This window comes from Eleutherodactylus coqui, chromosome 5 (assembly GCF_035609145.1).
Source record: "Eleutherodactylus coqui strain aEleCoq1 chromosome 5, aEleCoq1.hap1, whole genome shotgun sequence".
Classification (NCBI taxonomy): Eukaryota; Metazoa; Chordata; class Amphibia; order Anura; family Eleutherodactylidae; genus Eleutherodactylus; species Eleutherodactylus coqui.
In genome coordinates, this window is record NC_089841.1 from 100463586 (window position 1) to 100607764 (window position 144179).

General features: G+C 42.6%; 1 protein-coding gene across 1 annotated transcript; it reads right to left on the minus strand.

Moving 5' to 3' along the window:
- Positions 1-5824: 5824 nt before the first annotated feature.
- On the minus strand, positions 5825-100777 carry HAPLN1 (hyaluronan and proteoglycan link protein 1). Its single transcript, XM_066602962.1, has 5 exons — positions 100370-100777; positions 46523-46646; positions 26746-27114; positions 13861-14163; positions 5825-7824 (listed from the first exon to the last, which is right to left on the minus strand). Exons 2-5 carry the CDS (start codon positions 46623-46625, stop codon positions 7541-7543), a joined length of 1059 nt encoding a protein of 352 aa, XP_066459059.1. The 5' UTR covers positions 46626-46646; positions 100370-100777; the 3' UTR covers positions 5825-7540.
- Between the last annotated feature and the right edge of the window lie 43402 nt (positions 100778-144179).

The following is a 144179-nucleotide window of genomic DNA, read 5'->3' on the forward strand; positions in this document are numbered from 1 at the left end:
GGCGGTGGATGGGGATGCATATTCACGCTATACTTCCGCTGTGCTACAGCCGGCTTCCAATGACTACAATGGTAGGGAGCTGCTCGTATTCCCGCGGCAAATAGAGCATGCTGTAGTTTGTTTTACACTGCAGAATTTCACGGTGGAATTCTGCAGCGTGAATATTGAGCTATCAGGCTCAATAGAACCTAATAGCTGTGGCATAAATCCAGCTGTGGGCATTAGCCCTTACTTCGCACAATTGCTGTACAGAGTGACCAGACAAGATTACTTAAAAGATTACCTTAAAGAGTTACCTTAGGGGAGTGAGTTAGTCCAAAGAGCGGTTCTTGGTGATGTAATAAGACAAGGATGTCATGAGCAAAAGATGAGTGTTCAGCTCATCTTTCATCGTTTAGGCTGCATACAATCCTGAACAATAATCATTCAGTGTAAATAGCAGCCGTTCAGTCCTGAACGGCCGCTATGTTAAGTCAATAGAGAGTGTCGAGGAGTGGAGCATGAGGAGTAAAATCTCCTGCAACCGCCCTGCTGCGAGCCAACGATACTAGCTTCCGTGCAGCAGCACAAGAGCGAGTATGGATGGGGACGATTGTCAGGCATCGTTTGCCCAACATTTGTCCCATGAAAATGAGACTTAAGAGGAGCAAAGGATGGCAATGGAGATGCACTCTCCCAAGGATATCAGGTGGAATTGCCAGGTGATAATATATCCAATTTATTGTAATCCACAAAATTAAAAAAAAAAATCCATAGAGATGCTTAACACACTCTGGATTATTCGGAGGCCCTTATTTTTGGTGATAGCAGCATACAGCAAGATATTATTCCAGCCTCTATAGATGTTGTGTTCTGAGCAACATCACAAGGTAAGCAGATTTAGTATTCATTCAATTTACCCCTTTTTGTCTTTTAAGAAATAAGAGGAGAGCAGGAACACAGCCTCTCCTCTGATACTGAAATAAGGGGAATACATATTTCCACCATGTGATAAGACTGTTCCAACTGCTGCTGTTAAAAGAACTCTGAGGGCAGATTTATGAAACTGTCTAAGACCAATCACAGTGCAGCTTTCTTTTTGTATTCTGAGAAAATGAAAGCTGAGCTCTGATTGGTTGCTAGGGACAACTAAGACAGTTTTTCTTTTAGACAGTTTCATAAATCTGCATCTATACCTCCATTTTGGATGTTCTGTAACCACCAAGCATATTGAAGATGTAAACTGTTTTACTGACTCTCTGGACTATTATTGGGGTTTGCACTGCAGCATTGTTACTCCTACTGTACTCTAGACAGAAGAACAGCCCAGTGTGCTTCAACATCACCCCACTTGTATATAAATATTAAGCCTCATTCAGACGAGCATGTTTTTTTACACACAAATAGCAGTGCAAAAAGATTGCTGTTCGCATGTGGAAAAATCGCGTGAACGAGCAATGTCTCATGCGCAGAAGACCTGAGCTTCATGCACATGAAAATCGCCCATTCACTGGAGCAGCTGCGCTTTAAGAGCTTTGGTATTTCCTCGTAGCAGGGAGAGACAGAGCAGGGCTATGGGTTAATCCCCCATGCCCCCACTCTGTCTCCCTGCTATTGTGGATTAACCCATAGCTCCGCTCTCCCTCCCTGCTATGGGTTAATTCCCCATAGCTCCACTCTCTCTCCCTGCTATGGGTTAATCCCCCATAGCTGTGCTCTTCCTCCTGCTCTGGAGACCCCCGAGGGATATCCACATAGTGCAGAGAGAGTGGGTGGGGCTATAGAGAGGCAGCTGTGCTTTTCACAGAGATTCCCCATAGCAAAAACAGAGGGTTTGGAGCTAGACAGGTGTTGCTAGAGGTTCGCTTCCTCTAGCCCCGCTCCTTCTCACACTCTCTGGGAAGCCCTGTAACTCCGCCACCTCTCCCTCCCCGCTATAGGGAAATCCCTTGGGGAGAGTGTGGTGGGAGTCCTCTACTGCCCTCTGCTGCTGGGGAATTGACCAGCAACGGGTCTGGAGGAATACCCCACTGCTTACAGCAGCACATTTAAAACATGCTTTCCAGAAGCACATTTTAAATGTCCTGTTGTAAATTCCTGGTAATCCTCAGGGGGGTGAGGGGAACCCTCAGGTGTCCCTACATTCCAGTAGTGCTGTGAGTGATGCCAGCAATACTTGCTCCTGTGTAACAGCATGGGACCGAGCATCACTGGCAGAAGCATCGAGTATGGTTTTTCCGACAGCTCGTCCCATCTAAAAGGACCAGTAGACTAGACAGTCTTAAAATGCTGCAGCTTATCAAGGTAGCAATGCTGAATGATAATTCTTTTGAATTTTAAGACTGTCTATATTAAGTTTAGTCTGTATGTTTAAATATGGATACCGCGCTCCTTAGGACATATGCACCCCAGTCAGTGATAGTTATCTTCCACTCCGTTTATTTCTGTACAACGTGTTTCGTCTTTAAAAGACTTCCTCAAGTACATAGTAGTCACACATATTACACATCTATATATATATACATTTTAAAAAGTTATCGGTATTACCTTTGCAGCAAAGGTAATACCAATAACTTTTTAAAATGTATATATATATATAGATGTGTAATATGTGTGACTACTATGTACTTGAGGAAGTCTTTTAAAGACGAAACTCGTTGTACAGAAATAAACGGAGTGGAAGATAACTATCACTGACCAGGGTGCATATGTCCTAAGGAGCGCGGTATCCATATTTAAACATACAGATTTTTCTTCAGCGGCTGTCTGGCCAGAGAGACGGAGGATTCGCACAGTTCTCCCACTGTCTAGCCCAGCGGGATTCCAGAGGACCTCCGGCAGGATCTTTGTACAGGCTTATCTGGATTTGGGGTGTTGGTAGGGATCTTAGCAAAGGTCTCTACTATACACCGGGTAAGTGTGTTATTCCTATATAGAGCACGCTTATGCATTATTATATCAAGCCGTAATTTCAGGAGCGCCATCCTAATTTTTTGTACTGTGGTATATTAAGTTTAGACCACCCTTTAGTTGGCTTAGTTTGTCAAAAATTGCATCAAAATTTTGGCACAATTCATCACAATTTGGCACAATTTTTGCTGTAATTTAGGCCATGGCCCCTTTTTTCACATAAGAGTACCTCTTTGTCTGACAGAGCAGAAAAAATGTCCCAAACTGACTTGATCTCTTTAGGTAGTTGCAATATATGATCATGACCAAAGAGCATAAGCTCTGAAATAAGTAGACATAGCCCAAAATATAAAATAATTTGTAATTTATTGTCACATTTTTATATTACAATTCATTTCTCCCTGCAGCACCACGGTCTTCTCAATAGTAGAGCAAGCCCATTTTTCTTTTGTATTTAAAAATAATTATGTTATTGACCCAAAATATCCAGTTATCAAATAATCATTACAATATCCATACTCCTTATCATCACATAATAATTCAGGTTTGGTATTACAGTATGCTCCCATGAATTTATTTCATATAGAAGACATACCGTATATACTGGCGTATAAGACGACTTTTGAACCCCGAAAAAGCTGCTCTGAAGTCGGGGGTCGTCTTATACGCCGGTAATACAAAAAAAAGAAAGTGTCAAAAAAAAAAAAATCATTACTCACCTCCCCCGGCATTCTGCGGCGCTGCTGCAGGATGTCGCTCCCTCCTGGTCCCCGGCAGAGCATTGCTTTCTGGACGCAGGGCTTGAAATCCCCGCCTCCAGAAAACACACGTGCCTTCGGCCAATCACAGCCATTCAATGATGTCATTGAATGGCTGTGATTGGCTGACAGCGTGTGTTAGCTAAGCACAGTATTAGCTTTCTGGAGGCGGGGATTTCAAGCCCTGCGTCCAGAAAGCAATGCTCTGCCGGGGACCAGGAGGGAGCGACAGCCTGCAGCAGCGTCGCAGAACGCCGGGGGAGGTGAGTAATGATTTTTTTTTTTTTGCTCCGCTGTATTCCTGGCATATAAGGTGAAAGTTGGGGGGTCGTCTTATATGCCCCATCGCCTTATACACCGGTATATACGGTACTTAGCCCATGGTGCAAGAAATGTGACTTTAATGTGACCTTGGAGTCCATAAAGAAGTCTATAATTCCAAATGTTTTCCTATTTTAATTCAAAGTAAACATGTTTTTCACCATCGACTTTTGCCTTTAGAATGTGCCCTAGATAATCTCATAACGTGTTGTAATGAGACATTTTATGATTGTTATGAAGCCAGATCTTAATGCTACTTATGGTCCATAAATGGACATAATGTAGACAATGGCAGTAAAATCAGGGCATTACACCCCAAATAGACCTTTTAGTAAATTGAAGACTTCCAATTAGTAGCACCCCTTTACAGATCTGAATTAGTATGCAGTGTACAGTAGCTGTGATGTGCCCATTATACATAAATCTTTAGATGACAGAAATTATACCTTTAAAGCTCAAAAGATCTTATCTGTCTCACTCCTGAGTTCCAACCTATGTAAACAAAGTTGTCTTATGATTGAACTCATTACTAGCTATTACCTATGCATCTTGATTCTTACAAAATAATTATTTTACAGCAGTTAAAGAGGCTGTAAACCACAAAGTGATAGATATCATTCATGCTTTGTGCTTTGTCAATTCAATTTTTTTTCCTGAAGATGGGAAGTTCTGACCCCAACAATTAAGTCCTCAACTTCCTTTCTCATCATGAAAGTGTTTGCCAGTTGCAAAATTTCAGAAGAGAAGGAGGTTTGGAAGATACCAATTGGTAGTGAGGGAGATTTTTCAACAAGTTTTATATGAGACTGATTGATTATAATGTAGGTTTTTAAACTCATGATTGGTACGGGAGATCAGTTTGAACATGAAGTCTTCAAAGACATAAGTGAAAATCCAGTCAATTCCATGAATTCAGGCCTGATCAACCAACTATCTTATGTGTATGAAGGCCACCTGATTCTTCCCGACAGAGCATTTGGGGTAGTGTTGAGCGAACCGAACCAGAGGAACTCCTTTTTGGGTCGAACTTTGCTAAAAGTTCAGTTTAACATGAACTTGATCTAGCAAACTTTTACCTGAAGCATGATTCTACTGGTATGGTTCGCTCAAATGCTCTGTCGAGAAGAATCAGGTGGCCTTCATGCACATAAGATAGTTGGTTGATCTGGCCTTATTTCATGGGATTGACTGGCTTTTCACTTATGTCTTTGGGAACTTCATGTTCAAAATCATCTCCCGTACCAATCACCAGTTTAATAACTTACAGTACTGAACACTGGTATATAACTCTAAGAGCCATAAGAACCCTGTATAACACTGTAAGAGTATACACCATTTTTGAGGTTTTGGGGAACTCTTCCAGGTGAGAAATAATTCGGAACTGAACTTTTTGCAAATGCTCAATGAAGTGTCTAAAGGGAACTTTTCAAAAGTTTGCTTATCCCTAAATTAGGGCAAAGATGGGTTGGGCGTGTTGAATTTCAATGCCTGATTTTTTCAATCTCAGGGGACCTAAATTACCACGAGGGGTGTCTGGCAACAGTATACTGTCCCCATTCAGAATGCATGTATGCTTGGGTGAGCCAAGCATGTAGGTATATGGGAGGGATAGTTTGTAGAAATAGCTGAATGAGCATTCAGCCAACAGTTATTGAAGGTGTAGAGCATCCTTTACTGCTGAGAAAGAAGGGGAGAGTAGCCTCATACAGTGTCTGGACAAAGATTTATTTAAGTGGTTGCTGCAGAGACCACATATTCTGAAACACTAGCCCTGAAAAAGTGAACTCTTGATAATTTTACATGTAATATTTACATGCAAGTTTACTTTTTATTTATAGAGGGAATTTTTGTTTAGAAGAACCCCTTTAAGTGCTGTAAAGGTGCTGTACAGCATATTGAGTCTGTTGAGCATTTTTTTGCATTTGCAACAAATATTTGGTATAGTTAAACTCCCAGTACAAAACTTGACCTATAAGCCATTAAGACTGTTTATCTAATTGCACAATTCCTTATTATATACCTTTAGAAATAATTATGACATAGATATGAAGCCTTATTTCTAAATATGGTTGTAAATTTTCTATATCATAATATCGTATCATCTTTATACTCTACATGTTTGTAGTATTTAAGATAACTTCTGGAATGCAGACTTCTAACATTTTTTGCTACTATTTTTGAATGTTGAAATAAGAAATGCTGAAGATGTATAATATATTTTAAAATGTCAAGACTTTGCTTTTTTACCACCATTTCTAGAGTCAGTACCTGATGCATGTTTATTTAGAAAGCAATACAGTATATATTATGTCATCAGCAGGGTAATTTACACATTTTTTTAAATATATTTTTAAATACTTTAAGAAAATTTACCTAAGCATGGTAGTAGTTGTTAGTGAAAACATTCTCAATATGGGATTACATTGTTAGCATTGGCATGCTTAACAAAATATAAATATCTATTCAATATCGGATCATGTCATTGGCATTGATTAGGGATAGCATCATAGTAGTAAAAATGAACATGCGGTCATGGTCACCATGTTATATTCTATCTTATATTCTATGTTTCAATATAGGTATGTGCTCTTATATATGAGAAGAAAGAAACCTTTTCAGAACAGGGATCATGTATTATACTTTTTTTTTTTGCATATTGAATTGCATTCATTTCCATTGTAAATATGAACCTCATTTTAAATATATATTTATAAAGACAATAATATTTAAAGACTACATATAATATATTTGTTATAATTTTTAAGTGTGTTCTGTTCTGTCCAGCAGTTCACTTGGTATAACTGCCCTGAGAAGATGCTAAATATGTCTTACCAAGCAGCTTGTGCCACTTAAAACAGCCCAGTAAAGCTAGTCAAATCTACCTGTAATTCAACACTTCTTAGGCATCGTTTAGCTGAATTAAAAACAAAGTACGGTTTGTTCATTAAATATGCAAACACTCATCAATGTTTCATACAAAATAAAAAAAAAAATATACAGTTAAAATGGTTGAGTCAGTTGTGCTTCTTACATCACTGGGCTATTATAATTTTTATTTTATTTCTTTTTATGCTTTTTTTTCATAATACTAAAACAACCATTTTTTTCAAAGCAAATATAGTTTAAATACTATGCTAGCTAACTTTCTATTTTGCAAAACAAGCACCTGATGATAGTTTATATCTCTTCCTTGTAGTGCATTTCAAAAAAATCCAGCAATTAAAAAATAAAAATAAAATATAGCAATTAAAAAGATGTGCTTTATACATTTCTATTCGGAATAATTTTACATTCCACATTTAGGATTTGTCAAGCTATGGCATGCCCATTCATTACACTATTTTTGATGTGCTTAAACTTACTTTTAGAACTCCATCCTATTGAAAACTTTTCTCATATTTTAACATGATTGAAAAAAAAAATAAACACAACTAAGCAACTGACATGGATTTATGACAATTTTTACAGTAAGTAAAAAGGTTTATCACAGTTTTTATAGCTTGCATGAGTTCATCTTTTTCACATGTTCTTAATATTTGTAATACTGTTTCATGTTTTAGGCTACTATGGTTCTATGCTTTGTAACAGTAAACACCATAGAGCTTGTGCTTTTTGTCTGGAAAACCTACAAAGCGGACAGCTGCCTCGTTAGGACTGCATCGTCTTCTCGGTTTTGAGATTGGGTAACGGACGCTGGCATCAGCTAACCATCCTCCATCGCAGCGATCGTAGCCCAGGAGTTTCCATGCTGCAAACATCTGGCCTACTTTAGCAATCTGAGCCCCATCATTGACACAGGCTTGGATGGCTTCATCATATGTGAGCTTTGTTGGGTGTATTAGGTAGTAGAAGCGACCTATTGAGAAAAACAGAGAGGAAAATGTATGAATTCAATTTAATCTAACATGTACAGTTCAGTGAAACCTCTTTGAGATGATCACCCAAAATTATATTGAAAAGTGGTCTTCTAGAGGGGTGGTCTTCATGAAAGGAACATGTCAAGTTGAAAATGCAGTTCATTCTGCAGGCATCATCCTGTAGAGCAGGAGGGGCTGAGCAGATTGATATATAGCTTTATGGGAAAATATTTAGCTTAACTTGGAATTTATTTGTTATTTCCAAGCTGGACGAAAATCACCTCGTCCGGATCGGACGTAATTTATTGTTCTGAAAGAACAAATATACACACAGTATACAAACGAGAAGAACATAATATATAAATAACAAAACTAAACAGTGTGAAAAGGGGAAACTGACTCTAAGCTATTGATGCAAGGAGACCCTACCTAAAAGCGGAGCGCTCACCCTCACTCTCCCTAGTTTGAAGCCAGGCTATTCGTTGCTACAATGAATTTCAATATGTGCGGAGTAGATGTTACACAAGTACACTATTAATTGCATGTTAATAAAATGGAAAAGATAGCAATAGTCAGGAGATAGATGGTAAAATGCCCCAAATAACCAAGGACAAACGGACTTATCTGAACTGAGGAACAGGACAGCAGCCACCGATTTGACAAGAAACACCATCAACCAAGAAGTATAATCGGAGTCCTTATTGAGGAGGAACCAAGATAAATGTGTACAAATGAGTGTTGACTGGCCGACTGGAACACACACCTCCCAGCCGACCAGACTATCAACCCACCAGCAAAGAAGTGCTCATATCGGTATCCAATGCTGAAATGACACTGAGCATGCAGCAGCATGTTGATCACATGGGCCAGGGCTGATGCCATGACGTCATCCCGGTCCAAAATTTACATGATTGGTAAACTGTGAGATTACGCATCTAAACCCCTACTTATTCTGGTTTTCGTGGTCCAGTAGGGGGTTCTGTCAGTGACTGATAGTCATATCTCTATGTAAACCCATAGAGGGAAGTCAATCACTTATTAGGACCACTCCAAAGTCCAGAATGAGCAGAGGTTTAGATCAATAAATTTGAAGCTATGCTGAGTTTTTTCCCACAAAACAGTATATTAATTTGCTCAACTAATCCAGCTGTATGAAGCATTACCTGTAGGATGGACTGCACTTTCAACATGACAGATTCCCACCATACATAATGTTTGGAAGTGAAAATGTATCACTGGAAGGTTGGTTTGGATAAGAAGGTGGTCTTAGCAACATAGTACGCAAGGCGGAAAAAAGACAAATGTCAATCCTTCTCGAAGATGAGGTCTTTTGGAGAGGTTCAATTTTATTCATATTATAAAGCTAGCTAACAGATTATATAAATAAAATAATCTATCCTCATTACTCCTTTTTTATGTTTTTATATATAACCTTTTTCTATGTTCTTGCCTTTAAACCTTAAGTCTACAAATGTGTCCAATGAGAAGTCTGCACAATTTTTATGGCATTTGCACACCTGTTATTATGTAAGCATTTCAGCAGTGTGCAGCACCGCATACAAAACAGAGCTTGTCTTTGTCACTGGAAAATAAATATGATCTATATTTCCAGGGTGGATACAGATTGCCAAATGAAACACCTTTGAATGTGTTATAATTATGTACAGTATCAGTCAAGCTATTTGGAAAATTTAGCTTATGCAAATACAATATTGGTCATAGGCTGGGCAAAAATGGGAAACTGTAAATAAGTTAGGCACCTAATTTTAGATGCAATGGCCATAAAAGTATTTGCTTATTATGTGACCTGAAATGCTACAACATCCTTAAATAAATCTCAATACAACTGTAGTATATGATAGTGGACAGTGAAGCTGTGTATTTATACAAATAAAACTTCACAATGAAAGGGTTGTCTAGCTTAGAAAAAAACCTAACCATTTTCACATAACCTGACAGGCAACTTATTGATTTCAGTGGGCACTGTGTAATTCCTAATTTGTCCTGCGGAGGTGTTGTTGGGAAACTGAACACTTATTGCCAAGCTTCCTTACAGTTTACAGTTGATTACTGGGTTCCCAGCAGGAGGATGCTTTGTGATCAACTTATTGCCAAGGCCCCTTCTAAGATTTCGGAATTGCCCAAACTTGAGAACCCATTTAATTTTGTTAACCAATGCACACCACTTTGGCCCGCAACATTTTTTGCGCAATCTAAAGAATATGATATCAGACATGGAGGCCCATGGTGAAAGTTTTGAGGGTACAGCTGCTACTTTAGTTAGTGGCAGAACCCTTGCAAGGACACTACAAATGGGATCTATGTTACACTACCTCCCTAAATTGTATAGGCACAATATCATGCTGATGTAGTGGGTAGCTAGGTTGCAGAGTACTATCCGCCTGTATAATATAACCCCCGAAACTGCAGAGTAGAATGCACTAGAAGGAGAGATACAGAAAAAAAATTGTTTTATTGCCTGGGTCTGTTGAGAAAATTATTAAGCTCCTCGAGGATATGTACAAGTAAACCGCTAGTGCAGAGAAGCTCGGCACTTGCTTTTCACTCAGTTTCAACAGAAGGAAAAGGATATTCCACAATATGCTAATGCTCTTGAAGAGATTTTGGCTAGCCTCCAAAAAAAGAATCACTATGGTTTATTTATTATAGGGCATATAGACCAGATTTTGAAAGACCAATTTAGTGTTGGGTCATGTTGTGGCCCACTAGGCCAGGTGTTATAAGAGAGAATTTTGGTCTATTCTGCACTGACTTTCCACCAACTGCTATCAGAAGCTGTTTCAAGAAGTAAGGACGATAGAGCTATGGTCCCTATGCTGTGAGATCCCTGGCTATAAAAAACCACAGTATGCCCATGAGGGAGGACACATGGAAAAAGATGGCTTGAGAGTTTCAGGAGGTGTTATGAAGGAAGAATTGTCACAGTGAATGCTTGGATAGAGCAGCCTCCGACAAGCGGTCACAATATGAAGACTCGTAGAATGCAGATGGACATGATGATGAGATGGAACCTTAATGTTGGCAGCATGGAGAGAGAGGCTATCTGGTTGCCAAAGTGGGACTGGATGCCATCAGAAGGAACAGTTGAAATACTCCTTCACACGCAGTAATGAGGTAAAACTGTAGGGGAAGTCTGGAGTGTCCTCATGGCTCGATTCTCCAAGCATTTAGTAGCTTGGGGCAGAATTTGAGGGAAAAGGTGTTGATTGCCTGATAGATTCAGGATCAAAGGTCACTATCATGCTGGCAGCACTTTTAAACCTTTAGTTCAACTGAAACAAGAAAGTGTGATCAAGTTGACATCTATAAATTAACTGCCAGGCCCAGTAGCAGGTGTCGTATGGTTCAATATGTGGTCAATAGATCAAGAAGGTAGAAGCTATTATTGTGCATGAACCTTTCAGTGATCATGACCCTTTGCTCCTGGGCATGAACATACTCTGAAAACAGGTCAGACCATGTTCAATAAAAGAGGGCCTGACCAGAGAAACAGGGCAACTCCTGGCCTAACATCGGAAGATTCTCAATGACTCTTATGAACAGAGGGGCTACGGAAGAGTACACTTGAACAAAAGGCATTGAGGAATGTTGGACCTGGAGATGACAGGTTAGAGGAAGAAGAAATCCCAAATCCTGAGGTTGCCATGAGTCCCAGAAATATTTATGTGGGGGCCTCGGCTGCTGCGATCCTCCAGACCAAATGCAGTGGTTCTGCCATCAAGGTTCATTGCTGAGGAATTCATTCGTAAAGTCCTTCAAAGTATATACTGTACTGTAAATATGTTGTCTATAAAACGCTGAAGAAATTTTTTTTGCCAGGGACTAGCAAGCTTTAGTGTGTAGGTATTGAAGGGACTTTCTCCAAAGACTTAACGTTGCAATAGAGGTGCCAAAAATTGTGACAAAATTTCCATCTGCACCAACATTTGCACCAAAGTTTTGGGCAACAAAACTAAGTATGCTCACTGGACACTGAATAGTTGTTTAATGTTCTGATATTAAAGAAAAGACCATTTTTAATGTGTAGCTGAGCAGAGTGGTGCAGGACTAAAGACGGAGAAGCTGGCTATGGTGTCTGGAACCCAGAAAGAGCAGGATCACAACCGCCCAGAGCGGGAGAGGGACGATTAGCATTGGCAGGAATGCTATATAACAAAGGATTATGGGGAATTTTATGTTTTGAATTTGCCTTGCATGGAAAGTCAGTTAGTGTTATAACTTTTGTAACCAGGGTACAATTCCAGAAGAGAGTTGCTTATTTTTTCTCTAAGCTTATATATGACACCACTTTGTAACCCACTTGCTATAATACAGTTTATTGTGAACAGTCCCAAAAAGTCTATAAACTTTTGTAGTGAAATAGGGTAGACACATTTAATGGTAGTTAACTATATAGATATTTTATCTTTCATAATTATTTTCCAGCTTTTTTCTAATCTCAGTGAACATAAGTCTGAATAGAATGGTGAAGAAAATAGTCTCCATGGAAACCAACACTTAAATTCCCATTAGTATCTTCTGGTGCCAGAAATATGTGTTCTCAGTCAAATGCTCCCAGAAATAGCAGCATCTTATCAATTAATTGCAGTATCATATAGTTTGTGATAAGCCATATTTTTTTTAACGAATGAATAATAACAAATAAGTTCATAAGATTCTGTATTTCTATCTGATCAACAAAGAAATAAGGAATTACAGGAAACACTAATTGCCGGATCATTTATTGAGATTGTAGGAATTTTATTAATTATCTTGTTACCATGAGAAACTGCTAAATGATTGAAACAAGATAATTGGTACTAAATACTTAGAGACTTAGTATATGTAAATTAGAATATTGCATACTGCAAGTAAAACACATGACAAAACTCCCTCATCTACTCTCTGTTTCAGTAGATTGTAAGCCCTCATGGACAGCGTCCCTTCCCTCTCTGTACTCGTTGTGTTTCTCATTTAGTTTATTGTTCTTTAATTTTTTTTTAATGTTATGTACTTATACCTTTTTCATAAGTAGAGCAGCATGGAATTAAAGGTGTTGTACCAAGATGGCACCCTCTATTTATATGCCCTTTTAGTGCATATGAATGTAAGAGAGAAGAGACCCCCTGAGAGAGCGGCTCCCATCTGGGTGGACTGTGTGGCATCCTTATAATTACAGGTCAGCTATTCATATGAATGACCATTCTGTAATACTATATTTCCCCTGAAGTGTCTGTTGCAGGGGAAATGTCTTGCTGGCTGTTACTTTCCCCAGTAACATTGGCTGTTTTCTAGTGTTGGCAGTAGTTGGACAAACATGTCGGCCCAATCTTTTTAATGGTGCTTTAAAATAAATACTCGTACGTTATTAACAGTAATAATGATAAAATTAAAAATAAATAACACCCAACATATAACTCAACATATGTATTAGGCTATATTCACATGCGTGAGTGCAAGTTCAGTCAGTGAAAATTGGTAAATTTCACAGTGAGTGCATGTTTATTTCACACCAGACATTGTTCAGTTTTTATGTTTTTAACATGCAAGGGACATCTATTTTTCAAGTGCATTAAAAAAAATACATTGAATGACACTGCTAAGTAGTCTGCACATTATAAAGTTAGAACGTCCAGACTACTTAGTCTGCTGCTCAATGCATTAAGTGGTGGCTTTCAGGCTAACATCACGGGAATGATGGGAGAGGTAAGTATAACACTTACATCCCTGGATTCAGCAGGTCAATTACTTTCAACCCATAAACTTAGCTTATAGGGCTGAAAATTGGTGACCGATTCCCTTTAACTTTGACCATATCAATTTTAATTGACAACATAAACCTTGCATGATCTGTATCCTAACTGTTGGGACTAGAACCCTCAGAAATATCCTTGTCCAGAATTTTTGGGATGTTACCAAGTGAACAGCTAGTTATCACTTTGAACATCCCACCCGAGTTACTCAGAGTACAGCTTCTAATGTACATTTTTCCACTAGTAATTGCTAAACAACTATAATAGGCAATTTTTTATTACCTTTGAAGTTTGATGTGAAACAAAAGACATCATAACGACCTTTGTCCTTGTCCCTATATCCATAGTTTCGAACTCCTGGAACAGTGTTTTTGCCCCCACAGGGTTCTCTAGGATTGGTGATTGGGTATTGTACGGATCCGTCATTTAGCCAGCCTGCATTGCACCAATCAAGTCCTGACCTCCATGCATCATATAGTTGATCAAAAGAGGCGATGATAGAATCCTGGTCTTGGCAGGCTTTTTGGGCTTCATAAAAATTGAAATTGTAGCGGCCAAAACGTGGAAAATATGGATATACAATACCTGAAATATAAACAAAAGAGTGTATTAGAAGATATGTAAAAATGAGAGAGATTTCCAGTTCATTTCAGGGAAAGTTTACCAGTGTTTTCCAGTACATATGGGAAATACAAGTACTATGTCCAATGGAGTCAATCTCATACTAAGGGCACTCGGCGGAGTCCAGAGCATGGAGCCTGTATGATGGTGCACAGATGCTGTAAGGCTCCTTAGAACAGAGCTGTTCAAATACATCACACTCTGTGTGTATGGATACTCTCTCCCAGAAGAAATTTCTTGTGCGAGAGAAGATCTCTATACAAACGAGTCTAATAGAGCATGTCACAAGTTTTTTTTTCTAATTCCTAAGATTAAATTTAAAAAAAATTATATATATATATATATATATATATATATATATATAGCTTACTTGGCTGCCTAAATAATGAAAAATCAAAATGTCAGCATATTTGTAAAATCACATTACAGTGGCAGGAAATACATTTAGATGGTAATACATAGCGTAGAACTGTTATATCTCTCAGATGTTTATATGGATGAAGGAACTGAAATGTCACACACAACATGAAAGGTCATAATTTAAAAGGGATGGCCATAATTTCAATCTTAAATAAAACCTTTGGAGATTTTATGTTTTGAAAGGTCAGCAATTAATGCCCTCAGGTGACAGCACCGCAGTATTACCAGTTGTGGACGCCTGGTGTCACTACAGAATCTAACTGATGAAGCCTTAAAGCAATCCTGAAGGAACAAAGATGGTCCCACCAGCTTCTCTGACTACCTGATGGACATAGTCTAAGATGCTACACCTACTTAGATTGACCAATGCTGTGCACATGACCAGTACTGACCAGTCAGATCAGCATGTAGTGTCTTAGACTACCAATCCATATTAATACACAGTGTGCATCAGCTAGTCAGAGAAACGGTTTGGCCATCTTTGCGTCTCCAGGCCCGGAGAGTCGTTTTAAGTATTTTACCCTATTAAAGTTGGCTAGTCGATCGTACAGAAGAAATACTGTTACCTCCTGTGTGACCCCCATTTCCTCATAGATTCTAAGTTCTTGCAAGCAGAGCCCTCACTCCTGTTTTTTAATTTGTTTATCAGTTTCAGGGCTTGTTCACATCAGTATCAGTGCTTCTATCTTCTTGCTCCATTTAGGGAGCAAAAATATGGTACTCCTAGCCAAATGGATATGTCACAGAACCGAACAGTGAAGAATGGATCCCATTGACTCTAAGAACATCTTTTTAGTTTCTGGCTGGAGTTCTGGGTATTTTCAGGACAAAATAGCACAGCATACTATACTATTTCGTTCTTTTGTCTTATAGAATGTAGCGACGGAGGTTCTTAATAGAACCTCGAACTCAGATGCGAATGAGACTTTATACTGTATATAATGTCAGATTCTGTTTGTTCATGTTTGTTTTATTTGTAAAGTGCTGTGAACTATATGGGTGCTATATAAAAATTGATAATAATAAAACTGCATGAAAGTGTTATATGAAAATAGCTTGGTATGGTGTTAGCCAGTAGAGTAAAATGTGATTGTTCTCAGTAACAGAAAACAAGTAATCTTGTAGGTATCATACCTTTTAATGGCTAACAAAAAGACTAAACACAGCGTTAGGCTTTATTCCCACGAGCGTATATTGGCCGCGGTTCTCATGTTCGGCCGATATACGTTACGATGTGAGCTGTAAAAACTCGTGAACTGGCGCACAAATCTAACATTTGTGCACCTGTTCAGCTGGCATGGGCCCCGGCGCTTATATGTCGAGGCTGCCATGACGTTGAGCCTTCCCCTTCCCTGCCTCTTGCCGACTCACCTCCTCTCTCCTCCCCATCGGCTGATTGCAATGGGAGGGGGCGGGACGGGGGTGAAGCTAAGTACTGCCCCGTCCCGCCTTCTTCCATTGCTGGCTGCGGAGAAGGGGCGGGGAGCAGGAGCTTAGCTCACATAGCCACGCGTCTATTAGAACCATTGGTTCCCTATGGTGTGTTCCCATGTCCATGTTTTACAGGCGTGAAAACGTGTGCACCTGTAAAATATAGGACATGCATGCACAGCATAGGTCCATGGTGAGTGTCAATATTCTCCCTGCGGGGAATCCCCTTGTCACTAAACACTGTGCCAGTTTTTTTACGCATCTATGTACGCACCAGCACATGCTCATGTGAATGCACCCTGAAGAGTATATTAGATTTTAATTGTACCAATCAAGACATTATCTTTGGACAGTATGACCTAGCATAAGTATTATGTGTTAATAATTAATTGGTCGATGGTGATTTTTTTTTCAAAATATTTTGAATCCCTTGAAAAAATTGATCAACTATACATGGAAAGTCCAATTTTACATTGTCATAAATGGGTTTTCTGGGGCATTTAAAAAAAATTCTCAGGTTTAAAATTCTGGAAAATAAAGAAAAAATGCATGCTCTTCTACTTGGAGGCTTCACGTAGCTCAGAACCTGGAAGATGTGGGTGGGTAGTCATGTGCTGTACATTGTGTATATGACCCCTCAGGCAATCACAGAATTCCGTAGTCATGAAAGAATCATTGCTTAAATCTGTGACTGGCCGAGTGAGCATGTGCACAATAAACAACACATAACGTCAGCGGGAACAGGGTTCCTCCTTGTAATGTTCGCCACCCACCTTATTTTTACTTTGCTTTATTAGGATACATATTGCTTTAAGTGCTGGGGGTTGCACTGGGTGTTCTCAGGAGCAGAAGTGCTCAGTTTGACACATGGAAAGTTGTGCTTGATGCCAAAAAGAAGAAAATGAACTAGTCAGCTGTTGTACTGGTCTCCAGTTTCCCTCGAGCAGAATGGCACCCCTATGGGAGAAAGAGTGGTCCTGCCTCATTCTGATATGGGAACTTTTGCAGTAGTTGTATATAAGAAATCGAAAACTTGTGGATATTCCATACATTTGCCACTCCAAGAGAAGTGTCCATCACAACCTCTGGCCAGTAAGTGTTACGTCTGACTGCTCATTGTTAACTTTGGCAGCACACCTTGTTCTGTCCAGACGAGCCAGGGTTAACAGTTCCTGTGCCTTCCAGTCAGGTTAATTACCCTGCTATGTGTCTGAGAAGTGTGCTGGTGATTGACAGGTCTATTTACCTATGGTCTCCTCCCGCCTCCCTATAAGATCCAGCTCATGCTGCCTGGGAGTGGCCGATTATTGTTCAGTTTGCAGAGTCTGCTGAGTAGCCCTGCTACTCTGACGTGCTGGCAGTCTGGGCCTGTACTTTGTGTTATTGTTCAGTTTTCAGTGTGATAGCCAGTCTGCTGAGTAGTCCAGCTACTCTGACCTGTTGGTAATCTGGTCCTGGCACCGTGTGCCTTTCCCGCAGTCTGCTAGCCAGTCTGCTTTTGTTTTTATCCTGCTTCTGTCAGCTTGTCCTCTAGCCCTTGCTGTTATCAGCCAGGGCTTTCCAGTCTGCCTCATTTGGTATCCTGCTTCATGCAGCTTGTCCGTTTGACCTTGCTATTGTCTGCTTTGCTTTCTGTTGTTGGCCAGGCTTTTCCATCTGCCTCTGTTCTGTTTGTATTGTTCGTGTTGGTCTTGTCATCTGCCTTTCTTGTCGGTGCTAGTGGGTAGTGGTCTCTCGCATAGGTACTGCGTTCCCTGCCTTTTCCCCCTAGGAAGCGTAGGGTCAGAGTTGTCGGCCTGGATGTGTCCACCATCAGAGCTATCTCCAGGAAGTGACAGTGGCGTGGGTGAAGATCAGGGACCCCCACGCCATGCATACCTAGGCACCCCACTAGTACCTTAACAGTAAGCTCCTGGGTGGGAAAAATAATAGTGTGCTGTATAGAGCTTTCAAACTGTGAAATGTATTTTTCTTCCATTGAAAGTAAAAGTTATTTTCCAAAGATTAATAATGTGGCATGGTGATGCATTCCTTCATGAATCCTGAGATAGTCTGAGCAAGCAGTCAAACCAGAGATGGTGCATGAGCCTGGGACCTTCCACCTGGATCAGGTGAGAGTGAAGGACTTATACCTTATGTAGTGTCCCAGATTTGGGCAATACATAAGTAATGTGGTCACTTTTATATTTACATAGGTGTGTATGACTTTAAAACTGTTCAATTTAGGTTGGTAACCGGCTTAATCTGCCTGACAATCTGTCATGTACCCAATTGGCTGTTCATTCCAGTATTTCTATTGGACATTCCATTAACAGGGTAGGAATTGGCTGTGGAATTCCTGTCAGAGCAGCTTGTGGCAGTTGGAGGAGGGAGAAGGAGTTCAGCCATTGAGGAGAGAAGGAAGCAAAGACCAGAGCAGGAGAGAGAGAGTGAGACAGTGTGGTGAGAAGGAAGAGGTGTGAGTACAAAAGAAGGATTGTGTTTAAAGAGAGAAAGAGATCAGGAAAGACAGTTTATGTAGAAAGAAAGATAGAGAGAGGAAGAAAAGGTGATCTATAAAGACAGAGATAAAGAGGAAAGCAGAAGGGCAAAGCATACAGAAGTGGTTCCTGTGCTTATCTCGTTATAGATCCCAAGCGTACAGAAGTGATTCCTGTACTTACCTCATTACCAAACCAAGCATACAGAAGTGGTCTCTGTACTTACCTGTAATAATCTACTTCAGAAAGAGAAGAGATACAGATGTGTTGCCTGTATGCATGATAATATGTCCAATACTTGAAATTATTTATTCAAGATCTCTCTACCAAATAAATTGTTCATATGTTTTACTGTTCATCCTGACTTCTGGAGTTCCCTTCCCACCACTTCAACATCAGCACTGAGGTACTGCACCACCCTCCAGGGGAAAGGACTAGATTGCCCATTTTATTTTTTCATTTTTATTTATTATTTTGCCCAGAACAGGTTTTGGCCTGGATACGGGTTAGTGTCATGAACTTGACAACATTAATACCACCATACCCTGCCCGATTGATGGGTATCACCAAAACATCAAACTAGAGATTTATTTTACAGCTGTCAGCAGCCAACGTTTTGTGAAGAGGGCAGCGGAGCCACCTCCGCTGCCATTTTCACCAGCACCTTACATCCCTGGCTTGCGTGCCACACTTACATGGCTTCTTTACCCAGAGTCAAGGTAGTTTTCTTTCACAATACTTCTGTGGACCAGAGCCGCATCCCGGGAGCCCCTGCCTCATACTCTGTCCAGTCTAAACAGCTAGCACCAAGGACACAAGCAACTCAATGCATATTTTGCTATACTAATAGCTTTGACAGGAGGCAATAAAAGCTGAAGCTCAAATGTCTGCCTGTAAGAGAGATAAACTTGCATGCTTCCGCCATGCTGGCTTTTCTCATGAAACACATACACAAATGAAAACAGTCCAGAGTGTTTGGATGCCTGTAGTGAGTTTGTAATTTTAAAGACCCTATAACATTGACAAGGTTTGATTTGGTTGAAAACTGTAGAATAGATGTGTCTCTTCTCTTCCTAACAAGCAACAAGGGCGAGATTATATTTCATGCAGTGATCAGGATCCTAACATATAAATCTAGCTTCCCACGTGGGCATGCTTCCATCCCAGTGAGACACAAATGTTACCAATTACTCAAAGAGCTTTAGAAGTCTTCCTGTGGACCCAAACACATTCGACTATTCACAAGTATGCTATCAAACAAGGTCTCACATCTATTTAACTGGCAATGGTCGTATTACATTGACTTGAAGTATAATTGCTTAACTATACCCAGAGAATTGTTTGATAATCTCTAAATAGGGAGATAAAGCAAGATGAGCATGATACACTTATAAATTGAAGACACGCTTAGCTGCTAGAAAGAATGGCAATTTAATGATAAACTGTGAACTAGCTAAATTAAAATGTTTTAATCAGAGGGAAAATCAGCCTCGCATTTATTCAGCAATTTACCATCTAACATAGCTATCATGGGAACGTTACATTTTAAGAACACTTAACAGCGTATTAAATAAACCTTTTATCAACATAGCCAACATTATTTGTTTCATCGTGACCCATTGTAACATTGAGATAATGGTCTGTTCCTGTTTCCCCTATTATTTTCCAGTTAACCAAAGATAAATGACTACATTCAATAATTTGTTTCAGTAGCCCTTTCTCAAATTGTGAAACAGACTTTTAAGTCAAGTTGTGAAGGATCATCAATTTATTATACACTGAATGGCCATTTTCTTAGAGACGCCCATTTATTACCACATTGTACCTTCTTTCATCTTCAGAAATGCAGAAATTCGCTGTGGCATAAATTCTACTAGGTGCTGAAATTGTTCCGCAGGAATAGTGGCCCATGTGGACAGGAAAGCTTCTTGCTGTTGCCGCAAATTAGATGGAGGCACTGACATTTTACGAAAGCCTCATAGGAAGGATTCATCGAATCATGCTGTTTGCATCAAATTCTAACCCTTCCATCAGCAGGGTATTCTTCTACTGCTCAGTGATCTCATTTTTTGTACTCTTTTGCCCACTGGAGTCTTGTCTTCCTCTTAGACAGCAATTGTTAGGTGCACTGTTCAGACACAATCTTCTGCTTCTGTGTCTGGCAAATATGGGCGTCGGCCCATTCTATCTGTTCCTTGAGCTTATATTCACTCTCTTCCAGCACTCCTAGGGTTAATAGCTTCTGGTCTCCCGTTCAGCTGATGCTCCTTTTCTAATCACCGTCCTATATAGCTTCCCTAGGCCTTTCAGACCTTGCTGCAGTGTTGATGAGGGTTTGTTCCCTTCACTTTATGTCCAGCCACTGCTTCAGCAGTTACCTTGCTTTCTGCTTGGGCTCTGTGTTCTTTGTCCGTGTACTCTGTAGTCTGTTGTTCCCATTGTACACTTCTCTGTTTATCCTTGTCCGCTTCTTTCTCCTTTGTTTCTTTACTCCCTGGTGTGGTTCTATCTTTGTCTTATAGGTGTTCTGGCCCGCCAGGGTAAGTCAGTGCCTAGAGGAAGACCATGGGGTCATCATTATCGGGATGAGTGCTCTGCTTGTAGGCAGGGGTCTCCCTCTCCTGGTTATCAGTTCAGGGCAAGATGCCTTCCCTAGTTTCCATCTATATATGGGGCTGTTCATCTGGTATCTTACCTCCCACGCTGGGGTTGGCTGTCAGCCGTACTGGATCGGATCTTCACCTACCCGGTAGGTTGACACGGTGGTTCCACATCCACAGTCCTTACAGCAATGCACTCAAACTGGTCGCTTGCTGTTATAGCCCATCTGTGCTAAGAAACAGTGAGTTGTGTGTTCTAATGTGTTCGTTTTAGCACTGGTCTTGCATTGGGCTGCATTTTGCTTGATTATACATCCCCTGTTTGTAAAAACAGTTCTTGACATCCTCCTCTGAACCCCATCATTGATGAGTTGTTTACTTCTACAGGATTACTTTTCACTGGATAGCAGTTTTGAAATCCTGACCCCGACTAGTCTAACAATGATGACTGTCTTTTTTGAATTTGCATACTTTGCTTGACTTTTCCTTTCTAATGTGGATTTTCATTGAAACCGATCCAAGGAAAACTTGTTCACTTCACCTCCAGTGTCATGTGTCTAATTTCCATACAGGGTAGCTATAATCATTAAAGGGCGGGTATCTCAAATAAAGTGGCCATTAAGTGCATGTCATCATGTTAACTATACAGTATATTTTTAAGTCCTAAACACCATTTTGTCATTTTAATCCAAGTAAGTCCAAAATTCTTTGCTTCTCAGGTAAAAAAAAAAAAAATCTTGTTATTGGTATAGCACCAACTTATTCCGCTTTCAAGTCATTTATTTATTACTCCCCACTAAGCTGGCTACTCATTTAACCAACTTCGGAAGGATGAGTCAACCTTTAGCTGGCTACCTGAACCATGGAGGGATTCAACTCCCAACCTTCAGGTCGCGAGCAAGAGCTTAGGACTGCATTTAACACTCTGCACCACACAAGGTACAAAGATCTACATTCACAATAGACAAAGTGTTAAATGATAATTTTTTGTATGTTTTGTATAAGAGAACTCAAACATCTGTACATAATATAGCAAAAACGCATTCAAAAAGGAGCAGAGCAGTGAGTAATCAAAACTCCCTACAGTTGTCCTGAGTTTTAATTAGCAGTAAAGAGACTGTTGTCACTTTATAGTCAACATATGAATTGCAGACCCTAGATTAGGGCATTTTAATAAGTTTTCATAAACAGCACAGTAAGTTTGACTTGTGTTAGATCCGGGCTTCTTTTTTCCACTCTTGGAGAGCTCAGCATATTATGGAATTTTTGTTATCCACTTCCCTAATATCTTGTATAAAATGCCTCTTAACTACATATTGATCTGACCATTATAAAATGAGCTTGCTGCAAATATATGTAAGAGAATGACAGAATGATACTAAAAAAAGACGGCATACTCGCCTGTCCTCGAGCCCTGGGACGCAGCTGAGAGTCACTGCTGGTACTGGCTGCGTCTTCCGGGTAGTTGGCCCGGCGTAAGTCAGGTGTCATCTGCTCCCAATCAGAGGTCGCAGCGTAACTGTACATATGTCACCGTACATGCTTCTGACTTCCGCCAGGCCGTCTACCCAGAAGTCGCCGCCGATACCGGCGACGGCTCTATGCTTCGTCTTGGGGCTCCAGGACAGGTGAATATGCCCTCTTTTTTTTTACTTTAGGCCAGGCTGAGCAGGTGGACGGGGTTTTGTTGTAATAACAAAACCCCTTTCAGTATTATACACTGATCTCCTTGAGGAATAAGAAACCTTATCACAATCTTGAAGGTTCAAATATTGTGTATCTTCTTGTCATTTACTCTGGGGGTATGCTCTTGAGCAGCATATTGGCCATCTTAAACACATCTTTCATCTTTGGTCTTTTATGTCTGACTGTTGTTGTTTCCCCTGAGTATATTCTGGTTGTGAACAAGCGGCACAGGGGTTGTCTCTATATCAGTATCCCTGCTGACTAGTTGTATATTTCATTTTTTGTATTGTTCGTCCCTTGTCATCAGCCCCTGTTTAAGTTTTAAAATTATTTACCTAAAAGTTGTGTTTTAGGGGTGTCCCCAAATCTATGTAAGGGGTTAAATACCCATACATATATATCTAGGTATATTATTGCTCCTCTATCTCCATGACACAGTTATTAGGTGACAGTTTTAATATGGCCTCTCTAAAGAACACCGGACACGTGTGAATTAACTAAGCACTACTAATGTGTAGATGATGCTTTCCTGAATGTGGGTGGGCTGCTAGTATTAGGCTACATAAAATCCCAGCCTTGTCAGGGTTTCAGCATACAGTACATGATTTGTTTAGACTCGCGTTCTTAGCCTTAGATTTAATAGAGTTTCACAGTTTCTATCACAGCTTAGTGGGAAATAATAAAAAGTTGTGGCTCTTGTTAAGATGTGGAGATGGAGCTCTTGGACAAGGGTCAATATGAACAGTCGCAGTTGAACAATGAAGGTTGTTGTCATGTGGCAAACCGCTGTACCTGTGGCACCCCCTGCTGGTGCATGGGCACAGGCATAGAAGCCTGAGTGCAGTGCAGTTAATTACTCTTGCATGTATGTGCTAGTTGACAGAGGAAGGGATGCAACAGTCACATCATATGTCATTGCTGCTACCTCAACGGTTTCGATGCACCACATTCTATATACATATAGGCCATGATTTCTCAGGAAGGCATTTAAATGCCCGTTTTAAGAAAAATTACACTGAAATAACGTGATTTGTGTTCTTTTTTATGCCAGAAAATTGGGGCAAGTGCCTTAGCACTTCAGACGGATGCATTTGCAAGTGATTTTGCGCACACAAAATACGCAGAGAATACAACCCATTGCTGTCAATGGGTTCTTTCACATAAATGATTTCTTTTTTATGCATTTTGGTCACGTGCAAAAAAAAAAACAGGACGTGATCTCATCTTTCTGTGAATTTGGGCAGCAAAGGTCCTCATGGAAGGCTATGGGAGGTGCACAAATGGACGCACAAATCCGCAATCTGCTGCGCAATTCTGTGAAACATAGAACACATCTAGATCTTATTAGGCTAAAGGCTTCCACAGACAAATGTATGCGCAAATACATTCACCGGAGCAGAGCATATTTGCGCATGAACTCGGTTTGGAGATAGCACTAAACAGGCTCAGGTGAGTGTTTATGCATAGTGATATAATGCCAGCTCACGCGCACGTGTTACTCCCTTACTGTGGAATAGAATGACAATATAAAGCCTAAATGTGAGATTTTATCACACGAGAAAATTAGCAGGCAGCAGCTATATGATGCGAGATTATCAGGAAAAAGGATTGCTGATGCTCAAAAATCATGGGAACAAAGACATGACTTTGCCACGATTTTCTTGCGCCAAAATTGCGATCACCCATGTAAAACCACCCCAAGAATCAGTCAGCAGCCAGCGCATTGTGGAGGCAGGAATTATGAATTAGCTGAGCCGCAGCATTGATTGGCCAATTCATAAATCCCACCTACACAACATACTGGTTGTCAATTGGTTCTTTGGCTGCTACTCAGCCAATCAATGCAGTGCTGGATGAACCAATCACAACCATCGCATTGGTTCATCGAGTGCTGCATTAATTGGCTGAGCAGTGCTGGATGAAGCAATCAGAGCCATCTCTTTCTGGAGGTGGGATTTATGAATCTCACAACCAGGAAGTGGTCTTCTGTGGGCGAATGAGGACTGCAGGATGCCCAGCGGAGCTCCGGTGAGCAGCGGAAGAACCCGGACCATGCCTGCTAGGTAAGCATTTACATTTTATTTTGGAGAGCAGCTAGGGTCTATTTTCTGGCCAGGGCTTATTTTTTAACGGTAAAGTTGCATCGCACAAAAAACATGATTTCGTGTGTAGCGATGCAAGAAAAACAAAGGCTCCATAGTGAAACATGGGCTACAAAAAAATAATTAAAATTGCAAATTGCGGCAATATTGAGCATGCCACAATTTTTTTTCCTCGCAGGATAGCAGCTGAGAAAACAGCGCTAATGTGAAGGAATCGATTGGAAAGCTTGGGCTTCGTGAACATGCATCTTTTCGCGCTATCATATAGTGGCAAGATTTTGTCGTCCGTGTGAAAGCATCCTTAATGTGAGATGAATCCTATATTTTTGTCAGGAGAAATTTGTGTATCATCTCTGGATCCCTGCACAGCAAACACAAAACATCACTGACAAATGCCACTGCATGCAAAGATAATGCGACACTATGCAGATTTTGTGGCAGCATTGTGCAATTTTCAGACAAAGAAATTATACAAATCGATGCAGTTTCGGTTGAATCACATAATCAGGGAGTGTGATAAAAGTGGAAAATCAGTCTGTGAAGCTAACTTTGGAGACTTCATCCCTACAGAAATTGCTTTGTGTTGTTTTTTGTGTCTAAATAAAGATTAAGGAGTGAAGACGCCTCTAAGAAGTCATCAAGAGTCATTTCATCATATGCAAAAGTTTCTTAAAGATCTCATCATAGATGTGTTCAGCTAGTTATCCATTGCATTGCAATGCTACAGAAATGTGCATTGCCATAGTGGGAGTGAAGCACAAATGTCACAGTGCACAGATCTCCGCATCCAGCATCACGCAGCAGCTCCACAGTCCACACTTGGTAACATTCTGCGGAGTGTATAGACAGATTTCCAGTATCGGCAATATCTGTTCTCGAAGAATGGCTGAGGCACATGTGGGGCACTATGAGATGTTGTTGAGTCAATGCTCATCTGCAGCCTCATAAAGGAGAGGAACTGTGGACTGTGGTCAATGCCACATGGTGAACACTACTCCAGGGCAGTATTCGAACACTCACTGAATTGATGCCACATTACATTAACTGCTTTATCACCCAACATAGTGGTCCCACTATTTACTGATCATTAGACCACAGAAGTCATGTAATAGCTTGAAATCAAAGTCAATTGTTTAGAATTTAATTTGCTATGTATTTTTTGAGTTTCATCTAATTCTGAGTATTTCTTCATAGGGTTGCATTTTCTCTTATGGATGTGAGTACTACAAACGCTTTTTCTGCCTGAAGCAAAAGATGAGAGAAACTAGATGAAGAAAAAGTAGATGTATGAAAGCTATATTTGGTAAAATAGTGTCCCCATGCAATCAGGGCAGGTTGTCACTGGATGCAATCCTATTGTTATGTGATCTTGCACTTGCGCTAATAAAGTCAGACTTTATGGCTTGCCATGTTGGACTGTGGTATTTTTGGTCCACCAGAAAAATTTATTTTGAGAACCCACTCTAAAAATAAGTTCACCACCACCCACCTATTATCATTTAACCATTTCACATGCCCATACTGTCTATATAGATTAAAACCCTGATTATGTACTAGCCTAAAGTAGTCATCTACTGTCACTGTCAGTTTTTGGTGGGTTTTCCGTATTATGGAAGTCATAAACTAGGGCCTCTTAATGTGCCAGAACCCGAGACCACCATAGGATCCTTCTATCCTCCAGTGGATCAGACTGAGTCTGGTTAGCAGTTTTTAATTATTTATATTCTCTCCTGCTTCAAAATCTTCAAAGTATGAAGGTGAAAAGGAAAAACGATAAATATATCACCTGTTAAACTTTATCTACCAGTTAGACAAAGGAAAAAGTACCTTGTAAGTCCAATGACACAATAGCGGTATCATCCTCCAGTCCTTCAATGACTTCACATTTGTATCTGCCATAGTCTTCCAGTGTTATGTCAGTAATCACAAGGGAAGCATCATTTTCACTTGCTCCTTGTAGGTAAACCCTTCCCTGGTAGCTGCCATAAATCCTCTTGTGATGTCCCATTGAAACGAAGACATCCACCTCCTTGAGGTAATCTGAAGTCAATTTGGTCCACTTGATGCGGATTTTGTGAGAGGGTGATCCAGAAATCACTGAGTCATGTAAAAACTTGCATGGCAATGTTGCATTACCACCTCGACGAGAAATGACTTTAGTTTGTTCTGCCTCCACAAAAAGATTAGGGCCGTTCTCTGAAACACAATTAAGAAGGTTTAGTCAGAAAAGTCATCACAAAAAGATAATTACTAATAGTGAATTCTGTCATCTCCATGGTACATTATGAATAACGCAAAAAGACCGTTTTGTACAAAAATATTTTGCATACAATACAAATTACAGTTTATATTTTATGATTAGAGATGAGTGAGCATACTCGCTAAGGGCAATTACTCGATCGAGCATTGCCCTTAGCGAGTACCTGCCCGCTCAGAAGAAAAGATCCGGCTGGCGGCGGGCGGGGAGCTGCGGGAGAGAGCGGGGAGGAACGGAGGGGAGATCTCTCTCTCCCTCTCCCCCCCCCCCCCCCCCCCCGCTCCCCTCTGCTCACTGCCGCAACTCACTTCTCACCTGCGCCGGCAGCCGAACCTTTTCTTCCGAACAGGCAGGTATTCGCTAAGGACAATGCTAGATCGAGTAATCTCTATTTATGATGTGTTTTCATGATCACAAAAATGAATATATAACTATAAGAACACGACTATATTGCTGTGATTGCTTAGTAATTTAGGCTATATTCCCACTACATTTGGCCTTCCAGAGAAAACCCCTTTGTTATAAAAGCCATTCCCAAGACCAACTAATTTTGCCTGGGGAAGTTGCTGTTGGCTTGTCTTTAATATTAGTTTACATAGTTAGCAGGTTTGGGTAAAAATGGTCATTAAACCAGAGAAGAAATATACTAATATAAATATACATAATCATGCAGTGTAATTGCAAAAGGAAAAAATCACTCACTCTTCGTTGTTATCGCTGACTTGCAGTCAGCATAAAGACTATCGCTGGAATGCAGACTTGTTCTTTAGCGTAAAGGCTCTCCGCTCAGCGCTTCACATAGAAGGTGAAGCGCTGAGTGAGAACCCAGTGAGACAGCAGCGAAGTCTATCTATCTAAACAGTCTGCACGAGCGCTAACGACCTTAGCGGTGACATCAGCACTCATGCGGTTCTTTAGCCGACTCTTGTCCTGTAGAAAAGGACCATAAGTTAGATTTGCCTGATTATTTCTCTGGCAACAGCAGGAAACACCAGAGCTCTGAGAGGGATTGAGATAATGGATAAATAACTAGCACCCTCTAGTAAGCGGGATTGGTATTTATGTGCAGAAGATTGGTAGTGATTGGTTGACCAAATCAACCACACCTGTGGAAGTGCATCACAGAAGGGGAAATCAAGAATTAAACACAATCACAGAAAAATGGCCGTTACTTACTGACTGAGGAGTGCATATAGATGCATCCTTCTCTCACCATGCATGTAGCTGACTACCAAATGAAGGAGCCAATAACACCTGTGCAGGACACCGATGAGACAACCACTCACACTGCCTCCTGATAATGAGGGGGGTGGATGCTTGGTGTAAACTCCCACACGTAGTGGATACAGGGTGCCAGACCTGAGAGGTGAGAGGAGGATGCATCTATATGCACACCTGTGGAAGTGTGTTCATGGAAACCCACCGAACTGCAGGTCCCAGGAGCAAAATGTGACACAAGGGATGTAAAAGGATGTGGCTGAAGGGGTGTGGAAGACAAGAATTTTACACATTTACATTACTATTAATGTTATTTTGTTTCAAGAAATCATCAAAGCCCTTTAGAAGCCATCTACCATATGGTAAAGAAGCCTTGTCTCCTTTGAAGCCTAAACCTTGTATTCCCCTTTTGCCTTTTGAGGGGATTTCATATTGGCCACCTTTTTGACATATTTATTTGTATGGGTCATTTATAGATTTAATATATACAGGTTTGTTATGTTCCCCCCACTTTAGTCTCTTCTCAAGACTAAATAAATGTAATTCTTTTAGTCTTACCACATAACGAAAATCCTCCTTGCCTCTTATCAATGCTGCACTTCTTTGCACCTTTTCTAACTTCAGGGCATTTTTTCTATGTACTGGTACCCAGAACTGAACTGTATATTCCAGATTAGGTTGCACAAATGCTTTGTAAAGTATAATTATGTCTCTATCCTGTGATGTTTGCCTCTTTTAACACATGACAATATCTTGCTGGCCTTAGAAGCTGCTGAGTGACATTGCATGCTGTTAGTACAAGTACACCCAGATTCTTCTCTATAAGTGGCTCTCCCAATTTTACTCCACATAAGACATATGATGCATGCACATTATTACACCCACTTGGATAACTGTATATTTATCTCCATGAAACCACATCTGCCAAGAGGACAGACCAGACTAAAAACATAATGCACACTAATACATTAGAAATGTGCTCATGCAACATGCAGGTAAGGGCCATAAAATAGGCCCTAGGGGCCATGAGTGGAGGCCCACATAACAGGGTTAGCAGAAAGTGTTAGGAAAGGGTTAACTGTTGTGAGGAGGTAGAAGGGGAATCGGAGGAACAACACAAGTGCCAGAAATCTCTAGGAGAATGAAAGCTGATAAAGAAACAAGCTGGAAGATAAGGAAGTCCCACTCTCCCGCTTGGGGGGATTAAATAATAAGTTAATTTGGGGGGGGGGGGCAAGAACTGGGGTTGGAAATGTTTTAATTGTCATGGCAGCGCTAGGTGGGTGGGGAGTCCTTGGAGTTGGCTATAAAATTGATTGGGTGGGGGGGAGGCAGGGTGTGGATAGCAACCTTACCCCCTCTCATTGGATGGTGTGTGTTGGTGTCTGGCATTTCTTGGCTCTGGCAGGGGGAAATCTTTGCAAAGATGGGAGAGTTTATAGCCTTGTAAAGGCTAGTAGTGTTTCCAAGTCAGTTGGAGTGCGGCTGGAGGTTGGTGGTTGGTTAAATTAATTTAGCAATTTTGGCTAAAGGATTAATATATGTTAAATTGTTAGCAATAAAATGGCTCGGTGGCCAAATTATTCAACAGTTAAGAAGTATTTGTCATCATTAGGGAAGCAGCAGGTGTGGGGTTGGTAAATGGGAGGTTGTGAAGGTCATGGGGGGTCTACAGCAGGTAATGACTCTGGTATACCAGTGTCATGGAGTTACAAATGCAGCAGTTGTTAACATGACTGGCGATTTACGATAGCTCAATAATCAGCACTATAGTACCACACATTGTAGTTAAAATATAATACATTAAATGTTATCTGCTAAATATTCACATTGCTAATACTATAAATCTACTGTAGCATACCAACTGCAAAATCACAATCTGGTCAGAAAAGGGCATGAGACAACCCTCCACCACTAATTCACTTCTCATAAGCCCCTCCCCTTTCTTCTGCTAAGCCCCATCCAAATACACCATGGCTAAAATAAAAAGCCCATCTGATCCTCCCTAACCTTACAGCTCCTAGTATCTGACTGGGCCCTCCTACCCTTGGGCTTCTATGTAGCTGAACCGGCTGCACAGGCAGTATGTGCACCCCAGCATTGTTCTTATGTGGCTTAAGGCTCCTTTTAGATGGTACAATCTCGTTTGCACGAGCAGATGAGCTGGTGATGTAATCACGTGCAGCCTGTTTAGACAGATAGATTCATTGTTGACTAGTTCATATGAAACACTGAACAAGTAGTGTTTAAATGGAATGACAAGTGAATGAGCCAACAATGATTTTTAGTCCTGCAGAAACTGAATGATGAACGAGAAACAAATGTTTCCTGTTCCTCATTCAGTCTTTGGCTCATGTTTAGACGGAACAATAATTATTGTTCACTTTCATTCTTTTGAACATAATGATTCTGTCGAAAAGCATCTTTACTTATGAAACTGCTTTGATAATGATACGGTAAAAATTCTTGAAGCTCTTCTTGATTATTTTTACATGTGAAAGTCTGAAAAAGCTTATTAATAGTTTGTAACTCTAAGCAGATTTACACATGTGCTTTCACCCTTTTAAGGAAAAAATGCAATGAAAATGATATTATGCGGTCCTTCATTTAAATTCAGCTTGTTTTCTTCCCCATAACCTGCATTTAAACATTAACCATTTTTATTACCCTTTTTACCAATGACTTGAAAATCATAAAGTTGATACAGAGCCCTAACGATATACTATTAAGCACAGCAATCTGTGAAGTTGAATTAAAAAAAAAAGGAAATGTCTTAAGGAAAAACCAGATTGTGTGTATAGCGCTCATTAGAGTGACCTCCTTTTAATATTTCTTAGAGCAAATACTTGGAAGGGCTTGTGATTGTTGCCCTGAAAGGCAGAAAGTAAGACGTCCAAGTTACCATAGCACCAGGTACATACCTTAGCTACATACTGTATCTATAATAGAGCTTTACAGAAAGGAACCTGAAAGCATGGCTGATGTTTGCCTTTCCTTTTATTCTTTTCAGTTACATACATATACTGTATATATAAATCACTGCAGAGAACCTACCAGAAAGAATAATATAAAATATAGCTTTTATTGATACTATTAAAAATAATTGGGCCCACTAACTTAAACATAAACAAAACAAACACATACAAATATCTGGATTACACAAACCGAGATTGATATTTTATAGATACCATTCTAGTGTTGACCACATATTTACCTACCAAGATCATTAGAGTTGTGGTGGTACTGATAACAGGTGACCTAACAAAAAGGTTTTTTTTAATCCTTATTAACCCTTTCTAATCCACTGTCTGACGTCTGAAGACATACTGATTGAAGCCTGTACAGCTCCGATGTCTGAAGACGTCCGGCAGGGTATTCTTACTGTATATTACTGGCTGCTCTGTTGTCGGGGGCCTCTCCAGCATGTCCCATACCGCAGTACTGGCTCTAGCCAGCAGATGGCGCCATTGTATAATGGCAGAAAGAGAAAGCCCCCTAGGAAACCCTGAATCCAAAATTGGATTGCAAAGGGTTAATACAGTTGATGCTACCCCAAGTAATATGGCAGCGCTGAGTATCAATTCAAGATCTATTTCTGAAGTCAAATATACATATGATGTTGGATATCAATGCAAGAGCATGTAGCTACAGTGGCTAGTTTAATGTAGGCTACTGAAGGCGAAGATTTCAATATGATAACCGTCACCATAAATCGGTTATTGTTGGACTCATCCCTGTCCCATTATAAGTCTGTCATATTACAATCCTGGGGGAACCACTTGTCCCAGGAAAAATAAGCATAAATTGTCAGGCACTGTGGTGGCACTGGTGGTGCATTATTACACTAGAGGAAACCTGACTATCCCTTATAAAACTGTCCTCCCAGTGGGACAACAAGTCCCATAATAGACTTGAGAACGCTCAAGAGCCTCAAGACTGTCAGAATGCTCTGGGAAAGCATACCCAGAGCATGTGTGTGCTGCATGTTAGTGTATAGCCGCACATCGAGGCTGTACATAAATGCCGCTCACCAGGGGCATAACAAAAGGCTCAGGGGCCCTGATGCAAAAGGTGAGCTGGGGCCCCCCTGTATCTGTACCTGTACCCATACCTAAACCATGCTGCACAGAGGCATAACTTGAAGCTTCTGGGCACCAATGCAAAACCTGTAACAGGGCCCCCAACTATAATGCTTTATTCATAGTACTGGGCTCCTTATATGGAGAAGAGAGGCCTTATGGGCCCCCTAAGGCTCCTGGGCCCGGGTGCAATCCCATCCCCTGCACCCTCTATAGTTACGCCCCTGTGTGTGCTAGCTTATTATCATGGCTCCACATGATTACTAATGTGATTACATCCTTATAGCTGCATGTCAATACATAGCCGCACATCAAGGCTGTACATGAATGTGACTACCGCTGTGTGGGTTAGCTTAACATTATGGCCCCACATAACTATTAATATATCTACATCCTGATGAATCAGCAGATAGTTAGATTAGAGCTGAGGAAACGCGTTGATGTTAGATAGTAGCAAGCAGTACTACACAAATATATAGACTATACAGAATAGCGAGTTATCCTCTATAAAGACGTTACAGTGATTAGCAGCACTATGATTGTGTATGTAATACAATAACTATCATTCTCAAGTCTACTATGGGACTTGTTGTCCCACTAGGAGGACAGTTTTATAAAGTAAAAAGGCGTTCTGATGGCCGTCCTGGCAGTTCTGTGGCTTCTTTTAATTAAACCTATGATATAGTTGACTGGAATATTCACTTAAGATAAGTCCTACCAACCAGCACACTCATTTAAAGGGGTTGTCCCGCGGCAGCAAGTGGGTCTATACACTTCTGCATGGCCATAATAATGCACTTTGTAATGTACATTGTGCATTAATTATGAGCCATACAGAAGTTATAAAAAGTTTTATACTTACCTGCTCCGTTGCTGGCGTCCTCGTCTCCATGGTGCCGACTAATTTTCGCCCTCCGATGGCCAAATTAGCCGCGCTTGCGCAGTCCGGGTCTTCTCCTCTTCTCTATGGGGCTCCGTGTAGCTCCGTGTAGCTCCGCCCCGTCACGTGCCGATTCCAGCCAATCAGGAGGCTGGAATCGGCAATGGACCGCACAGAAGCCCTGCGGTCCATGGAGACAGAGGATCCCGGCGGCCATCTTCAGCAGGTGAGTATGAAGACGCCGGACCGCCGGGATTCAGGTAAGCGCTGTGGGGGTTGTTTTTTTAACCCCTGCATCGGGGTTGTCTCGCGCCGAACGGGGGGGGGGGGGGTTTTAAAAAAAAAAAAACCCGTTTCGGCGCGGGACAACCCCTTTAATTGTCCACGAAGGAGCCAGCCTTTTTTCTAATCTCAACCAACCATGTTCACCAGGAAAGTGGGGTTATGCTCTAAAGTAGAATGTAGCATATATAAGCACAGTTCCCCAAATGTGAAAATATGATCTTTCACAACATCCAATCATTTGAAGCCAGAAAGTGAATCTTTTTGGAAACTGTTACATTTGTCACTGACTGTTTCCCGAGTTTGTAAATATCTAAACATCTGTGTCCCCAATTGCCTTGTGCATAAAGCAGAAATGGGAACAAGTTAGTGGAGTTGATTGAAGAATGATTAGGAGACCTTGAGAAGGTTACAGAGAATGAACACAGTCCTCATAGTGCAATGCTTTTTCTGGGGACATTGAGGACAAATGTGAAAACACAGACGGTGATAAGAATGCAAGACAGCACATAAACCAGCAAAGCAGTACAAGGAAATTTGTAAGTCATTGGCCATATTCCAAATGAAGTCAACGCATAGTACTAGTATAATGTTGTTATAACTGCATGCACTTTGATAGAATCATTACATTTTTTTCCCCCCAAGTTCTAACATGTCTATTTGTTTTAGGATACAAGAATTGTAACTAGCTGTTATTAGCATTGACATTATAAAGGAACTCGGTCCCATAACAAGTCATTCTTGCCTTAATAAAAATGGCTTAACTTCCATTTATATTCAAAAGGAATAAATACCATATGAATCAATTGGAACATTGTATTCCATTTGAAGTAATAGACCACGGTATTTGTTCAGAAAGTATCTGGGAAATATACTGTCTCATTAGAGGGTTTCAATGACCTTTCAACAGCTTTGCAAATTGGATTAATAGACAGCTGTAACTTGCGATATTGCCACTACATTAACTGGATGCGATAACACTGTGTTCCAACATGTTTACTGCATTAAAGTCTAATGAAAGCAACTTAAAATTCTCCAATGTTGTTGTGCTATCCTTATTTCTATAAAACTTAACATGAATCTGCAGAATAAAGAAAGCCAATGAAGGCGAATAAAGAAAGACTGGTAATAATGCTTTGTTTTCATCCAATATAAGACAATAGTCCGGTACAATACAAGGCAATTAAATGTGATGGACAATGGCTTCGGAAAAATAGTATCCCAAATTCCACACTAATGGCAAACTCGGGTTCCAAAAGCCACCTGCTGTGACTTGCCAGCCACAATCAAGGTGGCGTCTCTACGTCAGCCTCGTCCACATGACAGCAACTTGGGCACTGTTGAACTCTCTCTCCTGTCACTGTAGAAGGTCCTTTAGGTGTTGCTGTGTAGTGTCCCAGAGTTGGGCACTACAAAACGTAGATGTGTCTATTCATATTTAACCCTTTCCAATCCAATTTGTATCCTAGTCTTCCTAGGTGGCTCACTTTTTTTCTTCCCTTATACTAAAAGCCAGTAGTGCATGAGGTGACACGTTGGATAGGCTCTGACAGCAGAGAGGCTGGCAATATACAGTAAGAGAACCCCAATGGACATCTTCCAACATCGGAGCTGTACAGCTTTAAATTATAATGTCTTCAGAGATCAGACAGTGGATTGCAAAGGGTAAAAGCGTGCATGTGCCTTTAAAGTATATGTTTATTTATTACTGATCCTTTATTCTGCCAGACAACCTGCAGCCTCTCTCTGATTGGCTGTCAGGAGCATTATTCTGATTGGGTATTTCACCACCCAGTAACAGGTCTGTGATTGGTGGAGGAATTCCTGTCAGAGTAATATTAAGTGTGCGTACGTTGGCAGTTGGCAGAGTGCAGAGAAGATGTTGAAGGGAGAGGATGTAAAGAGTAGAGCAGAAGAGAAAGACCTCAGTGCGGCAAGAAGGCAGTAGTGCGAGTACTAACGAAAGACAAGACACACAATTAGAGCATAGATGTGGTTCCTGAACTCGTATATAGAATAATTTACCTCAGGAGATGCATTGCCTGTGAAGATTTACCTCATGAAATGAATTACCACATTGAAGATGGCTCTCCAAAGAAATAAACTGTTGCTTTAGTTTACAGTTCATTCCTGCCCCCGGGAATCCCTTCTTGCCGCTGCAGCATCTGCACTACAAGTACCACACTAATACCATCGGGCAGAGGCGTAACTTGAAGCTCCCGTGCCCTGATGCAAAACTTGTAACAGGGCCATCAACTATAATGCTTTACTCATAGTACTGGGTTCCCTATATGGAGAAGAAAAGCCTTATGGGCCCTTCAAGGCACCTGGGCCCGGGTGCAACCGCATCCCCTGAATCCTCTATAGTTACGCCCCTGCCATTGGGAAAGGATCATCCCCCAACTTGTATTTTATCCATTTTATTTTCGCCCCGGAGTCGGTTGGTGGCCAGGTGAAAGGGCTGGCGTCACGAACTGATTGATTTGTTACTGTCATCCCCTACTCTATCACGAGCAGCGTATCATTAAAAATCTTATGCCAGTTTGTGCTGTCGGATGCTGTCGTTTTGGGGAGAAGCGCAGAGCCACCGCCATTACCATCCCCATTCTGGCACACCACACCTGTTGGGAATCCCTCTGTGTCGCTGCAAGTGTTCCATGGGGAGTTGTCTGTAATGAATACCACCACAGTGTGCATTCTTTCTCTCTTTTCTCCTAGCTTCAATATCTCCTGTGGTATGTGGACTAATTGGCCAACAGAGAGACATTTCCCTTAGGCCCAATGTCCACGGGTGGATTTGATTTGCAGAATCCGCATGGGTCACCCACGCGGAAGATCGCAATTGAAAGTGCCCATAGGGAAGTATTGGCATCCACAACTGAATTTAACATGCGGATTTGATTTGCGGACCATTTAGTGCAGAAAACAAATCGCAGCATGCTCCATTTAAGTGCAGATTCCGTGCAGGCGGGCTCAATAGAAGTCAATGGGTGCAGACAATCCGCAGTGAATCCACAAATACAATTGCAGATGCAATCTATTAGGGAGGTGGGGGAAAGGCTGGGAGTTGGGCTTGCAGATTATTTTCTGCGTGAATAATCTGCAGTACATCTGTGCAGGAAAAACCATTACATTCGCGATCTCCCGCAAAAGGTTTCCATAGGTGTCCCGCTGCGGAAATCCGCATGCGGAATCTGATCCGCCTGTGGACATAAGGCCTTAGCTGGGCAATGAGCCATAACTGGTGTGTATTTATTCTGGACTCACCCTCACATGGGTGCTGGTTATTCTGCTATGTGCATGCATGCTGTTCGGATGTTTATTTGGTGTTATGTATTTTGCTCTGTTTTGTTTGTGCCACCTGTGGGATGGTGATTGTATGTACAGTGTACAGAAGTTAAAGTATGGAAGTTTCTGGAAGGTTCTGAGTGACCTATGCAGTCTCGTGCTTGTATTGTCATTGTGTTTTATGTAGCATGAATATGAAGTGTATTGCCTAGCTGCAGCACTGAATGGGTTAATGTCTGGGTTATGCCTGGAAATGTAACTTTTTTAAGTCATGTGACCTTGTCATATGACTAGTCGTGTGTGCAAGATGCATGATGGGGGCTTTTTTGCCTAGCGTTGGATTATTTGGGGTTTGGGCTTTTTGAGGCTGTACAGGGTGTGCTGTTGGAGTCTCACCCGCATGCAGGTACCTTCAACCTGCATGCTGTGAAGATGGAAGAAGAGAAGAGGTGACCTAGAAGTCTTTCCCTAGCACCCCTAAAGTGTGTGTGATGCTGCACACACTCTGGGCCCGGTGTCATCCTGTGTCTGCCTCCCTGACCTCCTCACAGTTTCTACCTGTCCTGGCGTGTTCTATATTTACTCTTTATCCAAAGTTCTGTAAATGATGCAAGTATTTTCAATTAAAGTTCCCATTGTCGACCCCCTTAAATAGCCTGCCCTCGACCCCTGGCACTCGTTCTGTGGTTACACTCCGGATGGGAAATGGTATTGCCACCATGGCAAAAACTTACTTCAATTCCCGCTGTCTCCTAGGCCGAGACCCGCTCTTGGGGCACCGCATATATCTGAGTCTAGTTCTGTCTATTCCCTTTGTCTGATGGTGGTCGGATGACTGAGGTATATGTCCTGTTTGTATCCCCTTCCACCGTTGGTGTGTGGATGCTTGAATCTTCTCCGTCTGTTGGTGTGTGGACACCTCAATCTATTTTGTTCATTGGTGTGTGGATGCCTCAATCTCCTCTGTCCATTGGTGTGTGGACTCCTGAATTATGTCCCGTTTGTGTTTGGTGTGGCAGTGAACTCCTGTTTATGTGACTTTCCTTAGCCCTGTTAGCATTTCCATCTGCTGAAGTATTTTCCTATCTTCCACCTAGGTATAGACTAGGTTCCTTAGGTTCAAGACTTGGGGCTTCCCTTTTGGGAAAATCACTCTACTATTAGACAGGATCCTTCAAACATTGGTTAGTGATAGAATTCCTATTCATGTTTTTTGATGTATGTCTTGTGTTGGTGATGTTATATGTGTATATGCAGGTCCAATATGGACATTATCCTGACTTACTAGATGTGTTGCTGACATTCATGAAGGGCATCATAGTTCTACCCTAAGCAAATGTAAGACCACTATTCTGCCCCATGCAGATAATGTGGTATAGCAATGGATGTTCATATGAGGATCTGCGTTTCATGATCATTCAGTCACCAGCATTGAATCTGACCTAGCTGCTTCAGTATCAATGTCATAACCTTAGGACAGCCACACTTTGTTCCAGATTGAGACATTAACCAGATATTAATAGTAGAGTTACTGGAATTTAAAGGGATCCTGTCACCAGGTTCTTGCTGCCCAAACAACAAACAGCATGAACTTTGGACAGATATGGTTATTATTACCCCCATGCATGTTTTATTCGGAAACACTGCAACTAATTAAAGTCTATGTTTCCTTCCATAGTTCCATCTAAATGCCGTTTTCAGAGATCAAGATGGAATCCTAGGATGAAAGGCTGGGCGCACAATAAAAGGCAGAGTGTTCCCACCCTTAAATGGCGCTCATTCAGACTGTGGCTAGGGCAGAACTCTTTATAAATACAGCCCTGGCTAACAGGAAAAATAAAATCCCCCAGATTAAAGGCATGCACCTTTTTTGGCCTAAAATATTAGTGAAATGTATATCAGCCATAAGGTGGCATGAAGAGAAAAGTGTCTGGTAAATTGTGACAAATTTATCATATAGCGTGAGTTATGGTGATTTATTTAACACATTTTACAACTGTCTAGTATAATTTTAATTAAATGTTTAATTGTACAACACTATTAATAAATCAGTCTCACTGCCTTCTTGGCTTTTATTTCTAAGTGTCATGGAAATGCTGTAAGGGGGTTAAACCCTTTGATGTGTCTGTCTGTACATGGGTGGACTTTTTTATGTTCAAGGACCTTCAGAGAGAGGTCACATGATTTTATGCACTGTGATTTTGCTGCTGTGGATTGAAAGGGCCTTTAGCTCCGCCCCCAGATTCCATCCTGCCAGTAAGCAGGCAACAAAGAACTGGGCTAGGCCCTGCCCAGCTTCCAGAATCATCAGGAACATTCTCAGGCTCCTGCTATAATAAGGGAAGGGGCTGAGCTCCTAAGCAGGGCAGTCAGCCAGAGGAACATCAGAGAGCAGCAGTGTGGAGCAGAACCCAAGCAGCAGCCACCAGCAAGGACTCTTAAAGTGGTGAAGGCCTACTCTAGGTCCGCTGCAGGCAGTTTCCCCATGCTGGGGAGCTTCCAGGAGAGGGCCTGAGCGACAGGGCCCCTTGACCCAGAGGGATAATCAGCAAACCCTGATGATCCGGAGGCAGAAGAAGATGAAGCTGCCAGACCAGGGAACCCTGATGACTCGGAGGCTGAAGTGGCCGACAGCACCAAGGACTTGGAGTAGCATCTGCATGAGTGCACTTCTTCCCTGGGACTGCATAAAATTCCTGGTCAGGGTGTGGGTTCAAGGACCTTACGGGATGCATGAAAAGAAGTGTGGCTACCATAACTGTGCCATTGTTTAATGTGAGGCCTTGTGGGTAGTCATTATGTCTTTGTAATGTAATGTGGTTATGTTACAATATGTGTAATGCTATGTAACCTGTTTGCTATGCTATATAAGAGAATGTAAGGGGGGCAGCAAGGCAATGCTGGTTAGGAGGAGGTAGTTGAGGACTGATGTAGCACAGGGATCGAGCCGCCATTATGGTATTATCACCTATGTAATGATTCGTCTACTATGTGGTAGTGTTCTGTGTGTAAGGATGCAGCTCCTAAGGAGCATGTACAATTATGAGATATAAGGGCGATATGCACCGGTGTGGTATGTCGGGTAATGAGAAGTCATAGAATACATACTGAGTAATTTATTACTGTCATTTTAAGAGAGTTGATATTGAGTTATCCAACCTTTAAGTATCCCAACCCTCCTATGGAATGTAACAATGTAAATACCCTTCTTGTTCAGTAAAGTTGCTTTTGAAACAGAATATTGTCCCTAATCTGATAACAGTAGAAATAAAAATAGCTTGTTTTTTTATACTACTGTTAAATGGCGAATGTATATACTTACTCACATATTGTGTAATATCTGATTGCTTATATATTGTGATGTACTTTATTTCTTTCCTCTTTGTACGAGGGGAGGGGAGGAGGGAGGGAGGTTGGGTCCAGGGCAGGTTAAGTTGTATTTTTGATTACTCAAATTTCAATAAAAAATATTTGATTAAAAAACTTGCATTTGATAATAATGTGCCACCTCGGCCTCTTTCTGTCATCGCCGTACCGTCACATAACCTGCCATTGGGCATTACCACTCACCCATTACAATACAATAGAAATTGCCACTCAATTATATTCAGTTCAGAAGCCTTAAGCCTTATTCACATGACCGTATATATGCAGCTATTGTAGCTGCGTCCAAAAATCGCAACCATCTGAAGCATTGGATTCCAATCTAATCATTCAGGGTGCCTACCCACTTGCGATTTTTTTTCCTGTGATGTTTTGCGTTTTTTCTCAAGAGCAATTAGTATAGAATGTGTTCTTGTCCATCTGGGGTTTTTTTTTCCGTTTCGTGGGGTTTTTTCACATAGGAACTGTCAGTTGCATATGTGTCCTTATTTTTCTCTTAATGCACCCATGATTGTCAATGGAGGGCTGCAAAAAACGCGCAAAAAACGCCGCGAAATACGCGCGAAAACGCAACGCAAGTGGGTAGGCGCCCTAAGATAAATGTTTTTTAGGCACATAACAAAATGCACTGGGAAAAATAGGACATTGGTGACTGACAATGGTCACCGAATTTATATGGCGCATGCAAACATAGGTCTTGCCCCATCTTTTGATGAGATAGGCTTCTATGGAAGCTCAAAAAAGGGAGGGGGAGGGAGTTTAGCTTCATCCAATGCTGGAAGAAGAAGACAGCTGGCTCTATTTAAGCATTAGCAGTCATTTCGAGGATTTCTGTCGACCGAGGGATTTCCACACTGAAGTGTATTTTTTTTGCCGATACACCGCAGCCGCCCGTGTGAATGGACGAGAAAATGCTAATTAAGATCAAGACTTGATTGTGGCCATTCTTCTTTCATGTGATTTTTAGCAGCATATGGCCAAGCATAAAAACACATACAGTTGCGTGAAAGAGGTCTTAAAGTGACCCTTCGGATCTGGAGAAAAAAAAAGATACGCCATTTCATGCATGTAAGCAGATAACAGAGAAAGGTGGCTTTTTCTGTCACCCATTGGCATTCCGCAGTGTGATCACATTGTACCCAAGGGTTCCCATGGCAGCCAGAAGCCTGGTAAGGGCATTCATATCTGCTATCGAAATCAGCCGATTAGGCCCCACCTCCCACAGAGTATAATAGGCTGCTGTCATAGGATTAGTGAAATGCACTACATAAGTACCGCAGTGTGTCCTATTGATCAAAACATCGCATCTTCAAGACCCCTTGAGGGACTTAAAAAATAGAATCAAAAAAGTTCAATAAAGTTTATTTGAAATTTTTAAAAATCTAGTTTTTTAAAAAAAAAAATCTGTATTTTTCTCCATAAAACACTTTTTAAATAGAGAAAATACAAAAACTGTAAAAAATCAACACATAATTAATAATGACACAGGCAATGACAGTATTTTGTTAATTAGCTTGCATGGTTGACTGTCGTAAAAAAAATTATCTCTTGCTTCTCTACCAAAAAAACTAATAAAACAATCCAAAAGTACCTTGAAATGGTGCCAATAAAAACTACAACTCTTCCTGCATAAAACCTCACAGAGCTCAGTTACACAAAAAATAAAAAAGCCCTGGGTCTTAGAATGCAGTGGTGCAGATTCAATTATTTTTCTTTAAAAATGTGTTTTTATTGTGCAAAAGTAGTAAAATTTATATAAACTTGGAATTGCAGTAATCGTGCCGATCCAGATAAGAAAGTTAGTGGGTTATTTTTACCGAATGGTAAATGCTGTGAAAACAAAACCAGAAAAGCAATGGTGGAATTTCTAGACATTTTCTCCATCTCCCACCCCAAAAAATGTAATAAAACGTACACAACACATTATATGTACCCCAGAGTGGTGCCATTTATATACTCATCTTCTTCTCCAAGAAAACAAGCCATTATGAGACTATGTCAACAAATTATCACTCTTACATTGGAATGATAAGAATCGCTTGTTCATTAAGCACAAAATAGGCTGGTCACAAAGGGGTTAACCAGTGTTGTACACATGAGCAGCACCGAACAGTCAGATCAGCATGTAATGTCTTAGGGCTGCTTCACACTGGTGAGAGAGATATCGGGCCATGATTCACAGCGTGATATCACCCTCGCAAACCATGTGAAACTCCTGGATACGAAGCACTTTCATGTGAAAACAGCCTTGCATCACTGTGGGGAATCCCTTCATCCCTGCGGGGAATCCCTTCACTATTGGGGAATCCCTTCACTCCTGCTGCGGCTGAAGGGATTTCCCACGCGGTTAAAAAGGAATCCCCTTCCGCGGCTGTCACAGCCACGGCAGAGGATTGATGAGTTCTCCCATTACTTTCAATCGGGCTGGCACTGCTGCCGCCAGCCCCATTTAAAACTATGGGTGATATCACAAAAAGATAGAACATGCTGATATTTTTCTTCACGCAACAGCGCGTGAGTGAAAACATCACATATGGGGATGAAACTATTGAAAATCATTGGTTTCATTATTCTGCATTTTCACTCACTCTCACATCACACAATTTTATCGCAAGTGTGAAGGCCTCCTTAGTCTAATAATGTGAATCAGGTAGTCACAGAAGCAGTGCTGCCATTTTTGTTTCTTCAGGCCCTGAGGGTCCCTTTAAAGTGAGTTAAAGGGGTTGTCTCGCGAAAGCAAGTGGGGTTAAGTACTTCTGTATGGCCGTCACATTGGCTGGAATCGGCACATGTGACGGGGGCGGAGCTACGTGATGACGCGTACAAGGGGGCGGAGCCAAAACGCCGCTGCTGCCAAGCGGAGCCGAAGGGAGAAGACCCATCTGCGCAAGCGCGTCTAAAAGAGCAAGAAGACACCGAAATTAGACGGAGCCATGGAGACGGGGAAGCTAGCAACGGAGTAGGTGAGTGAATAACTTCTGTATGGCTCATATTTAATGCACGATGTATATTACAAAGTGCATTAATATGGCCATACAGAAGTACTTAACCCCACTTGCTTTCGCGAGACAACCCCTTTAACTGCTTTAGATAAACCATTTTCATGAGCCCTAATATGACATATGGATGTAGTAGCAGTGAACTATTGTATCCATATAATACAGTAGGCTCATTACTTGCATTGCACTGTACTAACAGGGCCTCATATTAGAGTATGTAAGGAGAATAAGTTCACACTCTCCAATGTTAGCCTATGAACTAAAGATATAGCCTTTATAATTGGTTGCTTGTGTGTTTACATAGAATGAGTAGTTATCTGAGAGACTGCTCAGCAGAGTGAATATGTTTTGCACAGTATATTTATATATGTGACTGTACATACTGTTCATAGGTTACTTTTACTTTACGGGCTGTCTGAATGGCTGCCATCTACAGGAATAAGTACAAATTGTGGAGTAGGCCCGGGAAGAGCCGGGTGCTAATGGGGAAATGTTGGAGGTGATGTATATTTGCTGAACTAGCAAGCAGGTGGTGGTGGTGGTGGTGGGGGGGGGGGCAGGTGGCTGCTTGGAGGATCCTTTAGGAGTAGATAAAAGGAGAAGTTTGGTGCCAAAAGGGGAAAGTGCAGGGCATCCATATGTGGTACTTATTAAAGTGGATGTTGGCCTGTGAAAAACTTGGGCCTGTGGCCTGTTTCACTTGGGAGGATTGTAGCGTGTTGGAAGCCAGTGCAGAGTTGGACACCAGGAGCAGAGGTGGACTGGAGGTTGGGAGTGGCCTGCCCATAAAAGTGATTGGCAATGGACTAAAAGCTGGAAGGTATGACGTGAGGCCTGAGAAGAGCTGTGTAGAGGGTGAGCTTGTGTATAGAGCTACTCTCTGAAGAGGAGCAGTTTGGCTATTTTGCTGATTTGGGCCTGGTTATCATGAGATTGGATGGAGATGCCAAGTGACTGCTTGTGAGACAGTCACTGAATTGCAGTGTTTGGTGCATGCCACCATGAAGCTGTATAGGCTGGGATTAGCTCTGGGTAAGTCCTCTGTAGTGGTGGAGATAATGTCTGTCTGTAGGGAATCAGAAAGAGGTGACCGATGTTGAGTCCAAACCTGGGGGAAGCTATAGCTGGATACAGTCAGGGCTGTGATATGTCAGTAATGTGGGGGCTAAAAAGGAGCCATAGTGGAGGATTGGTTACCTAGAGGCTTGAGGAGTGACCTAGTGGGCTCAGTTATAAGGTGGTCTATGCTGAAAGAGTCTGGTCCTAATAAAGGAATAGTGTGAGTAGTGTCCTTGAGAGAAGGGACTGGGTAAAGAATAACAGAGCTTTCTGCCTTGTGCATTGAACCTTTTGTTGATGTTGTTCACGCTTATGTTGCTGTAGTGCTGGATCCAATACGCAACGGATACCATCAATTTATTGTCTGTCGTTTTGATAGAAGAAAATGGAGCTGCCTGCAAGCATCATTTTTCCAGTCAAATGACTTCCCATCATATTTAAAGTGGTATACCCATCTTGCCTTTTCATAGCCAAGATGGGAAACCACTGCTATAGTTGTTGTTAGCCGTTCAGTCATTCACGACCCTCGGCGACCTCAAAGGCAAGCTCCCTCTATGTTTTTCGGTTTTGCACTTCTCTCAGTTGTGTGATATCCATGCCAGTATCAGCTCTGACAGTATCGGCCATCGTGTCCTTGGGCGGCCAGGTCTTCTTTTGCCACTGATATGTCCAAGCAAAAAAAGACCTGGCCGATCTGTTCAAGCAAACGAAGACCTGCTGTAGTTACCGAACGGTAATTACAGAAACAACTGAATGATTCAGCACAGAGTTTTTTCCGTAGCTCCCATTGAAGTGAATGGAAGCAATGGAAACCGCGTATCACAATGTCCTATGCTGTTTCCGTAGCTCTCATTCACTTCAACAAGAGATATGCAAACAACTCCGACTGCTTCCCATAGATGGTTGGGAATAGAGGGCCCGGTTGTTTCAGCCATGGAAAGCTGACATGGGAATACCCCTTTAATGTGATGAATGGCCTTACTTACAGCCCGTTAAACAGTTTCAATAAACGAGACCTGCAGTATGTCCAAACATTTCTGCCATGGAAAACTTGACAAATTCTTAGTATACTGTAAAAAGATGACAATATTCCAGCAGAGATGGAACGGAGACACATACATTTTATACTTAGCTCTTGACATATTTCACTATACAGATATAATCCAGTCCTCTTCTTGCCAGAATGTCAGGATACAGCTAGTAAAACTGACAAATTAGTGACGCTGATTATGACTCTCACCACCCGACACATTCACACGTGGGTTGCGTTGGGATCTGGCCTTGTCATGGGCAGCAGTATCTCACATTGGACAGTCTTAACATGAGTCTTTATGTCAGAGTAGCCTGTACGGCATTGAAAGCCAAGCATAATGTAACACCCCAGCCATACTTGGAGCAGATAACTGAATACATTTTATTCGCCACATTAATGAGATCTCACATTGTAAGACCTACAGCTGTCATTAAAATATGTCACAGCATTTACATAGCCCTTCTGCCATTTCAAGTGTAACCTCTTCCTGCCACACTTGAACACAAGTCCCTTTTTACCTTCTCCCTTTCTATTTTTATCTAATAAATATATACAGATCAGATACATTCGCCATAGCCCGGCATTGTGCAAGCTTTGATTTTTTTTCCCCCTAGCATTGTAACTACCGATGCCAGAACTGAAAAGCTGACATGCACTGCAGATTCAGATCTTGCTGCAGATGCATAGTGTATAAGTGGGTGCAAAAAACCCACAAAAATGTAAATGATAAATTAACACGGATGATAGAACATAAGCTAAGCTAAGCGCAGTATTAGTATCTGCCTGCCATTTTATACATTGGGATATTAATATATCTCCTATCTTTAGCATGAAGGACACTGCAGTAACATTAAAAGGATGTGATCAGAGCAAGAACTGCACATAGATCACTGATACTGTATTGCAGAAATGGAAGCCCAGGGTTACTTTATGAGCAGTAAACATTGCAGAATCAGAATACAAATGCAAACTTAGCAAAAAGTAAAAAAAAAACAAGGTTGGATAGGGGATAAAGTCAATGCAGCATAATATGAGCCAGGGAGGCAGGATGCAAACAGACACATATTGTATATCACATAAATGCCTTGAAAACGAATCTACTTGCCTACTTTAGCGTAGACTTACCATGGACGTGAATGATCCTGTCATGGTGCAGTGTGGAGTTCCTGACAAATTGATGATCAGCCCAACAGAACGATATTAGCACCAGGAAAAGTAACCTCTTCATCTTCGGATACCAAATGGATCACTGAAAATGCATAAATGGAAAGAGGCTTGTGAAAACTGCTGCTCCTGCTGCCTAACTTGTTATAGCATTACCATCAGTGGGGAAATGCCTGACAACATTGCTTGTCCTGTTCTGCACTACAGAAGTTACTGCAACTGATATGTCATAAGGTAAATGTAGCAATAACCATTTAATGCTCTTATGGCAACATATATTAGTACATAACTATGGAACTAGAATTGTCGTTAAGGATATTCTAAACTGCTGCGTAATTAGACAGAATAGAACAGATATATTGACTTTTCCTTAATAAAATATCACATTAATAAGAGTTAATTAGCTGGAAATATTTTAACATTTTGTAACACTCAGTTTAACCTGATATGTACTGTAGTGAATGAAATCATGCATTTATATACCATGGCAGTACTGTGCGCTACCACTGCAGTTGTGCAGATTGATTCTGCTACCTGGAGTGCTGACACCTTTATTTAATGTGTAGGGGCAATCGCTGGAATCAGAACCTTAAGCTTCTTGGAATGGATTAAGTAAAAGGTTTAAAAATACCACAGTCAAAAGGTAAAACATAAACTAATACATGTAAAATAGAATAATATAGAATGCAAATGTGCTAAAGCTTAAAAGGCAATATGTAAGAAGTTTTTTATATATGTATGTGATGGAATAAAATACTATGTAAGCATGTGTTCACATTTCTACCCAAGGATTCTGTTATGCTGCTACTGCCAGAAAAAATAGAGCAGCACGCTGTGCTATTGTTTCTGGTACAATGACAGAAATCACAATGGAAACTGGATGGCACCCATTATAGTCAATGGGTTCTGTTGGGTGTCACTGGTTGCTGTTATTTGACAGATCCGGTATGACTTTGTATTTTTTCTGTTCCATGAACAGAAACGTGAACAGTCTTACACACTTTAATACACTGCATACAATAAAGTCATAAAACTACAATATATACAAAAATAGTTATGGTGAATTCTTTTTCTTTCTAGGTAAAGAAGTATTGACTTTAGGATCCATGATTCTAACTGTGCCATTTATCAGCATCTGGAACATTAAAGGTGTAATCTAACGTTCATATTATTATTCAGATTTGTCTGTTTAAGCCCTTAGGATGAGTTCAGACAGGCTATAATCTAAACAGTGTTGGGCTCTGTCCCATTTGGAGATGTTCTGTATATGTCTCCAATGGAAGGCTATGACTTATGCTACTGTATAGGAATACGGTGGCATATCTCTTCACCCATAGGGTTCCATTGTAAAATAAAATGTATTAGGCAAGATACTTTTATATTCTATGTTCCTCTATATTCTATGGTCAGTTTCACACACCCGAAAAACCACATAAAAATCTTGTACGAATATGAACCTCAACACGAGCGATGTTTGATTTCATTAGGACCTTTAATGCCCCGTATGGCTCTTGCATGCCGTGCGATGTGCATGCGAGTGCAATGCAAAGTTTCCTATTGAAATCAATAGGAAACACTTCCAATCCTCCATCATGCATGAAGGATCAGAATTTCACAGATGTAATGCAAGGCGTTTTTACCTGAAAAACGCCTCGCATCCGTGGATAAATCACACGTCACGCACAATATCGGGCTGAGTTTTTTGGCCTGATGTCGTGCTCACCACTGTCCAGGTAGACTACAGCAGAGCTGACTATATTATTTCAAACAGTTAAAAAAAAGATATGCCAAAACATAGTTTCCTGATATCTCCAAAAGGTAACTCTGTTAGCATACATTGGGGCAATGGGGCCCTGCAAATACATTCTGCATATACAGAGCTCTTGTGACACTTAGGCCCCCTGTCCACGGGCATTGCTGTATCGCTGCGGTATCTTCCCGGGAGCAGGAGCCGGCAGATGGATCTCCGCTGTCAGCCGATAGGCTGACAGCGGAGAATTACGGCAATTCGCTGCATGCTGCAAATTGCTGGCCACGAGCAAAGAATCGCAATGATTCTCTGCTCGTGGGCAGGGAGCCTACGCTTTCCATAGCAAGGCTATGGAAAGCTTCAAACGGCGTGATTCGCCAGCGAAATCACACCCGTGGACAGGGGGCCTTAAGGAAACTTCACACATATTTGCGCTGTGGACAAGGCTTTTTTGTGCTTGTATGGGCATATTTTACTGTACTTTTTGTGAATGCAGTTTTTGCAGACAAAAAAAATTGGACCGCAGTGCCATGGGGTAAAACATTGCTCATGTGTATGGCCCCAAATTTTGCGCGATTTTCACGCCCATGGGAAGCCACCCTAAGGGTTTGTTAACACAGAAGATTTTTGACACGGGACTTAACTTGGAATCTGAGCAAATTCCGTAGCAAATCTGCAGAAAATCCATATCCCCTTATATCCAATGGGAATCCGAGCCATATAACTGTGTGGATCCGCAATCAAATATTTGCATAAGCACAGCAGAAATCTCCAGTTCAGCTGCAGATTTCTGCCGTGGTTTTTAGAGGTGGAATCTACATAGAACAATCTGTGCCATATCTCACTATGTGAATATACCCTGATTGTAATAACGCAGCATCGCCCTCACATAGTGTTTCAGTCCAAACACATGACTTCTTTTACACATCTTTTGCTGTATGGTCATTCCCAGAGTAGTTTTAATGGAGCGCTGTCCCTATGTTTTGTCAATGGACATTGGATATCATATAATTCATTAACTGCTACACAAACGTAGAAAATATGCATTAAGCCCTTCACCACCACCCTCGACCACCAGTAATTCTTGCCATTAACCTTTAAGCCTCCCTAGATATATTATCAACTTCTAAACCATCATGAATGGTCGTAGTGACTAAATTCTAAGTTTTATGTGGGCACTGTGTTGACAATAACATGTGGGCAGTACCTTATTGCTGTATTATATGAGTATATGTTACAGCAGTATTACTTGGTCACTATATTGTAGCAGTATGTTTTGTACTCTATATGTATGGCAGTATTATGTGGGCTATGTGTCGCAGTAACGCCTGTACAAGAGTCATTGATGCCTGCACAAGCAAATCTGCACCTTAGGTCAGTCTCATGCAAATTTCTACACATGAGACTGATCTTGGCATGTGTTTGCTACAAAATAAAAAAAAATAAAAAACTTTTTGGCCCCATCGCACAGCTCCACCCCTTCCTTTCTTCACAGTAGCACGATCACCTGTTAGAAGGCATGCGACTATTACAGCTAGCCCTTGGCCTCTGACACTGTATAGGGGCAGCAAAGGGGGCATTTATTACTGACTGAAGGCAGCAACAGGGGCATTTACTACTATGGGTGTAACAAAGGGGGCATTTACGACTGTGTATGGATAGCAAAGGGGGTATTCACTACTATGTGGGTGAAGGAAGGGGCCCCTTGGTGTATCCAGCCCTCCATAAATTTAGGGTATAGAGGCCTTTCTCCAACTTGCACCTTTTTGTGGGTGCTGGTGGCCACCATGAGTGATGGAGGGGGCTCCTCTCCTCCCAGGGTTCAGCTTCTGGAATCCACACATGGGTCTCGGATGCTGGCCCATAACAGTAAAAGTAGACCTGGTTGCATGTTGTCGGCAGGGCACACCTGGGATTTCTACATGCCATAAACTAGACCAAACGTAATGTTGCAATGGGTGTTTATTAACAAAGTTTGGCAAGTGTAGCAGGCCAAACTTTGTCATCATTAGTAGGGGTAATATTGGGAGTGCCGATTTCACTCCCATTGAAATCAATGGCAATGCTGTGCTGCCATTCCACTTCCTGCTCCTATTACTGACATCCTGTCCTGGGCAGGAAGTGGAATGACAGCAGCTCACTCCAAATGATTTCAATGGGAGTGAAACCAGTGCTCCCATTTCCTCCCCTGTCCACTGAGGACAACGACCAGTCCACTGCACTGGGCTGGATGATCAGCTGATGCATGGGGGTTCCAAGTGGCAGACCTCCGTCCATCAATTACTGATGGCACATCCAGAAAATAGGTCATCAGTTGAAAAGAGCCCAGATTACCACTTATGAATATGAATTACTGCAAATTGTGTCCTCCCTGACTAAAAATACTCCTCAATAATGCTGCGAAGAGTATTCTGTTCATCTGGAAAATACGTAGCGTCACATCCGATGGCAGTATTATGTACACATTGTATGCGAACATTGATTCCTCATACGGTGTTACTTTGATTAGGTAGCCATTTTTCTTAAAACTACCCTGATTGCTAGTGACTTGAAGAATGAGATGTATTGGGGATTGCTTTCTTGAGGGACTGACACTTGGGCGTGTAAAAGTTACCCTATGACATTTGAATCACGTGGCTAATTTATTTGTCAAAACTGAGTAAATCTCTTGCACGAATTGCATATGCTGCGATCATCATTAACTGATATGCTAAGCAGACTGGAAGTCATAACGAGAAATGGAAATGAAAGCAAAGGTCAGGTTTCATAGCAATACATTTGTAAATTGCTATCTATGCACACTCTACTGGAAAGTAGAAAAGACAACATGAAGCATAGTTTATGCAGTACAGTAATAAATAACCTACTGCAGTTGTTAACATACTTATCAGTAATTGCACAGCCTAAAACGAATTCACATTTAGTAATATACAAGATGTGCCCATTGCCCTTACCTAATCAACTATTTCATGATATCCTGAGATAAAGGGTGCAAAATGGCCAACTTTGAAAAACTGATCATCTTCTGCAACTGTCAGAATATCTCAATAGGTCATTCTAAATTTCATATTTCGCTAAGGGTTTATTTGCACATCGCAGATATGTCTCATGATGCAGTGTTTTGACACAATTTTAGACAACCGTAAAATGGCAGTGATGTGGAAATAAACTCTTAATGGTATTTTATCAGTAAGTTACTTGATCAGTATATTACAACTTTGGGTGAGAGAAGTGAACATTTGGATTTTACAGGCATTTTAAAACATAATACGAAATAGCATTTGTGAATTCAGACGCTTTCACATAGCAATATTTTGGTCAAGATTTTGCTTCAGTACTCAGGGATTCAGTTAAAGGCTCAAGGGTCAGAGTGCAAAAGTTAAGCTCGGGGACCCTTACTGCACTTGATGACTGTCAGCCGTGGTCTGCTCTGAGCTTTCTGCAGCATCACTGGGTCACTTAGGAAGCCGACCAATGTGACACTGGCAACCAAAGATGTTGCTAAAGTCTGAAAAGATTAGGGGCATGAGCTCCAAAACCCATCCCTCACTCTTGTCCTCCATCAGTAAAAAAAGTTAGTTGGATACAACGGTTTAGGATCTAGGATACCTCAAAATAATGCTGTCACGACATAGTCAGATACCAGCTCTCCATGGTAATAGTAATTAGACTGCATTTAGGGTTCCTTTACACAGGATGATTAGCAGGACCATAATCATGACTATTGCACCTGTGATTTCCCCATACCTAAACCATAAAACCTACAGTCATCTGTATCTGTACCGATACCTAAATCATACAGCCTGCAGTCATCTGTATCTGTACCCCTACTTAAACCATGCAGCCTGCAGTCATCTATACCTGTACCCACACCTAAAACAGACAGCCTGCAGTCATCTGTACCTGTACCCATACCTAAACCATATAGCCTGCAATCATCTGCACCAGTTCCCACACCCAAAACATACAGTCTGCAGTCATCTTTACCTGTACCCATATCTAAACCATTCAGACTGCAGTCATCTGCACTTGTACTCCTACCTAAACCATGCAGTGTACAGCTGCAAAATAAATTTACATTACATTATATAGCCAGCACTGCTGCAGCACGACATGCCCTCCGAACACCAGGGAGATGACTGCTCCAGTAAGAAGGGGAAGGCCTAGACAGGTCTTAGTGGTGGGGGACCCAATTATAAAGGGGACAGACAGGGCAATCTGCCAGAAAGACCAGGATTGTCAAATGGTGTGTTATCTTCTGGGCGCTGGAGTTTGACACATCGCGGTTCGGGTTGGAAGATCACTGGGAGGGGCTGGTGAGGAGTCAGTGATCATGGTGCACATTGGCACCAACGACAAAGTTAGTGAGCAATGGAGGACCCTAAAAAACGATTTTAGTGACCTATAATCTAAGTTTAGGGCGAGGAACTCCAAGGTAGTTTTCTCAGAAATACTACCTATACTACACACCACACCAGAAAGGCAGTGAGAGCTTAGGGAAGTAAACAAGAGGCTCCAGAGTTGGTGTCGGAAGGAGGGCTTCGGGTTCCTAGAGAACTGGGCTGACTTTGCTGTTGACTACAGGCTCTACCGTAGGGACGGGCTGCATCTCAATGGGGAGGGTGCAGCTGTGCTGGGGGAAATGATGACCAGAAGGTTAGAGGAGTATTTAAACTAGGGACTGTTGGGAGGGCCAAAAGAGTAAAAGGGAGGAAGACAGTGTAGACAGTGACCTGGGACCAAGTATTAGGAATGGGGGTCGAGCGGGGGGAGAGGTTAGTACAGTTAGAACTGATAGAACGGCTGATAGGACCATAAGTAGCATAATGAATACAAAGAATAACAACAGCCATATAAATTGTATGACAACGAATGCAAGAAGTCTGATCAGTAAAGTGGGTGAGCTTGAAGCAAGAATGTTTGAAGAAAATTATGACAAAGTAGGAATAACTGAAACATGGTTCGATGATAAGTGCGATTTGGCGGGGAATTCACAGGGTTACAATCTCTTCAAAGAGACAGTGGGAAACAGAAAGGGGGAGGGGGATGTTTATATGTTAAATCCTACTTAATACTGAAGCTACAGGAAGATATAGATGTACAAGATAAACACGTGGAATCTCTTTGGGCAGAAATACAGGGAGGGAAAAATAACAAAATCTTGATAGGGGTTTTCTATAGGCCACCAAAAGCAACAGAAGAAAATGAAACCTTACTACTAAGGCAGATAGAAGAGGTGTCAATCCGCAATGAAGTAATTATTATGGGAGACTTTAAATATCCAGATATGATATGGGAGATAAAACCTGTGAATCTCACAAGAGTGATAAGAACAATTAAAGGGGTTGTCCCGCGCCGAAACGGCTTTTTTTTTTTTCAATAGGCCCCCCATTCGGCGCAAGACAAACACAAGGGATGGGTTAAAAAAAAAAAAAAGTTTAGTACTTACCCGAATCCCCGCTCTGTGGCGACTTCTTACTTACCTTACCAAGATGGCCGCTGGGATCTTCACCCACGATGCACCGCGGGTCTTCTCCCATGGTGCACCGTGGGCTCTGTGCGGTCCATTGCCGATTCCAGCCTCCTGATTGGCTGGAATCGGCACACGTGACAGGGCGGAGCTACGCGATGACGCGTAGAACGCCGCTCGTGCCGAGACCCAAGAGAAGGGAGAAGACTCTTCTGCGCAAGCGCGTCTAATCGGGAGCTTAGACGCTGAAATTAGACGGCGCCATGGAGACGGGGACGCCAGCAACGGAGCAGGTAAGTGAATAACTTCTGTATGGCTCATATTTAATGCACGATGTATATTACAAAGTGCATTAATATGGCCATACAGAAGTGCTTACCCCCACTTGCTTTCTCGGGACAACCCCTTTAAAGATAACTACCTTACTCAACTTGTACATGAGCCAACGAGAGGGAGGGCCATCCTGGACTTACTATTAACTAACAATCCAGACAGAATCATGGGGATGCAGATTGAGGGACACTTGGGAAACAGTGACCATGATATACTTAATTTACAACTGTCATTCAATAGGAAGCCTTATCAGGGAGCGACAAAAACCTAAACTTTAGTAAATCAAAATTTGATCAGCTCAGAACTACTATCGCCAACATTAATTGAGACAACATCCTCAAAAATAATAGTACAGGCGAGAAATGGGAGAAGTTTAAAAACATCCTAAATACCTCATGTGAGCAGTTCATACCATTTAAAAATAAAAGGACTACAAGTAGAAGGAAACCAGTGTGGCTTGACAAGACTGTAAGGGGGTCAATAAGCGAAAAAAAAGAAAGTGTTTAAAATACTAAAACAAGAAGGCAGCTAAGAAGCGCTAAAAACAAACTATAGCTTGACACTATGTCACACTACATCTTCTAGCCCTTCGGCATAAGCTTTCTAAATATGACTAATTTCCTAGACTACATGAAAATTTGTTTGTAGCGCCTTAGGCAAGGTCCATATCAATGTATACAGGCAGATGTATAACTGATACCAGCTACACATATACAATTATATACAGAAGATATCCAGGTTATACCAACATGGACCATATCACTATATACAGGAGGAATAACTTATACCAGCTGTACATACATAATTACGTCCAGAAAATACCCAGGTTATAAGAACATGGTCCCTATCACTATATACAGGAGATGTATAACTTACACCAGCTGTACATATATAATTGCATACCAATTATCGAGGGTAAACCAGCATAGTCCATATCGTCCCCCGCAACCCTGGTCTGTTATGTGCACGGAGGTTATCACATCTTCTGGATCTAGCCCTCATGCTTCTGCAAAGCCACATGACCCCTCCTCCAGCCTGTTCTGCACTGAGAACAGCCTGGAGTTGCAGTGTGGGGGGGGGGCTTGCTTTTTGAAGGTTTTCTCTTAGGGGGTCACTACAGTGGCAAGAGCTCCCTGGCTTAGGGGCTAGGATGTCAGCTGGGGAATGCCTCTTTATATACTAGAGGCATCTTCGAGTGTCTGTGTGCCTGAGAAGAAATCTAAGCAAGCTGGCATAGATTTCTTGTATAATTTATGCCTGAAATCTACACTGTGCCCCCGATAAACTATGCCCCTTTTTTCAAAGCCATGAGTTGCATCAAATTAAAAAAGTTGCTACATTTTTGCACTAGTAAGGCTTGTGCTATAATACGCAACTTTTTTACACCATTTTTGCTATGATAAATTCCCCCAGGTTTTTATCTTCCAGGATTAAAGAAGCTTTCTATTAAATGACTGCAAGCAGAGATTTGAAGACCATAAAGTGCATATGTATTGAAAATATATTGAAAATTTCTATAAGTTTTCATTACACAATGAATAACCTTTATTTGTTAAAACTGGAATACTTCTAAGGCTGCTTGCACATCTTAATTTGGGGGTTCTGAGGCTGCATTATGGAAACAGGAAAGGGAAATTCCCTAGTCGAATGGATCCGTCTGATTTTACCTGACCAAAAAGCGCTGCATGCATTTGGGCTAATATGTTATGTGCCTATAGGGGATTGATCTAGAGCCATTAGGACTCAGCCTGACTGCAAGGGTGGGCTAACTTGGTCTACCAGCTGTTGCCGTGTCACTGTGGAGTTGGTAAATATATGGTCTTTCTATGAAAGTTAAAGAGGGGGGAGCTTGACAAATGGGCATACATTGTGTGTCTGTGTACTTTGTAAGTGGGTTCTTAGACAACTGGGTTTGTGAAGTAACGCTCCCTAAGTGTCTTCCTACTGTTATTATTAATACTAGTTCTGGTAGGTTTATGTAATGTGGTTATCTGTAGACGAAGTCTGACCTCTAGTGGTCAATGTGTGTATTGCTTCAATGCTTAGTCTTAATATACTGGGGGGGGTTTTGGCTGGAGGATCACATAAAGAGTGTGTGCACATAGGACCTACCAGGTATACAGAGTGTAGCAGTAGGAGCCTTTTTCAAAGCTTTGCTGTCTACTGACTTCTCCACCAACCAGAACCCAGGAAGAGGGGACTTGGACCCAGGGAGTCAGCCATGACAGTGCAATGATGTCTTTGAATGAAAAGCTGGAATCCCATTCTGAACTTGATTACGGAGTGTCACCAGCACAGCCTGTGTGTTCTGGCCAGATTGTGATCCTCCAATCACTCTTATAAGATGGAAGTAAGATTTGAACCACCAAGATTTTTGGTCGCTACGAGGAAGAGGCTAAAAGACTGTTCTATGGAGTGTGAATGGTCAGAAGATGCATCGTGTACTGTCCATCTATTTTGTTACTGTTGCTGAGTCACTGATATATTGTCCTTTGTGCATTGAAGTCCTACGGAGAAGTGTGGTTGTTCAATGCTTACAAAAACTTACTTTTCTTATCAATGTTGCCAGTTCTACAGCTATATTAAAAGTTTTGCAGCAAGATGTCACCCTACTCTGGTACAAGTATGCAACTGGGCCCATTAAGGCAAGTACACCTGACGTGCTGAGGTACAGATAGTGACACCAGAGGCTGTGCCCTGGGAGGAGATGTGTCCATCCTCATTGTTAGCAATACCCACAGGGTTTCCAGGAGGAGGGTCAGTCCGAAGTTAGCTCCTCATCCTCGATCCTGTCTGAGAACTCAACCTCCACCCAGGGGCCACTTTCATACTAAAAACCTCATTTACTGTTTTTAATGAGATTGTGCAAGCTTTTCTTTTAACTGTACACCCATGGGCTGTAATGAACTACAATATCAGATGCAACCTAAACCATACAATGTATAAAAAAGCATATTGGTAGGCTGTAATATGCTTATTTCTCATGGTATATTTTTTATTTTCTGTACATGATTATGGGGCAGCCATCTGGCATGGGCTGCAGTTCAGAGATTTGGTTTGCAGATCTGTAGCCACACAAACAAAAGAATCCTCAATCAGAAAAGGACCCTGTTGAATGCTTTACCCATGCTTTCTGATATGTGCAGAGAGGGAGAAGAGGTGCACTGTGATCATCGCCTATTATTAATGGTGGGAATTTGTGTTATCTGCCTCCAAGGTTTTACAGCTGACCATACATTAGGGATTTCAGACGACCATTTTCTGAAAGACTTCATGGTTGCTGCAGACAAAATAGCCTCTGTCGTGATCTGTGACCTAGTCTGGGCTTCTGTTCATGGAACGAAGATCTGTTGTCTGGCATGAATGACTTGTCAACTACAGCACCCATAAATGATGGAAAAAATCCAGCATGCCAGATCAACTTTTTGAGTGATTTCTGCCATCAGTCAGTTTCTGTTACTCTTGTCCATGTCTCAAACAGGCACCAATAGTCAGTAAAAAAATAGTCTGTTACTTTTACAAAGTGTTTTGCTTTAGTATGTGTAAGCCAAAGCCAAGAGTGGAACCTACATTGAAAAAGTATAATGGAAAAATTTCCACCTCTTTTTTTTATTAGACCCACGCCTGGTTATGGCTTACGAGTACTGATAGTGTTGTAGCTATAGGGTCACTGGGGTCGCAGTTGCCCTTATTAAATAAAGAAAGGAGAACATATGTTACAATTAGGAAAGACAAAGTGAGGAGCCTTTTTTTTCTTTTTTTCTATTCACTTTTTTCCCTATTCTTTCCGAAATACGTGTCAGTGTATTATGTGTTGAAGTTGTCTGATTTGAAAGTGTGAAATGGTATAAATCAAAAGACTTGGAGTATGGCAGCTTAAGCAACGCTTTTCGAAGTAATGTAATGTTTAGCACCATACGTCCCTATTTTGCTAACAGCGTGTGTCCCTGCAATACCAAAGAAGAACCATTACATTGATTCAAAACGCCTTTTTTCAGCTGGCACCATTAGTAAAAACTGAGAAATTTTAATACTAACACTTATATATGTGCATGTCTGTTCTAGAGTTGCGCCTTACTCCCAGCCGTTGGGTCTACACCATTTCGTGCATACATACGTTTACCCACAGGTTAAGGGTTTCCTGCGTTGGCTGCACCCCAAGCATATACCTCTCTTGTCACTTCACCATCAAGATACCCAACTAGGACAAGGACCAACTCACTTTTGCTGCACCTAACCTCCACTGAGAAACTTCCCCCCTTTATTTACATTGTATCATCTGATTTGGAAGTCTGTATTTGTAAAAGAAGAGATAAAAATGTAAGAAAAAATAAAAGTAAAACAGCAAATAATAATGTAGATATCATATTTGGTATCTCCATAACAACCTCTACAGTACAGTGAACACATTAATTCTGGTGATCAACAGAAATGATGCAATTGCTTCTTTCTCTGCAGTCAACCCCTAATAAGATTTAATATAAACACTTTTTAGATGTATGGCAGAATGGTGCCTGAAAGAAAACTACAGCTTTACTTGCAAAAAAAACTAAACTTGCTATTTTGAAGTAAAAATAAAATGTTATGGCTGTTATAATGATGAATCTAGAAAAAAGGATTATTATAATAACCTGAACAGTGCTGACAACCTTGTGATGTTTTCTGCTGTAATTGTGTTGAGAGTGTACCAAGAATGGTGTGATTGAGGAAAAAACATCCAGCAAAAGGGAACCTTGTGATCATAAACATTTCATCCACTAAAGGGGTCTGAGGAGAATGTCAAGAATCATTCTGACCAACAGGCATTGCACAGTCAAGTGAATTGTAGCCAAACAACGCTGGTGCTCTAACTAATATGTCAGACCACACAAGACGTTGTTCCGTAGAGCAGATAGGACTATAACAACAGGCGACCAGTTTGAGTGTCATTACTGTCTAAGGCTTCATTCACATGAGCGTATATCGGCCCCGTTTTCACAGCCCGGACGAGATACGCGACTTGTCTGATGCATTGGTTTCCAATGCATTAGTTCAGATGGGGCATTTTTCCGGTGCGTAAAAACTACCGTCTGGAATGCGCACCATATGTGCTATCTTTGCTGGCCAACCTGAACAGATAGTTCTGGACCTATCTTTTCCTTGCGGAATATGCCGGACGATCCCATAGACTCCTATGGAAGCCTGTAAGAGTTGCCGGAGAAGGGAGGTGGGAGGGAGTTTAGCATCTCTCTTATACTCCCCCCCTTCCCTCCCCCTCTCTGCCCCTTGCCAGCTGTCGGCAAAGGGAGGGGTCAGGACGGAGCGGGAGATTAGCACGATAGCTCCCACCCTGTCTTGCCTCCTCCCATTGCAGACAGCTGGCAAGGGGCGGAGAGAGCTAAACTCTCTTTCCCCCCGCCCGACGGTATCCAGGGCTTGGTGTATACTCATGACTCGGTCATGGCTGCCTCTTGTTCATGCAATTTTCAGCTGTGCTGCGGCCACGATGTGACTGGCCAAAAGACGCAGCGCCTGTGTGAAAGAGCCCTAAGAGAAACAAACTCCAGTGGATGAAAAATGTGCAAGAATTGGATCAATGAGCAGTGGAAAAACATCTCCTAGTCAGATGAATCCAGATTTCTGTTTTACCTTCATGATGGGAAGGTCAGAATTTGACACAAGCAGCATGAATCAAGGAACTCTTCAGCCTCATGTCCACGGGCTTAAAATCTGCAGCGTTTCTCCCGCACGCGGATCCGCGCCCCATAGGGATGCATTGGACACCCGCAGGTAGTTAAATACCTGCGGATGTCATTTTTCCCATCAGGCGCGGATCCACGTGCGGGAAAAAAATGGACATGCTCCATTTTAGTGCGGGTCTCCCGCGGGGACGGCTCCCGCAGGCTTCTATTGAAGCCTATGAAAGCCGTCCGGATCCGTGGGAGACCTGTACCAGAAATAAGAATAAACTCACCTGCTCCGGACGATGCGGATCTTCCATTCTTCACGGCCGGATCTTCTTTCTTTGGTCCGGATGCGAAGGAAGGAAGATCCGCATCCTCCGGAGCAGGTGAGTTTATTCTTATTTTTAGGCCTCATGTCCGCGGAGCAGGAGGGACCTACTACGGATTCTCCATGAAGAATCCGCGGCGGGCCTGATTTTCCCCGTGGACATGAGGCCTTCCTGTCAGCTGGTCAGAACATGTCAGTACCTCCATGTAATTTGCAGGAATTACAAGAAACTGTTCTGTCTACATGGGACAGTATTCCTGCAGAATGATTTCAACACCTAGTGGAATTGATGTCATGGAGAATAGCTGCAGTTCTAAAGGAGGTCCAATGCGATGTGTTACTAGATGGGAGCCTGTAATAAATTGGCCATTTAGTGTATATAATAGGGTCTCTTTTGCATTCATCACACTGTAGGATGTTGAACTTGATGGACCTTTTTTGTACTTAATGCAACAGTCTTTACTTGCCTTATTGAAAGATAATCTTTGAGAGAATGATCCATGGAAATCGTTTCATTAAATAGTTAGAAACAGATAAGAATCTTCTATATGAGGACAGATACATAAAATATCTTGTTATAGGAGGGCATGTTAAAATTCAAAGACTGCTTGTTCCATCAAAATTTTAGTCACCTTTACCTCTAAATGTCATAAAGGAGAAATGTTCAACAGAACTGAAATTCTCCCTGGAAAAGCATTCTGCTCTATAAAAATGAAATGTTCACGGACTGGAGCATTATATGTGTCATTCGGAAAACAAATGAAAATTGAAAAGTGGTTCAGTCTTACAATGCATGAATACTATTGTCAGACAGAAGGGCATTTATCTTAAAGGATAATTCCAATGTAATCACAGACAGACTCCACATACACCAGGGGTCAATTTAATAAAGTCTTCCAGAAGCGAAATGGTATCAAAAGTAGAGAGAATATATGCGCTACTGTAAGGAAAGAAAGGGATTTTATGGCAAAACTGCCACAGGAGTTGTCGACATTTTACTGACAATTTCCAGGAAAGGTTTACTTTTTACTAATGTGATCTACGAAGTACAAGTAGACTTTCCACCTCCGTGATCTCCTGGTGTGCACCAACCACAAATCTAGTCTGAGCACTATGGCAATGACAACATCTATCCTCCAGAAAGAATTTCATTCTTTTTATGTACTAGTAACTGCTGACTAGGTGTCAAACTGTTCCTATCTGACTTCTGCACATGCCAGAATTACTGGACTCTGTAAGATGCCAGATGTCACCTTCTTAATTCTGATGTGACAGATTACCCCTTACTCAGTTTAACTGCATACCAGACCATTCCTAGTTCTCCTACATGGCAGGAGAAGTATTCCTCATGTAACTGATGTGCCTGTTCTTTGGCCCTCTTTCTTCAGATCTGCAAAGTATCTTTCTTTAGCTTATTGAAATCGTAGGACATTTTTTTCCTGCTGCCAAATTAATCTGATTAAGGCTGCCTGCACATAGCAGAGCTGGATTACGCATGCGGAATCCTGCAGCGGAATGCAGCTCTGGCAGCGGCGGAGTCTGCACATACCTGTCTCTTCTCTTCATTTGTACCGCAGATGATCCACATGGTTCGCCATTGGACATCTGCAGTATAGATTTTTTTTTAACACCTGTTTTTCCAGCGTTATCGCCTAGCGATGACGCAGAATATGCCACCTTTTCACAATGTCAATTGCAGAAGGGCCATGGGTCGGACGGCTTCCATTGACTTCAATAGAAGCCGTTCGGGCGGAATCCACTCAAAAATGGAGCATGCTACGATTTTTCCTCCATAAGTGAAAAACACAATTGGTTTCCGCTCGTTTCCTGGAAGAATCACTTTTCTATAGCATTCTATGGTGGACATCCGCTTCAGATTCCACGATGTAAATCTGCCCATGTGCAGGCAGCCTAATTCCTATCTGCATGCTTGCTAATGTTAGACCCCTCCCTACCCATCTTTTCAGTCTATTGCATCTATTGTCAAAGTGTTCCCAATCTGTGACTCTCCAGTTGCTTCGAAACTACAACTCTCAGCATGCACTGATTGACACAGGCTATTGACTACTGCTTGCATGGGCTCACATTTTATGCTCTGTTATATGACAGTGGATACAAAAACATAATTTCCTGTTTAAGAGGATTCTGTCACCAGCAGTATGCATTTTACACTCACCCCATAGTGCTCCTTGCCATTTTACAAAAAAATATGCACAAATGTTTATAGAAGCAAGCATGTATTGTATTTTTGTAAAAGCTCACTTTTAAAAGGCCCCGGGGTATTTGTAAATCAGCCTGCCTTGAGTCACATAGGTGGGTCTACCGAGTCCTGAATCACGCCTTTCATTATACCCCTCCAGCACTCTGGTGCTGCTGTTTCATTACGCCCCTCCAACATTGATGTCAGCAGCAAGTGGAGGCACCGGAACGCTGGAGGGGCATAATGAAAGTCCAAATGGCATGATTCAGGACTCTGGTGGCCCACTTCCATGATTTAAGGCAGGGACCATAACCTGACCCTTATGACTACTCATCAGATTAACACACAAGGTAAAGGCACTTCTACATTGAAACGGGGGCATCCACATAAAAGCCAACATTCACTCCTTAAGAGGACATAGCAAACACCTTCTCTTAACTTTTATGTACTATAGAGAGGTGTTAGACAGAAAAATAGAGAAAAGTAAGACATGCGAGGCAAATCATCTCTCTAAGAAAGTTTTCATTAATTTAAAGATATGATTTAGCTTTAATTGTAAACATTGTTGATTTGGTATAGTTTAGACATAATTTAGTCTGATAATGTTGATTAAGTTATGTCCAAAACTAAAAATGTGTATCTTTCCGCATAATCTAGTATATAGAAATTCTACCTCTCAGTTCACAAAGCACATCTGAAACATTTCTATTGATTTATGCATCTTTTGTCAAACTTTGGGCAGCCTTTCTTTATGACCTGGCTGTGATTAACCTTTTTCCTTTTACGCAATTAATTCCCTAATGGAAATCGTTCCTCTCATATGCTAACTGTTTTTTCTGCCTCTCAATTTTATCTTCCCATATATTTCATGGTTTTAGTGTTGAAGCTTTATTGTCACTTAGGGCAAAGTCTGATAATTTCATATCTTTATGTTTTAGAATCATTTTCACCTCTTCACTTATTTCTTTTAAATTGCATTACTTTTTGTCTGTTTTCATGCAGATGTAAGACTATTCAAGATTTTTTCCACTCATTAACTTGTTATTGCTAATATTTTAGTTATCTTCAACGAGGCATATTTTAATTGTTATACACGTGTATTATGGCTGCCTATAAACCACTAGCCCTTGATATGATTGAGGTCAACTGCAATACTGGTATCAGGCTTTTGGTGCTTACAAGGGATAAGTATTCTTCTATGTATCTAGTTGTGATGGTAAGAGTAGCACTGGATATGTATGTGTCTTGTCAGTGGAGAGCAGAATAGCCTACAACTCTTCAGTTACAGCTTCAAAGATATATTTTATATACTATATATCTACAGTAAAAGCTCCAATAGTAGTTTATAGCATTACATTCACCTCTTCTATTATTTATATAAGAAATCTAGTTGTAGAGTCTAGAGTATTTGCATACAACTAGTAGACTGAGATCTTGAGTACAGTAGGTCAGTAGTGTTCAAACAAGGATGAGGAGGCTTCAGACCACACCTTTAAATTACAATGTTATCACAGTGATGTAGTTCTCTATGTATTGAATTGGTGTGTGTTTATGTTTAAGGGTCTGTATTTACTTAGAGGATCTGTTCTGAGGTATGGTCTTGGAATTGTAATTGTTTAGGGGTCTTGGGTCTGTATTGGTTCGCTGGCTTCCTATAATTTCAGGTTAGGGGGTGTTAACCCATTAGTGGAATCCTAGACGCCAACTACCAGGGGGCATGAATTATTTAGGGAGAGTCTGAATGTAATCGTGGATCCTTGGACCCCATTTTACATTATCTTTCGATTGGGCTGATAGCATGTGTGGTACTATTGACTGTGTTTTTTCCACCCCCTAGGTTTTATTGTTGGGAGTAGCATGTCACAGTTAGTAGAGCCTGGAGAAGAGAATAGCGCACCAGTGTGGACTGCAGAACCAAGCCAGAGAAAACCTAATAATAGTGAGTATGGCTAGCTTCATTGTGTCTCTTCTACTCAGCCTCCAAATAGTTGTAGACAAGAGGAGAGGGAAAAGGAGGACAGACAGACCATGGGCTGTGGGCGCTGGCCATGAAGTTGAAAATACCCATTTAAAAATCGTGTACTCACATCTGAAATGGGATATTTTCTCTTCTGAGTAAAACTCATGTAGCTTTTGAGATTTTAGAGTTATATGGTTGCTTATTACATATTCATACAACAAGGGTCCACAATCAAGTACACAAGTTCCTATCCTTGCATGGTATGCATGGTTATTCTATCCCCATACAATACATTTATTGTATAGACATTAAAATTCTTATCAAATAGTAACTATGTTCTTTTAAAAGTATTTATCTCCCTCTCTTGGGTACTTCTGTTTTAATAATCAGTTAGAATTTGGCCCCTTGAAAACCACCCATTGACAGATATGTCCTTTTCTCTTGGATCAACATATCCTAAGATGAGTGACGCAAAATGACCTGCTTTGAAAAGAAACATGATTTCAAGGTACTCTACCAGGAGATATGTATTCTATATGTTTCTATATGTGGCCACATCATATGAATTCCAGTCTATTATGGGTTTTGCAGACATGGTGCTTCCTGCTGTTCTTAAAGGAGTTTTGCTACCTTTTACTATTAATTACCTATCCTCAGGATAAGTCATCAATGACAGATCGTCGAGAATCCACCGCTCAGGATCCCTGCCAAACAGCTCATCCTCTGGCCCGCTGTCAGTGCAGCGGGGCCAGATGTCTGCATAATAGTCATGGCCAGAAGTCTAATAATTGAAATGAATGGGAGTGAAGTCATCTATTGCACTTCCAGCCCTGACCACCGATGTGGACATCCAGCTCTGACCACAGATATGGTGGGCCGGCCCTGCTGCATTTACAATGGGCTAGAGAATTAATTTATCAGCAGGAATCCCAAGGAATGGGACCCGCCAATCTGCTATTGATGACCTATACTGAGGATAGGTCATCAATAGTAAAAAAAAATGGCAAAACCCCGTTCAATGAAATTAATGCAAAGGTAATGTGTATATATTCCATATCTTAGATTTTTAGATATATTTTTAATAAAAAGAAATCATCTTTCTTAGACTTTTCACCGTTTGTTTAGTAAAATACACATTTAATGCTAATAAATAATTTATTAGACTGTACATGAAATGCGTCTTGTGTCTCGGATATGTTAGAGAGCAAAGATGTGTATTTGCTGTTTATATTACTCTGTTAAAACACGCTGATCTTTCATATCTTCAATAAAGAATTCATGTTGACCTGAATTCTTATAGTACGTCCAAACTAAATGTGTGAATAGACCCATGTTTATGCGAAATCTTACACTTATTTATGTACGCTCTAAAAGTACATCTCCCTCCAGTTGATATTTTGTAAATGCTAGAGCCTAAAAAGCAGCGGTAGGATTAATTGGCGCTCTATTGGGACTATTTTACAGGTGACTGCTTGAATAGAAATGTACTGTGTATTAGTGCAATGCAATGATTTGCAACATTTGTGACTTACCTTGAAATCAAAACATCTTTGTGTTACATTGTGGCTTATTTCTATGGCAGTAATCACATTCCCTGTATGCTGCCGGGCTACCTTATTTATGTAGCGTTTGGATTTTACATTTCTGTCCATCTAAGCACTAAACACTTTGGGTAATAAGGAAGCTTGAAAATGTAATGGTTAGAAATAAATAACTAACTTCTCTCATTTCAATACAGTAATCAGTAAAGATATTAGAGTGTTTGTAGCATATTGATCTTAGCAACTGTAGCAAGTATTTTGGCTTTCTACAAGTACATAATGAATAAATATGAAATAAAAAAAAAAATACTATGCAAAATAAAAAAAAATGACTAAAATTGCTGCATGTGTTCTAGTATATGAAGCAAAAATGCTATGTTTGTTTAAGGCATTTTCAGAGATCTTTTTTAAACTGTGCCACAGAATAGGTAACTGGATGAAATAGAAAGAAAAGTAGTAGTTGCCTTATAAATGTTCCACTTCTTCAGCTAAAGCTCCTGCAGTGATCACATGCTATTTATCGTTCATACAACTACTCCATCCAATCACTGACCTTAGCAGTCATGTGTGCATGAATGGCATGTAACTAGAGATGAGCGAGCATGCTCGGATAAAGCAGTTACTCGAGCGAGCATCGCTCTTCTTGAGTAACTGCTTACTGGTCCGACCATGCTCGGGGAAGCGGGGGGGAGGGGGCGGGGGGGGTGAGCAGGGGGTAGCGGGGGGAGAGAGATCTCTCTCACTCTACCCCCCGCTACGCTCTGATGCTTACCCCCGCCCCACGCTCGGACCTGTAAGCAGTTACTCAACAAGAGCGATGCTCGCTCGAGTAACTGCTTTATCTGAGCGTGCTCACTCATCTCTACATGTAACCAATTCAGGAGCTTCAGAGCCAGACCACCAGAATCGGATTCATATTGTTGCAGCATCAGGACACTTAAAAGGTGAATACTTTTTTTTCTTCTTTTACCCAGTTATCTACTCTGTACCATTTTTTTTAATTAAAAAGCTCCAAGAACCCTTTTAAATTGAGAGTTCTGATTTTTACAAATATTGTGATAGGAAATATCCAGATCCTTCTGCCCAAACCATCTTCATCAAAGACATAGTCATAGGACTAGTTATGAGTGAACCTTTCAAAGATTCTTAATCGGCCGGTTCACTGACATTGGGCTAAAAGTTTGTTTCGGTTTGAATTGAACCTGCACTTATCCAATACCTCTATGACTGGTGAGAAGAAGAAGGAAAAAGAGAAGAAGGAAAAAGAAGAACCGTCATTTTAGTCGGTTTGGCAGAGACAAAGCACCCATGGTTCAGGTTGTGCTGAACTTAATTTTTAGCAAACTTTGACCCAAAACAGGTTTTGACTCTTTTGGTTCACTCAACACTGCAAAGGACGACAGTTGCCTGCATTTCTTGGTGCATTGTGTGCTCATTTCTGCACAGGTTAAGCATTGCTCTGTTCATATGGCAATGGAAAAGACACTGGCAGATAAAGGGAGAGTAGGGGAGAGAGCCACTGTATGTTCAACAATATTTTATGAAAGTGCTCCTATTTGGTCACCCTGCTAAATCATCATTTATTTTGCTACAATCTCTGGTGTAAAGCATCCTGTGGTCTGCTGACAGATGTCAAGGACAAATTCTAGAAAATTTGACATTTCCCCCAGATCTGTCTTTCATTGGGACACCCCACTGCTAAGGATAACTTTCAGTTACTCGCAAGCTGCAGTAATATTGTAGCATTACTATTATGCAACATCAGTATTTTCCAATGGGAAAGAAAGTCATGCGCACAACTTTCCCATAATACCTGCTGTAGAGGTCAGCATGCAGCCAATAAGCAGCCAGGGCACCTTACTGATGTCACCAAATGTGTCCTCCATCTTGCATATGGGCAGCAGATTCATTAGACACTTGCGTCACATGATTTAGCCATATATTACATAGGCACAGTGTAACCAGTGGCCATTTTACAGTTGAGGACATGAGAGAGAAGCTGTATCACATTTATATGCCTATACAAACACGTGGTCTGTTGTTAATTGGGACAGATAGTCTACAAAGGATATATTACTGCTGGTGTGAAAACTTGTATACCCGCAGAGAACTTAAGCCGGGTTCTGTTGGAGGGAGCTGAGAAACTTGCTGCATCATATTTGTATGCCTATACGTAACGCGGTCTGTACATTGGGAGAGGGTGTATTTCTGCTGTTATCAACGTATGTAACAGCAAAGCAAACTACCCGTTGGTGTGGAGAATATTGTAGCTCTTAGTTTGTGGCCTCAGATCTCGTTCAAAGTCGTCAGTCCGGCCACTATGAATTATTTGCATGCCTTACACAGCTAGCAGTGGGATTTGGGGAATTCAGTTACGCTGCGCCAAACTGGGACAGATTACAAAGATACAAGTTATACTCTGTGGCCTTCTGTTCTCACATATCGTGGCTCCCGTGGTTTTAGTTGACGGTGATTTTTTGGTTAATATAAAAAATATATATATATAAAAACAACATATACACACAGTGCATGTCAACAGCCGAAGACATGGTTCAAAGGCATTAGTCTGGGCATTATGAATTATTTGCAGACCTTACACAGCTAGCAGTGGGTTTCTGCAAACTGCAAAGTTACATAAAATAAGTTTGATAAACTACATAAAAATAAACAAAAAATAAATAAAAAAAGGAAATATGAAGAAAGCAAGGTTAGGGAATGTGTCAGTGATGGTGGTGGAGGTGATACAGGACAGGCCAAGTTGGCACTTCAAGTAACTCCCACTGAAGCAACAGCTCCACATTTTGCTGGAGGCAAGGCAAGCCCAATGCTATTCCTTAGAAGTGGTTCTGCTCCTGTATTACATCTACAACATGTAGAACAGGTCATAGAGTGGATGACACAGCATGCCTCAACTACCACCACCTCCGCTTCCCAGTCACAGGCACTCAGCAGTCAGTCTTCACCAGTCAGCCATGAGCATTCCCCTCTAGTAAACCCTGTGCCAAATCCCCCACACCCTGCAAAGCAGTTCACAGAGAACAATCTGAAGAGCTGTCTGATCATTCAATGTCATGCTTACTGGGCAGTCCAAACAACCAGAGGGGGAAAACCAAGACATTGAATGCACTGCTGCCCAACCAATTTTTTTCCTTTGAAGAGGAAGATGAGGGTGGGTCAGTGAGTGTGGTCAGGCCTCCACAGGCAATGTATACTCAGGGGGCTGTAGAAACAGAGGTGTCAGCTCCTGGTGCACACTGTGACATAGAGTTCATTCAGGAAGAAAAGAATGAGGAAGAGGAAGAGCAGTAGCTCTGAGCACAAAAAGACAATTTTGCATAGAAGCAGCAGCATGATTATTTTTTTAAGACCCTCCTCCGAAATTGACAATCTGGCTGCAGGCACCAGAGACAGGCGTGGGAACCAGAGAGCAGAAGTTGAGCCATCAGCATCACTACTCCCTGCACCGACATTGACATGTACCCCATATTCCAGCATGTGTCAGGTCAGCAGGCGGCCCTCCATCCCTTCCCCCCAGCAATGGGACTGTAAAAAAAGAAATAGCAGCAAAACCGTCCATGAGCACAGAGCCTGAATGCAAGCATTGTATAGCTGCTTACAATGTAAAAGCTAAACTTCAGGATAGTGGACACAGATACTTTCCGCAACATGATGCTCCATGCTAACCCACAGTACCAGCTGCCCACTTACCATTTCTTTGGCTAAAAAACTGTCCCAACTCTATGCGTCTATGTGAGTCATAACATGCACCTTACATTGAAGAAGGCTGTCAGTGTCAGGGTACACCTGACCACAGACATGTGGTCCAGCAAGCATGGCCAGGGGCATTGTATATCCTTAACAACACATTGGAACAATGTCCTGCAGGCAGGGTATGAAACCGAAAGTGGTGGTCCACGTTTCATGGGAAATCCATCCTTCTTTGTCCCCTCCTCACCCCTTTCTTCATCCTCTTTCTTTTCCTCCATCCGCCACATTGGCACAGAAATCCAACCTCCATACAGTGGTGCATGTGATAAATGCCAAAATGCTGTCCTAAAACTCATATATCTTAGGAAGCTTAGCCTCATGGTCAAAGAACTGTTGACAGTTATGCTGGCCCAGGCTGACATGTGGCTAACTCCGCACAGTCTGAAGCCAGGCAAGGTCGTGTGCGACAATGAGGCCAACCTATTGGCAGCCCTTCACCTCGGCAATCTCACACAAGTACCTTGCCTGGTCAATGTGATGAATGTTTCCAAAATAATTACCCAGGTTTATATCCAGTGCTGGAAAAGGCCAGAAAACTTTACTCATACTTTTGGCATTCGCACCCAGCCTCCTCTTGTCTGGTGGAGGTGCAACAACTCTTCGGGCTACCACCCAACCATCTGATCTATGATGTAGAATTTCACTTTGCATATGTTATAGAGGCTAAGCCAGCAGCAGAGAGTGATCACAGAGTACCAGATGGCGTATTCCACTAGCAGACATTGTATGGAGATCGGTCACTTGATGCCTGTGGAGTGCCTGCAGATCAAAGACCTGTGTGCCATTTCAGTCTGCTTTCAGAAAGTAACCAAAATGGTCAGCTGTGATGACGCACTGATCAGTATAACCAGGAGGAACCAATTACATAGCTCAAAACACATAAGGTTCTTTCTAGTCTGTAAGCTTGTATTTTAATATGAGTGAATAAACTTTCTGCTTTTAACTTTTTGCTCTAACAAATGTCAGAGGAACTTTTGCTAATTTCCTAGAGTTTGCATTTTGTTACTGACACAGGCCAGTATTACTGCTCACCATCAATTTGTTTCAGGGAATGAGGATTTGGATCTATGTTGCGCTGAGCTCTATAAGCTCCTTTTTGTGTTTTGAATCTGGCCCAATACAGCAATTTTATTGCAAATTCAACAATAACAATACTTTGGGGAATGGGTCCAATTGTTGTTGAGGTTCTACTCAATAACATGCAATATACTGTAAAAACATGTGGGTGTGTATTTTATCAAGTCCTTGGAAACAAATATTGAAAGAATACATGGCTTTTAATTTATATGATTGGCCCATTTTCAAAACCTAAAAACTTTCCTGGCATGTGTGCCAAGCTCATTTGTATATGGAAGAACTGGGAAGAATTTGGTGGTCAGACCTCATTATAACGAATATACACTTGCATATTTAACAATTACTATAAAGTGGTGGTTTTATGCATATCAGGTTTGTGGTTTAAGCCCATCTATTTCTTATTGTTCTTGGTCATTCTATGACTTGTTATCATAGTTACGAAATACACAAAAGAAGGTGTATCGGAATGCTGGGAATTCCCAAAGGATTTTCTGTCAGTTAACATAATCATAGTACAGTAAAGCTATTGTTTCCATCACTGTTAACTGACTTTATTGTTTGGGTAGAAAGGTTTTGCCTTAAGCTGTGATTTTCTATAATTCACCCTCCTTCAGGGTTTCCTTGCTTTTAAAGGCATATCCTTAGTAGCCTTAAGACTACTTGACATAATGCCTTAAGTAATGCCGTCTTTCTGTCCAATGTAATTATGCTTACCAAAATTGACTGGAAAAAAATAGATGAGTTCCCAAAACAATAAGGGGCTGTTTTTACGTAACAAAAGCAGATTATATTATCTATCGAACTGTCTCCTCAATGACACAACTCAATCTAGTTTGAAAAGGGAATTGGTTGACAACCAAATGAAGAGGAAATTAAATAACAAATATGTAATCTTGTCAAACCCTAAAAGTTTATCATTGCTAATATTATATATTTTCTAAATTTGTATTTGATTTACCAACATGAAGATGAAGCAAGAATGATCCTTCCCTAAAAAAAATCCTGCTATTGGAAATACTAGAGTTACATACTAGTAGGTTACAAACAGTCCAGGTTGTCCTGCTAGGTTACATGTTCCATATTACAAACTTGAGATCTGTAAGAAAAAGCTCTATCTGTACTTTCACGAATAGTCAGAAGCTCATTGAGGTAGAGTGAGGACTCATACATGTTATGGCACCGACAACGCCATGACTTCCGGTTTCAGCCACTGGTCCAGAGTGACATTACAACGTCATCCCCAGACCATGTGACACGCGGGATAGCACATGTCCAGTGTCATTTGGCGCTAAACACCAAGGGAGTAACATCTCCCCTTGGTTCCAGCGCTGAGCTGTCTTTTGGCCAAGTCAGTTTATCAGTTTTCCACGGAGGGTATTTAAACCAGCTCCTTTGCGTTAAGGATGTGGTTATACTGTTTGTGTTCTGGCCAGCATTTTGTGAATCCAAGTTCAGAGGTTTCTGAGTTCGGCAATTCAGTAAATAGAAGTTCAGTATCCAGTTCTCCCAGTAATCCGTGCCTAGTACTCCTAGTCTCTGTGGTTTGGCGTTCAATAGTCCGTGCTACTTGATAATCTCAGACTCAGATTTGGCTTCTCTCCTATAGGGGGTCACCATTTTCAGGGCAGATGCTCTGCTTGAGTGGGAAGTCTGGTTCAGACTATCTAGGCAATACCGTCTCCCCACCCTGTTTCCTTGAAAATAAGACCTACCCTGAAAATAAGCCTTACCATGATTTTTCAGGAATTTTGGGAGGCTTGAAATATAAGCTCTAACCCAGAAATAAGGCACAGCTGCATTACATTAAAAAAAGGAATACATTACCTAGCAGGCTCAGTAATGCCACAGCTCAGCCAATTCATAAATCTCTCCTCCACAGCGCAATGGCTGTGATTGGTTCATCGACCACTGCTCAGCCAATCAATGCAGCACTCGATGAACCAATAACAGGAATCACATTTGTTTATCAAGCGCTGCATTGATTGGCTGAGAAGTGGTCGAGAACTCATCAGAGTCATCACTTCCTGAAGGTGGGATTTAGGAAGCATATTTGGTATTTCAGCCGCACTTCAGTAGCGGTGAGCGATTCCAGCGACCTGATTGGTTGCTGGGTACACCCCCCTCCCCTTTGGAGATGTGCACGAGTGCTACTTCACGAGACCAGTGGGAGGGTTAGGGTTTAGGGTTAGGGGTTAGGGTTAGGTTTAGGGTAAGGTTTAGTGTTAGGGTTAGGTTTAGGGTTATGGTTTAGGGTTAGGTTTAGGGTTATGGTTTAGGGTTAGGGTTCAGGGTTGGGGTTAGTTGCCGACCCTCCTACGGCCCTGCTGCTTATTTAACGGGCCGGCCACTCGTGCATATCTCCAAAGGGGGGGCGGGTGTACCCAACAACCAATGAGGTAGCTGGAATCGCTCACCGCTATTGAAGTGCGGCTGAAATACCAAATATGCATTTAGGAATCCTGTAACCAGGAAGTGATCTTCTTTGGGCAGCTGAGGACTGCAAGAAGAATGTCGGAGGTCCAGATAGCAGCGAGACCGAGCCTGCTAGGTAAGCATAATAAGACATCTCCCCAAAATAAGACCCTGTTCCTCTTTGGGACAAAAATGAATATAAGACAGGGTCTTATTTTCAGGGAAACACAGTATTACCACCGTTTCTGTCTGAAGTCCGTTCGAGTCTACATCAAACTATAAAGTCTTGTTTATCTGTCCCCCAGTCTGACCTTGTGCTTAGCTCCAGATTTAATTATCTCCAGTTAAACCAACAAGTTAAGTCACACGCGATACTGTAATTCTTATACGATGGGAACTGTAATATAACTGTGTGCATAAGACCTAATCCTGCAGGTTTTTTTTTCAATATTACATTACCAATTTCATTTTTATAATACAACTATTTTTCGAACGAAATGTAGCATATATATTATATTAATGTTTATAACTTCTAAATATGTTTGACAAAGAGAAAAGAAATATCTTTTGGGCGTCTAAATCTTTCTTCCATGATACAGTTTTACCTGAAATATAATTTATGTCTATACAACCTGCTCTTTCAGCAAATGATATATTTGTTTCCCAACAGTTCACATAGCCATGCCAGCAAGCAACGCTTTTTCTTTTTGACATATTCATTTAAATCCTGTTTGAAAACATAGGTTATAGCCTCAGCTTTCCTGCAGAATCCAAAGGCACAGTAGGACTTAATTTAAGTCTCTATCTCCGTAATGTTGTAACACAAAGTAAGAATTCTAAAAATGAAGTTTAATTTCCGAAAATTACCTTCTGTATAATTGCGATTTCATGCAGAGAGGACATACTAGGATATTGGTTGTTCCAAACACCTTGTTGAATTGCTAAATGCAACTTCTCAGTCTATATAATGATGTAAAAAGAGACCTAAAGGTAAACATTTCTTTCTCCTTTTACAGTGGTATGACAATATTGTAAACATATAAAGAATTCTAAAATCATTAAAACTTTTCTGATGGGCTTCCTTTCATGACATATCTAAATATACTACATAATAATGCTTCACTGTACTGGGAAACACTGCTGGAATGGAGGAATATAATACACTGAATTAAAGGGATTATCTAGTTGTAAACTATATATGGTTTATCCATAGGATGGGCCATCAACAGTTTATCAGTGGGGGTCTGCCGCCTGGGGCCTCCACGTGTTAATTGTTCACCGGGCTAGTGTGCTCGTGCACTAAGGTGATTTCTGCATGAAGCAGGCGGCTCCATTCCCACTGCAGTGGTTAGTCTTGGTATTACAGGCAAACTTCACACTGAAGTGAATGGGAACTCTGCCTGTAACACCCAGCTTGGCCACTGTAGTGGGAATAGAGCTGTCTGTTTCCTACAGAAAACTGCTTAATGTACGAGCATACTGATCGAGAGAACAGCTGATCACAGGAGGCTCCAGGCGATAGACCCCCATCAATCTGTTATTGGTTCCATCAATAGTTTACAACTAGAGATGAGCGAACGTACTCGTCCGAGCTTGATACTCGTTCGAGTATTAGTGTGTTCGAGATGCTCGTTACTCGAGACGAGTACCACGCGATGTTCGAGTTACTTTCACTTTCATCTCCGAGGCGTTAGCGCGCTTTTCTGGCCAATAGAAAGACAGGGAAGGCATTACAACTTCCCCCTGCGACGTTCAAGCCCTATACCACCCCCCTGCAGTGAGTGGCTGGCGAGATCAGGTGTCACCCGAGTATATAAATCGGCCCCTCCCGCGGCTCGCCACAGATGCATTCTGACATAGTTCAGGGACAGTGCTGCTGGTGCCTCAGCTGCTATAGGGAAAGCGTTAGGAGTTATTTTAGGCTTCAAGAACCCCAACGGTCCTTCTTAGGGCCACATCTAACCGTGTGCAGTAGTGTGGAGGCTGCTTTTTGCAGTGTTGCACATTTTTTTTTTTTTTGTATATCGGCCGTGCAGAGCATTGCGTCCTGCAGTAATTTTACATTGTCCAGGGCCAGTAGTGGTGAGGCAGGGACAGAAGACATACTTAGTGTATATAGGCAGTGGGCCTTTCCAAAAACATTTGGGAAAAAAAATCTATTTGGGCTGCCTGTGACCGTCCTCAGTGTACTGGGTCTCTGCTGGGGGTAGTTGTCCTAATTCATACGCAGCCAGCTAAGTGTTACAGCATGCTTGCGCAAAATTCTTTCCTGCCTCTGTGTTGCCTCTTACATCACCGCTGTATTCCTGTCCACAAGTGTACTGGGTCTCTGCTGGGGGTAGTTGTCCTAATTCATACGCAATACGCAGCCAGCTAAGTGTTACAGCAGGCTTGCGCAAAATTCTTTCCTGCCTTTGTGTTGCCTCTTACATCACCGTTGTATTCCTGTCCACAAGTGTACTGGGTCTCTGCTGGGGGTAGTTGTCCTAATTCATACACAGCCAGCTAAGTGTTACAGCAGGCTTGCGCAAAATTCTTTCCTGCCTCTGTGTTGCCTCTTACATCACCGCTGTATTCCTGTCCACAAGTGTACTGGGTCTCTGCTGGGGGTAGTTGTCCTAATTCATACGCAGCCAGCTAAGTGTTACAGCAGGCTTGAGCAAAATTCTTTCCTGCCTCTGCTGTGCGTTCCGTAAGCGAAGTCAGCCTCCAACCACAGGCCAATAAGCGGCACATTTAATTACAGCGTTCTGTTTCTGCACTACTGGTAATACAGCATGCTGAGGGGTAGGGGGTAGGCCTAGAGGACGTGGACGTGGGCGAGGACGCGGAGGCCCAAGTCAGGGTGTGGGCACAGGCCGAGCCAGTGCGGTGGCCAGGGGTAGAGGCAGGGCCAGACCGAATAATCCGCCAACTGTTTCCCAAAGCACCCCCTCGCGCCATGCCACCCTGCAGAGGCCAAGGTGCTCTAAGGTGTGGCAGTTTTTCACAGAGACGCCTGACGACTGACGAACAGTGGTGTGCAACCTTTGTCACGCCAAGATCAGCTGTGGAGCCACCACCACCAGCATGCGCAGGCATATGATGGCCAAGCACCCCACAAGGTGGAACGAAGGCCGTTCACCGCCTCCGGTTTGCACCACTGCCTCTCCCCCTGTGCCCCAACCTGCCACTGAGATCCAACCCCCCACTGAGGACACAGGCACGAGTGCCTACCGGCCTGCACCTACACCCTCACCTCCGCTGTCCTTGGCCCCATCCAGCAATGTCTCTCAGCGCAGCGTCCAGACGTCGCTAGCGCAAGTGTTAGAGCGGAAGCGCAAGTACGCCACCACGCACCCGCACGCTCAAGCGTTAAACGTGCACATAGCCAAATTGATCAGCCTGAAGATGCTGCCGTATAGGCTTGTGGAAACGGAGGCTTTCAAAAGCATGATGGTGGCGGCGGCCCCGCGCTACTCGGTTCCCAGTCGCCACTACTTTTCCTGATGTGCCGTCCCAGCCCTGCACGACCACGTCTCCCGCAACATTGTACGCGCCCTCACCAACGCGGTTACTGCCAAGGTCCACTTAACAACGGACACGTGGACAAGCACAGGCGGGCAGGGCCACTATATCTCCCTGACGGCACATTGGGTGAATTTAGTGGAGGCTGGGACAGAGTCAGAGCCTGGGACCGCTCACGTCCTACCCACCCCCAAAATTGCGGGCCCCAGCTCGGTGCTGGTATCTGCGGCGGTGTATGCTTCCTCCACTAAACCACCCTCCTCCTCCTCCTCCTCCAACGCAACCTCTGTCTCGCAATCAAGATGTGTCAGCAGCAGCAGCACGTTGCCGGCAGTCGGTGTCGCGCGGCGAGGCAGCACAGCGGTTGGCAAGCGTCAGCAGGCCATGCTGAAACTACTCAGCTTAGGAGATAAGAGGCACACGGCCCACGAACTGCTGCAGGGTCTGACAGAGCAGACCGACCGCTGGCTTGCGCCACTGAGCCTCCAACCGGGCATGGTCGTGTGTGACAACGGCCGTAACCTGGTGGCGGCTCTGAGGCTCGGCAGCCTCACGCACGTGCCATGCCTGGCCCATGTCTTTAATTTGGTGGTTCAGCGCTTTCTGAAAAGCTACCCACACTTGTCAGACCTGCTCGGAAAGGTGCGCCGGGTCAGCGCACATTTCCGCAAGTCCAAGACGGACGCTGCCACCCTGCGGACCCTGCAACATCGGTTTAATCTGCCAGTGCACCGACTGCTGTGCGACGTGCCCACACGGTGGAACTCTACGCTCCACATGTTGGCCAGACTCTATGAGCAGCGTAGGGCTATAGTGGAATACCAACTCCAACATGGGCGGCGTAGTGGGAGTCAGCCTCCTCAATTCTTTACAGAAGAGTGGGCCTGGTTGGCAGCCATCTGCCAGGTCTTTGGAAACTTTGAGGAGTCTACCCAGATGGTAAGCGGGGATGCTGCAATCATTAGCGTCACCATTCCTCTGCTATGCCTCTTGAGAAGTTCCCTGCAAAGCATAAAGGCAGACACTTTGCGCTTGGAAACGGAGGCGGGGGAAGACAGTATGTCGCTGGATAGTCAGAGCACCCTCATGTCTATATCTCAGCGCGTTGAGGAGGAGGGGGAAGAGACAGCTTGGCCCCCTGCTGAGGGTACCCATGCTGCTTGCCTGTCATCCTTTCAGCGTGTATGGCTGGAGGAGGAGGAGGAGGATCCTGAAAGTGATCTTCCTAGTGAGGACAGCCATGTGTTGCGTACAGGTACCCTGGCACACATGGCTGACTTCATGTTAGGATGCCTTTCTCGAGACCCTCGCGTTGCACGCATTCTGGCCACTACGGATTAGTGGGTGTACACACTGCTCGACCCACGGTATAAGGAGAACCTATCCACTCTCATACCCGAAGAGGAAAGGGGTTCGAGAGTGATGCTATACCACAGGACCCTGGCGGACAAACTGATGGTAACATTCCCATCCGACAGCGCTAGTGGCAGAAGGTGCAGTTCCGAGGGCCAGGTAGCAGGGGAGGCGCAGAGATCAGGCAGCATGTACAGCGCAGGCAGGGGAACACTCTCCAAGGCCTTTGCCAGCTTTATGGCTCCCCAGCAAGACTGTGTCACCGCTCCCCAGTCAAGGCTGAGTTGGCGGGAGCACTGTAAAAGGATGGTGAGGGAGTACGTAGCCGATCGCACGACCGTCCTCCGTGACGCCTCTGCCCCCTACAACTACTGGGTGTCGAAGCTGGACACGTGGCCTGAACTCGCGCTGTATGCCCTGGAGGTGCTTGCTTGTCCTGCGGCTAGCGTCTTGTCAGAGAGGGTGTTTAGTGCGGCTGGGGGAATCATCACGGATAAGCGTACCCGCCTGTCAACCGACAGTGCCGACAGGCTTACACTCATCAAGATGAACAAAGCCTGGATTTCCCCAGACTTCTCTTCTCCACCAGCGGACAGCAGCGATACCTAAGCAATACGTATGCTGCACCCGCGGATGGAAGCATCGTTCTCTATCACCATCAAAAACGGGGACCTTTTTGCTTCATCAATCTGTGTATTCTATTCATCCTCCTCCTCCTGCTCCTCCTCCTGAAACCTCACGTAATCACGCCGAACGTGCAATTTTTCTTAGGCCCACAAGGCTCAGTCATATAATTTTTGTAAACAATTTTTATACGTTTCAATGCTCATTAAAGCATTGAAACTTTCACCTGAACCAATTTTTATTTTAACTGGGCTGCCTCCAGGCCTAGTTACCAATTAAGCCACATTAACCAAAGCGATTAATGGGTTTCACCTGCCCTCTTGGTTGGGCATGGGCAATTTTTCAGAGGTACATTAGTACTGTTGGTACACCAATTTTTTGGGGCCCTCGCCTACAGTGTAATCCAATTAATTTTTTGCCCACCTGCATTAAAGCTGATGTTACATCAGCTGTGCTGGGCACTGCAATGGGATATATTTATGTACCGCGGTGGCTTCCTGGCACCCACCCATGCTGTTGGTCCACACAGAGTTGTAACTGCATGTGTCCACTTCTAAAGAACCCCAGTCTGACTGGGGCATGCAGTGTGGGCCGAAGCCCACCTGCATTTAATCGGACGTTACCTCAGCTGTGATGTGCACTGCAATGGGATACATTTATGTACAGCCGGTGGGTTCCAGGGAGCCACCCATGCTGTGGGTGCACACGGAATTCCCATTGCGGAGTTGTACCTGCCTGTGACTATTTATAAAAAAACGTGGTCTGACTGGGGCATGCAGACACCTTGACAGAATGAATAGTGTGTGGCACATAGGTTCCCCATTGCTATGCCAACGTGTGCAGCTCCTGATGGCGGTGGCACAGGATTGTATTTATCATGGCTTCTGTACAGCATTGTGGGCTATCGCCCCGCCCCTTTTAAAGAGGGTAGCTGCCTAGCCGTGCCAACCCTCTGCAGTGTGTGCCTGTGGTTCCTCCTAATGGCAGACGCACTTATAAATAGACATGAGGGTGGTGTGGCATGAGTGCAGCTGAAAGCTGCGCAGGGACACTTTGGTGTGCGCTGTGGACACTGGGTCATTCGGGGGGGTTGGGCAGCATGTAACCCAGGAGAAGTGGCAGCGGAGTGTCATGCAGGCAGTGATTGTGCTTTGTTGGAGGTAGTGTGGTGCTTAGCTAAGGTATGCATTGCTAATGAGGGCTTTTCAGAAGTAAAAGTTGTTGGGGGGGGGGGCCACTCTTGCCGCTATTGTGGCTTAATAGTGGGACCTGGGAACTTGAGATGCAGCCCAACATGTAGCCCCTCGCCTGCCCTATCCGTTGCTGTGTCGTTCCCTTCACTTTCTTGAATTGCCCAGATTTTCACAAATGAAAACCTTAGCGAGCATCGGCGATATACAAAAATGCTCGGGTCGCCCATTGACTTCAATGGGGTTCGTTACTCGAAACGAACCCTCGAGCATCGCGATAATTTCGTCCCGAGTAATGAGCACCCAAGCATTTTGGTGCTCGCTCATCTCTATTTACAACCCCTTTAACCAATATATAAGACATGAAAAAAAATGCATCTTGCAGTAGCCTCAAAAGAAGTGAGTCTTTTGGTGGTGTGGTTAGCGTAAGGTTACTGGCTCAATTCAGAGTGAGCCACATCTGTATGAAGTATGTATGCTTTGATAATTTTTCTGTATATGTGAACAAAGGTGTATGTATGATGGAGACAAGCTATGCATCTGCTATAGGGCATTTGAAGAGAGGGAGCCCATTCCAGGTTGGTCTCACATGCATTTTGATGGGAGCAGAGAAGACACAGGAATGTGCCCTCCACCAGTTAGCAGATAGGGTGGTGAAAAATGTGTTTGAGTATTGAAAATGGGATGGGGGCACCAGGACTCCCTCTTTGTCTGGGGGGTATGGAGTACTTGAGAGGGGTCTCATTTTAAAAGGAAGCTACGGAGAACCCCCCACCACCTACACCACATTATTATAGGTTATTGAATGTGTGGAAAAAATCTAGTAATTTAAGATTATGAAAAGAAAAAATACACAATACACAAACATGCTGGCAGATCAACCAGCTTCCTTTAAAAATTGACCTATGTATGTACATAAGCATGATACATGCAAACCCCACAGTATTATTTATTATATAAGGAACATATGTAAATTCCTTCTCTATTCAGAATGTTCTGAAGAATAAAATACACATTATTTAGAAACTCTAAAAGGGTACTATTCTTCATAGGCCTAACAAAGACTAAGAACAGACTACAGTACAAGCAGCTCAATCAGATTGCTTCACTCAATAGTATATATTATTAGTAGTAGTGCTAGTAGTAGATTTTTTCATTAGTAATAACACTATTAATTGTTGCATTGTTTTGCATACTATAATATTGGGTAATACATTGTGACCATTAAAATGTACTATATAATCCAGGCTTACTGTTGCCTGAAGGGAACCTCCAGTTTTGTCGAGTTTCTTTAAACTGAAAACTAACTGCATGCAACTCAGTTATAAAGTTCTCTAGCTGTAACTGACAACAAACTATGCAAACTGAAATTATTTAAAATATATTAGATAGGCCTTAAATGGGTTTTGTAGGGCCTAAAGGCCCTTTTAGACACAACGAGAATCGCTCAAAAATTGCTCAAAGCCATATTTTGAACAATTCTTGTTCTGTCTAAATGCAGGGACATCATGTAGTTTTCGTGCACAAGTTGCTGATCACTGAATTCTAGCTTGCTAGAACTGAGCAATCAGCTGTTATCAGCGGAGTAGGCTGTTATAAGCTGGATGCGCTGATAAGATTCTCTGTGCCTGTGTCCTACTGTGAATTCACAGTGGGGACACTGGCAGTCAGAGCAGAGAACACTACAGCTGTTTGCATATGCAAAGCAGCTGTATTTTATCTATTAGGGGCAGTGTTCCGCTCCGCTTGCATATTCTATAGTAGCTAATTAGCTACTATAAAGTATGCAAAGATGATCGCTCAAAACTGTCACTCAAACTATTTTTTCAGCAATCTATCAATGTAAATGGGGCTTTAGATATTGTAGGCCTATACTTAAGATCAATATCAGACTGGTGGGAAGCCTACTCGCAACACCCCGGCTAATGAACTGTTTGAAGAGGTTGCAGTACTCAGCTGAGCCTCTTCATTGTGTAACAGGTAAATCCTTCTTCATTTCATTGCTGTGATGCCTCTTACTGCAGCTTAATCTTGTTCACTTGAAAAGGACTGAGCTGCATGAAGGTCATGTGACCAATGAATACCGCAGGCTGAGGAGGAGGCCATAGCTGGTTTAATCAGCTGATCAGAAGGGGTGCTGGGAGTCAGACCCCTACTGATCTGATATTAATGATCTGTCCTATGGATCAATGTCTAGATCCTAGAATTTCCCTTTATTTGATGCTCATAAAAATGCCCATACCAATTTTGAACTTTGAAAAAGTTTCAAGCATAGCAACAAATAAATGTTTATCTTGTGGTCACCTGACCTCATACTCCTAAAATTTCAAACATTTTTGTTAATTAATGAAAAGTTTTCTTGAACACTGAACTAAAAGCCAATTAGTACTATGTTGTAACTCTCTGGAGAAAATGTCTCAACATAACTAAGGCTGTCGTCATAAGAAATGATGTTCTCTTGCAATCCAATTATTCCTTTGAAATGATTTTTCAATGTAATTGATTATGCTCAAAATTTCTTATTGTGTTGTAGTAATTAAATGTAATTCCAGAAGAAATGAACTGTGTGTGATGTAATAGGGATAGGAGATGAGTTCACTATAGACAGTCTTTCACATACAGGCAATTACATTCATTTTGTTTCTTTTTTTTTAACTTGTATTCAGAATTCCAATTATCAAAAATATCAAATTTTCATTTTTATGACCCAGAGTGCTTCTAAAATCCAAAACTGCAGATCTCTATTACCTACTACATTGCTGTGCTGGAGCCCAGAGGAGTAGATATGCCGTATAATTGAATAGTCATCTGTAAAAGAGTTTTCTGGTTCATTATTGGTGTTCTATCCTTGGGACAAGTTATCATGTTAGAGAAGTGGGGGTCTGCCATCTGAGACCTTTGCCAATCAGCTGATTTGTAGTAGCTGTGGGCCCACCAGAAATGTCCACGGAGCAGTGGCCCAGTATGGTAGTACAGCACACTCTCATTTACGTGAATGGGAGAGAGCTGCACTGTTATACCAGCCCACTGTACTACACAGCATTTTGAGCCTTTTGGCTGGCATACAGCTACTTCATAGCAGCTGGTTGGCAGTGGTCCCGGATGGCAGACCCCCATCAATTGATGACCTAATATGGGGATAGGTCATTAAGAGTATTGAACCAAAAAAAGCTTTTAATAATTTTTTTTCAGCATGATTACTCAACAGGGTAGTGTCTATGGGGTCTTCCTCCACCATCAGGAGTCAGTTCAATAGGGAAAATTGGTCCTCCCTCCACCCCAGGTTATGCCGTGTTGGAGGTGCTTGGCAATCACATATCCTTCCTGTCCCTACTGGAATTCACACGTATATCAAGCCAAGTGGAATGTGAATGAAAAAAATGGGGTTAAAAGAGTTAATTCTCAACTAGCCAATAATTATCCTATACACATCACCAAGTTAAAGGGAACATGTCACATTCAACATGCTATTCAAACTGTAGGCAGCAAGTTATTGAGAAGGAGGAGCTGAGCAGATTGATATATAGTCTCTTGGAAATAAATTAATAACTTGTATTTTATTTCTTTACATCTCTGCTCCTTCTGATCTTGGTGGTCCAGTGGGTGGTCTTCTCAGTTATTGTCAGCTTTCCCTTTATGACTGTGCATACAGAAATAGCTGTCAATCACTTATAGGAACACCCACTGGGCCTCTAAACTGAGAAAAAGAAGGGATTTAAATGAATAAAATACTGAATCTTACTTTTTACTGAATCTTCACTGGCCATTTGGGTTCAACTTTTTCATATAGATGGCGCCCCCTGGGTATGCAGCAAGCTCAGTTGCCGAGCCCACTTGATGTCCAACCACCACCTCTGTGATGTATATGTGTGTCACAGGGACAAAAGGGTTAAACTAGTACTCTGTAAGAGGCAGTAACCACTGATATGGACTGTGTGAGCTGTGGACTTGGACTGAGCAAAAAAAGGATCACACTTTGGTTAATCACGAGTGTTATTGGCCAGCACAGCTAATGTTGGTTTTGGTGATTTTAGAAATGGGTAGTGTTCACAGAGACCCCCACAGGTGCCAGGGAATCTTATACCATGCTGATGCAACCTTGTGCAAAAATTCCTAGGCAGGGTATGCTATGGGAAGACAAAATCTCCCCAAGACCCATAGTGGCACGGAAAGTTCAGAAAGACCAGTCAGCAATCTCAAGTACAACCCGACCCCTAAATCTCTTAGGCTCCACTCACTCAGTTCGTTTGCAATAAAAAAAACACAGTTTTTGGTAAGTTTTTTTTATTGCAACCGAACTGCCTCATGTGAATGGGGCCTTAAAGTAACTGTACAAATTTTCTGCTACTGTTCTAGTCTCCCATTAAAGAGACTGCGATTAGCAAGTATGAGAGAAACCAAGAAGAACAGAAGAACCTTTTGTTTGCACATGTTCCTAATTTTTTGGGGGGAAGGGGATGGGGGTGATTATGATCTACTTAAATATAATTATGATTGATTGTATTGTGTGGGTGGGGTAGTGATATGTTCCATGTATATTGTACTTATGCATGTATAGGGCCTCATGCCCATGGCCGGGTCGGATTCCTACTGCAAAATTTCGCAGCGGAATCAGACCCAGTGCCGGCCAGAGACCCTATACTCATCTGTCATGATCCTTCTGTATGTTGGGTGTTCAGGGTCCTGAGCAGAGAAAAACTTATTTGAAGTTGGTTAGCGAATCAAAGGAAAGTACAGCAAATCCCCGCTACGTACTGATACCATTCAGTTTGTGGTTCAGCGCCCTTTTTTTTATCAGCAGTGCTTTTGAATTGTCAGATAAGCTTGAGAGATTTTCACATTTTGTTGAAATTAGCAAGATGGAAAACAAATGATCAAATTTTGCATTGCGTAAAATAAAGCAGGCCTTTGTAATGGTCGAATCTGGTTTTCATACATAGAACACGTAGTGATAGCAGAGCAATTGTGAATCATATGGCAATTACTAGTATATCTTATGGCTGGTGAAACACATAAGTCTTATTTTTAGATTACAGTATCTAAGTGTAGAAATTTTGGGTAGAAGTTTGTAGCCTTTGGCAATTCAGCTGTTGGTGGGAGTAATCACCAGCGGGATGGTATGAGGTATATGATTGTTCTGTTGTGCCGTGCTGTTACCATATACAGTGTTATTCTTCACTCTGTCGTCATGATGTTTCACTATAAAAGCCTATATTGGGCCATTACTGTGGTTAGAATTAGTTTTTAAAGGAGTATTCTGGTTCCAGCATATAAATGTAGTTCTTGAGATAATAAAAAGTTATACAATTTTCCAGAATACTTTTTCTATCAATTTCTTATGTTTTTAAAGATCTCTGCTTGCAGTGATTCAATAGGAAGCTTCATTTTTTTTACTGCCAGAGAATAAAAAGTTTGTTATCTGATGGACTCACAAGTGCAGGACTGACCATACTTACCGTGCAGCGTCGTGTAAGGGTGATCAATCTAGAACTGGGTTTCCAAACTCCAGTCCTCAACACATCATGTTTTTATGTTGTATTTAAACATGGATTTTTTTGCTAAGTTTTTAAACCGTAGCAAAAGAAAAATGCATTAAAAAAACACATGCAATTTTTAAAAAATGCATGCATTGTTGAAAACTGCATGTGGTTACTAAAAAGTTTTGTTTTTAACAATGCATGCATTTTTTTTAAATGTATGCTTATTTTTGTTGCAATTTTTTGGATGTGGTTCAAAAATACAGCAAAACCCACCAAGTGTGAGCACGGGCGATTTTCATGCACGATATCTGGCTGATTGCGATATGGTCATATATTGTGCATGAAAAGAACACATTGCTTTCAATGAGTTTATTCACATAAGTCAATTTTTATCTCGGGCCGAGGGTCCAAGATTGAAAAAAAATCGCTGCAAGTCCTATTTGTGTTCCAATTCTTTTTCAGAATTGCCCATTATTTCCTATGGGAGCAAAAACAGTCGCATCATATTCACATTTGGTGCACTTTTCATGTGAGTGTGAAGGGATGTATAAATTTCTTCTACTTAAATAGCATGAAATTTTTGCGTTAAAAATACATGGGAAAAATTGCATGTTGTAGAGCTGCAATTCGTTTTTCTTGCAAAATACATAACACTTGCAGCAAAATTTGCAGATTGGAGAGTGCGATATTGACCCAATTTTCTATAACTGATGTCTCACTCTCCCATGAGAATGCACCCTTAGACCTTATTCACACGAGCATGTTTATGTGCATACATACGCGGGCAGAAAACCACACGTCTATTAGAACCATTGGTATCCTATGCTGTGTTCACATGTCCGTGTTTTACAGGCGTGCAAACACGCGTACCTGCAAAACATAAGACATGCATGCACCATAGGTCCGTGGTGCACGTCAATATTCCCCAAGGGGAGTCCCCTTATCACTGAACACATTGACAGTACTGTCACAGTGTTCAGTGACAAGGGGACTCCCTGCGGGGAGTGAAGGATCCTCTGCCACAGCTGTCACAGCTGTGTCAGAGGATCGCGATGTTCTTCCATTGGTTTCAATGGGGCCGCTGCTTCTGCAGCCCCATTGAAAGCAATGGGCTGCCAGCAACCCCTGCAGTGATTTTCGGGGAGGGCTTTAAATACAAGCCCTTCCCTGAAAATCATTCCTGGCTAGTGTAAAAAAAAATATATATATATACTCACCTCTCCGCCACTGTTGGAGTCCAGGCGTGTCTAGCGAGTGCTGCCTGTGATTGGCTGAGTGCTGTGAACAATCACAGACAGCGCTCAGCTGTCATCCAATTAATGGCTGATTGCTGCCTGTGATTGGCTAAGCGCTTAGCCAATCAAATACAGGCCTTTCAGCAGGCGGAGATTTTAAATGCCCACCTGCTAAAAGAACTTCACTACACTGCTGGGAGATCAAACCGACAGTGGTGGAGAAGTTAGTATATATTTTTCTTAATTTTTTACACAAGTCAAGGATGATTTTCAGGGAAGGGCTTATATTGAAAGCCCTTCCGCGAAAATCACTGCAGGGGTTGCTGGCAGTCCATTGCTTTCAACGGGGCCTCCGGCAGCAGCAGCGGCCCCATTGAAAGCAATTGTGCACGGAGCTGAATTCACCTGTGTTTTTGCACGTACATTAACGTGCGGTTTTGTGCACACCTATGTACGTGCGAACACACGCTCATGTGAACAAGGCCTTAGAGTGTTTTCACCAGGATTGGATATTCCCAAACTACGTTGCAGGAGATGCCCTCTTGCAGAATATCCAGCACCAAAATTTTTAGATAGCGATGTAGATTTTGGCACGGAGTTCCAGGGCAACATATTCCACAACACAACTATGCAATATTCCATCCCATGTGAAAGCACCCTAGGGATTCCTTAATATTGCTTAGTATTACACAAGTGATGTAATTATTATCAGTGCTTCAGAAATTGCCACAGGTGTTCTCTCTATGGGATATCCTCAAATCATCATCTGTTGGGGGGTTGAGGACTTAAGTTTGGAAACATTGATCTAGGGCGTATCGATTGTTCAATTAACTTTGAGTTCTATAAAACTTTACACCTGTTTTTATTCTATTCTGGAGCTACACTGGTTATATATGTATCTTGATTCAGACATGTATGTCTGAAGACAAAAAAGATGCAGTATGGCTACAACCAAGGATGCTAAAAGGATCTTCTAGGGGGCCCAGGTTCTGATACAGTAAAGGGCCCCAAAAATCTAGAAAAGGATAAGCCCATTTATTGGTAGGGACAATCGACATAGAGTTGATTCACAAGTAATATTACATTCATCATCTACCCTTTGTGCTCAATAATAACACAGTGTACGATGCAGTTAGATGTTATCACGCACATGTTTTGTTTAGTTGGACGGTGAGCCATTAGAATCATCTCCTTGATGGGTAACAAGGGCTTTCCAGGACTTAATAAAAAAAAAAAATTCACATGCTCCATATTGTGTAACCTAAAGAAAAAATGCTTACTCACCTGCTCTGTCCAGCGGCGGAGTCCCAGTGCTTGAAACCTAGAAGAAGCCGTCAGGCGGTCACATAACATACATTGTGCACATGACCGCTCGGCCAATAACAGGCTCCAGCAGCCATGAAAGAATAACCACTAAAGCCATTGTCAGGTCATGTGCACAATGAGTGACATGTCACTGCCCACTGACTCTGTTGGGTTCTGAATAGCAGCTACTGGGGCTCCAACGCTGGATGAGAAGATGCTGGAGCATGTAAGAATGCATTATTTCATTATTAGAGATGAGCGAGCATACTCGCTAAGGACAATTGCTCGATCGAGCATTGTCCTTAGCGAGTATCACCCCGCTCGGAAGAGAAGGTTCGGCTGCCGGCGCGGGTGACAGGTGAGTTGCGGCCATGAGCAGGGGGGAACGGGGAGAAGAAAGAGATCTCCCCTCCGTTCCTCCCCGCTCTCCCCCGCCGCTCCCCGCCCGCTGCCAGCAGCCGAATCTTTGCTCCCGAGCGGGCAGGTACTCGCTAAGGGCAATGCTCGATCGAGCAATTGCCCTTAGCAAGTATGCTCGCTCATCTCTATTCATTATCTTACACAATTTTAAGGGATGGGAATTATTTTATAAAGTCTTAGAAAGCCCCTTTAATGACAATATGATGCATATCTATTGTGACTGTTATTTTTGTTGAAGATCACATGAGCAAAAGCATCATAAGCTTGCATATAGCTCCCAGGACATAGATTGTGCATATGGCATTTAAAATAGAAAGACTGCTCATGCATCATCAGGACATACAGATGTGTCCACCCTTAAGTTTTTTGAATTGCATAGAGTTATACAATTTGTCATTATACTAATTGAATACGATCTTGTGGGATTCCATAAATAAAGTGTACTGCGCGGTATACATTTTTTTAACATTAGAAACTATGGGTGATAGTTGCCACTGTATGCCTATACAGTGTCATCCATCACAAGTATACATCAGGGGTACACGTATCACTATCACTATGCAGTACAGAAAAGAAGTGTAATGCATGGTAAACATATTCGGGATTCTCAGGAACTATCTGCAGGGTGGCAAGTTCTGTAGTATTGTACTATGTTCTTAACCAACCAGAACAATCTGCTCCACAAAGTAGAAGAACAGAAAACCTTGTCCTTTACAGTATTGAAAAATCAAATGACACTAGTTTCATCTAGTGTTAAGCAAACAGTCAAGCCCTGTTTCAGGTTGAACTTTGCTAAAAGTTAGTTTCCACACAAACCTAAACCTCAGGTGGTTCAACTCAGCCAAACCCATTAAAATGGCATCTGCCACATGGCAGAAAAAAGAAAGAGGAAGATTCTTATGACCTCAAGGTAGCCAATCATGCCTTGCAAACAGCTATTTTTCCTCTTCCTTCGCTTCTCCCTCCTATTTGTTTCTTTTCTCTTCCTCCTTTTTTCCTCTTGATTTTTTTATTTCCCCTTCTCCTCTTCTTCCTTTCTTCATTTTGAATGTCTTCTTCCTCTTCTTTTTTTCTTCTTCCTCATTAACTTTACCTTAAAAACAGCTCAAAAGTACTTAGATACACTCATAGGCTATCTAAGAGTGTTATACAGGGCTTTATGGCTCTTAGACAGTGTTATACACCAGTTTGAGTGGTATTGGTGAACTTCTAGGTTGGTTGAAACTAATTCAGACCAAACAGAACTTTTTGCGAAAATTCTGCAAGCTGGCTAAATTGAACTTTTCAAAAGTTTGCCAATCAATTTCAACTTATATTTGGAGCCCATTAATTCTTATCATTGCACCATTATGGCTCAATAGGTAAATGCACTTTATCAAGTAGTTATGTTCCACAAAACCGATGGCTAATTATCTAGCTGGAGAGTGCAGTGTCAACACAAATAATGTAAACCATAATGTAGACACTTTGGTTAGAAGACCAAATAACTGTAAGGGCTCCCACACACTTGCATTTTTTTAACGCTGCAGTAACGCTGCATTTTTTAAAAAGCGCATGTCAATCAGACTTTCTAATATTAAAAACGCATTGCTTAAAAATCGAAAAGCACAAACTTGCGATGCGTTTTTAACATTAGAAAGTCCCATTGACATTTGTGTTAAAAAAACGTAGCGTTAAAAAAATGCAAGTGCGTGGGAGCCTTAAGGCCACGGTCACACGGGCGGATTCCCGACGGAAATGCCGCGGTTTGGCCGCAGCGAAAAAAACGCAACATTTCCGCTGGAAGAACCGCCGCGGCAAAACCCGCCGCGGCTTTGAAGCAGTCCGGCCGCTCGCTCTTCCGCTGCGGCCGGCGCTCCCATAGAGGAGAGCACGGCCGCAGCGGGAAAAAAAAAATGAACAGGCTGCGGCCAGCAAATCCGCACCGCAGCAGCAGCTTCTGCCGGCTTAGCCGCAGCGGATTTGCCGTCCCACGTGGACGAGATTTCTGAGAAATTTCTGTACTATGAATTCTGCATTACTGAGTTTTTTGCAGTCATTTTACTGAACGTATTACTGGGACCTGTCATTGATATCAATATTTCTCTCAAATAACTGGTAATTGCAGACATATTACTTTTAATTGCTGTCACTCTATATATGTTTGCCTATGTAGATTCTTCTCTTTTCCAAGCAGAGGAGGAGCAGAAGTGTTACAGATAAGTGCTATATAAAGCAATCATAATTCAGCGTGCCAGCTAAGTGTATGTGGCTGTATTCTAATGGCCCATTTACACCCGACGATATCATTCAGAGTTGCTCAAATCCCCACAATCTCACAGTAATTTGAATGATAGTCGTCCCATGTAAGTGCATGCAGGGACTAAACAACTGAACGAGAGTTGTTCAGTTTCTACATACAGAAAACTGAATGACTAGCTGTTCAGTGTAAATAACAGTTGTTCAGTTCTGAACAACTGCCTGCTTACTGTGAATGGAGGCAGACAGGGAGAGAACACTCCCCAGCCACCCCACCTCCATGCCGGCCGCCCTCTGAGTGATGCCAGTGATCCTCGCTCCTGTGTACCAGCACAAGAGTGAGCTTAACTGAGACACAGTGTTAGGCATCATTTGCTTGACAGCACATCCCATGTAAATGGGGCTTTAGTGTTCTGTCATCTAAGTGTGCTATTTTTTAAATGTGTGACTTAGAATTAGTGACTTTGGAAGAGTCACTTGTATTTATTTACTGTTTACCTATTTGAAATTTTGCATATATTACATTTATCTATCTGTATGATCCCCTTTTAGAATGTGCTCCATGGTTGACAATGCTGTCCAGTGTACATCTTGTATGCAGCCCATGCCTATGGTAGAGCCTGTAGCTAACAGCAAAGTCAGCTCAGTTCTCCAAGAACTCAAACCTTTCCTTCCTACACCAACTCTTGAGCCACTTGTTTAGCTCATTAATCTCCCGCTGCCTTTCTGCTGTGGCATGTTGTACAGGTAGTATTTCAGAGAATGCTACTTTGGAGGTCTTTACCCTAAGCTTATATCCTAGTTCTCTGAAATAGTTTTTAAGGATCTTCAATCTACCTCTGACTTTCTAAGGGAATCAATGTGATAAACAGACTGTTATTTCTTATATTTAAGGATTCTATAGTGATGGGGTCTGTTCAACTAGATTGGAGTATAGCCAATGTGGTGCCAATATTCAAAAAGGGGTCGAAAAGTGATTCTGGAAACTACAGAATGGTAAGTCTTACTTTAATTGTGGATTTGAGGGGTTTCTAAGAGATGCTATTGAGTACCTCAAGGACAATAGCTGTATAACTCCACATCAGCATGGGTTTAGGAGAGATCGCTCCTGCCAAATCAATCTGATCAGCTTCTATGGGGAAGTAAGTTCTAGACTGGATTGGGGAGACTCGTTGGATCTTGTGTATCTCAACTTTTCCAAAGAGTTTGATACTGTGCTGCATAAAAGTTTGGTATATAGAATGAGAATGCTTGGTCTGGGTGAGAATGTGTGTAAGTAGGTAAGTAACTGGCTTAGTGATAGAAAGCAGAGGGTGGTTATTAAAGGTTCATACTCTGATTGGATCAGCGTTACTATTGGGGTACCACAGAGGTTGGTACCAGGCCCTATTCTTTTTTAATATACTTATTAATGACCTGGTCTTTCTTGAGCGATATAATATTATATGTTATAATCATTATTAACTTCAGAAGGGTTGTTGATCGGGGGGTTATTGCTAGACTTGTAATCAGAAAGGAACTTTTTTCCTTAAATGAGAATATATGGCTTTACCTTTTTGGTTTTTTTTGTCATCCTCTTAATCAACACTGGAGGATAGTAGGCTGTACTGGATGGGCATGTGTCTTTTTTGGTGGGCATATATCTATTTGCTGCTACTATGGTAGTTCTCAAAAGTGTCAACAATCAAGTGCCTTATTTCAATTAGTCTTAACTATCTTCAGATATGTCATTTAATGCTTCTGGGTTCAAACATAAATTCTGTAATTTTGCTTCCCATCTACCTTACAATGTACTATTAACACTGAATGGCCACTTTATAAGAAACAGCAGACCTTTCAGGATTGGAGCTTCCTTGTATAGAATGCAGATATAAGAACCCGTAGAGCAGCATAAAATTAAGTGAGCAAATTTTCTGTGGATCAGTTTCACTGTAAATCCACATTAGAATGGGAAAATTGATTAATTTGAGCTACTTTCAACGAGGTAGGGTCATCTGTGCTTCCAACTAATAAAAGCACTCTGTAAGGCCCCCTGCACACAGGCGGAAATTCCGTGGTGGGATTTCCCACAGAATTTCCGCCCATGGAAGCTGCCATAGGATGCGTTAGAAAACGCAATCCTAGGCAGATGGCCGCGATTTATGCACGCAAAATCACGCACGGAAAACAAATCGCGGCAAGCTCTATTTTTGTGCAGGTCTCGCAGAGGCCCGCACAGAAATGTCACTCCTCGCCCGCCGGCTCCACTCTGCGCCGGCAGCCGGCACATCAAAGAGCGGGAGCCGTGAGAGAGGTGAGCGCCGCGCTGGTCCCTGCAGGGGCTCGGGTCGGGTACGTCTGCAGGCGGCCTAAAGGGGATATCCCACAAGCCAACATTTTTTTAATCAAAAGTCCAATACCTTCCTAACATCATTAAATAGAATGCCATATGTCCAAATGAGTTTACTATGTGGCTCTCTTCTACTGTATGGCTCCTACATACAGTCTGTTACTCCTAATGGTGAAAGTTTCTTCACTTAGTAAACAGGGCAATCCTTCTGCTCAGTCACATGGCCAATATTTCTAACTGGGAGACTACAGTTCCCAGAAGCACCTGCATCACTTCTGGCTGCTGGCACCTCTGCTCTCTATGCTTTCATCAGTAACACTAGTCTGCATGTGACTGAAAGCTTTAATTGGAGCAGATTAATCCTTTGTCCTCCACATGAGCTTTATTTATATAGTGTTAAGAGGGAGGGGGTTGGGACTCTGCAAATCTTATCTCTCATAGCCCTGATGAGACCAATTGGATTATGGCTCTGCATATGAAATGGTTAATCTTTGGTCAGAGCAGGGGGTGCTGTGCTTACTGAATTCAGGGAAAAGAGAGCAAAGATACAGTAGAGAAGTGAAGGTATAATGAACTGAGCATTAAGAGTTGAGGAAAACAAACTAGTAGAACCCTGTTTCAGGTCAAACTGTGCTAAAAATTTGGTTTAGCATTAACCTTAACCGAACTTAGTAAAGTTCTACCTGAAACAGGGTTCTACTAGTTCAGTTTGCTCAACACTAGTCCTAAAGACTGGTGTATAACACTGTCTAAGGGCTCCTTCACTCGGGCGCTGCAATTTTCGGCTGCCCGCACCATGGCCGAAAATCGCATGAACAAATGGCAGCCACAACCAAGTCGCGGCTTCATCTCCTATTTTAACGCCTATTCAGATGGCCTGAATACCGTTGGGTGGGGGAGAGATTTTAGCTCTGCTAAACTCCCATCTCTCCCCCTCTCCACCCCTTGCCGGCTGCCGGCAAAGGAAGGGGGCGGGACAGAGCGGGAGCTAGTGTGTTAAAACTCCTATCCCCTCTCTGCCCCTTGCCGGCAAAGGGAGGCGGTGGGAGTTTAGCAGATCTAGTGTGCTAATCTCCTGCCCCGTCCCGCCCCCGTGGAGAGGATGAGGGAGTTTAGCAGAGGCGCTGCTAAACTCCCTCGCATCTCCCTTTTCCGGCAGCTCTCATAAGCTCCCATAGGAGTCTATGGGAGCAGTTGGTGTATTCTGGCAAAAGATAGGTTTAGACCTATCTTTTCCAGTCAGCGTAAAAGCGGCCGGCTGGAATGTGTACCATGTGCGCTATCTTTTCCAGCCGGACGATTTTATGCCCATTTGAGCAAAATAGCCGCGATAAAACACTTGTGTGAAGGCAGCCTTAGAGTCATAAAGTTCTGAAAAACACTCTGAGAGTGCTATACAGAACTTTTATGGTTCTTAGACAGTGTTATACATCAGTTTTAAGTGGCAAACCTCTGGTTCAAACTAATTCAGACTGAACCAATTTTTTTTCAAGTGTATGGCAAACTTGCCTTACGAAACTTCAATAGTTTGTTCATCACCACTGAGCATGCTCATACCGAGTGAAGAACTATTGGAAGACATGTCCATAAGCAACCAAAGATAAACACAGAGTAGGGATGGAATATTTATTGGGTGAGAAGTCAGAACTGGTGCATTTACCGAAAATGGGTGTATTTACAAAAAATAATGATTTGAGATATAGAACACACAATGTGATCTTAGGAATATTACTTTTAGTTGGTTTACAACACACTTGCAGCATTTGATTCTATGGCTGAGCTGCCAAGTTTGCATATATAGTACCAAGGAAGCTGTCAAAGCCCTATAAAAGTGGTAGTTTCGCATGATCTATACTAGTCATCGCCAACCTATGGCTCTCGAGCTTACGGAAAACTACAGGAAGCTTACGTAAATGATTTACGAGTGAACCATTTACCAGGCTGCTTAAGCAAACGAGTGAACTTTGTAATCATTCACTCGCGCAAAAGATAAATCGCTGTATGTAAAAGGTCCCTATGTTTGCCTGCTTTGGCATTGAAGGACTCCATTAACCAACTTCTACTTTTTGTACCATATGTATTTATAGTCTATTACTCCAATTGGTTTCTTTACTGAGCGGCCAGAGCGGTCCTTCTGCTCAGTCACATGACCAACATTTCTAACTAGGAAACTACAGTTCCCAGAAGCACTTGCATCACTTTACGAGAAACTACAATTACTATCCTTCTGCAACTGAGACTTTCGCAGCAGCTGGAGATCTAGATGGGACATCACCGGTCTAGACTAAGCTTGCCTAACTTTTGCATTGAGGGACTCCATAAACCAACCTTTATTTCTTTTAAACAAGCATGGCCATATATCACCGTCAAGTTAAAACATTGCGTCCTATTCTGTTTATTCAGCCTTTTAGAAAAAGTTACGCTGGCTATTAAGCTATTATAAACTCAGCGTATTTTCGTCTTTGTGACTCACTCAAGTCACGCTTTATAGAAGTGAGTAAAGCACCAGGAATGTTACTGGTTGGTATTTCTGAATTTTACAATTTCTTACATGGACCAAGCCTCTATTTAAACATTACCTTATAAAAAACGGCTTGTTCATACTGAAATAGGATGAAGTTCACTTAAATCTGTCACAGATGTGGTTTGTTTGAAGGCCAAACAGACAGCTTCATGGCAGTAACCACTAGGTGGCACACAGTAACCATATTTATCCCAGCCTACCCGCACAAACCTACCATTCATATGGTAAATAAAGAGCCGCATTATTAATTTATGCCGTTGTATCCACTCTACACCTAATATTTGTTTAGCCAGCTGTTTCCTCCAATCCTCCTTTAACGCCACCGATTGAAGCCTTAAGTACATTTAGCCTTTTTTTCATCCCAAAGAACATTTTGTTGCCTACAAATTACAAGCTACCTTTTCAAATGAGGCCGTACGTTACAGTAACGAACTGTGGAGCCGGAATGTCTAATAATTTCTGCGGGATAACAGAAGTTCACTGTAATCTATACATAGCATTTCATTTTACATAGCGGTTATGTGTGAGTAACCCTGACCCCGTACCATAAAGGACACATTTCCAGGCTGTCTGAAATCCTTTAGACCTATTATATATGGTGCATATATCATCTCCTTGAATCATCAATATACACTCGCTATTAGCTATGTGTCTTTTATAACTCTCGTCTAAAGGAAACATATGTCAAACAATGGATTTGAATGGACGACTTATGTGATTGAAATGTAATGAAGTAAGATTTACTGCAAATGAAAAGGATCTATCACTAATATGATTACAGGGAATGGGCTCGGATCGCTATTTCTTAGACTCAAATATATGAACCATGCATAGCAATTGTTTGGCGGTCATCATTTGACTTCTATTAAATTACACCTATGTATAGTTCTAGAACAGTGAATAACATACTAATATTCATTTAGTAAAGAAGTTAAGTATGTACAGGTGAAAGTATCCGAGGCACAGAATAGTATTCACAGCTGACAAGTATGGCGGTGAACTGCTATAGTGCATTAAGGGACTTTAATCCTTTTCAGATGGTGGATCGGTTGGAAACAACCTGGTTCGGAGCTGTCTTTGCCTGGAAGTTACTAGGTAATTATAGATGGACACCGTGGTCCACCAGAACCAGGAATAACGCAACTCTTCTGTAGTCAATGGATGGGGTCCATCAGCTCAAAACTCATTAAAGGGGATAGGATAGAGTATGGCTTGCTGATCATTGGGGGTTTCACTGCTAAGACCGCCACCAATCCTGAGAACATGGGTCTGTGTCCCCTTTCCTCCTCACTGCAGACTTACTGTACTCCCCAAGTTAGGAGAAAACTGAATGGCGCACTGGTCGTGTAAGTATGATGACACTGCATTCACTTTCAATTGGACTGCTGAGATAGCTGAGTAGCAAGTGCTTGGGTATTTCCGTCAACTCCATTGAAACCACGCATGCTCAACCACGCATGATCAACCAGAATTCCATTTATTCTGTCAACACTGTGGAGAGAAGCGACACCCACAGTGACAGGCAAAGGGGACACAGGATCCCCATTCTCGAAAGTGAGATTCTCAACGATCAGCAATTATCCCCTACCCAGTAGACGGGGAATAATTTGTGATCCTGGTACAACCCCTTTAACAAGAGTCTGTCTCGACTGAGTAATTTAAAGGGATTGTCTTGGTGCCCCATGGTTTGCCTGGTCTTTGTTTTAGAATGGAAATCACCTGAATACTGCAGCCAATCACAGGCCACAGCAGTCTCTTGGCATCATGGCTCCCTGTATCTAGGTGGATATGCCAGGAGAATGGCGTCTGACCACTGTGACCTCTGATTGGCTGCAGCAGTCAGGTGGTTTACATTCCAAAACAATTATCTATCTATTTGATCTGTTTCATACCCTTCCAATGCCTAGTTATTTATTGTACATATGTATCTATCTACCAATCTGTCCGGTATTCATGCAAACTCAATCTAGATAGATAAACAACATAGTTAAAAAGAAAGCTGAATTAGTCAGTACATCAAGACAACATTACAATACAACCAAATCCACAGCTGCAGATTTTGGTGCGGAATTTACCGCGACTCGTTGTGAATTGTGTGGCCTATTCCGTCCCGTTTGAATGGTCCCTAAAACATACAGCAGCAATCTGCCATAGAAAGATAACTAAATAGTCAGACAGCTGGATATGGAACAGATAGGCAGATAGATGCAATTTATTAATGCTGTTATGAATGTTAGAATCTTCAATCTTCACAATTCTCTATGGTAACTGTGAATGCAATACTGTTATACTGCGCTGTAGTGTAGATTTTATCTTTATAACAGATGGTAATGAAAGTTCTACTCAAATCATTTCAGAATCAAAACTCTCATTGAACATGTTGTTTCCGCAATACTGCATTCTCAACAACAACAACAAGGAACAATGTGGTTTTTTTTGCGCAATTGACACATCGTAAAATGTGCATTACAGCGTATTGTTTTACAACACACTTCATGCTGTACATTAAGTGCATTATGGTTTCAATTATCTGGAAATTTAATGTTACCTAGAAAATAAATACTGGCGTTTTATGTCACATTGGATCAATATTCTCCTACGCACTTCTGATGCATTATTGCATTTGCTTTCAAAGTTCTACTTTCTTGTGCCAAGATTACACTCAAAGGTCTGTTTGACTTTATGACATCACATTGGATCTGGTACAGACACACTTTCCTCTGAAAATTCCCATATGTATTGGCCACGCTGTGTATTTTTCTAGCGACAGGAATGCACATTTCTACTATCAAAACCAAATCTGAGACGTCTCACACTCACAAACATTGTGTAGCGGGTCCAAGCAGAGCAAACAGTGGCGTGGCAGGTCTATGAGCAATTATTTATTGAGGAAATACAATGCTTTGGGGTTGAACACTTCCTCGTGTTAGGCTTATAAATATTTTATTCTCCCATTTAACAATGCGTTTCGCATTCCTCTTTTATCGAAGGATAGCTAGATGTATTTTTATAGCTCCAATTTTTCCTCAAACTGACCTATTCTATTAAATATACTGAGCCTGAAGGTACAAGGTTATAAAGTAAAGTCCTAGGAGATGAGAATTCTTCTGAGAGCCACAGCTTCATCTAATGAATTCTCCTGCACTGGGTACAAGCAGCATACTGTAGTGTTAGACCGTAATACAAGCAGATCTAGCATTAGGTCTATATTAAAGAGTCCAAAAAGTTACTATATAAGTGTATCGATTTGCATGTTCTTAAGATGACGAATCGCATAACAGTTGCAGGAACTATTTGTCCACCTCTAGTAGTTGGTGGAGGGTCACAAATCAAATTGCAATGTAGGAAAATTGAAGTTGGCAAATAGATTATTTCTAGTTATTACACAGTACAGAATATATGTATATATATATATTACACATGAGTATATGAAGCAAGGATGAGTTTGTAAGATGTACCTGTAACAGATACAGTGGGATTTTCCATTGGCACATGTGATATCCAATTGGGCTATTTGGGGTTCTATATGGGAATGCAAGTATAGCTACTATATTTCAGAGACTTATCACTGCCCACCAGTAATATATACATATATGAGAAGTATAAGTGTGTGTTGTATAGTACATATATGGGACTATAAAGTTTTAGGAAAGTTGAGAAAAATGCTGCAAAGTAAGAATATTTTTCAAAAACAGAGGCCATCTGATTGACTCCAAATGTATTCTGCAGAAAGACAACAACCCCAAACATCCAGCCAATGTCATTAACCACTATCTTCAATGTAAAGAAGAACATGGAGTCCTGGAAGTGATGATATGGCCCCACAGAGCCCTGATCTCATCATCATCTAGTCTGTTTGGGAGTATATGAAGAGACAGAGGGATCTGAGTAAGCCTACTCTATAGGAGATCTGTGCTTAGTTCTCCAAGATGTTTGGAACAACCACCCTACCGAGTTCCTTCAAAAGCTATGTGCAAGTGTACCTAGAAGAATTAATGTTGTTTTGAAGACAAGGGCGGTCACACCAAATATTGATTTACATTTATCTTTTGTTCATTCACTTTGCATTTTGATAATTGAAAAAAATAAAACTATTAAGACTTCTATTTTTGAAGGCATATTCTTACTTTGCAGCATTTTTCCATCCATGCCTAAAACTTCTGCACAGTACTGCATATGTATATGTAAATGATGTTGCACCGCCACTGTTAGTTTGCCATTTAACACAAACATTAAACTACTATATCACATTTTATCTGATTTAATTTAGGACTGCAATTGTATATGCGAAGCTATGTTCCTTGAGTAGAAAATGCACAAGTACATATGTAGCAAATGTTAACTTGACACTCAACATATCATGTGTCAGCAAAAGCCATTGAAAACGTTATTTCACATTTTGCTAGCACTATGCATTTAATGTATTAAGTGTCAAGTTAAGATTTGTTACATTGGTATTATAGCCCCGTGCCTTAAATAACAATTTCTACATCTGTAGGGTTTCACATTTAGAAAACATCACTGTATGTATGGTAAGCACCACAGTAACATGTAACCAACTTTTACATTGTGACAGTAATCATTTAATGAGTCAGTATGACATCCATCACTACTTTTATATGTAGATGCAGCAGAGCTAAGTTTGTGAATCCATAGAGCACACTGTAATATCACAATGATATGTTTTCTGTGGTTATAGAAACTTCAGAGAAAGTAACTGTACTATCTACTAGATCATCATGCACTAGTTATGCAATCATAAAAGGTTAAATGACAAAATCCCCTCTGCTACATCTGCACCCAGTATTGTGGTTCAAACCTATGCAACAGGTAAACTCCAAATGCTGAGAGCAAGTATTAATAGCCAGGATCCCTGACCAGAGACATTCAATACTCTTCCACATATCCAGTACACCTGACATTACACCAATGCTGCAGGTATGTCATAGTCACTTGTCCCCTGGAAGAACTGAGCCTGGCACTAAGAACACCTTAGTGTAATATTTAATAGTTTTAAGAAGTTAAGAAAAAGTCAAAGTTTGTAAAAACTTTTCAACTTCTGTGGAATAAGCTGCTGTGCATATGTTATTGAGTTGCTCACCTTGTAAACTTTGCTTCTGAGTCCTGACTGTTGCTTTGTGGCTCTGTGGATGGCAGAGGTCCTGATCCTGGGCACCAGAGCCAGCGTCTCATCCAGCAGCAAGGGAAAGCAATACGTCATAAGAAAGTACGCCTCCAAGATGGGTTAATTACAGCCCAGCATTCAGTGTGTGCTGCTCTCCCAGCCTTACTGTATGGTGCTGAAGACAGCAGCAACAACAGGGTGGCTTCTGTATGCAACACACCCACCTACTCCACCACCTCCTGCCCAAACTTACAGAGCTTCTTTATACACCTCTGTGGGATCCCAGACATGTATAGGACAAGTCAGATCACCCATACAGCAAAGAGGAGTAAATGTCCTAAGGATATCATTCCTATTGTAGACCTGGTACTTATTTGCAGAACAGTCAGTCACCTTGTTGTATACTGTACAGTATATATAGCATGCTCAGGGTTAGGGTGACACCGTAGTGGGTGGGGTTGGGCATATATATACAGCACTTGCCAAAATTAGAAGCAGATGGAAAGAGAAGGGGACTGAAGAGCATGATGAAGGAGCAAGGCAAGGACATGCAGAAGGAACAGCCTTACCAGCTCAACCCTCAGAACAAGCTGGTATTATCCAGCCACTGAGCATATTGGGGCCATTGATGACTGCTTTCAGGAAAAGCGTGTTCTTGGATAGGAAATAGCTTCATATTTCAATAACAGAGCAACTTTTGATGAAGTGGAGTCTGTATACCTCACCTTCAGCCAGAAGGAGGTGGAAAGTGAGAAGAAATGGCAAGAAATGGGAGCAGCCTTAAAAAAGAAAATAGGAAAGGGCGGGCAGTGGTTGGAAAAATATGCCCTGAAACATACTGAACTAGTGTGAAGAATTAGGAGAGGTGCTTATATACATTTTATTACTTGCTGATTTTTTTTTGAATGTTGAAGTTGCACATTCTTATGGGACAGAGGATGGCTCTATCCAACATTAATGCAGAATCCTTTTTAGATAACTTGTTCTTCGGGAATGTAATTGCATAAATAGCAATTTCTAAGGTGGGGTTGTAATTATCATCATTATTCCTTATAGTCACTACCATGTAAATCTGCACTACAATCTTTAAAGCCTCATACATGTGCATTGTATCACACTGCGAATATCCTATGCAGATTCCATATATGTGAACCTTAACCTTCTGATGTCACATATATAGCACTGCAGGTATTTCATTTTTTATGCTGCTTCCTTCTCAGTCCATAAAGAAGCTTTTAGCAACAACTCATAGGGTGTAACTAGGGGTACAGCATCTAGATTAGGTGAGAACTATGCCACTGGTAGATGTCGGTTAAGGGAAGGTCTGCATTTCTGCTGATATACAACTTATCACTGCACTTTCCCATCTCCGTTTGGGCAGGAGATGCTATTTCACTTTTCTTGATATGGGTCAGGATGGGTATGGTTGCTCCATAAAACCCAGTAGCTATGAGGAGACTTTTAAGACCATCCATGCACCTCTGGAAAATTCATGCAAATGACAAGAAGGAACCATTTCTCTCTAGTGCCACCTATGGGAAAGCAGCATTCCTGCAAGCCAATGTCAAACCTTTTAATAAGCCTTGTAACAATGACTGGGAATATAAGCCAAAGTCCAAGTCTTCCCCAGAAGGAAAAGAGAACCAAAAAGACTGTTTTGGTTTTTTTTGCCCTCATCAGTGTGCAATAGATTGGCTAGGAGAAAGCTATGACATAGTTTAGGTAGAAACATACCATTTGTATAGCTCATAAAGTTTCTATAGGACATCCACAGTTGTCACTCATCCTTGTGCAATGGAAGTCTTAAAAACCATTGCGTGCATCTATGCAGGGGGGCAAAGAGGAATTCGGATTTCATCACAGTCCAACATGTATATTTCCAAAACTTTCATCTTGTAGAGTGGGTTTGAAAATGTATTTGTGGAATTTCTGAATACATTAAAGTAGATTTCATTAGCATCTGACATACAAGGTTGTACAGATGTAGCTATCTTCACCTTAATATACAGTTGCAGCAAACTTTAAAACAACGTTTTCAATGGTTTTTGTTAAGTGTCAATTTAAAGTTTGCTACAACTGTATAGTCAACATATAAAGTTACGTAAATCTGTATGCATTGTTTTGTTCACTACAGAACTAAGAATTTCATGTGTACTTATGATAAGTAGAAGCTTCCAAAAAATTAAATATAGGAAATTATCTGTGCATATGGTAGACTATACTTTATAGAATGGCTCACAGCTTTGCAGCTGCACTGCTATAGATATTCGATAAGTGCTCATATAGCTATTTCTTCATATGATGTTATTATGAAAATTGCTACCATTTCTGTAGTTGATACTCAACTTTCATCAACAGGCAGACATAATAGATGGCAGATTATACAGCTGTAAACCCTTGAGGAAGATTAAAGGAATTAGCATCTGTGAGGCTAGTGGGTTAGTAGTTTGGGATCCGACCTGCAAATAAAAGGGGTGAATCTGAGATTAACATTATAACGGAGAAACTACTACTTAAGCAATTTGCTAAAGTACATAGAGAACAACTCCCTTGTCTTCATATATTGCACTATGCATGATGAGACAACTAGCCACACTGCCATGTGTATAATTTATGTACTTAGCTTACATTGCCAGGCATCCAGAGAGTTTTTCAGTAAGTTTTATTAAACTAGCAAAAGGTGATGAACTGAGTTGCTCAGGCAGAAACTGTAGATGGCGCTATTGTTCTAGCTAATCATGTAAACACAGGCGATTACAAGTCCTACCACACAGCAAATGCAGTTTGGAAACTACGCCGTGCCTCTTCCTTCCTTAACGTACTTGGCATTACGTGATTTCATATCCTAACAAAGGGGTCTTGTGATGACTATCATTCTTTTTCCCTGAGCTAAACCTTTGGAGTGACTGTGCCTACAAGACTGAGATGAAGAGAGTGAAAAATGGCCCCAAAAGCACATATCAAAAATAGCCACCTGATTGTGGAAAATAAGCAATCCATATTCATATTCACATACATAGCTTCTAGTCGCTATAGTTTGTTCATGCTGAAAAGCTATATATATATATATATAATGTATAGAGAAAGTGGGATAGAGAACATACATTATATATATATATATATATATATATATATATATATATATATATATACACACACACAGCACTGTGCAAAAGTCTTAGGCAGGTGTGGAGCAAATGCTGCAAAGTAAGAATGCTTTCAAGAATAGAAATGTTAATAGTTCAACAAAATGTAAAATGAATGAGCAAAAGAGAGATCTGAATCAAATCAATATTTGGTGTGACCGCTCTCTGCCTGTACTTCTAAGTACATGTGCGCAAAGTCAGGGATTTTGTAAATGTATAGACTGGTGTATGATTAACCAACCATATTACAGGGGAGATAATGATCATTCTTTTCATATGTCAAAATCACAGAAAAGGAAAATGTAAACAGACAAAAAGAAAAAAAATGACACAAAGCTGCCATATACTTACTGATATAGTGATACAAGAGGACACGCAGAAGCATCGCATTCCTCAACATGCTGACAGCCAAACTGCTAAATGGAGGAGCATTGCACAGGTGAAGGTACTGATGAACAACCACTCACGCACCTTCCTTATATTCAGGAGGGAGGGGGTTGTTTAGTACTATTTTTGCACAAAAACAAGGCATATACAGGGTTTCAGGCCACATAGTACGTATAGTGCACCATGCAGGCTTACAACCTATTAATGACACAATGTTTCAATCAAGCGGGCTGCCCTGCACCTCATAGATGAAATCCAGTGGGCTACCTGCCCAAGACTCTTGTCTTGGGATTGTTAAACTCTGCTCCAAAAGTGATGTTTTGGAAGACAGTTTCATGTCACAGGTCATACATCATGGCCAAACCAAGACACAAGGTAGTTCCACTGCATCAGCAAGGTCTCTTCCTAGCAAAGATTTCAAGGTAGACTGGGGTTTTAAGATGTGCTCTTCAAGCTCTTTTGAAGAAGCACAAAGAAAAGGGCAATGTTAAGTATTAGAGATTAGCGAACGTACTCGTCCGAGCTTGATATTCGTGCGAATATTACGGTGTTCGGGATGCTCGTTACTCGTAACGAGTACCACGCGATGTTCCGGTTACTTTCAGTTTCCTCTCTGAGACGTTAGCGCGCTTTTCTGGCCAATTGAAAGACAGGGAAGGCATTACAACTTCCCCCTGTGACGTTCAAGCCCTATACCACCCCCCTGCAGTGAGTGGCTGGGGCGATCAGATGTCACCCGAGTATAAAAGTCGGCCCCTCCCGCGGCTCGGCTCAGATGCCGTGTGAGTTAGTGAGGGAAAGTGCTGTTCTATTGGAGTTGCTGTAGGGAGAGTGTTTGTAGTGAGTGTAGGCTTCAAGAACCCCAACGGTCCTTCTTAGGGCCACATCTACGTGTGTGCAGGCTGCTGTTAGCAGTGGAAACATTTTTTTTTCCTCAAAATCGGCAGTGCAGAGCATTGCACCCGGTATTAGGGACAGAAGTGGTGCTTAGGCAGGGAGAGTGTTAGGAGTGAGTGTAGCCTTCAAGAACCTCAACGGTCCTTTCTAGGGCCAAATTTAACCGTGTGCAGTACTGTGCTGGCTGCTGTTAGCAGTGTTGCATTTTTTTTTTTTTCAAAAAATCGTCTGTGCAGAGCATTGCACCCTCCATTGATACTACAGGGACAGAATTGTGTAGGCAGGGCCACAACACAGTTATTGTTCATTGAATATCCGCAGTGGGGCCCTCCCTTTGCAAATTTGCAAAAAAATTATATTTGGCCTGCCTGTGTCAGTCCTAAGGTCTCCGTGTACGTGTGTGCTGCGTGGAGAACGTACAAAAATCAAACGCAACCAGCTACGGTTTACTGCAGGCTTGCGCCATTGTCTTTCCTGACTGGCAAATACCTGCTCTGCCAGAGTTAATAACTCTGCTACACTAAAGTTGTGTGACACTTTTTCAGGGCCACACCACAGTTATTAAACGTATTGTTCATTGAATATCCGCAGTGGGGCCCTCCCTTTGCAAAAAAGCGAATTAATTATATTTGGCCTGCCTGTGTCAGTCCTAAGGTCTCCGTGTACGTGTGTGCTGCGTGGAGAACGTACAAAAATCAAACGCAACCAGCTACGGTTTACTGCAGGCTTGCGCCATTGTCTTTCCTGACTGGCAAATACCTGCTCTGCCAGAGTTAATAACTCTGCTACACTAAAGTTGTGTGACACTTTTTCAGGGCCACACCACAGTTATTAAACGTATTGTTCATTGAATATCCGCAGTGGGGCCCTCCCTTTGCAAAAAAGCGAATTAATTATATTTGGCCTGCCTGTGTCAGTCCTAAGGGCTCTGGGTACGTGTGTGCTGCGTGGAGAACGTAAAAAAATCAGACGCAACCAGCTACGGTTGAGTGCAGCCTTGCGCCAATTTCTTTCCTGCCTGGGAAATCAAATCACTGGTAATACAGCATGCTGAGGGGTAGGGGTAGGCCTAGAGGATGTGGACGCGGCCGAGGACGCGGAGGGCCAAGTGAGGGTGTGGGCACAGGCCGAGCCAGTGCGGTGGCCAGGGGTAGAGGCAGGGCCAGACCGAATAATCCACCAACTGTTTCCCAAAGCGCCCCCTCGCGCCATGCCACCCTGCACAGGTCAAGGTGCTCTACGGTGTGGCAGTTTTTCACAGAGATGCCTGACGACCGACGAACAGTGGTGTGCAACCTTTGTCGCGCCAAGATCAGCTGGGGAGGCACCACCAACAGCATGCGCAGGCATATGATGGCCAAGCACCCCACAAGGTGGGACGATGCCCGTTCACCGCCTCCGGTTTGCACCACTGCCTCTCCCCCTGTGCCCCAACCTGCCACTGAGATCCAACCCCCCTCTGAGGACACAGGCACTACCGTCTCCTGGCTTGCACCCACACCATCACCTCCGCTGTCCTCGGCCCCATCCAGCAATGGCTCTCAGCGCAGCGTCCAGACGTCGCTAGTGCCACAGTTTGAGCGCAAGCGCAAGTACGACGCCACGCACCCGCACGCTCAAGCGTTAAACGTGCACATTGCAAAATTGATCAGCCTACAGATGCTGCCGTATAGGCTTGTGGAAACGGAGGCTTTCAAAAGCATGATGGCGGCGGCGGCCCCGCGCTACTCGGTTCCCAGTCGCCACTACTTTTCCCGATGTGCCGTCCCAGCCCTGCACGACCACGTCTCCCGCAACATTGTACGCGCCCTCACCAATGCGGTTACTGCCAAGGTCCACTTAACAACGGACACGTGGACAAGCACAGGCGGGCAGGGCCACTATATCTCCCTGACGGCACATTGGGTGAATTTAGTGGAGGCTGGGACAGAGTCAGAGCCTGGGACCGCTCACGTCCTACCCACCCCCAGAATTGCGGGCCACAGCTCGGTGGTGGTATCTGCGGCGGTGTATGCTTCCTCCACTAAAGCACCTTCCTCCTCCTCCTCCTCCAACGCAACCTCTGTCTCGCAATCAAGATGTGTCAGCAGCACGTCGCCAGCAGTCGGTGTCACGCGGCGTGGCAGCACAGCGGTGGGCAAGCGTCAGCAGGCCGTGCTGAAACTACTCAGCTTAGGAGAGAAGAGGCACACGGCCCACGAACTGCTGCAGGGTCTGACAGAGCAGACCGACCACTGGCTTGCGCCGCTGAGCCTCCAACCGGGCATGGTCATGTGTGACAACGGCCGTAACCTGGTGGCGGCTCTGCAGCTCGGCAGCCTCACGCACGTGCCATGCCTGGCCCATGTCTTTAATTTGGTGGTTCAGCGCTTTCTGAAAAGCTACCCCCACTTGTCATACCTGCTCGGAAAGGTGCGCCAGCTCTGCGCACATTTCCGCAAATCCCACACGCACACTGCCACCCTGCGGACACTGCAACATAGGTTTAATCTGCCAGTGCACCGACTGCTGTGCGACGTGCCCACACAGTGGAACTCTACGCTCCACATGTTGGCCAGACTCTATGAGCAGCGTAGAGCTATAGTGGAATACCAACTCCAACTTGCGCGGCGCAGTGGGAGTCAGCCTCCTCAATTATTTACAGAAGAGTGGCCCTGGTTGGCAGCCATCTGCCAGGTCCTTGGAAAATTTGAGGAGTCTACCCAGGTGGTGAGCGGCGATGCTGCAATCATTAGCGTCACCATTCCTCTGCTATGCATCTTGAGAAGTTCCCTGCAAAGCATAAAGGCAGACGCTTTGCGCTCGGAAACAGAGCCGGGGGAAGACAGTATGTCGCTGGATAGTCAGAGCACCCGCCTGTCTATATCTCAGCGCGTTGAGGAGGAGGAGGAGGAGCATGAGGAGGATGAGGAGGAGGGGGAAGAGACAGCTTGGCCCACTGCTGAGGGTACAGATGCTGCTGGGCTGTCATCCTTTCAGCGTGTATGGCCTGAGGAGGAGGAGGAGGAGGATCCTGAAAGTGATCTTCCTAGTGAAGACAGCCATGTGTTGCGTACAGGTACCCTGGCACACATGGCTGACTTCATGTTAGGATGCCTTTCTCGTGACCCTCGCGTTACACGCATTCTGGCCACTACGGATTACTGGGTGTACACAGTGCTCGATCCACGGTATAAGGAGAGCCTTTGCACTCTCATTCCCGAAGAGGAAAGGGGTTCGAGAATGATGCTATACCACAGGGCGCTGGTGGACAAACTGATGGTAAACTTCCCATCCGACAGCGCTAGTGGCAGAAGGCGCAGTTCCGAGGGCCAGGTAGCAGGGGAGGCGCAGAGATCAGGCAGCATGTACAGCGCTGGCAGGGGAACATTATCCAAGGCCTTTGCCAGCTTTATGGCTCCCCAGCAAGACTGTGTCACCGCTCCCCAGTCAAGGCTGAGTTGGCGGGAGCACTGTAAAAGGATGGTGAGGGAGTACGTAGCCGATCGCACGACCGTCCTCCGTGACGCCTCTGCCCCCTACAACTACTGGGTGTCGAAGCTGGACACGTGGCCTGAACTCGCGCTGTATGCCCTGGAGGTGCTTGCTTGTCCTGCGGCTAGCGTCTTGTCAGAGAGTGTGTTTAGTGCGGCTGGGGGAATCATCACGGATAAGCGTACCCACCTGTCAACCGACAGTGCCGACAGGCTTACACTCATCAAGATGAACAAAGCCTGGATTTCCCCAGACTTCTCTTCTCCACCAGCGGACAGCAGCGATACGTAAGCAATACGTAGGCTGCACCCGCGGATGGAAGCTACGTTCTCTCTCACCATCCAAAACGGGGACATTTCTGCTTCATCAATCTGTGTCTAATATTCCTCCTCCTCCTCCTGCTCCTCCTCCTGAAACCTCACGTAATCACGCTGAACGGGCAATTTTTCTTAGGGCCACAAGGCTCACTCATATAATTTTTCTAAACAATTTTTATATGTTTCAATGCTCTTAAAAGCGTTGAAACTTTAACTTGAACCAATTTTTCGTTAAACTGGGCTGCCTCCAGGCCTAGTTACCACTTAAGCCACATTAACCAAAGCGATTAATGGGTTTTTTCCCTGCCCTCTTGGTTGGCCATGGCCAATTTTTTGGATGTACATTAGTACTGTTGATACAGCAATTTTTGTGGGCCCTCGCCTACAGTGTAATCAAATGAATTTTTAGCCCACCTGCATTACAGCTGATGTTACATCCGCTGTGTTGGGCAATGCAATGGGATATTTTTGTGTATCGCCGGTGGGTTCCAGGGAGCCACCCATGCTGTAGGTGCACACGGAGTTTAACCTACATGTGTCCACTTGTAAAGAACCCCAGTCTGACGGGGGCATGCAGTGTGGGCCGAAGCCCCCCTGCATTAAGCACGACATTACTACCTCAGCTGTGTTGGGCAATGTAATGGGATATTTCTATGTACCGCCGGTGGCTTCCTGGCACCCACCCATGCTGTGGGTCCACAGGGAATTATAAATGCATCTGTTTCCACTTGTAAAGAACCCCAGTCTGACTGGGGCATGCAGTGTGGGCCGAAGCCCACCTGCATTAAACATGACATTACTACCTCAGCTGTGATGGGCACTGCAATGGGATATTTTTATGTACCGCCGGTGGGTTCCAGGGAGCCACCCATGCTGTAGGTGCACACGGAGTTTAACCTACATCTGTCCACTTGTAAAGAACCCCAGTCAGACTGGGGCATGCAGTGTGGGCCGAAGCCCACCTGCATTAAGCACGACATTACTACCTCAGCTGTGTTGGGCAATGCAATGGGATATTTTTATGTACCGCCGGTGGGTTCCAGGGAGCCACCCATGCTGTCGGTCCACAGGGACTTCACAATAGGGAGTTCTACCTGCCTGTGTCTATGAATTAAAAAGCCTGGTTTGACTGGGGCATGCAGACACCTTGACAGAATGAATAGTGTGTGGCACATAGGTTCCCCATTGCTATGCCCACGTGTGCAGCTCCTGATGGCGGTGGCACAGGATTATATTTCTCATTGCTTCTGTACAGCATTGTGGGCTATCGCCCCGCCCCTTTTAAAGAGGGTCGCTGCCTAGCCGTGCCAACCCTCTGCAGTGTGTGCCTGCGGTTCCTCCTCATGGCAGACGCACTTCTAAATAGACATGAGTGTGGCGTGGCATGAGGGCTTGCTGAAGGCTGCGCAGGGACACTTTGGTGTGCGCTGTGGGGGTGGTTGGGCAGCATGTAAGCCAGGAGAAGTGGCAGTGGAGTGTCATGCAGGCAGTGATTGTGCTTTGTTGGAGGTAGTGTGGTGCTTAGCTAAGGTATGCATTGCTAATGAGGGCTTTTCAGAAGTAAAAGTTTTTGGGAGGGGGGGGGGGCACTCTTGCCGCTATTGTGGCTTAATAGTGGGACCTGTGAACTTGAGATGCAGCCCAACATGTAGCCCCTCGCCTGCCCTGTCCATTGCTGTGTCGTTCCCATCACTTTCTTGAATTGCCCAGATTTTCACACATGAAAACCTTAGCGAGCATCGGCGAAATACAAAAATGCTCGGGTCGCCCATTGACTTCAATGGGGTTCGTTACTCGAAACGAACCCTCGAGCATCGCGATAATTTCGTCCCGAGTAACGAGCACCCGAGCATTTTGGTGCTCGCTCATCTCTATTAAGTATCATAGACACTGTGATTGCCCAAGAAGACTCGGTGCAGTAGATGAAAAACACATCATGCTCACTTTCCTTTGAAATCAGAATATGTCCAGCGGTTCCATCAGTGGGACCCAATTACATCCATCTACTGTTCAGAGAAGTCTGGCTAGAAGTGGTCTTCTTAGGACAAAAGGGGCAAAAAAGCCATACCTTTGACACAAAAACAAGGCAAAGTATCTCAACTATGCATGAAAACCTAGAAACTGAGGTGCAGAAAAATGGCAGTAGCTGCTCTGGACTGATGAATCAAAATCTGAAATACCTGTTTATAACAGAAGGCAGTTTGTTCACTGAAGGGCTAGAAAGAGGTATAATAACGATATCTGCAGGCAGCCGTGAAGTATGCTGGAGGTTCCTTGCAATTTTGGGTCTGCATTTCAGCAAATGCCTAAAACGTTTGTAAAGTACTGCAATTATACATTATTAGTGAAAACCTTTAGAACACCTAAATTATTACAGCTATTTTTGACAATAAGGGCCTAAACACTAATACACTTGGCACTACAGACCGTATTAGCATATGAACCAGGGTTCTTTTTTTGATTATTTAAACTCTAGGCTATTGCATGTGAGTTTGAAAAAAATAGCGTGAAGATAGGTCCTGCCTAGAGATGAGCGAGCACCAAAATGCTCGAGTGCTCGTTACTCGAGTCGAACTTTCAGTGATGCTCGAGAGTTCATTTCGAGTAACGAACCCCATTGAAGTCAATGGCTGACTCGAGCATTTTTGTATATGACCGATGCTCGCTAAGGTTTTCATTTGTGAAAATCCGCAAAACCCAAGAAAGTGATGAAAACGACACAGAAACGGATAGGGCAGGCGAGGAGCTACATGTTGGGCTGCATCTCAAGTTCCCAGGTCCCACTATTAAGTCACAATAGTGGCAAGAGTGAGACCCCCCCCCCCGCACTGTCAGCATAAAGATCGTTCTCCTCTGCCACAGCTGTTACAGAATTCATGAATGGGTGTGAGTGAGAGCTGCCTCTGATTGGTCAGGCTGTGACCAATCAGAGGCAGCTCATTCAGCAGGCGGGGATTTTAAATCCCCGGCTGCTGAATACTACTCACAGCTGTTCAGAGCAGTTCAGGAGGACTGCAGCCGGCCGCGCTGAACTCCGTCTGCCGGGACTAGGTTTTTTACACATTTCTGGATGAATTGCAGGGAAGGGCTTATATATTTAAGCCCTTCCCGACAATTCATCCCGCGATCGCCGGCAGCCCATTGCTTTCAATGGAGCCGGCTGTATTGCCGGCTCCATTGAATTCAATGGGCTAACATCGTTCTGCCGGGACAAGGTGAGTATATATATTTTTTATTTTTACACATTTCTGGATGAATTGCAGGGAAGGGCTGTATTGCCGGCTCCATTGAATTCAATGGTCAGTGCTCGTTTAATCGAGACGAGTACCGCGTGGTGCTCGTCTCGAGTAACGAGCATCTCGAGCACCCTAATACTCGAACGAGCATCAAGCTCGGACGAGTATCCTCGCTCATCTCTAGTCCTGCCCTATCTTTCTCGCACATAGTTTTTATACATGCAAGGAAGACAGAGCAGGACCTAAGTGTGAGAAAGATAGGGCAAGTCCTATCTTTTCTCATACATAGTAATAACATGCAAGAATTCTGCTAGTAAAAATGAAACCATTGAAATCAACGGTTTTGTTTCATCCCGTTTTGCGGCCTGATTTTCACAGCCACGAAGCAGTACAAAATCATGCCCATGTGTTTAAGCCCTAACGCAGTTCAAGTCCAGCAAATAATGTGAAATAGTTCAAAAGTAAGTTAAAAACATAAAAATATAATGACATTTTAACCTGAAATACAACAATAGTCTGAATTTATGATTTTAACCGAAGGGCTTTTTTCAGGGAACACATCAAACATAGCTGCTCTGCAGCACAGAAAGCAAATTACGGCTTGAAATTGAATGTAAACTATTCCTACAGGTGTCTCAATTTATAGCCCTTAGAAGTGTAGATCTTTCCTACAGAGAAATTGACAAGAAAACCAAGGTGGCGGTCAGTACAGTTTTCTATATCATCAAACGACACTTGGAAACTGGAGAGAATTCTGACAGGAAGAGGTCTGATAGCCCAAAGGCTAATACAAAATCAGATGACAAGTCTTAGAGAGTCAACAGCTTGTGTGATCAGTGCCTCCCAGCGCAAAATCCTCAAGCACAGCTTAATGTAGCAAATAATAAAGAAGTTCCCATTTCAGCTGTGAAGAGAAGACTTCTATCTGCAGGTTTAACAGGTAGAGTATCACTAAGAAAGCCACTGCTAGGACTGTAAAATAAAAAAAGACTTAAGCAGCACCTCCGATGGACTACTGAAAAGTGGAAGAAGGTCTAATGGACTGATGAATCAAAATTTGACATCTTTAGTACATAATGCAAGGTTTTTATATGCTATCAAGTAGGTGAAAGGATGGTTCCTGAGTGTGGGACACCAACTGTGAAACATGGAGGCGGAAGTTTAATGGCCTGGGACTCTTTTGCTTTATTCAGAGTTGGCAACTTGCACAGGGGGACTGGCACACTCAACAAAAAGGGGCTACTATAGCATTTTGAAACACCATGCAATACCCTCTGGTGTACGTCTACTTCGTCAGGGGTTCATATTACAGCAAGACAATAATCCAAAACATACTTCGAGATTATGACAGAACTACTTAAAAAGGCAAGAAAAAAATGGTAGGCTTCAAAGAATGCAATGGCCTGCACAGTCTCCAGACTTAAATCCCATTGAGCTTGTTTGGGATAAACTGGGCAGAAGGGTGAAAACAAAGCAACCTACAAGTGCAGCACATTTGTGGGAACTTCTGTAACAATGTTGGAAAATAATTTCTGAAGAATATCTGAACACACTAAAAGAAAGAATACCTCGACTGTGTAAAGTTTGAGGTGGCTAGTTTGAACAGTCAAAAATCTTGATTTAATTTGGTGAAACAAAGTTATTCCATTCTTTTTATTTATCTTAACTTGTTTATTTGTTCTATGCCTTCATTTGAGAATACATTAGAGACATTTAACCAATTTAAATATCAATAAAAACTGGAAAAAATTGAGGTGTTGTAAAACTTTTGACTGGTAGTGTACAGTACTGGGCAAAAGTTTTAGGTAGGTGTGGAAAATGCTGCAAAGTAAGAATACTTTCAAAATTAGAAGTGCTAATAGTTTATTCTTGCCAATTAAAAAAATGCAAAGTGAATGAACCAAAGAAACATGTAAATCAACTCAATGTTTGGTGTGACCACCCTTTGTCTTCATGATATCATCATTTCTTCTGGGTAAACTTGCACAGTCAGGGATTTTGTAGGATCATAGTTCGGTGTATGATGATCATACTGTGTAATCTAGCAGAAAGTGTTTAATTCTTCTGCAATGCCCCTACTGGACAAATGAAGCATTGCACAGTTTCCATTGAAATTAAAGAGCATGCATGTGCAGGGTCCTCAAGAGCCTCTCTTCGTTGCTCTTCTTCGCTATTGCTAATACATGAGTGTTTTGAATGCTCCTCCAATTAGATCAGAATTACCTAGTTGGGTATTTGAAATGTGTTTTCTAAACCTGACAATCTGTTTTAAGATATAAGTAGGTTTCATTAAAATGTCATGTGAACAGCTGAAGCATTTCTCAAAATATCATTGTTCATTTGAGTGACAATAACATTTTCAATTCCACCCACATAGAAATAGCTTTATTATTCACAAGCCATCACCTTAATTATCTCACTATGCTTTTAATTATAAATTCACCCCGGCCTATGACCGGGTCATTTGTTCTCTAGAATATTGTAAATCTAATTTGCTGGTTAAATAACTTTTTTACACCTTGTTTAAATTAAAGCAGACACTATATAACTGAAATATGTATACAACCTAATGGTTTGTCATTTGCATTGCATCCATTGTGACCATATACTGTAGTAAGATCATGTGAGACAGAGGGTTTCTTTTCACATGATCTTTATGCTCTTTTCTTGTCAGACTTCCCGCAGCATTTTCTCCAGCATTGTAGCCTTTCGCCAAGATGACTTTGTCAGACACGCCGAGCATTAGAGCTGTGACATTTAGAAGAAGCCTGCCTGGGAGTAAGTACTCTGTTTTGACAGGACTACTCTGTTTCCAAAGCGAGCCGTCATGTTGCACATCCAGGCTTTATGGGCCAACTCTGCTGCACAAAATGATTATCTCCTATGCAGGAGACCATCTGTTTTAAATGATTTACGCTATAAGTGAATACATGAATTTTATTTTACTTATTAAGTACCGTACACTACATGAAATGCTATAGTATTGTTACCTTGTTTTACATATCCCCATACATGTAACATCTCCAAATGGTTATTTTGCTTATGGCTGCAGGCATAAGTACATAAAAGATAGATGTTACAGACACTAATTCCTATTTTTGCTTTGGGCACTTGTTTACTAAGATGATTCAGTATAGACAATCGGTGATAAACAATGGGAAACTCTACTTCACTGCATTGACAAACTTATGTCTCATTTATTTGCCAATAGTAATTTTCTAGACATCAATGGAAACATTACTTGCTACCAGTCTTGGATACACAAGTGTTGCATACTCCTGGCTAAGTATTGAACTTTTGGAGCAGATGAAATAATTTAGGGTATATGCATGATGTGTGCTGTCTGCTTGCGATATCTGTGTGAGGCACCATATTATTCTTAAAGGGGTTCTGTCAGCAAAAAAAAAATTCTATACTCACCTGTACCTCACCACGCTGTTCACCAGACACCTCCTCGTCTTCCTATGTCCATCCTGCACATGACACGTCACTCCTACGCCAGCCGTGTCTAACCTGCAGAGTTAATGGCGAGTGCGCATGCATCCCCCTTCCGGCGGTTAGACGTGGTCGGCGTAGGAGTGACGCGTCGTGCATCACGTGCCGACCACTGACCCGGGCGGAAGTACTTTCTGCCTGGCAGTGGTCGCGGCAGTTGCGGAAGCTGGAACTTTGCCAGCTTCTGCACTGCCTTATACAGCCTGCAGGACGGACATGGGAGGACGAGGAGGTGTCTGGTGAACGGCCCGGTGAGGTACAGGTGAGTATAGAATTTTTTTTTTTTGCTAACAGAACCCCTTTAAGTCGCCTTTACGTGGGAATTCTGCAGCTTTACAGTACAAGCTATGTGGAGGGGGTTTAAAGAATCCCTTTCAAATGGTGTGAAGATTTCTGCAATGAATCCTCAGCATTTTTGAAAAATGCTGAGGATTCTAAATCTGCAGCACATCTATTTATACTGTGGATTTATGCTGTGGAATTCAACCTTCTGAAATACAAGGGTTAAATCCTGAAGCTGATCCACATGTGAAAATACATCACAATTCTAAACAATGCAAACCATCTAACTAATAGCAAAAATATGTGTACTATTCATGCATTTTATTGCGCATATTGAGTAATTATTCAGAAGGTAGGGAGAAAAAATGACCTCTGTAGTAGGGAAAAAAAACCACACGGGCGTATGGGCAACTACGCTTGCCTCTGCAGAGCGTAGTTGTACATGAACATTGTTTGTTTTCTGTTTTTCTTGGGCCACTCAAACTCTGCGCCGTAGCGTGCGAGCTTGATAAAAACAGCAGGAAGATAAGGAGGTAATAGTACAAGTGGGAAAGATAGGGCAAATTCTATCTGTTCTTGCCTGTACTATTAATGGGCGAGAATGTTTTCGTCTGGTCCCGTTATGCGAATGTGACGATTATGGTTACATAACGTGACAAAATAACATTCATGTGAAGAAGCCCTAAATCACTTCTCAAAGAGCTAATTGGCAAAATGTGTTTCAATTAAAGAGATGAGATTGGAAGTGTGGGTTTTACAAGTGCTCTTCCCATTAAACAAAGGCAGACAAAGCCTGGTTACTGACAAGTCTGTTCTTCTCAGGAAAGATTAGATATTGTGAACCATGCCTCTATACAAACAACTTTCAGAAGACATGTTATAGAGATGCAGGAAGTTGGAAAAGGCTACAAAAACATTGCTAAAGACCTGAGTGTACATCAATTCCCAATTACAAAATTTATCTACAAATGCAGAAAATTCAGGACTCTTGCTACACTAGAATTGAGCATCCTGTTAAGATCACTCTAAAAGCGTAATGGGCAATTTTGAAAGAGGTTGGAAAGAACCCAAGGGTAACAGCAAACGACCTATAGAAGACTCTACAAAGTGTAAAAATCTTTGTTTATGTGCCCACTCTTTGGAAAACCCTAAAGAAAAATGGTGTTCATGGAAGGACACCATTAAGGAAGCTGATGCTTTAAAAAAAAAAAACATTGTAGTCTGGATCCAGTTTGCCTAAATTTATCAAGATATTCCACAATTAGAGTTGAGCGAACATACTCTGCAGAGCTTGATGCTCGTTCGAGTATTAGCGTACTCGATGGTGCTCGTTACTCGAATGAGCATCAAGCTGTGTTTGACCCCGCCCCAGCTTTTGGATCCTCCCCGCTGTGACGTGTCTGAGAGAGAGAGAAAAAAAGCTCGGCACCCGGCGTCCAACATACAAAAAATGCTCGAGTCTCCCATTGTAGTCAATAGGGTTCTTTACTCGAGTAGAGCTCTCGAATTTTATGAAAAAACGACTCAAATAACGCGGACACGAGCATTTGGGTGCTCGCTCATCTCTATCCACAATATTTCTTGGAAAATATTCTATGGCCTAATGAGAAAAAAGTGGAACTTTTTTATGATAAATACACAGCACTATGTTTGGAAAAACAGAAAACACTGCACACGGACACCAAAACCTCATCCCAACTGTGAAGCATGGTGAATGGGGCATCATGGTCTGGAGCTCTTTTATTGTCTCAGAGCCTGGACACATTGTGATCATTGAGGGAGCAATGAATTCTAAGGTATAGCCAAACATTTTACAGCAGAATATAAAGGCAGCAGTCCATGACCTCAAGCTGAAGAGACATTGGGTGATGCAACAAGACAATGACCTTAAAGGGGTTGTCCCGCGCCGAAACGGGTTTTTTTTTTTTTCAACCCCCCCCCCGTTCGGCGCGAGACAACCCCGATGCAGGGACGTACAGACAGCTTACCGGAGCGCTTACCTTGATCCCCGCGCTCCGGTGACTTCTATACTTACCTGTGAAGATGGCCGCCGGGAACCTCTTGCTTCGTGGACCGCAGCTCTTCTGTGCGGTCCACTGCCGATTCCAGCCTCCTGATTGGCTGGAATCGGCACGTGACGGGGCGGAGCTACACGGAGCCGCTCTCTGTCACGAGCGGCTCCATAGAAGAACACAGAAGACCCGGACTGCGCAAGCGCGGCTAATTTGGCCATCGGAGGCCAAAAATTAGTCGGCTCCATGGAGACGAGGACGCCAGCAACGGAGCAGGTAAGTAAAAAACTTTTTATAACTTCTGTATGGCTCATAATTAATGCACAATGTATATTACAAAGTGCATTATTATGGCCATACAGAAGTGTATAGACCCACTTGCTGCCTCGGGACAACCCCTTTAAGTACCTAAGTAAATCATCTAAAGAATGTCTGAAAAAGAAGATTTGTGTCTTGGAACAGTGAAGTCAGAGTCCTGATCTTAACCCTATCGAGATGCTTTTGCATGACCTAAAAAGGGCTCTACAGACAAGATACCCTAAAATTCTTCTACAACATTCTTGAAATCTTATTTGCAGCTACAGTAAATGTTTGGTGGATGTGATTGCTGCTTAAGGGGATCTACATATTACTAAATTTAAGCATTCATTTACTTTTTTGCTGCACTGCAGATGCTTCCTCAGTGTTCTCAATAAGATACAAATAGTACCACTGTTTGCATGTTATTAGTTTAGGTATAATGTCTATAATTGTGACTTCGATAACAATCAGACCACATTTAATTAGTAATAAATGCAGAAATCAAGGCAATTCCAGAGGGCTAACATAATTGTTCCTGCAACTGTAAGTGCATAGAAATACATGGAGCTGTATTACGGATCTGTAATATACAGATCCATAATGCAGCCATATACATGAGGTCTTAGTGCAGAGCATAGCTTTCTCCTGTTCACCTACTCATAATGATAGTGTAAGGTGACTAGACGTCCCAATTTAGGCAGGACAATCCTGCTTTGGGACCCTGTGTCCCTCTTTCCCCAGGGTCCCAGGCGGGACAGCCACTTGTGCCCATTCGGGATGTTTGGGGCGTCTAGTCACCATTAAAGTGATTACCAGCCGGGGTGCCAACTGGTAATCACTCTGCGGCATTGCGGTTGGATACACACACTGATGGCAGTGTGTGCATTCAGGATCTTCTAGTAATATTAATAGTATTGCTACTGAGGCCACTGTGGGGGTTACTATTACTAATGTAGCTACTGTTGGAGAACACTATTACTACTGAGGCCGAATTAGGGGTCACTATTACTAATGAGGCCACTGTGTGGGTCACTATTACTACTGAGGCCACTGTGGGGGTCACTATTACTACTGAGGCCACTGTGGGGGTCACTATATCTACTGAGGCCACTCTGCATGTTGCATTGTACCTCAAGCTTACTTAGGGTAGGTTCACATGTGGCGGAATTGCTGTGGAATGTGCACAGTGGAAATTTCTGGGGCAAATTATGCAACCTTTTCCGCATCCAAAAAACATTTTGGCTGGAAATCAACCACGTATCCACAGCTGATTTCATACTATGCGGTGCTTTCTGACCTCCTCCGTAGGCTTCCTGCTGTCAGAGCTCCAAAGCTGTGGATTGGCTGCTGCACACACACCTCTCCAGACACAAATGTACGACCATCCCCCTGACAGCTGACACATGTCGCAGCCGGCCTCACATCTCCACTCCCATCCTTCCTGTCACTGTCCTCACTGGCCTCCCTCTCATGCAACCGCAGTCGCATTTTCGATTCCGCCCCCCTGCTGCCACTGCCACCACCAACACCGCTCTAACTGTGGCCCTGCTGACACTGCCCTCGCTGGGCTCCCTGTGATGCATGTCAGCTCCTGTCCCCCCGCTGTCACTGCCGCCACCGCCGCCACCAACAGCGCTCTCACCCTCCATGGCGCCACTCTGATATGTGCTTGCATCTCCAGAGGTGCCTGCTCTAGCAACTCCAGCATGTGCCTCTGTTAGTCTTGCTGCAGCCGCTCATGCTGCTGCTCAGCCAGCTCCTGAAGCCAGCTCCATCAGTCCCACCACTGCTGCTCCTGCTCACCCAGCTCCTCCAGCCATGGCAAACCACAGCCCTAACCAATCAGGAGCTTGGGGGGCATTAACAGGGCAGATACAGTAAATCACTATGTCTCCACCCATCTTTCCGGTGGAGACATAATGCACCAGTACCCAATGTTAAGAGTTTAAGAAAAAAAAAACACCATAATGGGGAACAACCATGATCTTACTGACTATGGCCAAGAAATTATTCTTGGTGCCAGATGAAGTGATTTGAAACTAGATCCCGTAAGCCCCAGATCTGCAGGCAAGAATGCTCTGAAATGAAAACAGTCAAAATAGTATAAAAAGACAAAAAGGTAACAGTAATTTCAAGAAGAAAAACAACACCTTGAAACTTGAAGTTTATGGGAATCAATAGTAGTAGAGGAAGCGGGGGTTCTACTGGTGTCAGTAAACAGGATTCTGAATCTACAGTAGACATACTCAGCAAAACTGGACTGTGGAAGGTTACAAAAATGTTGCCAGGTGTGATGACTTTTGATTTCTTCTGCAACATGAAGATGATATGGCCTGATTGTGAACCATTGGCGTCTTCCTGCTTTTTGTTGACTTGTGATGATGGTGTAATGCTGTGGGAAATGTTTTTTGTCACATACAGTACTTGAGGCTTTTAAGATTAGAGCCTTTTTAGAGCACAACAGCCTGCTTGAATATATTGAGCATGTACATCCATTTATGATAACAGTTAAATAAAATGCTCAATATATAGCAATATTAAGCTGGCCCATTGAATATGACAATGGGTTCAGTAAATTGCAATGCTCTGCTCAAGATATCAGCCTAAAAGAGCAATGGGATATTTACAACATCAGCTTACAGTACAGCCAAATAAATCCACTGCATCTTTGTGATGCAATTGTGTTCAAGTGGATCAAAATCTGCCCATTGTCAACTCAATGTCACGGAAAATGTAGGCTGTTCTAAAGGAAAATAGGAACCCTTGCCCAGTAAATATAAAGAAAACCCCATGTAGAGTCTTCAGTTTTCAACTAGAGATGAGCGAGCGTACTCGTCCGAGCTTGATACTCGTTCGAGTATTAGGGTGTTCGAGATGCTCGTTACTCGAGACGAGCACCACGCGATGTTCGAGTTACTTTCACTTTCATCTCTGAGACATTAGCGCGCTTTTCTGGCCAATAGAAAGACATGGAAGGCATTACAACTTCCTCCTGTGATGTTCCAGCCCTATACCACCCCCCTGCAGTGAGTGGCTGAGGAGATCAGGTGTCACCCGAGTATTTAAATGTGCCCTGCCCGCGGCTCACCACAGATGCATTCTGACAGAGATCAGGGACAGTGCTGCTGCTGCTGTAGGGAGAGCATTAGGAGTTATATTAGGCTGCCTGTGACCATGCACAGTTTACTGCGTGTTTGCTGGGGGTAGTAGTCCTAATTAATACGCAGCTAAGTGTTACAGCAGGCTTGCGCAAAAGTGTTTCCTGGCTCTGCTGTCTCCGTTACATCACCACCGTCATCCCGGCAGAGGGAAACAGTATACATAATATTATACGCTGCCTACAGTATCTGTCTGCTGGGGGTAGAAATCCTAATTAATACGCAGCTAAGTGTTACAGCAGCCTTGCGCAAAATTGTTTCCTGCCTCTGCTGTCTCCGATACATCACCGCCGTCATCCTGGCAGAGGGAAACAGTATACATAATATTATACGCTGCCTACAGTATCTGTCTGCTGGGGGTAGTCGACCTAATTGATACGCAGCTAAGCGTTACAGCAGGCTTGCGCAAAATTGTTTCCTGCCTCTGCTGTCTCCGTTACATCACCGCCGTCATCCTGGCAGAGGGAAACAGTATACATAATATTATACGCTGCCTACAGTATCTGTCTGCTGGGGGTAGAAATCCTAATTAATACGCAGCTAAGTGTTACAGCAGCCTTGCGCAAAATTGTTTCCTGCCTCTGCTGTCTCCGTTACATCACCGCCGTCATCCTGGCAGAGGGAAACAGTATACATAATATTATACGCTGCCTACAGTATCTGTCTGCTGGGGGTAGTCGTCCTAATTAATACGCAGCTAAGCGTTACAGCAGGCTTGTGCAAAATTGTTTCCTGCCTCTGCTGTCTCCGTTACATCACCGCCGTCATCCCGGCAGAGGGAATCAGTATACATAGTATTATACGCTGCCTACAGTATCTGTCTGCTGGGGGTAGAAGTCCTAATTAATACGCAGCTAAGCGTTACAGCAGCCTTGCGCAAAATTGTTTCCTGTCTCTGCTGTCTCCGTTACATCACCGCCGTCATCCCGGCAGAGGGAAACAGTATACATAATATTATACGCTGCCTACAGTATTTGTCTGCTGGGGGTAGAAGTCCTAATTAATACGCACCTAAGCGTTACAGCAGCCTTGCGCAAAATTGTTTCCTGCCTCTGCTGTCTCCGTTACATCATCGCCGTCATCCCGGCAGAGGGAAACAGTATACATAATATTATACGCTGCCTACAGTATCTGTCTGCTGGGGGTAGGAGTCCTAATTAATACGCAGCTAAGCGTTACAGCAGGCTTGCGCAAAATTGTTTCCTGCCTATGCTGTCTCCGTTACATCACCGCCGTCATCCCGGCAGAGGGAAACAGTATACATAATATACGCTGCCTACAGTATCTGTCTGCTGTATCAGCTCAGCATTTAAAAAAATAGAAGCAAAATACTTAAGGCCTACTAGTGACCTTTGGCCACTTGACTGCTTTTGAGCTGTGAATTCCACTAGCTCAGTGATACGCACCTACGTCTCACTACAGGTGTGCGCAAAATTGTTTCCTGGCTCTGCTGTGCATTCCATAAGCGAAGTCAGCCTCCAACCACAGGCCAATAAGCGGCACATTTAATTACAGCGTTCTGTTTCTGCTCTACTCGTAATACACCATGCTGAGGGGTAGGGGTAGGCCTAGAGGACGTGGACGCGGGCGAGGACGCGGAGGCCCAAGTCAGGGTGTGGGCACAGGCCGAGCTCCTGGTCCAGGTGTATTGCAGCCGACTGCTGCGGGAATAGGAGAGAGGCACGTTTCTGGCATCCCCAGAATCATCTCACAATTAATGGGTCCACGCAGTAGACCTTTATTAGAAAATGAGCAGTGTGAGCAGGTCCTGTCGTGGATGGCAGAAAGTGCATCCAGAAATCTATCGACCACCCAGAGTTCTACGCCGTCCACTGCTGCAACTCTGAATCATCTGGCTGCTGCTCCTCCTTCCTCCCAGCCTCCTCACTCCATTACAATGACACATTCTGAGGAGCAGGCAGACTCCCAGGAACTGTTCTCGGGCCCCTGCCCAGAATGGGCAGCAATGGTTCCTCTCCCACCGGAGGAGTTTGTCGTGACCGATGCCCAACCTTTGGAAAGTTCCCGGGGTCCGGGGGATGAGGCTGGGGACTTCCGGCAACTGTCTCAAGAGCTTTCAGTGGGAGGAGGACGATGACGATGAGACACAGTTGTCTATCACTCAGGTAGTAGTAATTGCAGTAAGTCCGAGGGAGGAGCGCACAGAGGATTCGGAGGAAGAGCAGCTGAACGATGAGGTGACTGACCCCACCTGGTTTGCTAAGCCTACTGAGGACAGGTCTTCAGAGGGGGAGGCAAGTGGAGCAGCAGGGCAGGTTGGAAGAGGCAGTCTGGTGGCCAGGGGTAGAGGCAGGGCCAGACTGAATAATCCACCAACTGTTTCCCAAAGCGCCCCCTCGCGCCATGCCACCCTGCAGAGGCCGAGGTGCGCAAAGGTCTGGCAGTTTTTCACTGAGAGTGCAGACGACCGACGAACTGTGGTGTGCAAGGTTTGTCGCGCCAAGATCAGCCGTGGATCAGCCTACAGGCTTAGTTACAAATTAAGCCACATTAACCAAAGCAATTAATGGGTTTCACCTGCCCTCTTGGTTGGGCATGGGCAATTTTTCTGAGGTACATTTGTACTGTTGGTACACCAATTTTTTGGGGCCCTCGCCTACATTGTAATCTTAGTAATTTTTAGCCCACCTGCATTAAAGCCGACGGTACCTCAGCTGTGCTGGGCACTGCAATGGGATATATTTATGTACCGCCGGTGGGTTCCAGGGAGCCACCCATGCTGTCGGTCCACACGGAGTTGTAACTGCATGTGTCCACTTCTAAAGAACCCCAGTCTGACTGGGGCATGCAGTGTGGGCCGAAGCCCACCTGCATTTAATCTGACGTTACCTCAGCTGTGATGGGCAATGCAATGGGATATATTTATGTAACGCCGGTGGCTTCCTGGGACCCACCCATGCTGTCGGGCCACACGGAGTTGTAACTGCATGTGTCCACATCTAAAGAACCCCAGTCTGACTGGGGCATGCAGTGTGGGCTGAAGCCCACCTGCATTAAACCTGACGATACCTCAGCTGTGATGGGCAATGCAATGGGTTTATATTTATGTACCGCCGGTGGCTTCCTGGGACCCACCCATGCTGTCGATCCACACGGAGTTGTAACTGCATGTGTCCACTTCCAAAGAACCTCAGTCTGACTGGGGCATGCAGTGTGGACCGAAGCCCACCTGCATTAAACCTGACGTTACCTCAGCTGTGATGGGCAATGCAATGGGATTTATTTATGTACCGCCGGTGGGTTCCAGGGAGCCACCCATGCTGTTGGTCCACAGGGACTTCACATTAGGGATTTGTACCTGCCAGTGTCTATGTATTAAAAACCCGGTCAGACTGGGGCATGCAGTGTGGGCCGAAGACCACCTGCATTTAATCGGACGTTACCTCAGCTGTGATGGGCAATGCAATGGGATATATTTATGTACCACCGGTGGCTTCCTGGGACCCACCCATGCTGTCGGTCCACACGGAGTTGTAACTGCATGTGTCCACTTCTAAAGAACCCCAGTCTGACTGGGGCATGCAGTGTGGGCCGAAGCCCACCTGCATTAAACCTGACGTTACCTCAGCTGTGCTGGGCACTGCAATGGGATATATTTATGTACCGCCGGTGGCTTCCTGGGACCCACCCATGCTGTCGGTCCACACGGAGTTGTAACTGCATGTGTACACTTCTAAAGAACCCCAGTCTGACTGGGGCATGCAGTGTGGGCCGAAGCCCACCTGCATTTAATCGGACGTTACCTCAGCTGTGCTGCGCACTGCCATGGGATACATTTATGTACAGCCGGTGGGTTCCAGGGAGCCACCCATGCTGTGGGTGCACACAGAATTCCCATTGCGGAGTTGTACCTGCCTGTGACTATTTATAAAAAACCCCGGTCTGACTGGGGCATGCAGACACATTGACAGAATGAATAGTGTGTGGCACATGGGTTCCCCATTGCTATGCCCACGTGTGCAGCTCCTGATGGAGGTGGCACAGGATTGGAGTTCTCATTGCTTCTGTACAGGATTATGGGCTATCGCCCCGCCCCTTTTAAAGAGGGTCGCTGCCTGGCCGTGCCAACCCTCTGCAGTGTGTGCCTGCGGTTCCTCTTCATGGCAGACGCACTTATAAATAAACATGAGGGTGATGTGGCTATGAGGCCAGCGTGTGGCATGAGGGCAGCTGAACGCTGCGCTGGGACACTTTGGTGTGCGCTGTGGATACTGGGTCGTGCGGGGGGGTTGGGCAGCATGTAACCCAGGAGAAGTGGCAGCGGAGTGTCATGCAGGCAGTGATTGTGCTTTGATGGAGGTAGTGTGGTGGTTAGCTAAGGTATGCCTTGCTAATGAGGGGTTTTCAGAAGTAAAAATTGTTGGGAGGGGGGGGGGGCACTCTTGCCGCTATTGTAGCTTAATAGTGGGACCTGGGAACTTGAGATGCAGCCCAACATGTAGCCCCTCGCCTGCCCTATCCGTTGCTGTGTCGTTCCCATCACTTTCTTGAATTGCCCAGATATTTTCAAATGAAAACCTTAGCGAGCATCGGCGAAATACAAAAATGCTCGAGTCGCCCATTGACTTCAATGGGGTTTGTTACTCGAAACGAACCCTCGAGCATCGCGAAAATTTCGTCTCGAGTAACGAGCACCTGAGCATTTTGGTGCTCGCTCATCTCTAGTCATGACCTATCCTTAGTGACCAAAAAATGCATTAGAATCTCAGGCCATTATGTCACTACTGTATCAGCCATAAATCAGTGCCATGTGCTTGTAAATCAAGACTCAAACTTAAGGTCCATTTAGACGCAACTGTTATGGATTGGTACTGAATGTACCTTAATGAATATCTGCCCCCTTCCTGATTAAAAGCTCCAAGGCCTGTGCATACACAGAAGAATCACACTCTGACCCACACATCCTTTATTCTAATCCAGCTGCATGAGGTTTTATAGATGGTATGCATAGTTAATACGTCATGAAGTACGAATCTGTAGCTGATTGGTTATTGCCTTACACGGGTCTCTTCCTCCAGGAGCTGACGTCATCTTCTTGGAATTCCTGGAGGAATCTTTAGTAACACGGTGGGAGGCGGGAGCAAGCAGTTAGTCAGCACTTTAGCAGGCAGCTGTGTTATTAGTATAGAAAGGAAGCACATATTAGCAATAGGCATTCTACTTAGTTTATTACAATCCATTACACAACTATCATCGCTCAAAATTCATTAAAAGTGTCACAAAGTGCAAAATGGTCTTGCTTTTAAAGACGACCGTTTAAACGTAACGATTATTGTTGGAAAATGGATGATAAACGATAATCGAACGATAGTTTGTTTGAAAGGCGTGTGCATCAGTGAAGGTAAAAAAATTAGGTAAAAATCGTTAAACAACTAAACGATTTTCATTTAAACCAAATGTTGCGGACTGAAAGACAATGATGAACGAATGACTAACAAAACGTTTACATGTAACCCAACAATTATCGCTCAATTTCGACATTTGTAACAAATTTTGAGCAATGATCGTTGCGTCTAAATGGGCCTTTACCAACTGCACAAACAACAGTATAACACAGTGGATGTCGGAGAGCAATCAATACCGGATGAATGCCTAGGTATGCACACATATGTTTTATGTTGTTTTAAATTATGTGATTCATGTGACTGGTGGATGGGTATATATAATGGAAATGATGCATTGTATTTGTGAGCTTGACAAAGACTACAGGACATAGTCGAAATGTTGCATATTTTCATGACTGAAAAAATAAAGCACATCCCTGTGGATATAATCTTACTGGCACCAAGACTTTGATGTCCTGCACTCCTCTCTAAATACTTACCTAGCAGGCACTGTTCCTGTCCCTTTCGCTGCTCTCCAGGCACGCCGGCAGTCTTCCATGTCGTTCTCAGTGCTGAAAGAGCATTCTCTTTCTGGTAATGTGGGTTGAATAACCCGCCGCCAGCAAGAGAATGATGTTTTGGCTCAGGACCGCAGCCTGAGCCAATCACAGCCAGCACTTGATGAGCCAATCACTGCCATTCAGTGAATAACATCATTGAATGGCTGTGATTGGCTCATCAAGCGTCGGCTGTGATTGGCTCAGGCTGCAGTCCTGAGCCAATCACAGCATTCTCTTGCTGGAGGCAGGTTATTCAACCCACACTACCAGGAAGAGAATGCTCTTTCAGCGCGAAGGACGACACTGAAGACTACCGGAGTGCCTAGAGAGCAGCGAGAGGGACGAGGACTAGAGATGAGGGAACATCAAAATAAGCTACTTAGGTTGGTTTCACATTTCATTTTGAGAATCCAATGCTGGTTCTATTCTCCATGCAGAAAACTCCATAGAGACGTCTGTAATTTTCTATCCAGTATAAAAGATTGTCATGGTGGCGATAGCGCTGTTTCTTCTGAGTTGCAGTGACGGGTCCAGGTTCACATTAGAACAACTGGACTATGTGATGCAGCTGGCAGCACATGCGCTGTGCCATTCTGGGCTGGACTCCAAGGGAGTAACATCTCTTTCTGGTGCCAGTGCTGAGAAGCTGGCTGGGTTGTTATCAAGCCCAGTCAGCTTATCAGTTTCCATGGAAAGCTATTTTAACCTTCATACAAGGTTTGCAGGTTATACATTTTGCTTATTGGCCATCACACTGTGCCAATGTGTTCAGTGATTCAGTGTTCAGTTGTCCAGTTTCCAGTAATGCTGCTGGAGTAAAACTTATACCTTGTTCCCCTAAGTCTCACAGGTTTAGTACTTAATTCTGGGTGTTGCCAGTGTGTCTCCGACTTGTTCTCTCTCACAGTGGGGTTGCTCCTTTCTGGGCAAGTGCTCTGCTTGAGAGCCTGGTCCAATTTCATCGAATCATAGAATCCTAGAATGGTAGAGTTGGAAGTGACCTCCAAGGTCATCTGGTCCAGCTCCCTGCTCAGTGCAGGATTTACTTAATCATCCCAGACAGATATTTGTCCAGCCTTTGTTTGAACACTTCTATTGAAGTAGAGCTCACCACCTCCTGTGGTAACCTGTTCCACTCATTGATCACCCTCACTGTCTGAAAGTTTTTTCTAATATCTAATTTGTGTCTCTTCCCTTTCAGTTTCATCCCATTGCTTCTAGTCTTTCCTTGTGCAAATGAGAATAGGGCTGATCCCTCTGCACTGTGACAGTCCCTCAGATATTTGTAGACAGCTATTAGGTGTCCTCTCAGCCTTCTTTTTTGCAAGCTAAACATTCCCAGATCCTTTAACCTTTCTTCATAGGACATGATTTGCAGACCGCTCACCATCTTGGTAACTCTTCTCTGAACTTGCTCCAGTTTGTCTATGTCTTTTTTAAAGTGGGGTGCCCAGAACTGGACACAGTATTCCAGATAAGGTCTAACTAAGGAAGAGTATAGGGGGATAATTACCTCACGTGATCTAGACTCTATGCTTTTTTTAATGCATCCCAGAATTGTGTTTGTCTTTTTGGATGCTGCATCACATTGTTGACTCATGTTCAGTCTATGATCTATTAGTATACCCAAGTCTTTTTCACATGTGCTGCTGCTTAGTCCAATTTCTCCCATTCTATATGTGCTTTCTTCATTTTTCTTGCCCAGGTGTAGGACTTAGCATTTCTCCTTGTTAAATACCATTGTGTTAGTTGCTGCCCACTCTTCAAGCTTTTCTAGATCTTTTTGAATACTCTTCAGTTTCCCATGAATTCCCTCCTCCAGATCATTTATAAAAATGTTCAACAACACTGGGCCTAGGACAGAGCCTTGTGGTACCCCACTTGATGTGCAGCCATTTATGACCACTCTTTGAGTACGATCACTCAGCCAGTTGTGAATCCACCCAACAGTTGCCTTGTTAATCCCATATTTGGTCATTTTTTCAATAAGTATAGTATGAGATACTTTGTCAAATGCTTTACTAAGGTCAAGATAAACTACAGTAGAACCTCAACTAATATCAGTAATCTGTCTTCAAACAATGGACTTTAGTAGAAATCAATGTTAGTTGAGGACATTATTTCCATAGGAATTAATGTAAATCCAATTAATTGGTTCTAGACGTTCCAAAAAACACACCAAACCCCATTTAATAGAGAATAACTTTGGTCTTTAATAACAAAAACAATAATAATACTGAATGAATATAAAACACAACTGTAAAGAATAAATTAACACGTAACAGGTTTTTGGACATTTAGCATACAGTGCTTTGACATAGGACTACAGGGACATCATTATAGCAGTATGCATCACTGTTTTATCTGTGGTTTGACATAGGACTGCAGGGACAACATTATAGCAGTACATATCACTGGTATCACTGTGTTATCTGTGCTTTGACATAGGACTGCAGGGACATCATTATAGCAGTACATATCACTGTGTTATCTGTGCTTTGACATCGGACTGCATGGACATCATTAGCAGTATGTATCACTGTGTTATCTGTGCTTTGACATAGGACTGCAGTATGTGTTTGCAAATGTTTCTTTCCTGTACTGTACTTACATTTTGCAGTACAGTGGGGATTCAGGAGGCAGGCAGCGTTCAGCCGGCACTTTGGGGATTCAGCTGCTGTACTGTGTCAGGAGGCAGGCAGACACAGCAACGTTCAGCCAGCACTGTGGAGAGGGGAGGGGGAGGAGTAGGCATGCGCTGATGCAGGAGAAGCAGGAAGTGACCGGCATCAGCTGCGCGCCGGCTCACTGAGCGGCCCTCGGAGTCATGGTGCGGTTGGTGCCCTTATCTGAGGAATGCAACTTTATTTGAGGGACCGCCGCTGCCCTGACACATCGACTTTAGTTGAAAACAGCTTTACTTAAGAGCAATGCTCCTCAAGGTTTTACTGTATATCCACCACATTTCCCTGATGAACCCAGTCGGTGATAATTTAGGTGGCTCTGGTAAAATAGGATGCTATTTTTCCAAGTACCGCATGGCATTTGGCTAAAGTTCTCTAAGTTAGACCGAGAAGTCCCGGATTTGCTACCTAATGATTTGTTTCCCTCTGAACTTGTCACCTCCAGTCCTTCTAACAAGTCATATCAGACATGACGAAAACTAAGAAGAACAGAAATACCAAAGAGGCCTCTATATCACATATTTACCCCTATGCTTGCATACTCGTTTCCATCCCTATGAAGTTATCTGCATGGAGGACAGAAACCAGGAATTCAAATAAACATAATGTTAAACCAGCCTTACAATATTATTATATTTCAGGGACAACCATTGTAAGTTAAAAAGATTGTAATATATATTGTTCTCCTTTTTCCCATGAGCCTATTCATAAGTTATGTATATTTATACTGAATTATGCTATGTTTCGTAATTTCCTATTATTTTGCTAGAACCAGATGTTAAATATTTACAAATTCTGTTGTCATTATTTTCGTAAAACCTTCTTCTGTGTACATAAAATACATAAAATCTATGTGTGATTCTATGAGTGTAAACTGTGTATATTCTCCATGCCTGCAATCCATGTTTGGTTTAATTTAACCGATAAACATCTCCTCCTCCAACCTCAGCATAAATGGAGCTATATTTATAATGTTAGGAAACACAAGAATGCAAGCCTAGAACACGCGTCATATGGAATCATTAGGGTATTATGAAAGGAACCGTTATGATAAATAAAGTATAAGAAGGACTGACACTTTTTCATCTCAACTGCTTCAGTACAAATTTAGGAATGTAAAAATATCCTCACAGAATTCCCCCGCTGCAGTTCATTGCTTTCCTTCACCAATAAAAAAGTAAACCAGAAGGTATTTACATAAGTTACGAGCATCACATATCACACAAATAAGAAGGTTAACGAGGTGCTCTGGCATTACAGAATTTATTTTCTATCATTAGGATAGGTCTTTAATAGTGATGAGCGAGCATACTCGCTAAGGGCAATTGCTCGATCGAGCATTGCCCTTAGCGAGTACCTGCCCGCAAAGGTTCGGCTACCGGCGGCGGGCAGGGAGCTACGGGGGAGAGTGGGGAGGAACAGAGGGGGAGAGTGGGGAGGAACAGATGGGAGATCTCTCTCTCCCTCTCTCCCCCTCGCTCCCCTTTGCTGACTGCCGCAACTCACCTGTCACACACGCTGGCACCCGAACCTTCTCTGCTGAGCGGGGAGATACTCGCTAAGGACAATGCTCGATCGAGCAATTGTCCTTAGCGAGTATGCTCGCTCATCTCTAGTCTTTAATATTAGATTTGTTAAAGTTGAAATCTCACCACCCCAACCAGTTAGCTGATCATAGAATCGTGGAAGGAGCTTCTACATTTCAGCTTCACTGGAGCACCATGTCCACTTCATTGACCAGGCACAGCTTTGTACTGTTGGTAGAGGCTCTACCGTGTATTACAGCTTCAATACAGCTTAGTCCCATTTGAGTGAATGGGAATGAGCTCCTAACACCAAGCATTGCCTACTACTGACATGGAATACTAGAGTACCACTTCCAATCCTGAAGTTACTCTAATTAAAAATCATTTTTAATTACAATTAACTTTACAATTGAAATGTGCATCAAATGTTGAAAATTTTGCTTGTCTTTTACTTATTACGAGTTGCATTGTGTTTTCTTTTCTGTTAAACAGATGTTTCATGTTTCCCTATGAGCCATAGAGCAAAGAGTTAAGAACAACAGCATCTCTCACTCTGCTGGACTTTGCCTATTCATGTACAGTATTATGTGTTTTGCCATTCATTTGAGCATCTGACATGTGTTACTACATTTACCCTATAAGACATCTGTGGAAGGGAAATGTATAGCCAGCTTAAAACTGCCCACTGATGACAACTAAAAGGCTTCACCACAACAACATGGAAAGAAATAAACCAGGAGTGCCCTGGAGGGCTACCTGAATAAAATGTAGCATTTCCAATAATAGGACATAAGGCGGTGTTTACTTACTCTAAGGGGGAAGGCAGAGTGGGAAATTCTCAACCCCTAACAACCCCCAGATGACCCAAGAAAACCTTCATGTTATAAGCAATCCACAACTTCTTCATCCAACAGGATAGGTTTATTAATGTAGAAGGCATTCAACTCGCTTCGAGGAGTAACAGATTCCCCTACCTCAGGAGTAACAAACAAATAACCACTCACATTACCTTATATACATGCCCCCATTAGTTTTTTATTTAATGGATACCTTCCCACCGCTGGCCGAATGCTAGCGGAATTTCTGGTTCACTAACCCAGAATCACGGAAGCTTTCCACCATCAGCCACTGCCACTAATAAAGCTTTCCTGTGGATGAAGAACTTGTAGATTGCTTATATCATTAAGGTTTTCCTGGATCATCTGGGAGTTGTTGGAGTTGAGAGTTTGACCCTCTCCCTTCCCCCTTGGAGTAAGTATACACCGCCTTATGTCATATTCTTTACAATTTTATTCAGGTAGCCCTCCAATGCCCCTTTTTAACATTACTTTCCATGTTGTTGTGGTGACAACCTTTCAGGAGTCGTAGTCAGTGACTGCTTATCTTTATAGAAGGAGGCCCTATCCTGAGGTGTAGCAGTAGTTCCATATAACATCAGCGTGCATTTTCGTAGCCTCAACAGGACCACACATGGGGTTGATTGAAACTGTACTCATCCGTTATATTATTGGCATCTTTAAGGATTTCTTTTTTGCTCTCTTAGGCCTTAGTCACATGGGCGTTTTTTCCCGCGATTTGCGGATCGCATGACGGATGCGCATGCGCAAATCGCGTGACCGGGAGTGAAAAATCGCGCAAAAAATCTGCACCTAGCCGCGTCAATCGTCGCAGCAAAACGCCCGTCTGACCGGAGAAAAATCGCCGTGCGCATCAAAATGCGCATGAAATTTAGACTGGCCGGCGAAAAAAACGCAGCTAGCTGCAGTAAATGATTTTGGTGCGCACATAAAACGCCGAACGCAGATAGGCGCGATCTGCAAATCGTCATGTCCTATAATTTATCGCATATCTGCATAAAAAGCGGACATGTGACCGATACCATAGCGAACCATTGGTTCTATATATGCGCGAATCGCATGCGCGTGCGCAAATCGCGCGAGAAAACGCCCGTCTGACTAAGGCCTTACTGTAATTAAAAGTCTAGTATTTTTGTAGCTAGATTCCATTCATAGCGATCAACTGGCTTCAATTAATAAAAAGCTTGTTGAGATTTTTCTGATCTGTTACTAAGAGCAGGTTTACATTTTCCTATTCAAAATACATTATTTCGGTATCTTTATGTTTATCAGACTTTTCTAAGCTACTTTTTTCAAACTGTTGTGAGGGAAAGTTGAATTTATTATTGATTTTTCCCGCTCTCATATTTGTTTTTTAGCCGTTTACTTTTGAGATTTCCAAGCTTAATTAGAATAATCAATGGATACGCTCAGTTTTTATATGTCCAAAGAAAATGAATGCTGATAAATGAAAGTTAATCCATTACCTCTTGATGAGATGTACATTACATTGTAAATCTCTGTGGGCAGTTTTGGCAAACGCATAATGTCACATTGTGCCCATAGTCCTAATACCAATACACACATAAACCACCGGAGGTATTTCAAAGAATATTAAAATTTAATTATTCTTAACCTCTAAATGAAACCTCTGGTCCCTTCAATTGCTCGACTGGAAATAATATTAATGAATGAAGGTATGAAAAGGAGGGATATGAAGCCAGGTTTATGTTCACATTATGGGTTGTTTGTAACATCTGTGTACAATGCAGAAGCATATGGTGGTGATTATCCGTTCAGTCAAGACCGACTTTCGGTCACTTTATGGATTATCATTTTCCATGCATTCCTATCCTTGTCCGGCTGTGATCCACAAAGTATTTTGGCAGAAATAGTGGAGTAGTTTGCCATTGCTTTCTTCACCCCTCTCCATTTATCCAGGCTTGGGAGTGGCATGTAGCTAGCTACACGGCTGGATTGCAGAAGCATATACAGGCTGTTAAATGAACCCAGCACTACATAGTTTACAAAATATTACACAGAGTCACAGCTGGCCTTAGGGGTGTACAAACTGTACAGTCAAAAAGGGCAGATGACTAATGGCCCTTTTTACATGAGACGATTATCATTCAGAATCGTTCAGGAATCTGAAGATAATTGTCCTGTGTAAACGCATGCAATGACTGAATGAGAATTGTTCAGTTTAAATAGCAGTTGTTCACTTTTGAAGGACGTGCTTACTGTGAATGGAGGCAGGCGAGGGTAGAACGCTCCGGCTCCATGCCGGCAGTGCTGTGAGCGATGCCAGCAATACTCGCTCCTGTGTAACAGCAAAGGAGCGAGCATCACTAGGATGAGTGTTGGACATTGTTCCCGATAACTCGTCTTGAGTTAAAGGACCTTAAGAGTATTGCTGAATACACTCTAGGTGTGCGGCCAATTAACTTCTTAAACCACCCCCCAATTCACCATAAATGATGCTCTGGGACACTGGTTGACAATAGAGTAAATGGCCTTAACAACCTTTATAATGCATGACATAAACCATAATTTGTACTATATATATAGATAGGTGTTTCCATTAAACCTATGGAAACACCAGGAAGGTCTGGCAGGACCCTTTTTAGCTGCATGAATAATTAATCTAGCTGCACTGTGCCAACCCAGCTCGCTAGGAGTTATACGATTGGGAACAAACCCAATCTTTTGAGTTTCATTTCCATCATAACCAGGGATTCCATATCTCTGACAACCCCCTATTTAACCTCTTAGTGATCACAAATACACCCTTTTATGGTGTTCACTAAAGGGCCTTGTTCCGATAAATACACATTTTCATGGCACATTAAGATACAGCAAGTATGGGTCTCCCATGTTGGTAACAGTGGGGGCTTGGCTATCTGGTGATGGGGTGTTGGATGTTATCGTGGGGTACCAATATTTTGCTATAGCACCTGGATACTTAAAGACAGCCTCTGAGTCTTCCATCTACAGTGGCTAATGAAATTCAGCCAAAGGCAGGATCTCATAGACTACTACAATATACTGCAATACTGAAGTATTGCAGTGTATTATAGGAAGGATTAATGGTAATGAAATTTAAGTCCCTTACTAGGACAAAAATAAATGTAAGAAAAAGTGTAAAAAAGTGATAAAAAATATTTAAAAAAATCAAAACTCTACTTTTCCTCCCTTACTGTGTAAAGAAAAAAATCTCAACTTTGGTATTGCCTACAATGGGTTGTAATGTACCAAGTAAAAAAGTTAGTACATTATTTAATGGCGTGAAAATAAAATATATTATTTAAAAGCCTAACCAAAATAGCTAATTTTGCATACTTCGTCTCAATTACATGAAAGCTATATAAATCACCAAATAGTACCATTTAAAAGTACAACTCCTCCCATAAAAAATTCAAATCCCCTTAAACAGCACCACTGATTGAAAAAATAGAGGTCTTTGAATGCAGCAAAAGAAAAAAAAACATGTTTTTTTACGTGTCCAGTGTAAAAGGGTTTTAAGAGCGGGCAGGCTGTTTCTGGACCACTGGAAAACTGCAGCTCCTCCTCTATGCTGTCTCTGTTTAACTCCACCACATCTACGCACTCCCTGCCAGTACTCCTAAGCCCCTTCTCACTTTGCCTTGATCTACATTCGCAGCCTAACCCTTTCATGCCAGGCCTTTGCTGCCTTGCGTCCCACTACATACCCTCACTTTACTTGTATTGAAAGAAGCGGGCACCAGTGGCTTTAAAAGGAACCTGTCACCTTCCTACAGCACCATAAACCAAGCTAAGGTGCTGTTAGGGGAGATGACAGGAAGGTACTTTTTTATACTTACCCGCTACTTCGTTCCCTGTGTGCTTTGCACTCTTCAGAGGGGAAGACCACAGCAACTAGGGAGGTAAGGTGAAAAATACCTCACTTGGCTCCCTCTCATGTCCTCTAACAGCACCATAACTTAATTTATGGCGCTGTAAGGAGGTGACAGGTTCCCTTTAATGGCCTGGTCACCAATAGCTGGGAAACCCAATCCCACACTTGGTTACCTAAACCTATGGACAGATTAGTTTGGGGTCCGCACAAAAGCAGCTTGCAAGGTTCAAAGACCTGTTCACTAAAACGCTGGGGGAGTTTGGGTGTTATGAATTGTTTTTTTTTATACATTTCTGTTTTTTGACATGAATGATGATGTAAATACATAAGAAAATATGATGAAGATAACATTTATTTCCCAATGCTTAGCTGCCTGCAGTTCTGCATCAAAATCCACAGGTCGATCTGCAAATCCTGTTGTGGAATTCTGCAGCTGCGGATTTGGCAGCGCCCTGCAGCGTAGTTCCTTCTCACGTGAAAGGTCCCTTAGGGCTTCTCAAAAGAAGCCATGAAACCTATAAGTTTTTACAAGTGTTTTTTGGGTGGCTTTTTTGATACACACCTATGTTTTTCAGGCATATGGGAAGCTACTTAAACAAATGCCAGCCTTGGAACATGTTTTTTAAAAAAATGCCATGGACCCAAACAGCACAAGACAAGCTGGGAAAAATGCCACAGTGCACTTCATATTTACTATTGACCTAGAACTAACATCTGGCGACAGCGGTTTTGCCACAAAAATCTGGTCGACATGCTATGAAAAACACAGCAGTTTGATGTTAAATGCTAGGTATGAAACATTTATTGGGCTTCCGACACACTTTTGTATTGAACATTTTTGAGCTTCTAAAAAATGACATGAATTTCATGCATTTTTTACAAGTGTCTGTTGGATTCTTTTTAATGCAAACATTTTTACACAATACACTTTATTTTGAAAAAAAAAATGCCACTGACTGAAAAAGAGAACCAAAATTGAGGGAAAATGGCACAAAAAGCATTGAGGCCTATTTACTTAGACTGGCAGTGCATATGTGAAGCATTTGTCTCACTTGTATTTGCCAGATGAAACCTTACAACAGCTCCAAGTTGGAGTAGTTTTTTTTCACTCTAATCTATGCCAGTGCCTGGTGTAAATGATAGTAAATATAATGGGTTGCATGTGGCCACGTTCTTTAACCCCTTAAGGACATGGCCTATTTTGGGCATAAGGGTGCAACAATTTTTGACGGATTTTCATCTCCATTTTTCAAAAGCCATAACTTTTTTTAATTTTTTCGTATAAGGGCTTGTTTTCTGCGTGGCAAACTGAAGTTTTTATTGGTGCCATTTTTGGGTACATAAGACTATATTGTAAAACTTATTAATTTTTTTTATGATAGCAGGGAGGGAAAACGCATTAATTCTGCCATATATATATTTTTTTTTTACAGTGTAATGCATAAATGACACAATACATTTTTTCTGTGTGTCAGTACGATTACAAAAATTCCAAAATTCTTATTGTTTTTAGGTTTTTCCACTTTTCCACAATAAAACCCCTTTTTTTGGAAATTATTATTTCCAAACGTCCTATAACGTTTTTATTTTTTCATGGACGGAGCTCTGTGAGGGCTTATTTTTTGTGATATGAGCTGTAGTTTTTATTGGTGTCATTTTGGGGTACATACGGCTTTTTTGATCATTTTTATTGCGTTTTTTGGGAGGCAAAATTAAAAAAATACTCATTTTGCCGCAGTTTTTTTCTAAATGCTTTTTGCCGTGCAGGATAAAAAGCATGTTCAATTTATTGTACACGTCGTTATGGATACGACGGTACCAAATATGTGGAATTTTAATTTTCTGTTAACTCTTTACATGCCGCGATCTACATAGATCACAGCAGGGAAAGGGTTAACAGCGGTGGTCGGTGTCCCGATGCACCCCCACTGTTGCAGCGGGAGGCCAGCTCCCCTCTGGATCTCTCCTGATGCTATCCACAGGACGTAGGTGTACATCCTGTTGCGTCAAGTACCCCTCTACCAGGATGTACATTTACATCCTGTAGCATTAAGGGGTTAAAGCCACATCCCACCCGCTTATTTTCAATAAGTGGCACGGCATAACATAAATGACCAAAAAGTAGCTGTTTACGTCCTGTTGCGAGAAGGGGATAAAGACTGATTTCAAAGCCCCTAAGGCAGGCTGAGCAGCAGGGGAACTATTTGTAACCTGTCACCCAGTCAACATCCCTGCTGAGCTACTGGTTTAGTATCTGCAGGGATACTGACTGATGTACTTTCATAAATATGCCTTAGACTTGGTGCACGAATTTGAAAAGTGCTCCCAAGCTTCAGGCATCTGCAACTAACTGTATCTCAATGCAGTTGACTTGCATTAAAGAAAAAAAAAGTATACCGTGCCATTGAGTTGCATTAAAAACAATAACCAACTACTGTTTCAATAGCGTTGAGGAAGAGATGTATCGAAGGCCAAAAAGATATTATTTACTTGCTCTATTTTTTAAAACTGCAGATAATAAATGATAACTACGATGTTCTACAATGCTGTAAATCGAGTTAACCCCATGCGTCAGTCATGTTAACGATTACTACGTCTGCGTATCGGACTATTCCTTCACTTTTGGTCATCTTACATGTTGCTTTACATGGAATTAATCCGTAATGATGTGTAATTAGTGTCGCTGGTTCATCTTGAAGATAATCTGAAAGAACTTTCCATGAGTAGTCACACACTGCTGACCATCCGCAGATCTATTTTCCGTGATGTATCGATTAAGAGCCAAGGTAAGATACTTACCATCACAGCTATATGAGCCCATCAGGCAGCTTTAATTTGTTGAAGTCTCACAGTATTTTTAAGCTTTGGTTCTAATCAATAATCTGCCTTCACTTAGTTGTTTCTGGCTAAATACTTTGTTATTGGCAACCAATCAATGTGAAGCTTAAGAAAGCTTGCTAGAATGGCGTGTCATTTCATCTTTCATCACCGGATCCGTGTTAGGCTGGACTAGTTCATACGAATTCTAATGGTTTTATTTATTTACCGTCAGTAAAGTATATTTTCTCGAATTAAGATTTATCTAGCGCCAAAATATTCTGCAGCATTTTTCACACTAGACATATTATATTGAAGAAGAAGAATGTTTTTCATATATTCCTGTGTTAGTCCGCTGGAAGACAAACCCAAACTCTTAAAGCAGGATTCTGAGGCTTTCTTTATTGATGACCTAGCCTCAGGATAGACTCCCGTGTTAAAATAACATATACTGCATGCTATATATATATTTGTACTGGATGTCTTTGTATAGAATAGTGTAGTCGACTGATTTATACTAGCCTGACGGGGCCCAAAAGGACACTGGGTCAAACACAGTGGATGTTTGCTCACTAAAGCCGGATTCACAGGAGCGTATTTGCATGCGCAACATTTGTGCATGCAATATGTAGAGAATAGAACCCATGGATTTCAATGGCTTCATTCACATGTGTGCATTTTGCTTGTGCCCAGAGGCGTAACTTGAAGCTCCTGACCCCAATGCAATACTTGTAACAGGGCCCCCGACTATAATGCTTTATTCATAGTACTGGGCTCCCTCTATGGAGAAGAGAGGCCTTATGGGCCCCCTAAGGCTTCTGGGCCCGGGTGCAACCGCATCCCCTATAGTTATGCCAGTGGTTGCGCATAAAAATATGCAGCATTCTCTATTTTTCTGCGCATTTGCACAGGAAAAAGAACATACATTGAACTCATTAAACTAATTGGCCATTTTAATGGCTGAGGGCTCGCGAGAGGATGGCGGGATTGCGCACTGAATGGAGCACTATTATGTGCTTCCCACGTATCTATGCGTTTTGCTGTACTTTTTTTGCGCTTCCGGGCCCATTCACATCGGGGTTGGGCATATCAGTGATGGTTTTGAACTACTTCAGCAGCCTAATTAGTCCCTGGTGTTATCAATTAATACCGCAAAATCGCACAGTTAAGTGTGTGATTTAGTGTGGATGGTGTGTGCATTTGCGCACCCCCATAGAATTCTATGGAGGCTTGGGTGCGCAAATGCACTCACCACAGAGCATGTCATGTATTTTTTCGCCTGACAGAAATGCGGGTGCAAAAATGCTGAATGATAGGGAATCCATTGAAGTCAATGGGTTCTATTATCAGGGGTTTGCACAACCGATTTTGTGCAAGTGAAAACATGCGCAAAATCGCATGTCTGAAGGAGCCATAAGAACATCATTGCGTGTTTTCTTGGGAGCGCAAATGCACATGATTTGCATGAGCAAAAAGGACAGTAACAAACGCACTTGCGCCATGAATAAACAACACCTATTCAGCAAAAAGGCAGCACAAATGCATGCAGAAATACGCATACGCTTGTGTGAATCCAACCTAAGACCAACAGGCATGGCAGTTAGTCTCTAAGTGATGGCAGTAGGCTTAATGATTACACATCTTTACAGAGGCAAATAGCTTGATGGTTATACTTCTTTTAAGAAGCAATAACTGAGTAGTTATAAGTCTCCCTACTTTTTACATAAGCTTACTAAACCATGCTAAATACATGCTACATGTCTACAATATTGGGTGTGCATTTTTATTGTAGCTCCTTAAATAAGTGTGATGTATGTGTTCATAATGTGGCAAATCACTTTAAAATTGTAACCTTGGAGCGAGGGGGCACACATACAGTGACTGGATAATTTATAGGAAGTTACCGTCATACAATGATGTTATTTACATTCCATGTTAATATATGGTGTATTTGGATTTTTTATTGGCATATAGAAACAGAAATGTTTTTCATGAGAAAGCTATACCTGCAGTCACCCCCATATATATCTTTGCCATCAAAGATACATACTGTATGTAAAGATATGCATCTGGGCAGAGGCGTACCTTGAAGCTGCTGGGCCCCATTGCGAAATCTGTAACAGGGCCCCCAACTACAATGCTTTATTCATAGCACTGGGCTCTCTATATAGAGAAGACTAGGCCCTGTTGGTTTGCGGTCTTGTTTGTATTTGCTCAGTTCCTGCCAAATGCAAGTTGTGCCGGAGCCTTTCGGCACAACATGTATACACAAGTATTGCGCACCTAGCCTATATGATCTCTTAACAGGTCTGATTGTATAAAAGAATGATTTCAATTACAAAAGGATATGGAGAAAAACAAACAAAAGAAACTTTTTACATAAAGTTTAACCCCTTATTTTCCTTGAGACACAAACCTGCACTTTCACCTTTGGAGCGCTTCTGCTCTGTTGGCCATTTTCAGCTCTTTCCATTAGTGCCATATAGCCAAAGGAGCTAAGAACAGCAGAAGGAGCAGAAGCGCTCTGAAGGTGAAAGCGCAGGTACTTTTTAATAGTGTTTAAAATTGTTGTTGATGAGGATACTAGTAATTATTAGGACATTATAGTAGCAGTGGCTGGTGGCACATCACACTCATAGTAGCTTGATTACCACAAAAGACAAACAGAGCTTTGCTCCTCCCACAGCAGTGACATCAGCACATGTCCTTTAGCCCACCGGATCTCTGTGGTAGGTCAATGTGTTTTGTCAGCACTGCTGAGTTGTGTAGGAAATTCTAGTAGCAGTGTTTCTGGTGGCACAATGCGCCACACAGCTCTGCTACATGGTACATGCACACACACAGCTCTGCTACACCCCACACATCACACACACAGCTTGGCTCCTCCCACAGCAGTGACATCACCACAGGTCCTTTAGGCCACCAGATCTCTGTGGGCATATATCTATATTAAACCCCAGTTCGGCACTAACAACCAATCAGGTTGAATCAGGGAATCCAAACAACCAATGAAGTTGAATGACACAAGCCAAACAACCAATGACATTGCTGGAATTGTGAATCAGAACCAATGAGGTTGCTGGAATTGCTGCATAGTGCTGAACTGGGGTTTAATATAGATGTATGCTCTCTGTGCTGGAGCTAGGTTGTTGTCTTCTGTCAGGACTGCTGAGTTGTGTCCAAAATAAAAATGGCTTAGTTGTACTCTCAGTATGTTATTTTCATCCTCCCCTTCCAAAAGTCCTAATTGTGTTGTTCTTCTGTTGGTCAGACTGTGTTTTATATATGTTGTAGGACCTTTGATGGCGTCACCAGGGGGCGGAGCGATGATGTTACCCTGGGCGGAGCATCAGAAGCACCCACACACAAACATACAGACAAGTGGTTGTTAGTAGCTTGATAGGCCTTATGGGCCCATAAGGCTCCTAGGCCTGGGACCAACCACACATTTTCCATGTTGAATATGAGTAAAGAGAAACCGCCTGCCAGCAGTTTTGAAAAGTCTTTTTGTTGTGGTCTACCCTTTATTCTGGGTAGGTGATACATCACTTATCCCGAGGCACTGGCATCACAAATGACTATTATTACTACTGCAAGTAGCTGAGCCAGGCTGCACCTGACCTTCGGAATAGAGAGGAGTTGCTGATAAACTCCCTCCACCTCTCTTTTCTGATGGCTCTCATAGGCTGCCATAGGATTCCATGAGAGCTGCCAGCATATTCCAGCCAAAAGATAGGGCAAGACCTATCTAAGCTGTCCGCGTGTAAAACCGTACGCCGAATCGGCAGCGTATGTGCTATCTTTTCCAGCCGGCCAATTTTATGTGGCTAAAACTCAGCCATCTGAATGGATGCATTAGAATCCAACACTTTAAATTGCTGCAATTTTTGTCCAACATTTTATTGCAACAAAATAGCCGTGTTAAAACGCTTGTGTGAATAAAGCCTACAGCTGCACAGTCTCTACCATCAGTAAGCAGAGAGTAAACAGGAAACTGAACTACCAGTGTATAGCTTCCTGCAACAGAGGGATCAGAAGGCAACATGACAGAGGGGTGCATATGGAAAAGTTTGTAACAGTCTGTTTGAGTAAGGAGAACATGGGGAATAGTCTGTATAAGAAAGGGGTGATAGGGAGCAGTCTGTATGAAAAGAGGAACCCTGGGGAGAAGACTGCGAGAGAGAGGAGTATGGGGGGTAATCTGTGAGATAGGAAGAGGCATGGATTGCAGTCTGTGGGCGGGCGGAACATGATCAGCCGTCTGTGTGAGAGGGGGGCCACAGGGAGCAGACTGTGAGAAAAAAAGGGAATGGGGAGCAGTCTGTGAGAGAGGAAGAGGCATGGGTTGCAGTCTGTGGGCAGGAAGAACATGATCAGCAATCTGTGTGAGAGGGCGACCACAGGGAGCAGACTGTGAGGGAAAAGGGCATGGGGAGCAGTCTGTAAAAGGAGAGACATGGAGTAAGGTATATAACACAAGGAGATATGGGGAGTGGTCTGTAATAAATAGTTGGCATGTGGAGACCTATGTGTCATCCCCAGTAACATCCATAGTAGAAAACCTATTTATCCAAATGCCCCCTGACAATAAGATGTCACACAACCTCCCTGCCTAGTCAAAGGAATACGATACAGACTATGTAGAACATACACCGTCCTGGTTCTCTTAGTATGTACAGTGAATCATTGCACTTACCTTTTACTTTAGCATTAGCATCCATGTAACAAATGTGGAGAACTTCTTTAAGAGATTATCAGCAGCTAACACACACACTCGCTTAGCAGAACTTGCTGTAAGAATGATTGTGATAAGCAATGGTGGAAATAATAATTAGCTGCTACTGATTACAATGATTAAGGCACATCGGTGCCAAGTGTCCTAAGCACATTATTACATACATAAATTGTGTGTACGAGCCACCAACAGCTGAAGCTTTTATCCTAATGTAAGGTTGTTATTAAGTGCGCACAAGTCTAGTAGTGCGGAGTTTGTTTGTAGGACTACGTCTCGTGGTTTTGACAACAAAATTGTATTCTTGTGCCAAGTTCACACAGCACAGCTTGGTACAATTATTGATAATCTATTTCTATAGACTTTTGTGTATTTACCCCTTGTTTGGGCCAAGAAAAGCTGTTATTGCATGACAAATACTGCGGCAGAAAACTGTCTTACATGTTTTGCACCATATTTATGATGCACTTTTAGACAGTTTCAGAAACTTTTTTGCTACTTCCAAAATGGGTCTTGCCTTAAATGCAATATTTCTGGCCAAAATTTGGTGTAAGCTAAACCAACTAATAGGTGGTATAAACTTGAACTAGACATCTAAAGATAGGGCAGATTTCCAATCCAGCAGATTCACTATGAAAAATTTGGTGCATTTTAAGGGCTTACTCCAACGTGCGCATATCCGCCAGGTTTTCACGCCCGGCCGAT

Coding starts and splice junctions, on each gene's coding strand:
- HAPLN1 (XM_066602962.1), bottom strand. CDS start 46,625: ATGAAGAGGTTACTTTTCCTGGTGCTAATATCGTTCTGTTGGGCTGAT. Junction 27,115..46,522: donor CAGGATCATTCACGTCCATG/GTAAGTCTACGC, acceptor ATTGTGTTTCAG/AGAACGGCCCTAATCTTTTT. Junction 14,164..26,745: donor TGTGTCATTGGACTTACAAG/GTACTTTTTCCT, acceptor TTTATATTTCAG/GTATTGTATATCCATATTTT.